Raw genomic sequence first — 144179 nt, forward strand, 5'->3', positions numbered from 1 at the left:
TCCCTGCTTCTCAAGGCAGGGCGTAAGCCCCACTACATACTTAGGGAGCTCGAGGCAGAGTGGGTAGGATACTAGGCTGAAGGAATAGTGAATTTATTTATTATTTTATTTATTTAGTGATTTTTTATATACCGCGGCACATTAAAAACATCACCTCGGTTTACAAATAACAATAAATTAGCAACAGGCTTTACAATCAAATGAAATTAAAAGAAAAACATTACATATAACAATTAAAAACCAGTGAACAAATGATAATTATATCATATAATAGAGACATGCCTAATAAGGGAAGGGAAAAATCAGAGAAAATTATATGTGACTTAGCAACAATTGTTTCACAGGTTTGGTATAGGTCCAAGGAACAGCAAACAGTCTTTACTAGGAGCGAGAGTGGAGCAAACGTTTAGAAACATGAGAAAGGATGGAATTATTGAATGATATCAATTTGAAGAATGATAATGTATTGTATGTGTAACAAATGTTCAGTATTTCTGTAGAGGAGATGATCATTGAGTGTAAGCTTGTTTGAACAGCCAGGTTTTAAGGTTCTGTTTAAATTTCCTATGACAGGGTTCCTGGCGCAGGTCTGTAGGCATTTTGTTCCAGATGTTGGTTCCAGCAATCGTGAATGAGCGTTCTCTCGTCGAAACATGTTTGATATGTTTAAGTGTTGGAGTAACGAGTTTAGCTTGGTGAATTTTTCTTATAGGTCTTTTTGATGTGTGGAATGTAAAATGATCAGAGAACCATTGCATATCTTGGTTGTAGATGGACTTGTGTATGAGGGTAAGGACCTTGAATAATATTCTAGATGCTACAGGAAGCCAGTGAAGGAATTGGAGAGCTGGAGTAATGTGTTCATGGCGGTGAGTATTGGTGAGGATGCGTGCAGCTGCATTTTGTAGCATCTGTAACGGTTGTAGTGAATTTTTAGGGAGACCTAGTAGGATGGAATTGCAGTAGTCCAGTTTTGACAATATAGTCGCTTGTAAAACTGTCCGGAAGTCGTGGGGGTGTAGGAGGGGTTTAATTCTTTTTAGAGTATGTAGCTTAAAGAATCCATTTTTTAATGGTGGACGTGATGAATTTCTTAAGGATGATTTTCTGGAGAGCTCTACCTTTGCCAAAGAGAGGCTGGCTGATGCAGAGATAGACAAAGGCCATTGGCGTAAAAATTGTTCAACTCCCAAGAAATGAGTGATAATGAAGTGACTCAAGAAACTCCTGAAGGTCAGGCATTAGAAAGAGGGTGACAGCCCCCAGTTCTCAAGGCAGGGTGTAAGCCTCACTACTTTCTTAGGGACCTCGAAGCAGAGTCTGAAGAATACCTAGCTGTAGGAATTGTGCTTGATTCTCTGGAGAGTATTTCCATTGCCAAAGAAGCATCAGCTGATGCAGAGATAAACAAGAATGCCATTGAAATGAGCGATAATGAAGCAGACCAAGAAATCCTCAAAAGACAGGTGATAGAAAGAAGGGAAGAGACCATTGTTCTCAAGGAGGGGTATATGCTCCATGATGTTCTTAGGGACCTCATCCTTAAAGTGGAGTTGGAAGGGCATCCGGCTGCAGTAATTTTGATGGAATTTCTAGAGAGGGATACCAGTGCCAAAGAAAAATGCTCAGAAGGGTATTTTTTCTATCATAATTTACTTCTTCTCCTCTCGCCCCCACCTTTTCTTTTCTCTTCCAGTGATTATATGTAGAATCTTTTCAGCTTCTCTTTGTAGGATTTGGGCCGCAAATGCTGTACCAGTAACCTTTCACCAATCTGTTTGCATCTTCTCAATGCCTTTAGAAAGGTATGGTCTCCAGAACTGAACACAGATTTCAAGGTGGGGCCTACTAGTGACCTATACAAAATCAATATCAATGCTTTATTCCTGCAGGTGATACCTCTACTTATGAACCCAAGTATACTTCTAGCTTTCTATTTTGCTTTATTACACTGACTTGTAACCTTCAGGTCATCTGAGATTTTTACAAGTTGCTATGATGATAACACATCACCATATATAAGAACATAAGAATAGCCATGCTGGGTAATATCAAGGTCCATTGAGCCTAGCATTCTGTCTCCAACAGTGGTCAGTCCAGGTCACAAGTACCCATCAGATCCCCAATATTTGATCTAATTCTTATATTTCACTGCCTCATGTCTACCTGGCTAATAACTAGCTATGGACATTTCCTTCAGGAATTTTTTGTACATCTGTGTTTATAAAACTGTCCCACAAAACCTATCCCTCCCCCGAAACTTCACCCGAGTTGAAAGTGTCCACTCTTGCATTGGTATAAATAGTAAACTTACATATTGGTCTCTCTCGCTTGCTTGCTCACTCATTCTCTCTCTCTTCCCTGCCCAAACCGACATTTGCAACAAAAAGCCTTTTCGGCCGGTAATGTACCTGTGGTGGATTAATCAGTTTGCAATGCGGAAATTACCAATGTGATATGGGAGCAGGGAAATTAGCCCAACCATGCCCCCTTTTTTTATTGTGGGTGCTATTTCCGCTATATTTATAGCTTTTTGATGAATCTACGTCTATGTTGGTTACCTTAACCATGTCCTCTGGCAACATATTCCATAGCTTGATTCTGTGCTGAGTTTAAAAATATTTCCTATGATTTGTTTTAAATTTGCTGGTTGTTACTTTCATAGCGTGTCCCCTAGTCCTAGTGTTGTTTGAAAGGGTAAATAACCCTATCTTTTATTATATCTTTTCTTTATTAACTTCAGTGTATATATAAAAACAATTTATTAACTGCTTTACTTTGAAACGTTTAGTAAATTTACAATATTACAGAGTTATTGTTTGTGAGAGCTACAACTAAATATTATATTTAAAAGATTACAAAATATGGCTAAATAAGGCAATAAGTGCTTTTTCTCCATTTTATGGAGCACCATAAGAACATGCCATACTGGGTCAGACCAAGGGTCCATCAAGCGATCAATCCAGGCCATAAGAACCTAGCAAGTACCCAAACCCTATTCCATGCTACTGTTGCTGGTAATAGCAGTGGCTATTTTCTAAGTCAACTTAATCAATAGCAGGTAATGGACTTCTCCAAGAACTTATCCAATCCTTTTTTAAACACAGCTACACCAACTGCACTAACCACATCCTATGGCAACAAATTCTGGAGTTTAATTGAGCGTTGAGTGAAAAAGAACTTTCTCCGATTAGTTTTAAATGTGCCACGTGCTAACTTCATGGAGTGCCCCCTAGTCTTTCTATTATCCGAAAGAGTAAATGTTTCACATTAATCCGTTCTAGACCTCTCATGATTTTAAACACCTCTATCATATCCCCCCTCAGCCGTCTCTTCTCCAAGCTGAAAAGTCCTAACCTCTTTAGTCTTTCCTCACAGGGGAGCTGTTCCATTCCCTTTATCATTTTGGTCGCCCTTCTCTGTACCTTCTCCATCGCAATTATATCTTTTTTGAGATGCGGCGACCAGAATTGTACACCGTATTCAAGGTGCGGTCTCACGATTTCACTCACTGTTATAAGAATAGTTCAATTCATTTTTAAGAAGAAAGTTAGAATCAATTTATTGTGTTATTTTAATAAAGCTACTTAGAATATACAGTTTTAACCCAATTGATTGGACTGATTGAAACAAAACAGTGAATTTCCTGGATATGCCCAAGTTCATAGATATTTTTGTTTAGGATGTTCATGTCTTCCGTATCTTTAATAATATTACCATAAAAAGTAAATATGTTTTAGTTTTTAATAACAGCAAACTCCACTGGTAAAAAAAAAATGGGGAGGCCTTTTGCAAAAATGTTTTCTTCCATTCTGTACCAATAAAAAAATTCTTTATTTACTAGGGCTCTTCTTATGAACAAATGCTGTCTTGATTAAAGGTCCATGGCATCACCTTGGGTCTTTAACACCTCTAAATAGGGAACTACCTTCCAAAACATGCCCTGTCCATCAAATATTATTGCTTAATCTAAATGCCACTTTTATTTATAGATGCAGAAAAGTAACAAGAAATCATTTGTTAATGATGGAGATTTCAAGCCATGAGAAAAAAGGCACACAACAAGATTTGACACTTTTAGCTCTTTGCATAGTAAGAAAGTAGTAAATACTATAGCTGATAAAACCTAAGCAATTGTGGGAAAAATCATCAGAAAGAAAGTGTGTGTCAACCAAAAGTCTAAATGATTCTCAGTTACTATAGGATGCAATTCTAAAAACAGTTGTACAAGAATCACCTTACCTAAAAAGTAGACAACTGCACACAAAATTGTTTTAATTTTAATTAATATGAAGATATACAAAATATATTGTACAAGCCTTCTAAACTTCATGGCTATAAACTGTTAATATCAAATTCATAAACAAATATTTTAAACTGCAATATGTATATTTATTACTGTTTTGGCATTGTCTTTAATATACAGTACTGCAATTGTATGTACATAGTACATATGCATTATTTCACCATTACTAATACAGTTTGTGCATTTCAAGTTAGTTATAAACAGCCACATTATTTTCTCTGTTCACTAGCCCTTCCACAGTTTTCTACCCCTATGGAATTTAGCCTTCATTCGGTTTGCCTTTGACACAGTAGGCAGGTGCACTAATGAACATATATTTACATAACTTCTACAGTATCAAAAATGTGCATCAGGTTCTCAAGAAAGCCCCCTCTTTTTACTGGCTGCTCTTGAGAGCTACTCAAGTAGGATGTTACAGTGAGGTGTTGTCAATATGACAGGAATTCAAATGCGCTGCACAGAGATGAGGAGCAAAGTAGACCAGCCTTATGTCAGGCAGAGCAGGAAACCAAAATATTTGTATTCAGATTATTACATCTGAAACATTTCTGATATAATAGATGGTGTTTCAGCTTTTAAGTTCTTGCACTAAATAGAATGTCGGTGCATTATGAAGCCTACTGATGTCTAGTGGACATCAAGACACCTTCATGTGTTTCTTTATGTCATGCCCTTTGTAGTAGCAATAAACGCCTAGCCTCCTGCTTCACAGAAAATTCAGAGCTTCAAAATCCATTTTCAGGGCAATATTATAGAAATCCATTTCATAAATAGTTTTCTTCTTACTTTGGAATTTCTGGATAGCATGGCACGTAATAAATAAGCTACATGGGAACACCCACAACAATATTAACATCCAGTGTATTTTTCATGAGAATGATAACAGACTTCTTGGTTACAGAGTCCCTATAAAGCGGTCAGATTGTGTGCATTCCCAGCTGTGGACTGACTTTCCTTTCCAGGTAGTGTTTCATCAGCAATAGAAACAGGATTCTCATAAGACTGCAGAGCCCTGGGCTTCTTCTCACCAGAGAATGCTTCATCTTGACTCTCTCTACAACATTTACAGCACTTGCACCACTTACAGCAGCAGCAGCAGAACCTCCCGCAGAACGTAGTCATGGATGATACAGCTTTGTCCCAGGGCTGCAGAGAATGCATCCATTTGGGGAGGAAGTTCCAGGTTTTCAGAAATCCTGGTAGCACTCTAGGATACTTGGACTGCAGCACATTGATAACAACGATGGCAATTATAAGGCATACAATGGGAACACCAACACCCACAAGAACTTGCCAGCCTGCCAGTGACAGAGCAAAGATGATTACGGGAAGCAGGAGGAAGCAGGTGATCAGATAAAAAACAGCAAACCACCTGTACTTGGCTGTTGTGTTTCCCAGGCCCTTTGCTAGGCGGATTGGGACACGAGTGAAAGGAACGGGGTACAAAAGAAGAATCCCAGATATGTTGAAAAAAAAATGGCAGAGTGCAATCTGAAATGAAAACAAACAAAAAAAGTTACAAAACATTTGCAAAAGGTCTAAAATGAAATGAATGCCAGAGGTGAAACGAATTAATGAAACAGAGAACATTTGTGTACTTCTACAGGAAAGCATCTGCTACAGGAAATGATCATATATATGCAATCCCAAAAGAATGCACAGGGCAGTATGAGAACATTCACATGGTTACAATATCCTTTGATTATTAGGGAAGTGCATCAGACCATTTGTTTCATTCGTTTCAGCCCGTGTGAGCGTTACCTCACAATTGGAATGTATGTGCACATGTGGACACCTACTTGAGTACGCACAAATCATCAGTTTTGTGCACATTCTTGGCAATCAAAAGATGCGTGCACATGACCAAAATGATTGAAACAAATGATCTGATGAATGCATATCCTTATTGCTTATAAAGTGGAAGTTTGAGCAGTAGGAGATTAAGGTGACACAGTGAGAGGTGCAGGATCACACTGTGGCCTCCAGCTCTATGCTAGAATCCATTACTCTACTATTTTCATGCACTTTGCAGTGCAAAAATGAACTTAATGTAGCTGCTTGGTGGCCAATATTCAGTAAGCCAGTGAGTGGACAAGCTATCTGGATATTTGTTACCAAATATTCAGTGGGACAAATGTCCAGCTGAATATACTTGCCTAAAGTTATCTGGGGCTTCAAAGAGCCAGGTAACCTTCAAACTTAGGCCTGGATTTATAAAAATGCAGTAAATGTTGCAATTTGAGATGAGAGAGAGAGCGAGAGAGAGAGAGACTAGTAGTAATGCTCGCACCCTATATAATTATTTATATCTCTATGGGGAGACCCACCTAGTAACTCAAGGTGAGGTTTAGGTATTAGTGTAGGAGATTAGGGGCTACTTTGACATTCAATGTGAGACGTACAAACAAACAGTGCTCTCTTGTGAATATCTGATGAAACTCAGAGTGAGGAAACTCACCCAAAGATGAGATTTGGGTGAGTTTCCTCACTCTGAGTTTCATCAGATATTCACAAGAGAGCACTGTTTGTTTGTACGTCTCACATTGAATGTCAAAGTAGCCCCTAATCTCCTACACTAATACCTAAACCTCACCTTGAGTTACTAGGTGGGTCTCCCCATAGAGATATAAATAATTATCTAGGGTGATAGCATTATGACTAGGTTCTCTCTCTCTCTCTCTCTCTCATCCCTGATAGCTAGGTTGTTGCTCTAGGAGCTTCACACTATCCAAACCAGCAACAGGTGATGCTGCCATAATGCAAGCTTTTGCACAGTTTAATGCTCCTGAAAAAGTTGTAGCTAAAATCAGCATTAAAGCTGTGCAATAGGGCTTCACAAAACAGTAAATCCAGCCCACTTCTCCTCTTTTTCAGATTTGCATCACACCATACGATATGGTGCTATTGCATGCGTTAATGGCGCTTTTCGCATGCGATAAGCCCTTAATGCATGTGAAAACACCTTAGCGCATTTTGATAAATGAGGGGGTTAACCAGCTATGTCTGAATATAGCCTGTTAGGTTTTAAAGTTATCTGGCCTTGTGCGGTTGCCACCTAACTGGATATCTACCTCTGTGGCATCCTCCTGCAGCCCCTACTCCATACCTCACAAACCCCAGCCGAGAGCAATGTATCCTCTTACCCACTCCCAGAACTGCTATGACAACAGCAACACTGGATGCATAAGAGGAAACCTTACTCCCAGCTGCAGTTCATGAGAGGGCTGGAGTAAGAGCAGAAGAGTATTAAAAAAGTGAAGGGTGAGGAGGGGAGGCAAGACTGTCACATTAAGATTTAGATAAATCGAGGAGGGGGGGGGGGGGGAGGCAACCTGTGGACTCTGTAACATTTTGTTTTTAACAATTTGAAAGGGTTGGGGTTGGAGGATGCTTGTCTGGCAGGACCATTTGTGAAATTTGGCTTAAGTGAGCCAGATAATTGAGGAACACCCAGAGGGCACTTCTTTTTTTATCCAAATGGATTGTAGCTGGATAATGACTTATCCGGCTAACATCTAGATAGATAAGAGGCTCAATATTCAAAAATGACTTTTAACTGAATGATTTGTGAGTTATCTGGCTAAATGCATTTGAATTTTTCTCTATTACATTTTAGTGATCCCATATGAAAGTCATAGTGCTACAATACCAGCTTCTACAAGTCGTTTTTAAGACTTTTTGCATGCTTAAAATGAATTCTGCTCTAAAATATTAATGGCAGTACAAGAAAAACAATTAGATACCGATATAAACTCAGTGACATCTAAATAGCTACAACCTTGTAGCCCTGATCTCTGTATAAAATGCAACTATTGAAACTATAGCTGAGGGTTTTTGTTGGTTTGGGGTTTTTTTTGTGAAAACCTTTACAGCAAAATTCTGCAATTTATATACCAACCTCATTTGCATGTGTAGAAAATTTGCATGTGACATTCCTAATAGTGCATACAAAAATGTGTGACTTAGTACATAAGCCTCAGGGTATGCATAAGGTGTCTTTTATAATGTTCCTGATAACAAGTCTGAATATTGTAACACAAATGACGTAAAACATAATTCATATTCTCACAGGGCATCTTTTAAGTAACATCCAATATTGAAAACTAGAGTGGTACTATATATTTATTTAGGGGATCATTTTTCAAAACACGATGGGCCTTTACAATGACCGCATTGCAGCAAGATAATTTAAATGAGAAAAGGGGAGGGGTTTGCATGGGATTAAAAAAATTGGGAGGCCAGTTGCACTGCGGGCCATAATGTTTTACACGTTATCACCACCAGTAGCACTGGAAATAGCTATACCTTTTGCAGGAGCGCTATGGGGTCGATAGTGTGTGCCGCAACAGCAGTGGGCGAAAATGCACCACCGCGATGCAGCGGGATGCACTCTATCACTCCCCTGCCCCTTTTCTAGCCACGGCTCTTCATTCTGTTATATTTATAGAAGAATGAAAAGTCCTGCGGTTAGTTAGTTATTTCTGTATAAAAAAGAGCTGAATGTTTTATCCAGGTCTATGGAGATGATTTCCTTCCTGTTTTACATCTAGGAGATTGGTCCATTCCTGTGTCTAGGCAAGTTCATAACTTAGGTGTGATATTTGATACCTCACTTTCATTTCAGCCATAGGTAAAGGCTGTTGTAAAAAGTCCGTTTCTTAAGTTAAATCTACTGCGCAAGCTAGAATCCTTCTTAGATTATGCTGATTTTTGCAGGCAGTGATTCTCACAAGTTTAGAATACTGCATTGCTATTTATTTTGGGTTGCTGGCTGCCACCTTGGCTGCTTTACAGACTGTTCAAAAAGCAACTGCATGAATTCTCACTGGTGCTCAGCACAATGACCATATAACATCTGTTTTGGCTTCACCACACCTGCTCCCTGTCGCTTTATGCATCAGATTCAAAAGTTCTTTCTTTAGTTCACAAAGCATTACATGACAATGGCCCTTCCAGTATTGCTTCTACTCTGAAATTTTATACTACAAAATGCCTGTTGCGCTCTGCTGGTCAGAATCTTTAGGAAGTTCCTTCACTCTAGTCAATACATCTGACTGGGACACGTGACCACACTTTTATGGTTGCAGGTCCTAACCTGTGGAATTCTTTATCATCTGAGCTGTAAAGTACTTTTGGAAAAACCTCAAGTTCTTCTTTTTTACTCAGGCTTTTGCAAGTGTACTCTTACCATCTAGCTAAGTTGCTTTTGCCCTATAATTAGATTTTGTTTATTGCAGGTATTGTTATTTGGCTTTATTTTTGTCTTCATGTGTATATGTTTTATGGTAATTTAGCTTTGTGCTTTGTTTAAGATAATTATGTATGTGCTTTTGAAACTCACTAGAATGGTAGATAGGCATGCAACAAATACTTTAAAATAAATAAATAGACAAATAATTTTGGCCAGGAAAGATTAAAATTGGATTCTCTCCTGCACAAAGTTCCCATTCTATGAGATGCATCAAATTATTTAACATCACACATCATAAATATTCTCAAATATAAAATATGAGTGTGGCAGATATTGAGGACTTTGGTTTATACAACCAGCACTAACAAAACATAATATTAGAACTATAAGGCATAATGAAGTATATGATATAGTATAATTTATTATCACCTGTAATGCAAAATTAGCAAAGTAAAATTGTATATATGTATATATCAAAAATAGTGTTTCAGGATATATATATTTTGGTACTATACAAAATATGAAATCAATATTGTGGATTGATAAAATCCAGACATAGCCCAATAGTACCCTAGATTGATGCCCTCTCTACCTGAGTGCTATCATGCTAGGATGAGAGTACATTGAGGAAATTTCATCTTTGTGTACTTTTCCTCATTCCAAATCACATCAAATCTTCACTGATGAGTACTGTGCTATTCGTACATCTGACTGCGCATGTAAAACTGCCCCACCCCCCAAACCCTAGACCACCACAAACCTCATCTCGAGTTACTAGATGACCCTCCAATAGTGGTATAAATAGTTGCATAATATGAGCGCATCTGAAAGAGTCTCTCAGCATTGAAACATGTATTATGCTATTGCACACAGTTAAATGGCCCTCATTTTCATAAATTCCTCCCAAACTCCTCCCCTTTGACAAAATTTGCATTCACATCATGTGATATAAAAAATAACGTGGGTGTTAGGGCCCTAACACATTTTGATGAATGACCCTGTAAGTGCTTTATAAAATGCTTTTAATGACAAAGATATGTTCTTTGTTCTGGTAATTTTGTTGAAAAAATAACTTCCTTTGCTATTTATAACAGTATCAAAGACCTGTGGATCAGGCATTTCGTATTCTTAAATGCCTTGTCAGCTGCACAACAGACCCTCAGCAATTCTCACAGGGCTTAAGGTACCAACAAACACCTTGTGCCATCTACTATGTAGTTACATAGTAACATAATAAATAACGACAGATAAAGACATAAATGGTCCATCCAGTCTGTCCAGCAAAATGTTTAGGGGTGTAACTACCATTCTGTTACCACAAGTCACTCCATTATTATTTATATTGTGCTGCAACATGCAAAGTGCTAGAGATACATCAAGTCTATAGGAGTCAGAGTTCTGTGATAATAATGAAAGTGTTAGGCCACACTCACCTGCAGTGAGTTCGCTAATGTCTCACTGTCACTTGCTAGAGCAGCAAGTAAAGCTGTAGTAGTTGTACCAATGTTAGAACCCAGTGTAAGAGGATAAGCTCGCTCAATGCTTATAACACCAATACCTAGGAGAAAGAGAACAAAAAATGAATGTATTATATATATATTTTTTTAGTAAATATAAAGATGAATTTTCAAAGCCATATGAATGCCAAAACCAGGAGATGGGCACGCGTGTTACATATGCGCATGGTCACCTGATTTTATAAACTGACCACATGAGTGCACAAGTACCAATGCACAAAAACCTTTCATTGGGGGAAAAAAAAGGGATGGAATGTGGGCGGGGCACGGGCATTCCAGGACGAGATCAAGAGACATGCGCGCATGTAGCTAAGCACCTGGTTGTGCATCCAGGTGCATTTCAGTGCAACTTTATTTCTGCTATAGATGAGGCATAAGTCAGAAGAAAACAAAGCCACCTATAAACTGCTTGAGGAGTCTAGATTAACTGGGGGAGTGCAGGCTTAAAAAAACAGGCGGCCCTGAGGGCCTAGCTATAGACTGGGCAAACTGGTGGATGAACTGGTGAAACTGGTCATGGCCTGGACGCGCGCCTGTTACAAAATTCCCTCACTTGCGTGTCTCAAAGCCAACATTTTCCTGCAGTGCGCATCCACTCTTAAATTTAGGTGCACTCATACATGTGCCTGATCAATTTATAACAGGTGCGTGTACTCACACACACAATATAAAATTTCAGTGCATCTGACCAAACACTCAGATGCATGTGTGTTTGGGGGCCCATGCACCCATTTTAAAATTACAGTCCATGTGGTTCTACAACTTGCCAGGCTGATAACATTAGAAACCATTTATCCATAAAACTAGTACAGCATGGGCAGTGGCAGAGCAAACTTCCCTGCCCTGCTCTGTAATTATGCTGAACCCTGCTCTGGAGGGATCACCTCTCAGAGGGGGGAGAGTAATTCATGCCTGTACAATCTGCTCTTTCTACTGAATCTATCAAAAAAAAATCCTTTTAAGTGCAAGGCGATTCATAAATGTTAATAAATGTAAATTGTAATGGTGGAATTTGTTTGTGATGTGGACACCCATTCACTGGGCATGGGGACAAATCCACCAACTAACTGCAGTAAAATGTAGTAACTTTTCTGTTCTACAAATGTGTAAAGATCATCAGGGATTTGTAAAAGAACCTACCGACAAGGGGCGTAATGGCAGACGTGAAAACAGAACTGCTTTGGACAATAAAGGTCATCCCAGCGCCAACCAAAATGGCCAGGTATCCTGTTACCCAAGTGAAAGGAAATGGGAAATCTAAAAGAAAAACAAACAAACAATTTCTTAGGCAGGCAAAATAAACTATGACAATGGAAAGAACTAGACAAAGCTATTCTAAATGAAAGTGAAGAAGGTAGCGCGAGATGAAACGGCAGCAGTTCATAGCTCATGGTAAGCCACCATTTATAAATGTCCTTACTTTATCCTATAATAATGCCAATCAAGAACATTACATTATAGATGTGTATATTGACTTCCCCCAAAACAGCACCCAGGATGGCCCACACACTACACCTCATTCCTGCTCTCTTCATGCTCTCGCCTAGCGGCGGGTTCTAAATCATAGGCCCTCACAAGGGGTAGAGCTCCCAAAAGGAACTGGAACCAATTCATACGCCTGTCTTTACAATTACCTTATAAACTTAATGTGCACAAAATAGTATATACTTTAACTACTGTACCAGTATTGAGGATCTTCTTAATAACAGAGGCAACTTGCCCCTTCAACATGGAGTTCAGGAGCTTGACAATCAGTATGAGACATGTGCAGAGAACAAGCAGAGACAGTGCCAGCAGGATGAGACCGACGGCCAGGTCCGGAAGATTAGTATTGGCAAATAGGTGTTGACCTGAAAAAAACAACAACATAATATTGATCAGAGCTATATCAAAAACAGAATATATGAAAATGTGGTTATAGAAACTATATAGACATGTCTGTTGAGGGTGAATGTAGGGCATATTGCTTCCGTTCAGGAAAATTCAAATCACTCTGCAAACTAGTTGGCCAGGTAACCACAAGGTAAAGCTGCAATTCATCCCCAAAATCCCAAATGCATTTTAGATGCAAGCAAATTGTAAGCCATTAGGCTAATATTCAGTGCCACTTATGTGGCTAAGTGGTAGCATCTGAATATTTCCCCAGGATCAGTGGCCAGATAATTACTTATCCGGATACATTTTTATTCAGCTAAGTGGCAGACGGGGGGAGGGCATTCTGGAGATAAGCCAAGTTAGCTGAATATGCTGTCTGGCTAGCTCCAATATTCAAAGTTAGCTGGATAACTTATCTGGATAACTATGGTCCTGCAAATCAAAAAGGCAAATTGTGTGCTACGATAACACTTGTAGTGAATTGTTAGTGAAAAAAATGAATCAAGCGAAATTTCTATCAAAGTAAATGTAATGCAACATGCAACATTTCAATCAAAAATACTTTTACTTGATATCGGTTATTATGAATATAAATAAATGTGCACCAGTCGCCTAGATAGATGTTAATGAGTTCAGTCCCCTGACCCGGGACCGTGTTTCACAGAGCTGCATCGGGAGGCACAAAGGCTGACTTTAAAGTGCAGTATACAAATAGTTGAAATTGCCTAATTCGTCCTAAACGATTGCACATCCCTACTATGTTGGCAGTCGTTCACAAACTCGCGTGCCACTCATGCCACTTTTAGTGTCACTATCAGGCAGAACACATTGTGGCAACCACATGTATTTGATGTAATCTTTACTTTCACAACAGTTTTTCAAGTACAGTCTACTGTTGCATTGTCAATATGAATCTGAGTAGGTATACGTGTTTCTGTTACACACTGACCCTCACAGAGAAACAATGAGAGAAAGAAAGATGATAGTGAGGTGAGCAGCAGCTAACACTCTACTGGCCTCCCTTCCCTGGAAGGGGATGGGGTAGGTGAAGCCTATCAGGCAAAGTAGCATTGCTTATGGTTTTACCAAAGCTGGCTGCCACTCAGTGTGGTGTCCTCGGCTCGGGTGGGGACACATGGGGGAGCCGGGGGGAGATCCGGAAGTATCTCCATTCATAGTCCATGGCATAGAGCGAGATTATGGAAGTCACAGCAGAGCAGCACTATATCTCCAACTTTGGATGGGGCATAAATTAATGCTCTACCCATCTAGTCCAAACAGCAAAATTGACTTTTGAGAACTCCGAAGGTGTGTTTGATGGCACAGCGGGTAGCACATAAGGCCTAATTGTACCTGGTTTCTATCAGCGTGTTGGGAATGGCAACGGGGGTGAAAAGCCAGGTCCTACAACTGTACCCAGAATGTCTTGCGGCAACGACAGTTTTAAGGCATCAATCATAGCATTGTTACTTGCAGATCTGGCTTGCAAACCACTGCATTCTATAAGACTGTATAAGGTAGCCTGTACCTTTGCCTGAGCCTTAAAGGCTGATGTCCCTACCCTAAGTGCCTGTCACATTGTTCTGGACGACTATATGTGTAGGATAGCAGTAGCCTGACTTCTAAATCGCATCTGGGGATTCCAACAATTGCATGCAAGGCCCTCGCAACTCAGCTAAGGCTATTGGTGTGTAGCAGTCAGCCAACCTTGAAGCTATACATAAGAGCTGCCACACCTGTGGTAGCTGAAAAACAGTAACTCATGGTGTGATTGCACAGGTTCCTGCCTGCTCTGCAGTATGTGCTCCAGAGAAAACAATTTGTGAGCCCTGATACAGGGAATGTGCCAGGCCCCCAGCATGCACAGGACACTGCTTCTGGTTCAGTTGTGTGAGGGTTAAGACAAACTGTGGCCACCATTCTGGCTGATTGATGCATCACTAACAGCCCACACGTGATCCTGCAGTACCAGCAGTGTGGACCCTTCGCGCTTGTGATTAACCAGTGAAATTTGAATTGCTCCCAATGGGACGATAGGAACAAGGCAATTTTGAAAGTGAACACATTGAAAATGTATAGTGTCTGCTCACACACCAAGCTTTAGGGTAAGTGCATTGTTTGCCCTCACAAGATTAGCAGGCCTCTGCAGCATGGGGAAAAAAGTCAGGCCCTGGGGCAATGGCCTGCAGATGAAAGTGTACAAGCCACTTTTTAAGGCAGCGATGCTGTTACATCCCCCACAGCCACACACCCCCCCCCCCCCACCCCCATGTTCATGCCATTTGCTACAAACACATAGCCAGAGATGGAATAGAGAAAGAAGCATCACTTCCCTATGAGCCAACTATCACTGTATAGGCCATCCTCAAAATTTTCACACAGGCCCAATTGCCTTAGTATAAAGGAATCATGGGTGGTTTCCGGGTACCTGGCCACCACGTTGACGATGCGCATTTGAGCATCACAGATCACTTGCACTTTGATGGAGTGGAAGCGCTTTCTCTTGAGGTACATCTTCTTCCTGTCACGGAGTGGAATGATGGTCATGTGAGTGCAGTTGATAGCTCCCAGAACATTGGGAAAGTTTGCAAAGGCATAAAAGCCTCTCTTCAAGTCCATCAAGTCCTGCCTGTTGCAAGGAAATGCTATGTAGCGATTAATGGGGACAGAGACAGCTGATATGACCTGGTCCAAACAGCAGGAAAAAGTGGTTTGGGAAATTCCCCCCATGACTCCTATTGTAGTTTGGAAGGAGCTGGTTGCCATGAAATGCAGGGTGGCCAACAGTTTGATGAGGCCTGGCACAATGTGAGACCTTTCTGTGACCGGATCCAAATCCCCTCAGATTTAACATAAAAACATAGAAACATAGAAATGACGGCAGAAGAAGACCAAACGGCCCATCCAGTCTGCCCAGCAAGCTTTCACAATTATTTTTTTCTCATACTTATCCATTACTCTTCGCCCTTATTAGTAACTTTTTGGTTCTAGTTACCTTCCACCCCTGCCATTGATGTAGAGAACAGTGCTGGAGTGCATCTAAGTGAAGCATCTAGCTTAATTGGTTAGGGGTAATAACCGCTGCAATAAGCAAGCTACTCTGACGCTTATTTGTTTACCCAGCCTGTGCAATTCAGCCTTATTGGTTGTTGTCTGAATATAAATTATCTTTTCTCCATTCCCCCCTGCCATTGAAGCAGCGAGCTGCGCTGCATATGTATTCCAAATGAAGTATCAGGCTTAATTGATTCAGGGTAGTAACCGCTGTAACAAGCAAGCTACACCCACGCTTATTTGTTTACCCAGACTATGCAATTCAGTCCTTGTTGGTTGTTGTCTGAATTTAAATCCTCTTATCTTCATTCCCCCCTGCCATTGAAGCAAAGAGCGATGCTGGATATGCATTGAAAGTGAAATATCAGGCTTATTTGGTTTGGGGTAGTAACCACCGCAACAAGCAAGCTACTCCCCCGCTTTTTTCCACATTTCCTCTTGCCGTTGAATCGTAGAGCAATGTTGGAGTCGCATTAACCATGTGTATGTTTATTGAATAAGGGTATTAATCACCAGATAGTAGCTGTCATTCCCGCAAGCCATCCCCAAGCCTCTTCTCTTCATTCACATCCTCTAGACTTTAGGGATCCACAATGTTTATCCCACGCCCCTTTGAAATCCTTCACAGTTTTGGTCTTCACCACTTCCTCTGGAAGGGCATTCCAGGCATCCACCACCCTCTACGTGAAGAAATACTTCCTGACATTGGTTTTGAGTCTTCCTCCCTGGAGTTTTAAATCGTGACCCCTGGTTCTGCTGATTTTTTTTCCAATGGAAAAGGTTTGTCGTTGACTTTGGATCATTAAAACCTTTCTTCATATAATTCCAGGATAGCCTGAGAGCTGAGGAGATACCTGCTAACCACATAATCCTCTGGCATGCCCAGCAAATATGTTCATGGAGAAAAGATGTGCTCCCTGTATCTCCTCTGCCATGGCCACCTGCATGCCAAGCACTGCCTGACTCTGCAGGGCTGGTGGCTCTGCCTCTGGTGCAGGGACTTCCCTAGGAGGGTTTGGAACATCCCTTGCCTGTTCTTCAGGTTGTAGTTGTTGTTCCTTTTGTGGTCTGTGGTCTGTGGTCTATGGTCTGTGGCGAGCCTCCTGAAGCATCCAGTTTTCCCCAACAATTAAACTTGCCACAAACATCATGGCTTTAGGAAGCTAGGCCAGGTAAAAACAGGTGTTTCTATTGGGCCAGAAAGGCCCGGTAGGAGTGTCCATTAGAATTCCTCTTTTTATCACGCACGATAATTGCTGCGATAATACCCACGATCTGCGATATTGGCCGTGGGAGCACGATAAATAGTTTTTTCACCGATTCACACAAAAAAAAAGGTGAAGTTATTTCCAGTGTTAAATCCCGCGTTAGTGTGCGCTACTGTATCGCATTTCATGCTAGCAGACCCTCATTTCCATTTACTCCACCCAAACTCTGCCCACTTGATTACTCAATTTTTAATTTGCTTATGCATTTTGTGTTTCATGGTATTTATCATGTGCATTATGGTGTTATTGCACGCGTTACAGCATTATCATGCCCTAATGCATTTTGATAAATGACCCAATCAGTTAGCCAGCTAGCTAGTTGTGCTGCACAGTGTCTGAATATCTACTTCCACATTTATATTGAAGAGGGCGCCTTCCTGCTACTTGTGTTCCAATAGGAGTACAGTGGCCAGTGATGTCACAAAGCCCAGCTTGTGAACAATAAGCAGTGCTTTCTGATATCACTGCTCTGCAACTACTCATACATACAGATACTTCCAAAGGGGTGTGGGGGTGGAGGGGGGGCTGGGTGGACAATCACTTGCCTTGAATTTTTAGCATTATGGTCTCTTGAATACTTTGCTATATAAATCACATATGACTAAATATACAAAATTAAACTTCAATGACCCTAATGTTTAATCACTTTATACAGAGTAAACACTGGCATACTTATGTTATTCTATAGAAAATATTGACAGTTTTCAGCAGTAAAACAGCAGCTGTACTAAAGTGACTTTTTTTTTTCTTTTTGTCCAAAGAGCCTCCTTCTACTCTTTGGGTTTGGAAGCTCATTCAGTACTTGAGTCAACCATACTCATGGTCATTTATGGAGGGATGAAGAGGGGGAGGGGATCTGAAGCAGAGGCATCCAAAATATTGGCTATTTATGTTTTTTAATCCCAACTTTAATCCCATTCCTCCTCCCTTCTAGCCTTTCCATCACAGTAAAATACCTTCTACTAACGGCCATGGACTGCAGCTCTCTAGAAATCCTGGCCCTCAGTTACCGGTCTAGTGGCCATCCTCCGGCAAGGACTAGGCTGGAACCCAAGCCCAAGCCTGATGCTATGACCTGAGCCAGAGGCTGGGTCCCAATGACGGAGCCTCGGCTCAGATCCAGGCCCGATGTCACAAACCAACCTGGAGGCCAAGTCCTGATGCCTGTGCTTTGGCCTAGGCCGCAGCCCGAGCCCAGATCTGATGATGTAACCCAATCTGGAGGCTGTGTCCTGACATTGGGGTCTCAGCCCAGACTCAGGCCCAACGCCATGCCCTGACCCAGAGGCTAGGTTTTGACATTTGGGCCTTGGCCTAGGCTGGAGCCCAAGCCCAGCTCCCGACACTTTGACCCTACCCGGAGGCAAGGTCCCTATTCAGGGGCTTCAGCCTGGACCCAGGCCTGATGCCACAACCCTTCCTGGAGGCTATGTCTTCATGCCAGGCCTCAGCCCAGAGCCAGGTCTGATGCCATGACCCAACATGGAGGTTGGGTCCCGATGCTTGGGCCTCAGCCTAGGCTGGTACTTGAGCCCAGGCCTGACACTGTGGCCCAACCTGGAGGCTGGGACCTGATGCCAGGGCCTAGGCCCAGACCCAAACCTGATGCAGTGTCCGGCCCTGGGGGCCAAGTCCCGACGCCAGGGCCTAGGTCTGGACCCAGGCCCAACACCAGGGACTTGGGCCTTGGCTCAGGGTCAGCCCTGGCCTTGGAATCCAGGCCTGGAAGTTCCTCTTTGGGTCCTATTTTTCTTCTGCTCTTTAATGCCAAATGATGGCATCCACTGGGGTCACACCAGAGTTAACTCCAGTGTCTTCACCCCAGTGGATGGCACCATGTTGATGTACAACATTGTATGGCATTGCTGTACATTAAAATGGTGCCTTGGCTAGGGTGAAGGCGCCAGAGTTAATTAACTCTGGCTGACCATAGTGGATGCCGTCATTTGGAATTGAAGAACCAAAGATAGAAGAAAACCCAAAGAGGTGCTCCCAGGCTTGGGCTTCAAGGCCTGTCTGACCCTGAACCGAGGCCCAAACATCAGGACCCAGCCTCCTTGCTGAGGCCTTGGCATCAGGCCTGGATCTGGGCCTAAGCTATGGTATTGGGATGTAGCCTCCTGGTTGGGATGCAGCATCAGGCCTGCGTCCAGGCTGAGGCCCCAGTGTGGGACCATGCCTCCGAGTCAGGTCACGGCTTCAGGCCTGGGCTTGGGCTAGTCCTAGACCAAGGCTTAGGCTTCGATTCCCGGTCTCTGGGTTGGATTGCAGTGTCGGCCTGGGTCTGGGCTGAGGCCTCGGTGCAGGGACTTGGCCTCCAGGTCAGGTCATGGCATCGGGGCTGGACTCGAGCTCCAGTCTAGGCTGAGGCACAGGCATTGGGACCCGGCCTCCGGATTGGGTTGCGGCATCTGGCTGGGCTCAGGCTCCATCCTAGGGTGAGATCCCGGAATCAGGTCCCAGCATTTGGGTCATGTCACAGCATTAGGCCTAGGTCCAGACCAAGGTCCTGGCATTGGGACCTATCCTTCGTCAGATACCCGACAGATCAGGTAAGGGTTTGTTTTTTTTCAGGAGTCTCAGCCGAGGCCCCAGCTTCGGCCCATGCCTCTGCTGAGACTCTGGTGTTGGGCTTGGGCATAGGCCACGACCCCTGGCTTAGGGTCTAGGCCAAGGTGCTGGTGTCACGCTCAGGCATAGGGCAAGGCTCCTTCTTTGGCCAGTCTATGCCCTGGGCGAGGTCCTGGCTTCCGCCTTAGGTCTAGGCCCAATGCATTAGTTTAAAGCCAAATGAACGAATAGGGTTTCTTTCATTTGGGGGGCCCCCATTCAGTTTGGGGGATGGCCGAATGAAATGAATTAGCCTTATTTGTCATTTTTGCAGTTTTGTTTTAAATGAATGCACATCCCTTTACAGTATCTCCAGTCCTTGTTAGCCCAAAGGTCAAGAGTGGGGCGTGGGACTCAAACCTGGCTGACCCTCATGACAGTGCAGTGCTCCTGAATACATGTTACAGAAATAGTTCAGATTGGAGTGTCAGAGGTAAAACAGCTGATTTTATTGGCTGGGCCACTTACATCTCACTTTATCTGTCACATTTACTTCGGTCCAGCATATATCAGGAGGAGCACAGCTTGCATTGGTAACATTTGTCAGTGTCTGTAAGACAGGAACAAATCATAGAGTTCATTGGACAACGTTCTCAATCCAACTAAAAGGTCCAAAAGATTTTTCTAGAGATGGGCAAGCATGTCGCCTGCCCCTTATCATAGAATTTTCTTAAACTGGTTTCCTGTGGGTTATAACCCAATAAACCCTGCCAGGCAGTAAATCCATGGATGAAAGGTGGGGTTTGTGATCATGATCTAATATCTCATTCTTTTTGCTAATCTCTAGTTTTTACCAAATCATTTAGCAGGAACCCACACATCTTTAAATTATGATGTTATGTGGTGTATGAAAAAACTATTTCTCTAGATACAATTCTAAGATCTGGGGAATTTCTCTTTTTATTTTACTTTTTGAGTAAATTAAGTCCTTACTTTTTTGGCAACTATTCTGCCAAATTTGTCAGTGTATGGAAAGTTATTGTGTAAGAGTAGATCTTCACAGCATAGAGCCAAATATTCCTCTGAGTCTGTTTTTAAGGGTACATTCCACAGATTTCACACACAGACAGCAGACTCCTTTGATTCCAGGCACAGCGCTATATTCTCCTTGCTTGCTCAATTACAGATAAAATGTGTAACCATCAGCTATCTCCTGCCTGCCCTCTAAACTTCTTGTCCTCCCTGAAACATGGGATGGATCATTCTGGCTGTCCTTACTAAAAAAAAGACTTATTGAAGACCTGACTAGGATCCTGGGCAGGATTTTATCTAAATACTACAATCTGAATATTTTATTTACAAACAGGCCGATACAGTACAGTGCGCTCCGGCAGAGTGCACTGTTAACCCGCGATTGGACACGTGTTTTTGACGCGCTAGCGTTACCCCTTATTCAGTAAGGGGTCGAAAAGGCGCGTCCAACCCCCCCAAATCTAATAGCGCCCGCAACATGCAAATGCATGTTGATGCCCTATTAGGTATTCCCGTGCGATTCAGAAAGGAAAATGTGCAGCCAAGCCGCACATTTTACTTTCAGAAATTAGGTAGGCGCTAATTTCTCCGGGCACCGGGAAAGTGCACAGAAAAGCAGTAAAGACTGCTTTTCTGTGCACCCTCCTACTTAGTATCATGGCGATATTAAGTCAGAGGTCCCGAAAGTTACAAAAAGTTTAAAAAAAAAAACTTGAAGTTGGTCTGTGGCTCGTGGGTTGAAAACCAGACGCTCAATTTTGCCAGCGTCCGGTTTCTGAACCTGCGGGTTTGAGAACTGACGCCGGCAAAATTGAGCATCGGCTGTCAAACCCGCTGACAGCTGCCGCTCCTGTCCAAAAAGAGGCGCTAGGGACCCGCTAGTGTCCCTAGCGCCTCTTTTTACCACTGGCCCTAATTTGAATACTGAATCGTGCACACAGGAGAGTGGCCTGTGCGAGCGCCGGGAGAGCGGGCGTTTGCCCGCTCCCCTGCAGACTTTACTGTATCGGCCCGAAAATGAGAATGAATGTGATGGGCCTCTAGATAATTTCTCCAAGCATTCCTCCATTTAGGCAGGTCAGCTATTTTACGGCATTAGGATTTAACAGCTCCTTGTTTTCATAATCATAAAACTATTTACTTTATGTAACTCAAAACATTTTTCTGTATGGTCATCTGTCCTTTGTTTAATCTTGTTTCAAAATGGAAATACTTTGAATGACAGGCAGGGCTGATGGAAGAGAATTTGGCCCTCCCTACTCCCATCTTACCTATTGGTGGCAGTTCCAGCACAGCACTCCCTTCTTTGACAGTATTGGCTTTCCCCCTCTGAGCCTTGTGCTGGTAGGATATTGTTGCCCCCAAAATTTTTGGTGGTCTAGGTGACCACCAGTTTGTCTAATGGAAGCACTGGCCCTGATGGCAGGATTTTAATTTTTGAACTTATGTAGTGCTTTTACATTTCAAGACTGCCTATGGATGAAACATTCATTAGTTTCTGATAATTCCTCTTACACAGAGTTCCCTGAGTGCTTGCTCATTAATTATGCTTTTGGAGCCTAGATAAAACTATCCTGAAGTGAGTATACTGTTGCAAAGGAGGTGGACCCTTGAGCTGAGGTGGGGTTGACACTACCCGCAGGGCAAGCCCTACGGTCCCCACCCTCGGCAGGGGGAGCTGGCTGATTGACAGAGGCCGGCTGGAGTTTCGCCAATACCAGCCCTCGTTCCCCACAGGTTGAAGACAGGGCAGGTGGTAGGCAAGGAAGAGTGGCAAGACAAGCACAGATCAAACCAGGAGTCAGATAGTGAATGGTCAGGCAAGGAAAAGATCAAATCAGGAGATGGGCAGGAGCGTAGTCAGACGTAGCGGAGATCAAGCCAGATATCAATCAATAGCGTGGTCAGAAGATGCAAAGGTCAAGCCAGGTATCAATCAGTAGTGTGGTCAGACGAAGAAGAGGTCAAGCCAAGTATCAGTCAGAGGTAGATAAACAGGGTAGACATGGAACACAGGAGCAGGAACGGATGCCAGGATCAGGAACAGGAACACAGATGAAGCAGGAACAAACCAGGAACCAGGAACACGGAGGAAACGCAGGAACAAGCAACTAAGCATACAACAAGCATAGAGAACTGTTGCCAAGGCAAGGAAGCATTGGCTGGACCCAGCCTTAAGTACCGGGACCTAGTGACATCATCATCCAGGGCCGTGGGGTGGTTTCCCGCCGCGGCCCCTTTAAAAGCAGAGCCGATGCACACGCGCGCGTGTCTAGGGAGGGGCGTGGTGTGAGACAGTGGCACCTCCCTGAGGACCACGTGGGGAGACCCGCCACTGAGCTGAAACATCTGCGGAGAAGCTGGGAGCATGGGGAGTGGCCCGGACACAGAGGTGGCTGCCCAGAGCCGCAAGAGAGGCAGAACCAGGCGCTGAAGCAGGCAAATGGGGGTAAGTGGGCCTGGCCATGGGCCTGCTGTGACCGGCACACACAACAGTACCCCTCCCAGCTTATGCCCCCCTCTTGGAGGTCTGGGTTTGCCTGGATGGGCACGATGAAATTGCAGGAGGAGGCTTTTGTCCAGGATTTTAAGCGCTGGTTCCCAAGAATTTTCTTCTGGGCCAGAGTCCTTCCACGAGAGGAGGTACTCCCACCAATGGCCCCTAAGGTGGATATCAAGGACTTCTCGAACCTTGTAGGTAGTATCAGACTCAGCAACCAGATGAGATGCTTCAGATGCCTTGCGGGAAGGCCAAGAGAGGATCGTTGATTTTAGCAAGGACACATGGAAAGTGTTATGGATGCCAAGGGGAGGTGGTAATCGGAGCTGATAAGTGACTGGTCCAATACGACCGAAAAAGGTCCAATGTATCTAGTTGCAAATCTTTGGGAAGGTACTTTGAGACAAATGTATCGCGTACTCAGCCAGACCTTCTGTCCAGGTTGAAATTCAGGAGCAGGACGTTGATGGACGTCCATGGACTTCTTAGCACGAGCCGCTGCCTGACGCAAATGGAGGTTTGTCTGGTTCCAGAAAGATTTATGGGCATCGGCAATGGTCTGAGCAGCTGGTGAGGGCACAGTCAAGGGGATAGGTAATGGAGGCCGTGACTGCCTGCCATAGACAATGGTGAATGGCGATACCCCAGAAATATCGGCAATGTGGGAGTTGTAGGAAAACTCTGCCCATGGGAGAAGTTCTGCCCATTTGTCCTGCTGATCATTGATGTAGGCACGTAAGAAGGCTTTTAGGGAGTGGTTCATTCATTCAGCTTGACTGTTGGCCTGTGGGTGGTAAGCAGTAGTGAGGCTGATGTTGATGCCGAACTTACTGCACAGGGCGCACCAATAGCGAGCGACGAACTGGGGACCTCTGTCTGAAGCTATATCCTTGGGTAGGCCATAGGCACTCCCCTTTGTGCACCCCTTCGTGCAACCCTTTGTGTTATTTGTTTAATATGCTCCTTGTTATACCTTTTGCTCAATTGTTAAGAACTTTGATTTTGATGGTTTTATTTTTGTAATCTCTTAGCCTCAGGTACAAAACTTTTAGATTGTAAGCCCTTTTAGGGGATAGTGAATTACCTATTGTACCTTATTGTAAACCGATGTGATATCTCTTTTTGAAATGAAAGTCGGTATATAAAAATTGTAAATAAATAAATAAATAAACATGTGAAGAAAAAACAGACGTGCTAGTTCTGGAGCGGAAGGTAGACCAGGCAGTGGAACAAAATGGGCCATTTTGGAGAACCTATCGATAATGACCCAAATGACTGTGTTTCCTTTCAACAGAGGTAAATCCACAATGAAATCCGTGGAGAGGTGCATCCAAGGCTCCTCCAGAGCAGAAACTGGTTGGAGAAGGCCCCAAGGTCAACCCACTGGGGGCTTCTGCTGGGCACATGTGTTGCAGGAGTCAATGTAGGCTTCAGTGTCGGTGACCATGGTAGGCCACCAGAAGAATTATTGGAGGAGGGAGAGATTTCGCGCCCATCCTGGGTGACTGGCGAACTTCGAATCATGTGCCCAACGGAGAACTCTCTCACGAAGCCGGCGAGGAACAGTTTCCTGGCCAGTACTGGGAAGGTAGCTGATAAGCAGATACATGCAGATCAATGATATGACTGGGTTCTTCAGCAATATCTTCGGGTTCAAAGGAGCGAGACAGGGCATCTGCCCGGAGATTTTTCTCCGCAGGGCGATAACAGAGTTCGAAGTTGAACTTGGAAAAGAATAACGCCCAGCAGGCCTGGCAAGTATTAAGGTGCTGGGCATAACTCAAGAGTTCAAGGTTTTTGTGGTCCGTAAAAATCGTGAACTTGTGTTGGGCACCCTCTAGCCAAGGGCGCCACTCCTCCAGAGCAAGCTTGACTGCAAGTAACTCCCGATCGCCGATACTATAATTCTGTTCCATGGGGGAGAACTTGTGGGAGAAAAAGGAACATGGAGTTCGGGTTCCCTATGTTGAGTGCTAGCTCAGGACCGCCCCAGCACCTATTGCAGAGGCATCCACTTCGACTATGAAGGGGCGATTTTGGGTCTGGGTGTTGCAAACAAGGTCCAGCGAGGAAGGCATCTTTAAGGCATGGAAAAGCAGCGAGGGCCTCAGGGGACCAGTTCCAGGTGTCACTGCCTTTGTGGGTCATAGCCGTGAGAGAAGCTGCCAGTGTCGAGTAATTAGCAATGAAATGGCGATAATAATGTTATGGAGTCTCAATTTAGTGGACCCTTGGGCCGACCTGCAAGAGATTGGGAAAGGTATTCAATGTCTCTGGCACACCACAGGCCGGGAGGCAGATGTTCAGGCAGGACGTAGAGGTGCTCTTCACCCTGGAAGCTGGTGCTCCCCTGGGAGGAGCCCGTAGGAGCCCAGTTGCTGGGACTTAGGCGGGTTGATGATCTTGAGACTGGAGCGGGCAGGCTGATGAGCAGGACTGGAAACTGGAACCAGACTAGAACAGTAGACAGGGACTGTAGCAAGACTCGGATACTGGAACCAGGCAAGAACTGTAGCAAGACTCGGATACTGGAACCAGGCAGGGATTGTAGCAGGACTCGGGTACTGGAACCAGGCTGGAACTGTAGCAAGACTCGGGTACTGGAACCAGGCAATAACTGTAGCAAGACTCGGATACTGGAACCAGGCTAGAACTGTAGCAGGACTCGGGTACTGGAACCAGGCGGGGACTGTAGCAGGACTCAGGTACTGGAACCAGGCTGGAACTGTAGCAAGACTCGAGTACTGGAACCAGGCAATAACTGTAGCTGGCAGGCAGGAACCAAGCAGGTACTGTGGCAGGCAAGCAGGAACCAAGCAGGCACTGTAGCTGGCAGGCAGGAACCAAGCAGGTACTGTGGCAGGCAAGCAGGAATGGAGCGAGTTCCAAAGGCAGCTCACTCCGGGGCATGGAGCAACAGGGAACTGGTTGGTAAGCCAGTTGCAAGGCAAGACTGAGTGTCCGCGGCCGGCTTAACAAGGCCGCGGCGTCTGACGTCAGGAACTGGGCGGAGACACCACTGACGGGAAACGGCCTAGAAAAGCACCCAAGTGGCGCCCGCCTAGAGGCAGGGCATCCATAGGAGGCCTCCCAGTGGCGTGGCCCCCGCGGGGACGCCACCAAACAGGCCGCAAACCAGGCCAACAGAAGCGGGAACAGGTCCAGGAACACGGAGGTAAGGGTCTGGTCGCGGTGCTCGTGGCCAGAACCATAACAGTACCCCCTCCTCAAGGCCCCCCTCCTCAAAGTCCAGTCAACAATTCCGAGGAGAGGGGTAACAGTGCTTAGCGAATGGAGGTATTCGAGGGTCCAAGAAGTGGAAGCTGGTAAAACTGGGGACAGCATGAAGAGAGAAAACCAACAGGAAACCACAAACACATGAAGACACGACGAGAAACCAAGAGCACGAGACCGCGCGAGCAGCAACCAAGCGAACGGCGACCGCGCGACTGACAACACAAAAAACACAAAAGAGGGAGCAAGGGAACGGAGAGCGAGGGAGCAAGGGAGCGGGGAGCAAGGGAGCGGGGAGCAAGGGAGCAGCGAGCAAGGGAGCAGCGAGCAGGGGAGCAGAGAGCAAGGGAACTCAAGGAGTGAAAGAGCAAAGAACGAGAGAGCAGAAAGCGAAAGAGCGAAGAGCAAAAAAGCGACAGAACGAGAGCTGGGAAACGAGGGAACAGAACACAGGAACGAGGAGCACACAAGCAGGAAACAAAGACAGGCAAAGAACAGGTAAGAAACAAAACAAGAACAGGACCAACGAGCAACAAGCGCGAAGCAGCAATGAACATCAAGAAGCCCAGGGGGCAAAGAAAAACCAGCAAACCAGTAGGGGTGCAGGCGCCTCCTGCAGATCGTAAAACCCCAACCTGGTAACAGGATAGCAAAAAAGGGTCTGGATACAGACGCCTCCAGTAGGTCGTTTCAAAAAGGAAATCCAGACAGCTGGCGCCTCCAGCAGGTCATAATCAGGCAAGAACAGTTCAGAAAAAAAATTTTCGGTCCCATCACCGTCCAGGAACACAGACAAGAGTCAGAACAAGGCATCCAATCGGGATGATAATTCCCCTACAGAACCAGTATGGACCTCGAGGTACTGTTGTTGATACTGCAGCTGCTGGGCCAACCCTGGCAAGTCCAAGGGGACAGGCGCATCCGCCGAGTCCATGGCCTTGCAATCTGTTATGGAGTCTCAATTTAGTGGACCCTTTGGCCAACCTGCAAGAGACTGGGAAAGGTATTCAATGTCTCCGGCACACCGCAGGCCAGGAGGCAGATATTCAGGCAGGACGTAGAGGTGCTCTTCACCCTGGAAGCTGGTGCTCCCCCGGGAGGAGCCCGTAGGAGCCCAGCCGCTGGGACTTAGGCGGGTTGATGATCTTGAGACTGGAGCGGGCAGGCTGATGAGCAGGACTGGGAACTGGAACCAGACTAGAACAGTAGACAGGGACTGTAGCAAGACTCAGATACTGAAACCAGGCAAGAACTGTAGCAAGACTCAGATACTGGAATCAGGCAGGGACTGTAGCAGGACTCGGGTACTGGAACCAGGCTGGAACTGTAGCAAGACTCGGGTACTGGAACCAGGTAATAACTGTAGCAAGACTCAGATACTGGAACCAGGCAAGAACTGTAGCAGGACTCGGGTACTGGAACCAGGCTGGAACTGTAGCAAGACTTGAGTACTGAAACCAGGCAATAACTGTAGCTGGCAAGCAGGAACCAAGCAGGTACTGTGGCAGGCAAGCAGGAACCAAGTAGGTACTGTAGCTGGCAGGCAGGAACCAAGCAGGTACTGTGGCAGGCAAGCAGGAACCAAGCAGGTACTGTAGCTGGCAGGTAGGAACCAAGCAGGTACTGTGGCAGGCAAGCAGGAACCAAGCAGGTACTGTAGCTGGCAGGTAGGAACCAAGCAGGCACTGTAGCTGGCAAGCAGGAACCAAGCAAGTACTGTAGCAGGCGAGCCGGAACCAAGCAAGTACTGTAGCTGGCAAGCAGGAACCAAGCAGGTACTGTAGCAGGCAAGTAGGAACGGAGCGAGTTCCAAAGGCAGCTCACTGCAGGGCATGGAGCAACAGGGAACCGGTTGGTAAGCCCGTTGCAAGGCCAAGACTGAGTGTCCGCGGCCAGCTTAACAAGGCCGCGGCGTCTGACTTCAGGAACTGGGCGGAGACACCACTGGCGGGAAACGGCCTAGAAAAGCGCCTAAGTGACATGCGTACATGCCTAGAGGCAGGACATACATAGGAGGCCTCCCAGCGGTGCGGCCCCCACGGGGATGCCACCGAACAGGCCGCGAACCAGGCCAACAGAAGCGGGAACAGGTCCAGGAACACAGAGGTAAGGGTTTGGTCGCGGCGCTCGCGGCCAAAATCGTAACAAATAATTTTTGATTCCTAGGAATCGCTATAGTGCTCGAAGGCTCACTGCTGGGGCCATTCTTGTATTCCTTTAAGTTTATCTGGGTCCATGGAAAACCCTCGCTGGGAAATGATATATCCTAAGAAGGGAAGACTGGATTGCTCAAAGAGACATTTGTCCAACTTGGCAAAGAGATGATTCTCACAAAGACTTTGGAGGACTGTGCAAACATCAGCATGGCGGGTAGATAAGTCCTTGGAAAAGACAAGGATGTCATCAAGGTACGCGATGATTTTTACATACAGGAAGTCTCAGAATATTTTGTTGATCATTCGCTGAAATACAGCAGAGGCATTACAAAAGCCAAAAAGCATTACCAGGTATTCGTAATGCCCATCTCTGGTATTAAAAGCCATTTTCCAGATGTCCTTGGAGAGTATGAGCACCAGGTTATAGGCTCCTCGTAAGTCCAGCTTAGTAAAGATGGAAGCCCCTTGAAGGCGATTGAACAACTTGAAGATCAAAGGTACAGGATACTTGTCTTTGCGAGTTATGGCATTCAGGCCGCGATAATCAATACACGGCCTCAAGGACCCATCCTTCTTCGTGACAAAGAAAAATCCCACACCTGTGGAAGAACTCGAAGGTCGAATGAACCCTTTTTCCAGGTTCTCTCAGGCTGTGACAATGGGTAGATCCAGCCTCAAGGGGGTGTTGTACCTGGTAGGAGTTCGATAGGGCAATCGAACTTACAGAGAGGCAGAAGGATATCGGCCTTCTGCTTTGAGAAGACATCCTCAAAGTCTGCATATGGAGCCGGGATGCCAGAGGTAGTGTTCGCAAGAGAAACTCCACATTTTTCAGACAGGTCTGATGACAATCTGGGCTCCACTCAGTGAGCTGAAGAGTTCCCCAATCATACTGGGGGGAGTGACGCTGAAGCCAAAGTAATCCTGGAACCACCGGATGAATAGATTTTTCTAAGATGAGGAGTTCCACCTCTTCTTCATGGAGAGCACTGGTGAGAAGATGGACTGGCTCAGTCACCAAGGAGATTCGGCCGGGCAACGGCTCACTGTAAATAGAGGCAATACATAAGGAAGTTTCCAGGGAATGGGTAGAAATACCCAGAAGTTGCACTAGGTCCTTGAGAATAAAGTTCCCCCTGCTCCAGAGCAAGGACAGGGTAGGAACGAGAGTCCCATGTTAAGGTAACTGGTAGAGACAATTGGGGGGCTGTTTAAGTAGTGCCCAAGTTCAGGACCCCTACTGAACTTAGGCCTGGAAGTTTCCTGGATGGACTGGACAAGTCTGGAGACGGTGACCGGGAGCCCCACAATAAAAGCATAGGCCCGACTGCCTCCGCTGGAGGCGTTCCTCTGGGGACAAACCCCCATGGCCCAACTGCATAGGCTCTTCCACTTTAGAGATAGGTGGAGTTCCACCGGAGGCGGGACCCATTGTGGGTGGTGAGCAGGATCGCTCCATGGTGGGTCATCTGTGTATCTGAACCTCACGGTGGTGCTCTTAGAGGCGATAGTCAATGAGGCCTGTCAAGTCAATAATGTCCTCAATGGAGGACGGGAGCTCGTGGGCCACTAGTTCGTCTTTGAGCTGGGAAGATAGCCCTTCCAGGTAGATAGCTCGGAGGCAATCTTCTTGACAGGATAACTCTGTAGCAAGAGTTCGGAATTCAATAATGTAATTATACAGGGCACGTTGACATTGCCGCAGATGAAGAAGGTTGGTGCTTGCAACAGCCTGCCGTCCTGGATCATCACAGGTCCGATGGAAGACAGCCGCAAAGTGAGATAGCTCTTGTAGGAGCGAGTCCGAATGCTCCCACAGAGGAGAAGCCCATGCCAACGCCTTACCCTCCAGTCGAGACAGGATGAAGGTAACCTTTGTGTGTTCATCTTGGAAGATGGACAGCTGCAGAGCAAATTGCATGTAGCAATATATATATTCTCCTATATTATATTGTAATTAAATTGTACTCTCCTTGCTCCGTTGAAGTTATTTATTGCTCTCATTAAGTTATTTTATTTATTTCCAAGTTAAATCTTCCCTGTTCTCTGTAAGACATTATTCTATATTCTGTCAATTTTATTGTTACAATGTAAACTGAATTGATTAGTAACTTTGTTACTAGAACTTCGGTATATAAAACTGTTAAATAAATAAATAAATAAATAAATAAATAAATAAATAGCATTGGTTGATAAACCCTCTGCAGAGTTTGGAGTCCCCATTGAAATGGGGCAGAGCTGGTAGGGCCAGCAAAGCCCTAGAAGATGAGGAAGATGGCTGTTGGCTGGCTGGAGCTGGAACCGGAACTGGGTGACTCGATTGGGCATCAAGCCGGGCGTGGAGATGCTCGATGGAGGAAGCCAGTGCCTCGAGGAGCCGCTGTTGCTCTTGCATCTTGGAAGCCAGTCCTGGGATGGCCTGGAGGGTGGATGGCTCCGCCGAGTCCATGGCCTTGGCAACCTATTGCGCAGGAGGTAGACCCTTGGGCCAAGGTGGGCTTGACGCTACTGGCAGGGCAAACCCTATGGGTCCCCACCATCAGCAGGTGGAGCTGGCTGATTGACGGAGGCTGGCTGGAGCTTCGCCAATACCAGCCCTCAATCCCCACAGGTTGAAATCGGCAGGCAGCAGGTAAGGAAGAGTGGCAAGACAAGTATGGATCAAACCAGGAGTCAGATAGTGAATGGTCAGGCAAGGCAAAGGTCAAACCAGAGACGGGCAAGAGCGTAGTCAGATGTAGCAGAGTTCAAGCCACATATCAATCAATAGCATTGTCAGCCAGGTATCAATCAGTAGCGTGGTCAGACGAAGCAGAGCTCATGCCAGGTTTCAATCAGTAGCATGGTCAGATGAAGCAGAAGTCAAGCCAGGCATCAGTCAGAGGTAGTTAAGCAGGGTAGAAATGGAACACAGGAGCAGGAACGGATACCAGAATCAGGAACAGGAACACAGATGAAGCAGGAACAAACCAGGATCCAAGAACACGGAGGAAACACAGGAACAAGCAACTAAGCACACGACAAGCATGGAGACCTGTTGCCAAGGCAAGGAAGCATTGGCTGGGCCCAGCCTTAAGTACCAGGACCTAGTGAAGTCATCATCCGGGGCCGTGGGGTGGTTTCCCGCCGGGGGCCCTTTAAAAGCAGAGCCGATGCACACGTGCGTGCCTGGGGAGGGGCGCGGCGCGAGACGGCAGCATCTCCCTGCGGGGAGGCCCGCCACGGAGCTGAGACATCCGCGGAGGAGCTGGGAGCATGGGGAGCGGCCCGGACATGGAGGCGGCTGCCCACGGCCACAATAGAGGCAGAACCAGGCTCTGGAGCAGGCAAACGGGGGTAAGTAGGCCCGGCCATGGGCCTGCCATTGCCAGCACATGCAACATATACCTTGTTTATTAGCAGGCCCAAAAGTAAATTTAAAAAAATTGTGACATAGTAACCTAGCAAATGAAAACAAATAAAGACCAAAATGGCTATTCCAATCTGTCCAGTTGAGATTTGTTCATGTAGATATAAATTCCCAGTACAACCTGACACCAACTCCCCATTTCCCCATTTTTTTTTTACCTGGCTTCTTAACCCTTTTCCAGTCACTGTTCTCTACATCTGACCCAAACATGCCCAAAATCTGTTACAGGGATGCCCTCCAATACCTCCGCTACTAGGCCATTTCTTATCTTCCTGCTAGACCAGTCATTACATAAAGGATTTCAATCTTCCACAGCTGATGGAGACAGAGGACACACCTCTTTAATGACCTCACTCTAGGGTTTAAAGGGGGTGTGGTCATCTCCAGCAACTATGGACACATGAAGAGGACTTAGCTCCCAGATCCATAGTGCGGCCCCGGCCTAGATGTTGCTCCTGGGTCAACAACCACTAGGGATTGATTTTTCCCAGTGGGAGCATTCTCCCATTCCCTGCCCTGGTCAAGCCCAGGATGGCTCCCAGGATGGCTCCCAGTACCCTTAGAGGTCAGAGGAGCCTCCAAAGCACGATGGCTATTCCAGTACCTTTGGGGTTCTAGTATCCTTATGGGTCTGTGGAGCTGGATCCTCAGGAATCTGGCAGCTCATTAAAAATAAATAAAATAGGGTCTGCAAGACTGCCCTCTCTTCTGCCCCTGCTCCTCTCCCTCCCCTCTTCTGTCCCTCTCTCTAGTGAAGGAACAGCAAAAGTAAGCAGAAGCCGGGTCTGCTTAGCAGCAGCGAGAGGCTCTGTGGAGGTGGTAGGTTAGCAATTTCCAGTTTTATTTGAGGGGTGAGGAAATTTCAAAATCGGGAATGCCTGGTATCTACCATTTGGGTGTACACACAGCTCTGTATCTGGCGATTCTTCAGAACTTAGAGAAATGAATCCCTCTGAATATACAAAATTACACTGTATAGTGAGATTTGCAAATATGCATATTACTCAGAATAAGTTTGAGGTGATTGCTTTTCTAGGATTAATTACATTTTAGACAAGTAATAACAGGTGGAATGTGTAGATGATATACACCGTGCTTACCACTGTACTGCCGGAGCACCAAGACTTTATAAGGCTTTTGTTTTCCGCTGATGGTTTTCCCAAAGCAATGTCAGAAATTACATTTTTATCCAGCTAAGAAAAACAAATAAGCAAAATGTTAAGGAAGGTATTATACAAGCTGTAATTTATGGCTAGTTTCCAGGATAAATTTGTTGCTGTCATTTATTGTAGACATGCACTCTATTTGCACAAAATCACTGTGAATCATTTTAGTAAAAATACTGGGGAGGTACAGATTCTGGAATGCACTCTGCTGGTTGTTTTCAAAAGTATGTTTAAGACATTGATTGTGCTTAGAGGAAGGGAAATGACACTGAATCACAGAGCTCCTGCCTCCTTACTACAAGAATCACAGCGCACTCTCCTAGCAGGACTCCCGGGTTATATCACAGCAATAAGGATTACAATCCATTTGTTCCAAAGCTGATTAAGTTCCAATTATCTATTTATAACTTTTATATTTATTAGGGATGTGCACATCAAAACAATTCATTTAATTTTTATGTCATTTTATTTGTTGGGGTTTTTTCATTTTTTTAAAAAGATTGTTTTTATTTTTTGGTTTTGGGGAAAAGTGCATGCTATTTGCAAATAATGCACAGTTTAAAAATAGCATGCATTATTTCCTGAAGCCAAAAAAGGAAACCTGAGGGTTCCCGGAGACCACCTGTCCTACCCCATCCCCCATTCCCACTGCCCCTGGATGTGGCCAATTCCCCCAAAAAAATAAAATTAAAATAAATACCTGGTCACAAGCTCAGCACCAGATTCTAGCCCCTCCTCTTTGTTAAAAAATACCCCCCCGGAACCTCCCTCCCCATGGCCCACATTAGCTCACTTCTCAACTCCCCTGGACTCACTAAATTATCTCTGCTGGTCCAGCACTGTTGGTCCAGTGCTGCTCCAATCCTAGACCCAGTAGCTGCCATTTTGAAAATGGTGCATGCGCTCTTTGCTCTTATCATGTGACAGGGGCTATTGATCTTTAGGATATAAGAATCTCCAAACATTTATTTATATTCTGCTTTTCGCCACTTCAGAGTGGGTTATATTCAGATACTATAGGTATTTCCCTACTGGTGCAGTTGGATAGCTTCTGTCACATGATATGGGCAAAGGGTTGCCATTTTGGCACCCGTTGCCCTTTGTCCATTTCATGTGTCAGGGGCTGCCTAATCACACTGGTAGCCTTTATCACATGATAGTAACAAATGGCAGCTGCTGGGTCCAAGAATGGAGAGGTCTCTTCCAGGCTCCCACTAGACCACCAGGCATGGGGGTGCTGGCTTTGGGGTAGGGGGCTTTATTTTTTTAACAAAGTGGAGGACCTGGGGGGGGGGGGGGGCAGGGGCTGAACCTGTGACTTGTTTTGTTTTTAAATATATCATGTTTTTTGGGGAATCAGTTGCCTCCAGGTGTGGCCAGCAGGTAGGACAGAGGGTCTCCAGGGACTCCCGGCTTGTGGCATTTGTCAAGTAGAACCTGTGCACACTATTTGCAAACAGTGCACACTGTTTGCAAATAGTGCATACAAAAAAGCAACAGACATAACCATAAAATGTTGAGGTTTTTTCTGTTTCAATCAAAAAATATAATCAAACGACATATACAGTGTCCTTGACATTGTATATGTCATTTCAAATGAATGCACATTCCTAATATGTACATTTATATTTCGCCTTCCTTCAAAACTATTGCCTATGACATAACGCTGTTGTAATTGGGAAGTTCTTGGTACCCATCTAGTCCTTTACAATGCTGTCAAGTTAGGTAGATTATGAATCTTCAGCCCATAACTGCATTTTATAATAACATTCATGGTAATAATTAGAATTATTGTTTGCATTCCTTTGGCTGCATTCACAGACACAGAGCTATATTGGGGACCCCTATTTGATTTGTAAGAACAATATTAAGGAAACAAAGATGGCTAAACTGATTGGGATTAATGTTGAACTTGGGCTGGGGGATGGAGGGATGTTTGTATAATGGGAGTCAAACTAGGGCAAGTCATAAATCAGATCAGATAAAATCAAACTATCTGAAATGTGAATCTCCATATTTCACTGATCTGGATTATTTTGAGACAAATTGGTATTGATATTCACAGATTTGCTTTTATTTAGTAAATATTCAAAGTTTTGCACTTGTATTCAAAGATTTTGAAGACTCAAGCTATTTATTCAAAGATAGTGTGAATCTCGAGCAATTCATGTAAATTTAGATTTTTTTTTTTATAAAAGCAGTTTCAAACTTATTTGAAGTGACTCCAGTTACTCAAGTAAATTCAGTTTCCAATTTTGCTCCAAGCATCCCCATTACTAGAATACTTCATGCCTCTACTACACTTCCTGTGAAGAAATACTTTCTTATCTTACTCCTGGTTTTTTCTCCTTCCAGTTTCATACCATAACTTCTTACGATAAGCCACTGCTGCTCCCTGTGACCTTCAGCAATTCACTTACCCCCAGATTCATCATTCTGCTATATTTATAGCAAAATGATGTGTCGCAAAAAAATGGGGCAGAGGGGCAACAGTGCACAGTCAGCCGCAACGCGGCAGTGTGATTTCGCCTGCCGTGATGCGGCCGCACTGCACATTATTGCCCCCATAGCGCCACGGGGAAAGGTGTAGTTATTTCCCACGGTGCTGCCGGTGATAATGTGAAAAACATCATCTCCCACAGAGCTGCCGGGAGATAACTCCGCCCAAACCCCACCCACACTCCTCCCCTTCACCTAATTTTAATAATACCGCCATGATACCACACCTCGCACAGTAAAGAATGACCCTGTATGCCCTCTGTTGCCTCTGATATAGGGGGTCATTTATCAAGCCACGTTAGGCATTTATTGTGCAGCAAACAGCATTCACCTTGCAACAATGACAATGCGCAGTATTTTAAATACCATATTTCTCCCCCCCCCCCAATAAATCAGGTATGGTAATGAACCGCTTTGCATGCAAATGCTTTGCAATTGCATGCACAGCAGTTCATTACTAGGCAGTTTCATGTAAATAAAATAATGCCGCTTGCCTGAATAATCACAAGCCACATTATTTTAATGAAAGTTAGCTACAATTCAGGAGCGACAGGACACTAACATGCATCTTAGTGCTCCCTAGGCTGTCAGTTAAAGAGGCAGTGCCAAATGAACCTCTCCCCCAAAGTATGGAAATCCCCCCCCCCCCCCCCCTAGGAGTTTTGTGAGCCCCGCGTCCTACCCAATCTCGCTGCCCCTAGAGGTGTTCCTAGTGCCCAATATAAAAAAAAAAATAAAAAAAATACTTTTAGTGCGGCCTCTCTCATCCCAATTCCACCCTTTTGAAACAATGGACGTCCTCTCCAGCCTCAGGAAACCTCGCTATTCTCCTAGCTCACCCCAACCCTTCCCCCAGTCATTCCTCAAAAACCTTGGTAAGAAAGTTGGGCCCAGAGTAGCCCCTAGTCTCTGGGATCCTGTGCATTCAGACTTAAAATCGTGCCAGCTAGCCACATTTCAACGTATACCTCATTACTCATGTCGGAGTAGGTGGCATTACGTGTTTAGAGTAATGATAGATATTCTGGGCATTTTAGTATTATTTGGTCATGTATGTGGTTATAATGATATGTGTTTTGATTTAATCCACTTAGCACTTCTGGTCTGCTAAAGGAGGAATATAAATATTAAACATAAATAAATCACGTGACGAGGCATACGTTAAAATGTAACTGTTGCTGAGGCTAGGAGGGGTTCAATTGTTTCATGGGGACAGGGCTGGGAAGGGAGGAGAGGGGGAGGGGGAGGGTCACCTCTAGGGTTAGCAGGGGGATGGGGGTCTCATAAGGGCCTTCCATGAATTGGGGGGGCGGGGCTTCATTTGGGATGCTCTGGCCCTTTAACGCAATGGCAGCCCTGGGCTTAGGGGATGTGATCTGGCAGAGCTTGTGAGGGCAGTAACCCATAGTATTTTTTACCTCCATTTTTATAATCCAGGCATTCCTCTGCTGACTCTCCACTCTACTTTATCTCCCTTTTTGGCAACTATGAGTTCATCTGGATCATTTTCCTGTTTGGTGGTTGTATTCATTTCACCACCGGGGCGGATTGGACTATTGGGGCTTCTGGCATGCTCTAGTGGGCTGGTCAGTCCATTCACGTGGTTGCAGGGCTATCTTGTGCCAGGCCACGTGAAGGAAAAGAATATGTTGCTGTCGGCCAGCCGCGCAGAAGAAAAGAAGGAGGCCCTTGTCAGCCAGGCCTTGCAGTGGAAAAGAAAAGGCCCTTGTCAGCCGGGTCACGCAGTAGAAAAGAAGAGGCCCCTGTCAGCTGGGCTGTGTAGAGGAAAAGAAGACATCACTGTTGGCCGGGCCACGTGATTGATAAGAAAAGGCCACTGTCAGTTGGACTGCACGGCCTTCTCTTTTTTGCCTCATGGCCCAGCTGACAGGGGCCTCTTCTTTTCAGCCACGTGGCCCAGCTGACAGAAGCCTCTTTCCTTCAGCCATGCAGCTGATGCGAAGAGACCCCCTGTCAGCTGAACTGTGAGGCAAAAAATAGAAGGCTGTGGTCTGGGGCCACACAGCCAAAGAGGAGAGGCCCTGTCAGCTTGGCCATGCTGGGGAAAAGAGGCTGTTGCTGGGAGCTGTGCCATTTAAGAGACTGCTGCACCTAAAGGGCTGCATGGCCACTCACAAGCTATGTGGCAAGGAAGCTGCGTGTCAGTGGAGCCATATGACTGAAGAAAGAAGGCTTATGTTATTTGGAGAGAGAAAGAATGAGTATGTGTGTGAGTAAATAGAATGTGTGTGTGTGAGAGAGAGCATATGTATGTGAGATGGATCATAAATGTATGTGTGAGAGAGCGTATGTGTGAGCAAATAGCATGTAAGACTGCATGTGTGTGTGAGAAAAAGCTGTGCAGGCCAGAGGAAGCCTCTATTTGAATATTCTGGGGAGAGAGGGAGTGTGCATGAGAGAGAATGTATGTGCATGCCATGTATGTGTGTGAGAAAGAATGTAAGAGAGCATTTAAGAGAGATAGAAAGAGAACATGTATGTGAGGATGTGTGAGTAAGAAAGTGTGTATGTTGGAGAATATGGATATGTGAGAGAGGGAGGAAAAGGTTGTACCATTTCCTCCTCAAACTAATCCATTACAATCTCAGGGTGACTTGAAATCAAAAGTTCCCAGGTATGGAGGGCAGGGGACTTTTTTTTTTATCCTTATTAGTTTTAATAATTGGGTATTATTTGATGTTTTAAAATATTTTATTTATTTGGTTTATATTCTGCTTTTAAGGGTATTTGGGAATAATTTAAAAAAATTATTGGGTATTCTTTTCATCAGCTGTTTTGAATATTTATTCTGTTTATGATTATGGTTTTACTATTATGATTGATGGCTTATATATCTTGATTTTATTGTTTGATGTTTAATGAGGAATAGTGATGCTTCTGTTTTTACATTGTTGAACTGCATACGGAGTCTGTCTTGTTATGGTTTCCAATTCAGTTTTTGTCTGCATGTTTCTAGTTATACTTTGACTTTTTATTCTGTATTTGGTGAGGTTCCATCTATGTTCTGCATGTGGGACTGAGGTGAGTATTTTGCTAGCATGTAGTTTCAGCTTGGCTTATTCTGTTCTCCTAATATCAGGTATATTTGTGTTGTAGGGCCTAGTATAATATTTAAAATGTTGCCTTTTCATAGGTAAGGTTGTTACTGTTTGAGTGCTGGCAGTTACTAGTGCTCTTTCCATATGAGAGGTTTAGTATATTGTAAATAAGTTTACTTAAAGCTTTCTGAGGGCCGACATGCTTTACAATAGTCCCAATACCATATGACTGCAGGTGTCTTTTTTTCAGAGTTTTCCGATTGGTACCACAATAGTGCATGTCAATAATATACATTTTTAAGTGATATTTTTAACTTAGAACACTGAATATTCTTTTTCAAATAAAATCTGTTACTATAAATGCATACTTTTTAAAATTATTTGTGGGAAGGATGGAACCAGGCGTGTGTGCAAGGCTGTAAGGTTTGCCTTTGACACCTTTAACCCTCGCACCAGCTCTGACTGCACTGGCTCCACAAGAGAATGCAGGATTCCATCTGGAGCTGTGCTACTTTGGGTTAGTTGCTCTACCCAGTCTCGGCCAGGGCTTAATTTTCTGTTTTTATATGTCCCCTCTCCCCAGGAGTCGGTAGGCAGAGCAGAGCCTGGGGAACCATAAAAGCAGCAGACATTGTGGCTTGCAGTCATTGGGAATGCACTAGAGTGGTGGGAGGGTTGTGGAGAATTGGAGGCAAGCTACAGGCACAGGTCGGAAGGGGCTAAGCCAGGAGGAAGTGCCTTTGCAGTGTTGGGAAGGCTTCTGTCTGAAGTGACTGCATTGAGCGCTGAGAGAAGGAGCTGGCTCTGGAACCAGTGAGTCTCTTAAAGAATGAGATTGGGAAAGGGGGGGGGGGGCTGCTGCAGAATGGGGAAAGGCTGACAGTAAGCAAAAACTTTACACCATGACGCAGCAGAGCTGGACTGGGGGCACTCACTGTGGGAGCACATAAGCAGAGAGAGTATATCTGTGTCAGAGAGAGTGAGACACACACACACACACACACACACACACACACTCATACACATTTTGTCCGTGAGAAAGTGTGTGTGTGTGTGTGGGTATCTTTGTATCTGACACAGACACACTCACACTCTCAGTGTATATGTGGCAATAAAGTTTCTGCAATCTAAAAAATCTGTTTGTGACTGAGCGCGTGTGTCTGACACTGGCAGTGTCATTACTTGCAACTGGTTCAAGAGCCAGACCAGGAATCCAGAATATATCTCTATAAGAGATATAAGCAGATATGTAGGGGGTCCGACCAATTTGCATGGATGGAATGGGGGCTGCAACTCTGCTCACCCATGGTCTCTAGAATGTGTTCAACTTCTTAGTTATTTAGGAAAGATTAAGTTTATTTTAGAGATATTTTGGTTCAATTCTGCTGGGTTCCAAAGGTTGACTTAATGTACTTTTGGGAGCTTTTGGTGCATATGCTGCAGGGAAAGTGCAAGAAGGTGTCTGATACCCAATGGGCCAGTTTTGAAAAAATCCCCAGGGCCAATATTTTCCTACAATCCACCCCTGCTCGCCACTCATTATATATACTGCTTCCCTCTAAATTGAGATGGAGGAAGTTTGTCCATTCCTTCTTCTTCAGAAACATGCATTAAGTCAGCTGGAGGGCTTAAATCCACACATTGGCTTACATAACACAAGAGTATATACTAAGAGTATTTACAAAGAGTATTGATTTTATTATATCTCAAGATAGTAAGTGGATAAACTGAGTCCCAGGGAGGTTACCTGATAACTAAAACTTGCAAAAACTGCACATGGATTTTAACAATTGCGGAATTGTTTTATCTTTTTGCAACTTTTTTAGTTTCCTTCTGCATTACTTATCTGAAACAAAGTAGGGGATAATGTAAAAAAGAATGATCTGGGAATATTTAAAAACCATACCTGAACAATTAGTTTGGTTAAGGGATCTGTGATGACTTTCAATAGGTCAGGGGTATCTTCACCGCCCTCGATGTTAAATGTTTTAATTATAGCATCTGTGAGGTAGAAGAGATAACCAGTAGCTGCCTCAATGGGCAAAAGTATCACCACTGAGATCCAGTTAAAGAAATCATGGACTGTGGCTCCAGCAAAAGCCCTGCAAAACAGATAGACAATGAACACAATCTCTCTCTTCTTGTCCTCATTTTGAGGGTGATATCCTCAATTACAGGCATATACCATCTTCCCCTCATCATAGCTTACCATAGGCGGAACTGTAATCACCTTCATTTAGATCAGAATTACTTCACTGTAGTTACTGACATCCACAATGGGCCAGATAAATTAAAGAGTTTACCCCATTTTGTGGTTATGGAAAAACTACTTAGTACATCTGGCCCAAATTTATTTATTGGTTCATTAATCTCTAATGATGTCATTAGTGAATCAGGAAGTTGGCGTTCTCATAATCCTTTAAAAATAAGGAATCAAAATAATTTAATGTTGAAGAGGAGAAGCATTCTTGATTGTCCGAGATTTACAGTCATGTACATTGGACATTGAATGTATTTTTAATAGAAATATATAACAAAGTGTAACCCTTTTTCAGATTTTATGGTAGTGCAAGGGCACACAAAAGAATTTCCCTTGGGGCGATCTCCTTTTGCCACTTCCCCACTTTTAACAAGTCCCAAGGAGTGGATTCTTTCTATGGGAAAAGGCTTAACCTTTTAGGCCTAAGTGATGAACTGGAGGAGTCCTCCCTGAAGAGTGTTACTCTCCCATTTGGTGATGTTAGAACTGTAGAAACAGGCAGGACATGATGTAGGTGTTCAAAAGAAACTTTACTTTGATTTGCAGAAATTAAATAAATCTCCAATCAACGTGTTACTTGTCTTACTTCACATCTGTGTTCAATCTGGGTCATACATAGGGAACTCTCTCTCTCTCTTCACTCTGTGAAGGTGTCCTCAGTACTACTCTCTGGGAGCAGCTCATCCCCTTTTCTTGTCTGTGGGGAAAGGTTCCCAGCTGGGAAGGGAAACCTATTGAGGGGAGTCCCCTAAATCCTGAAAAAAGTCTCATACCTGCAGTCTGACAGAGTCCCAGATGTTCCTAGCTTGTGTCCTGCATTACCCAGGATGGAGATCCAGTTGGGGTCTCCAATTTGATCTTGAAACTCTTCTCTTCTGGAATCTTTCTGTAGATTGACCTCTTAGGGGAAAAGGTCCTTGATTGGGTACCAGCCGGGTTTTTACAACCCAGCCACACAGTGAGGAGGGGTGGTACAAAAACCTCCTCACTAAAACACAACGCTCAAAAATCCAAAACTTAACCCCTGAATGAAGAGTTACTGTAATCCTCTCACTGGCTGGAAAGGAATAACCAGGTCTTCTCCCTCCTGCCCTGTGGTTATGGGGTTTGCCTCACCAGCAGAAACAGGATTCACTCAGGTACAAACAAAATCCTGAAAAATCTTCTTACTAAAGTCCTTTCTACTCTCAGGAAGGGATAGCCCCCTACCAGGCAAAGGGGTGCACTAGAAACAAACATAGCACAGGAGCAAAAACCAGCTCTTATCTCAACAAAACCCAAGCCCAACTGTTCACACTCACTAAGGTTCTGACCCCCTCTTCTGGACAAGGACTGGACCATTGCAGGCATCCTCAGGGGACGGTGCTGCAAGGAATGATCTATCCCTCCTAGTTGTTGCCTATCAGGAGGGGTCTGGGGCCAGCTAGTGGGAGACCAAGGGTCGTCCCCCCCCACAAAAGTATAGTCATTTTCATGTTAAAAGTCTAGAAATAAGGGCCAACAAACAATCTGTAGTGATATCTTTTGAAAGCTAGTCACAGATCTATGACTTAGGCCTGGATTCACTAATGCCGCAAGGCATAGTGAATCCTGGCGGTAACGGGGGGCAGGGGAGCGAAGCAGGGGGCAGTCCTGCGCTAGCTGGCATAAAAGGTGTAGTTATTTGGCGCGAAACAGGCAGCGATACGGAAGCTTACCGTTTCGCTGTCCGTGCTCTGTTCGCAAAGTCGGCCCCGGTGCCGCCCCGACTCCTCCTCTTCCGGGGCTGACTCCGCCCCGATGTTGTTTTCGCACGCATGCGCTAAGCTTTCTAGCTATCGCACGCTTGCGCTGGTAGCGCAAGCGTGCAATAGCTTTATAAAATAACCCCCTATGTCTAATAAAAGGGCATCACCTACAACTTGTTTATTGACTCATTTCTATAAGAAGAACTATCAATTGTAATATTTATACTACAGAATAAGAACCAGAAGCATTTCCTCCACTTATCCACATTACTTAATATCTAACACTTGCACTTATAGCCAAGTACTGGGAGGACTCTACCCCCCCATCCATAAGTTGCCAAGAAAGATCTAAAGGCTCATGCTCTTCCTTACAACTACCCCTTCATTTCTCTTATTTTAATCATTTTTAAGCATGAGGAGCCTGAAAAATGGACAAATAAGTCAAAGGAACCAAAGACTCTGTTCCATCTCTATGCTAGAGACATCTACCACTTAATAACTGCATTTTGTCACTGAAACTTTAAAAGCCTGACTGTCTTGCATGGATGAGGACAACAATTAGATGTCATACTTATGTAACAGTAGTACTTAATCCAAATAGCTCAGATCAGACATCAGCCAGTCAGGCCACTTGGTTCTAACAATTTATTTTCTGATTGGATTAAAACTAAAACTGGTATCAGTAGTACCTTCTAAACTCGTTCCGGTCTGCAGATTGCATCAGGGCTACAATTGTGTTGGTGACCGAAGTTCCAATATTTGCCCCCATTATAATGGGAATAGCGGTTCTGACAGTCAGCACTGTAAACGGGAAGCAGAAAGAAGACAAGAATGTGGAAAACTGAGGAGCCATGAAATGCTGTAAATGTTTAAACAATAAAGGCCTATCACAGACAGAAATTAAACAAATAAGGACCAGAGAAAGCTTGAAGATTCTAAGCAGATGCTGAGAACATTTGTAATTACTGACATATTTCTGGTTGATAATGGTCCTGCTCCATACAGTTTTATTTTCTGTTAGGAATCCAAGCTCAGTTCTGGGTTTAGTGTTAAGATAATGCTGACAAATCCTTCAGATTTCTGCCAGAATTTTATATTTAATCCAGTTTCATTGTCAATGAGACAGAGACCTACTCAGAACTGGCCTTTTCACTATGTCTCCCAATCCCCAGTATTACAAACATTGATCTAAGAACATAAGGACATAAGAAGATTTTCTTTTTTAACTTACAAATACAATTTACTTTTTTCATACATAATCTACATGTGAATTTAAAGAAGGGTCAATTAAGATCTCATGGACTGTATGTAGATCTTACATTTTTTTTTATTCTTTATTTATGGAGATTTTACAAATAAACAAAGCATAAACACTATGTATGGAAACACAAGCAAAATAAGTTAAAAAAAATATATATATATAAAAGGATAAACTAATCCGGGGGAGAGAGAGAATAAGTAAGTAGGAGATTAAAAGGAAAAGTAGATCTTACATTTTAAAATGGAATAATTTTCCTCTATCATGAGTTCATCTCAACATTTTCCCTCCTTGAGTCCTACATCTCTCTTTCAATGTCCTGTAATCCTCTGCCCTTCACTTAGTGGCGTACCAAGGGGAGAGGGCCAAAGGCCCTAAGTGCCCAGCCGAGGAGACACCAGGCACCCAACCCATGCCAGAAGAAAAGGAGCTCTGCCGGGTCCCTTCCCCTCCCCAACACCACCTTCATCTAGGCCGCAAGCAGCAGCCAAAGACTACCACAAAGGGGCAGGAAGCGGAGCAGCAGCAGCGATAGCAGCCCAGGTGCAGAAAGCAGCTTGCAGTGAGCAAAGGAGGCTCATGATGGAGCTGGAAAGGGAGGGTCCCCTTGAGAGACTGCTGGAAAGTCATTGAGCGTCTCCGTGACCGCTGCAGCAGGGAACAGGAAGGAGGAGGAGGAGGAGGCAAGCCAAGCTGCTGGAGTCTGGACATGAGCAAATGCTAAAAACAAAAAAAAGGAGAGGAGGTAGGACAGTACATAGGGCCTGAGCTGGAAAGGAGAGCATTACACAGCACAGGTTTTTTTTCCTTTGGGCCTGGGGGGAGGTGAGGAAGCTGCAGTTTCTCCCCTCCCTCCCTCAGGAGAGGAGGAGAGGAGAGAGGGGTTTGGAGGCAGAGGAACTGGTCCTGGTTGGGGGAAGAAGAGAGAGAGGGGATCGGGGCAGGGGAACTGCATGCCTTCCCTTCATCTCAGTCCTTATTTGTCTTTATACCCTTTCTTATGATCTATTGTGAGCCCTTGCCTCTCTTCTCTCAGTCTACTTTGTCTCTTCAGCTCACTGCCTCACCCTTGCCTCTTTCAGCCTCGTTGTCTGCTGTCCCCAATCATCGGAATTGCCTCCCTCACTTCCTCCATGACTTCTGCAGTATGTCAAGGCAATCTTTCCACTTCTGGTGATGAGGATGCTCTTTTAAGTGAGGCATTCTCTAATCTTCACAAACTCAACCAACTCCTTAGTGATCAAACAATAATCAATTCCTGCTGTTGTCTCCCCTCACTTATTGTATTTTCATAACTTGTCTTCTTTGTACATACTGATATACCTATGTTTACCTTGTTTAACTCTGTAAACATTCAGCATTATATAAAAATAAAATGTGTTCTTACATCTAGCAGATACCATACTGACAACAATGGATGTTGACGTGCTGGAGCTTTGCACCAAGACTGTCACCAGTACTCCAATCACCAAACCGGCAACAGGGTTAGACAACACAGCATTATTTTTGAAAATCTCACCCGCCGCTTTACCTAAGGAAACACATCCATTCGGTTAAAGTAGCAGATATTCAATTACAGTGTAACAGTTTTGCATTTTAACAGTTATTCACAACACAATTGGACATTTTACATGTATGTGTATGGGCGCATGTGCGCTCATTTTAAAATCGACCTCATAGAGTCCACTTCACTATTCTCCACTATCGTTCAATGTGTTTGCATGCAATTGTGATCACTCTATTCAAAATATAGTTAGTACAGCAGAAAAACAGTGCTAAATTGAATGATCACAGGTAAGTTCAAAATCAACACAATATATCTGAATTATGCAAATAATTACTTATTTCCCCCTATTCACAAAGGTGCAGTAAAAATTGCAAAATTTTGGGTAGCTAAGTTGCTGCACAAACATTTTCTTCTTTTGGTCAAGGGGGTGCAAAGAAGCTAGCATAATATCTGCCATACTACCTCCTCAGTCATCATCACCAGGCACCACAATCCATAGACAAATCCTTGTTCCTTTTCTCTTATTCCCAATCACGCGCCCCCCCCCCCCCCCCCCCCCCCCCCAAAGTTCTTACATTCCCTTCCTTCCCCTACCCAAATCACCAAAATAGGATTGCAACTGGCTCCAGCTTTTCAGGATAGGCTGATTCAGTCCTGGTTTTACCCCACTGCATGCAGGAACTTGTAGTCTTGCTTTTCTTAGAAACTGTAATAGGGAAATCAGAACTACAAGTCCCTGCATGCAGTGGGACTACATTGGCTTCCAGCCAAGGAGAATTCAATTTAAAGTTGCTTTATTGATCCATAAACTAGTGAAAATTGACTCAATACCTTAGATCAAGCAAATGTTCTATTTCTATAATGCACAAATACTTTAAAAAATCTGTTAAAGACATACTTATTCCATCAGGTATTGAGTAAACGGGAAATATGTCTATAATTGCCTCTCAGGTCTTATGGCTGAGCTTTTGCAGTTGTTTTTGGTTTTTTTTAATGTAGTGTAATAGACACCTAGTTCTGTTACCATTAAGGCCTGGGAAAACTCTTAGTCTAGTGGTAAGAGTGCAGTTAGTGAACGGTGGAGGTTACCATTCAAATGCAGCCCCTCCCATTTGCTGGAATGGCAGTATCCTGCAAAGGCTTTTTTAAGCAGCCCTCTCCAGAGGGTCTGGAAGCAGTCCCCATATGATTTGCTAGCATTTAGGAGATAGAGAAGACATTTGTATGTGTTGATTTTTCAGGCCCAGTCAGAGGAGCCAGGCAAACCCTGCCAGGGAGCCTGACCAGGGTCTGGAGGGACTTTCCTTTTCCAATTCACTAATTGGCTGGTCAGGATTTTTCCTTTGGGTTGTTTTGCAGGTTTTTACAATTTAGCTGGTATGAGACTTGGGAGAGCCTGTGTACCACCTGGACTCAGGGCATGGGGAAACCTTGTGCCTGAGGCTGCTCAAGTTAGAGAAGACCTGCCCTCTATACCCTTGACTAGGATGGAGGTAGTAATGACCTGGCTGCAAGGAGGATCTCCAATGTTAACTTATTTTGAAAGAGAAAGGACTTGAGTTGGAGATCCAGGAGGAAGTTTAGGCTGCCCCCTCCTTCCTGCAGTTGCCTGTTTCCAAGGGATCCCTCCCATCAGGGATCCAGCCAGAGTTTGAGAACTCAGAGAAATATCAGAGGGAAAACAAACCATGAATAGGAACACAGTAAAGAACTCTGAGGTTACTTATCCGGCATCTTCACCCCCAAGGAGATAGAGATTTTGACTCTCTGTACAAAGGACAGTATTGATGGTTTTTTCTGGGTTTTGGAAGGGGTTTAACACCCAGGTAATGTAGACCCTGCCCACCTGAGAGCTCCACTTAACCAATCCCTGGAGGTTGGAAGTTTTCCTGGCCTTGGTTCAGAGATTCCTGAACAGATAGATGGGAAAGACTGTAAGGAAAAGAGAAACTTTGTGGTGCAGAGGATTTTGTTATATGCTGGCATTCTATAGATTTGTTGCCCAGTCACCTCCAGCACTCAGGACCCTGAACGAATCCTTCCCCCCCCCCCCCCCCCCCCCCCCCATGGAAAAAGAATGCACACTCTGGGGAAGGAGCTGGCTAGAGTTCCAGACCCCTAGAGGCAACAAATACGTTTATGGCCCTGGATGGGGTTAAATAAAACTTAGATTGCAGGGTGTGAAGATGGGCCAAATCAACTTGGTAATCGCCGTGTATCAACTTTTGCAATAGCTCTAAGTCCCTTTAACGTATATTAGAGTGATTTAAATGAGAATAATAGCTGCGAGATATATTATAAAGGAACTTAGAGCTATTGGCTATTTAGTTTACCTTTATATGGTATTGGTTAGAGATGTGAATCGTGTGATCGATCGTCTTAACGATCGATTTCGGCTGGGGGGGGAGGGAATCGGATCGTCGCGGTTTTGTTTTTTTAAATATCGTGTAAATCGTAAATCAGGGGAGGGCGGGAAAACCGGCACACTAAAACATCCCTAAAACCCACCCCGACACTTTAAAATAAATCCCCCACCCTCCCAAACCCCACCAAAATGCCTTAAATTACCTGGGGTCCAGAGGGGGGGTCCCGGTGTGATCTTTTACTCTCGGGCCTCCAGTGTGTTGTAGAAATGGCGCCGGCGCTACCTTTGCCCTGTCATATGACAGGGCAAAGGTAGCGCCGGTGCCATTTTGTTTTTTGTCCACCGACGTCAGGAGCATAGGAGATCGCTCCCGGACCCCCGCTGGACCCCCAGGGACTTTTAGCCAGCTTGGGGGGGCCTCCTGACGCCATTTTGTACGGCAAAACGATTCGAGTGCAGGAGGTTGCTCCCGGACCCCTGCTGGACTTTTGCCAAGTCTTGTGGGGGTCAGGAGGCCCCCCCAAGCTGGCCAAAAGTCCCTGGGGGTCCAGCGGGGGTCCGGGAGCGATCTCCTACGCTCCTGACATCGGGGGACAAAAAACAAAATGGCGCCGGCGCTACCTTTGCCCTGTCATATGACAGGGCAAAGGTAGCGCTGGCGCCATTTCTACAACGCACCGGAGGCCCGAGAGTAAAAGATCACACCGGGACCCCCCCCCACTGGACCCCAGGTAATTTAAGGCATTTTGGGGGGGGTTCAGGAGGGTGGGGGATTTATTTTAAAGGGTCGGGTGGGTTTTAGGGTTGTTTTAGTGTGCCGGTTTTCCTGCCCTCCCCCTTCCCCTCCCCCTTCCCCCGATTTACGATTTTTGACGATAAATCGGGGGAATTCCTGTTAAATATCGCCTCTAACGATTTTTGACGATTTAAAATATATCGGACGATATTTTAAATCGTCAAAAAATGATTCAAATCCCTAGTATTGGTTATGTATGACATTCTTATTGTGTATGTTTTTATTGTATATCGCCTAGGCCTGCCTGTGTTAGGCGATGAATAAATTTTAATAAATGAAATGAAAAATGAAAATGGTCTGACGTTTAAGTGAAAACCGTGAAATCTGAAGAGACATGGCTGCCTTTCCCGCTGAAACAGCAAGCAGCAAGAAAAAAACGCACCAAGGGAAGGGAGTACATCAACAAACATATGGCTCATTAGCCAAAACAATGCCAGGACATCAGCATTACTTCATCATACTGATGGCATCTCAGCATGAGGCATGGCCTCTGCGGAGCACATCTGGTGTGGGTGTTGCAATGAACAGTTCATGTGATACAGCATTCCAAAACTGAACAGCAATGGCAGCTCAGCACATTCTGGCAAGAGCAGCTGCCACCAGTCTAACTGTGGCTCAGATCAGCGCAGAGCCAGAAGCAGTGCCTGATCGCCGAACTGGAATGCCCCTTTCGTGGCAGCAGCATCAGGAGATACCTCGTGGAGTGCTGAAATGGCGAAGTGCTTCACCCCTCATGGAAGGATTAAAATTAGCCTGAAGGGTGCCCAAGCAATGGGGGCATGGGAATGCCAAGAATGCTACACTCTATAGCCAACACAGCACATCCAGCTCCAGTACTGCAGTTGCCTTGGACTAATGTATAAAGAGGCTAAGTTGGCTAGCCCCTCGCCTGCCCCTGGAGTTACCGAAGCTCAACTAGTGATGGCCCTGGAAAAGGTTGCCATGAAGGAAGATTTGTATTGCTGTCTGAGGCCTCGAATGACAGTGGCGACTGAGCATCCAGGAACCAATCAATGGTGGGAGTAATTGCTAGTTCAATAGTACCAGCAGGTAGAGAAAAAGAATTGCCATCCAAGGAGGTGGCTGAGGCCTGTGAGACCAGCGGCTTCGGTGCCTCTCATGCATCCAAAATTGAGCAACTGCCATTGAAACTGAGCTGATCCATTTGGGGGGACCTACTGGAGGAGAGCCTCCATGCTGCTAAGTCAGAGGTGGAACAAACATCAGAGAGAGATAGGCCTCTCTTACAGAGACCACTTATATGAGCAAGACCCCAGGGAGTGGGGCACAGCTTACCAGCAATGCGGCCCAGAGAAGTCTACTGTGGCAGAGGCCCGCTTTTCGGATGCAGAATCAATCATCTTCCAATCATCAGGAGGAACCCCACTGGGGAATGCTGGAGGGTCAAGGACCCAGCCCAGTGGAATATGGCCATCAATGCCCAAAGGGCTAAGGAGCATTTCAGCATTGTTCCTCCTGATGTTAATTTATATGTTCCTGAACCACGCATATATAGAGAATATTGCATCCTTGCCATGAAAAGGTGCCAGGTGTTATCCAGTCAGGGGTCTCCTCTGCAGGACCTCTCAAGAGGGTAGCAGTTCACAAGCATCTACACTGCCGGGATCTTCCTTTACTGGATCACCGGCCACCAGCGAGTTAACATATTGTTTGATCAGGCCCTCCAGCTTGATGTCAAAGACTAATCCTAGGTGGTTCCAAGTACCTTCTCAAATCCATGACATCTACTGTGAGCCTCCCAGGCAGAGAGGCTAGTATACCGAAGGGTACAAACAGATTTCAGCCTCTACTATCCATATGTGTCCATGCACATATGGATAGTAGAACATTTAATAGTAGAACATTTAATCTTCCAGATTTTCCACCTTCAGTCAACCAGATGACCAAGAAGGTATGAAGATTACTACCTCCATTCCTGGTTGGGAATAGAGATTTTTCCTTATTTGCCTATATTTATTTGCTGCCTTGTAATGGGTGGCATTATAATTGATGGTGATTATCATTTCTATGAGTTGTGTGACAGAATTTTCAACCTGTTTTCTAATTCTGATTTCAGACTATTTATGTCTTAATACATAAATTATGTTCAATATCAAATGTTTTCTTGTAAAAAGAAAAAAAAAAAACCTCTTTCTATAAAATTCTCAAAATTTGAAACAAGTGTCCTTGGATTTATTTTAAGTGTATTAACTTAAAGTGAAGTTTCCTTTGTAGATTGGGTACCAACTGACCATCCAGTGCATTTTAAATAGTTCTGTATTTCAGAACGTTGCCACCGGAAGATGACAATCTGTTGAAGCTTTATTAACCATTGATTCTCTCCTCAGGTTATGGAAGAGAATCAATGAGGTTGGAAAAGTTATCTATTCTCCTTCCAGGAGAACCAAATAGGGGTTCACTTTCCAGTTGAAGGTGGAACTAAGTGTACTATGTGTTGTGCTTGTGTATTTCAGGATCGTGAGAGCATCCACTGCTTTCCAGGGTTGAGAGGGGACCCTCTGTTTGCCAGCAGTGGCAATGCTGGAAAACTATTTCATCATTTACCATTTTCCATCCATTACTGGTGGATATGCCTCCACGTATTTTCTATTAACTTTTCCTTTGTAGGATGGAGCTTCATGCCTTAAGTGTTAGTGCCTACACCATGTATGGAGCCTGCCTGGGTTTGATTCCAGCCTGGGCAGTTATGAATGAATTGCTCTCCGGTGATATGTAATGCTTTTCTGTCTATTTGTGCATATTGCAATGCAATATGGTAATTGTATATACGTAAGTCTACTTTAAAATCTGTGCTAGAATTTCACCCCACCAGATTTTGAATAAGTGCCAGGGAGTTGTAACAGCCACCTAATTCTGTTACCATTAAAGCCTGGGAAAACTCTTAGCCTTGTGATAAGAGTGCAGTCAGTGAATGGGGAGGTTACCATTCAAATGCAACCCCTCCCATTGAGGGTGATGGAATGGCCATCGTCCTGCAAAGGTTTTTTTAAGCAGCCCTCTCCAGAGGGCCTAGAGGCAGTCTCTTGTGGTTTGCTAGCAGTTAGGAGATAGAGAGGAGATTTTCCTGTGTCAATTTTTCAGGCTCAGTCAGAGGAAGCAAGCAAACCCTGCCCGGGGAGCCTGACCAAGGTCGGAAGAGTCTTTCCTTTTCTAATCCACTCACTGGCTGGTCAGGATTTTCCCTCTGGGTTCCTTTAAGGTTTTTACAGTTTAATTGGTAGGAGCCTGGTGAGAGCCTATGCACCACCTGGGATCAGGTTACTAGGAACCCTGTGCCTGGGGCTGCTCAGGTTAGGGAAGACCTGCCCTCTATACCCTCCATGAGGATAAAGGTGGTAGTGCCCTCCTGCAAGGAGAGACTCCAGTGTTAACCTCTTTTGAAAGGGAAAGGAGTTTGAGTTCCAGGAGGAAGTTTTGGGTGCCCCTTCGTTTCTGCAGTTGGAGGAAGTTGAATTGCCTGGCTCCCTGGTTTGAGAAACCAGAGAAATATTGGAAGGACAACTAACCGTGAGTAAGAACACAGTAAAGATCTCAGAAGACACCTACCTGGCGTCTCCCCTCCCCCCCCTCCCCCCACAGGGAGAGAGAGATTTTGACTCTCTATGCAAAGGACAGTGTTGACCATTTTTACCGGGTTTTGGAAAGGGTTTTCCGCCCAGCTAAAGGAGGCCCTGCCCACCTGGGAGCTCCATTTCACCAAGCCCTGAAGAGTGGAAGTTTTCCTGGCCTTGATTCAGAGATTCCTGCACAGATAGAGAGGAAAGACTGTAAGGAAAAGGAGACTTTGTGGTGCAGAGGATTTTATTATTGCTGCCATTCTACAAATTTGTTGCCCATCAGTAAAGGCTTTTTTTTGGACACTAGCATACAGGCCGATACTGTAAGGAACACAGGAAAACGGGCGCTCAGTGTTGAGCTCCCGCTCTCCCAACGCACCCTCAGCAACCTCTGCTGGGTGGGCAATCCTGTATTTAAATGAGAGGATATCGCTAAAAGGAGGCGGTAGGGACAATAGCACATCCCTAGTGCCTCCTAAGCAGCGGAAACCCAGGAGAGGTGACTGTCAGCAAGTTCAGAAAACCGACGCTCAATTTTACAGTAAAATTGAGCGTCCGTTTTCCTAACCTGACTGGCCAGCACATTTTTTTTTTAATTGTTTATTTTTTTTTTAAAAAATGTTTAACTTTTTTGGTTCCTCCGACTTAATATCACTTGGATATTGTCAGAGGATGTACACAAAAGCAGTATTTTCTGCTTTTTTGTACACTTTTCTGGGCTGCACATTATTTTTCAGTATCATGGGTGAATTACTAATAGCACTCATCACATGCATTTGCATGTGATGAGTGCTATTAGTGTCAAGGGGAGGGGGTGGACACGCGTTTTCGATGCACTAAACCCCTTACTATATGAGGGGTAGTGGACGCGCTTCGAAAATGCACATCCAACTGCAGGTAAAACAGTGCCCTCAGCCGAGCACACTTTACAGTATTGGCTTCATAGTAACTCCAAAGTGGTTATTGGGCTTAATCATCACACACAGACATGTATCAGTCCCCAGGAGCAACTAATGAGAAATGTATTCCAGTCACACCCAGCACTCAGCGCCCTGAAAGAACTCTTTTCTTCCATAGAAAAAGAATCCATACTCTGAATAAGGAGACTGAAGGATTGGCTAGCCAGGGTTCCAGCCCCAAAGAGATAACAAATAAGTGTATGGCCCCATCAGAGTGCGGCCTACCTCCCAGGATAGGGTTACAGTAGTTTGTGTTGTTTTACTTTATGAATATTGCTGTTTTATAAGCCGCTTAGAACTATGTATAGGCAGCATATATCAGTAAATACGTGAAAAAAAAACAACTAAATAAATAGAATAAAACCAGGCTGGATTAACCTGTCCTGAAAATCTGGAGTAATTTGGCAACCCTAATGAAAGAAACTTCTCTTACCCTGATATCCTTACATACTCTCCTTCTCCTTCAATCACTTCCTTCCCCCTGAAGGTGACAGAAATCCTCCGTCTTGTCTGATTGCCTCCTTCAATCCCTTCACAGAAACTGGTCTCCACTCTGGAAACCTCAGCCATTTCTAACATCTTCCCTGACCCCTCTGATTACATACTTACCCCCTAGTTCCTAGAAGGCATTAGAGCACCCCTCAGGCTGCCTAGAACCCCCAACTGCCAGCAAGAGAATAGAAGCTCACCTCCTGCTGGCTCCAATAACAACTTCCAAATGGTGTAAGTTGGCAGTATTAGACACCCTGACTCACACATGGGTCAGCGTGTGACACACTGCATGCCAAGCGATGCCATTTTGAAGTCTTTATTCGAGTTGACAGAAGGTAACTTCTGTCATTTCTATCATCTTGCCAGCAGGCAAAATTGTGTCAGGTAGGCTTGGGAATGCTCTACTGCTCCAGGGATAGGAGATGGAATCAGGGGGCTCAAATGGGATGTTGGAAATGGCAGGAGAGGAATCTGGAGGGGATTTAGTTTCCTGTGAAGAGATTGTGGTGGGGAAGCATTTGAGATGAAATAAGGGTTCCTTTCAGCATAGGTAGGGCAATCAGGGGAGAGGGGAGGGGACAAACTGTCACTTTCCGGCCTAGTAACAGTTAGCACAGGGGATCAAAGATTTCCATGGTAACAGATGTCAAAGCAGAATACATAACACAGTGCTCATTTCTGTACTGCAGTATTAGCGAACGCTGTGGTATGCAGTGATATACTATGCACATTAAGGACCTTGTTTTCTAAACATTTTTCCCTTAACATAAAATGGGACAAAAACCTTTACTAAATAAACTGCTAAGGGCCTCATTTACTAAGCATTTTGCCCATAGACAGAGAATGAGAAAAAAGCCTTAGCATATCAGGCCCTAACGCACTTTAGTGAATCAGTCCTACTGAAAATGTTTTCATTCTGTTTGCTGTTTGATTTGTTTCATTTCATTTATTTGAAATGAAATAAAAATAAGAAATGAAAAAGAAAAAGAAATTAATAAATTATGCTGGGTCAAAGCCTCACCCCCTTTGCTCCCCCTCCTAGCACAGAAGTTTTAAAATGAAGCCCCCCTAGTCATGCCCATGCCCCCATACCCCACCCTTCTTTCCCTCTTCCCAGGTCCCCATCCAGCATTGTACCCTATCCATGAGTCAAAATAGAACAGGAGCAATCCCCAGTCACTTCTGCCCAGCCAGTGCCATCCTAAAGATTGGTGCTGGCCTTGGGTCAGCCAGCACCATTTTGGATTAGCGCAATGGTGGAGAAGGAGCAATTGGATATTACGTCTGTACCATTTTGACCCCACAGATTGAGTTAGGTGATAGGGAGGGTCTGGGGAAGATGTGAGCAAGCCCAGGGGAGTTTTATTTTTTAAAACTTTGTCAGCAGGAGTAGTGAGGTTGGAATGAAAAGAAAAATCAACAAAATTTAATTCATTTTCCTTTTTTTTTTTTTTTTTTTAAATTAAAAGAAACAAAATAGGACATTTTGCTGAGATTTCCTATTATATTTCAAACAAAAGCATATCCCTAGCCCATAGTAGTGAATCAGATGTCAGTAGAAAGCATGAAAAAGTTGAAGAGGATTTAGAAGGCCAAACATATTTTAAATATTCTCTTGGTTCACAGTTAAAAATTACTTGACAAATGAAGTATCAGAAAAATTATTATGCTGCCTGAGAGAACTTAAACAGAGGGAAAAATACTTATTTTTACGCCATGTAGATTGTGAGAAATTTCCTTTGAATAAATGCAGGTACTTCTGAGGAGAAAAAAGTATTGTAAGGTAATCTCATGTCTGCTTATTCATGACATGTCTCTGGTATTCTACTGAGAGTTAAGAAAATGGTAAATTGATCTGCACCTGTGCAATTACAGAGTATATCAAGGTTACAGCCTTGTGCTTGTTTGCTTCATTTTGACTGAACAAGATTAAAGAAGTCATCTATAGTTTACATTAGCACTCAAAAGTCTTAACATACCTCCTACTAACTGGAAGGCGGCACTTAGTACATCCAAGGAGCATATGAAAAAATACAGAAGTCCAAGCAAGGCAATAAACTTTGCTATCCCTTTCAACACAACAAGTATCCTTGATTTGGTGTCCATTTCTGCAAATAGAAAAAAAAATATCCTCCTGTTTGAACCCTTTAGTAAGACAGCGTTTACAAACATTCTGCTTGCAACATTTTTTCTTGGGATACATGGAGTGTTTAAGAGGAATTTAATATAATGAGCCCAATTTTATAACATAGCGCTTAGGACTAAAGTTCACACGTATTTTGTTGTAGTAGGAGCAGCTGGAGACTTAAAGACAGGAGCCTGTATGTTGCCTTCTAAACAGTATGGGAAGGGGAAAGCAAATAGAAGCATTCGGTTCCCACAGTATTTCCTGGTGTCCTAAGCCTGAGGACAAGTAGGTGAAGGAGAGTTTCCGGAAAAGCAAAAGAAAGCTCTTGCTCTAATAGTGCTCTGGGAGAGGGAGAATCCTGTTCTGGGAAACAGTAAAATTTCAGTTGATTGCCCTCAAGGGCTCTGGGATCCACACATTGGTGAATCTACAGAAAAAAGGAGAAGTATACTGACTTGTCCAGTCAGTGTAACAAGGTGCCGGCATGGTCTTTCACAAAAGGAAGGCGAGAAGCTGCACCAGCATTGGGGCCAATGCAATACCATGTACAGAGGCTAGCGCACGGTTTATCACAGAATTGGACGTGTGTTATGGATGCATGTGCATAACCCCCGATGCAATACGGGGATTAGTGTGTCCAAAACGAGCATCCAAATCACCACGTCGCTAATAGCACTCATCGCATGTAAAATTCCATTTAGATGAGGCTATTAACTAATCCCTGCAATGTTAAAAAAAATTTCCCTAGTGCTGGCGTAAAGGTATGCCATATTCAAGGGCGCATTGAAAAAAATGAAAAATCCTGCTTTCTGTGATTCCTTCTAATAGTATAGTAGCGATACTAAATGGGAGGAACCAAATAATGCAGATTTAGTTAAAAAAAAGTTTTTGAAAAAAATTCCGGATGCCCAATAGACACACACATGAAACATGGTCCAGGCCATGTATCTTGTGCGTGTCTATATTGGTAGTGGGAGAAAACGGACGATCATAGATTGAGCATCTGTTTTCCCAACCTGCTTGACAGCCACTTCTCCTGTGCACCTGATGCCAAGGAGGCACTAGGGATACACAAATTTTCCCTAGCTCCTCCTTTTTTGTGCGACCCCTAATTTAAATATTGTTTTGCATGCCCAGGAGAGGTGGCTGGGCACGAGTCAGGAAAAAGGGCACTCAACACTGAGTTCCCATTTTCTGTGCACATTTATTGCATCAGCCCCAATTTGTATTAAAGGATATGAGTCTGCTCTGCAGAGGTGCAGCTATGCAAGATTTTCAGGTAAAAGGGGTATCCTTAAAGGTGTAGAAGTCCTTTCCACAGTGAGTAGAAGAACCTGCCATAGTGGAGTAAGGATATTGGGACTGTGAATTACTTGATGAGAGAATGAAGACTATAGACCCTTCGTCAAGTAAATGCAGTTTGTCCAATCATATTCTACTGAAGAAATTTTGATACAGTTAAGACTTTGTTTTAGAACAGCACTCTGAATGTGGAGAGTATTTTTCTGGGTCCAAGCCACTGCACCTGAAGGCCTTGAAATGAAGCTTCACCCCTACTTGGGAACGAACCACACCATATAACCTTCCTTCCCTCCCTCCCCTGCCCCCACCTTCAAGGGAAAGGGGTTACACCCAAATTGTCACCTTTCGAAAGGAGCAGTGAAGGGATAATATGGCAGTGTCCAGCTGCCTGTGTCACCCTGCTCACCAGGCCCCTGAGAAATGGGCCTCTCAGGAAGTAGAAAAGGATATACAACTTGATATTGGTAATTTGGGCCTATAAGACGCATTATGGATATGACTAAGGTTCCCAACTCTATGAAATATACTTTTAGCAGCTAAACCTTAATGAGATATATAATTTAAATGCTATACAACAATTGGACCTATGAAGGTTGGTGCCTTAGAATACCAAAAGGCTTATGCATTAAAAAATGTAGCTTAAAAAATAAAGAGCATAACGTTTGGCGCTCTACATGTAACATACGATGAAGCCATCACTGCCACATAGTAAAGCAGTAATTCCTTATGTGCTAATACACTTAAGTGTAAAGGACTGGATGGACTTTGTTCAGGACACTGAGATTAATGCCCCCTACTTCTATGTAAAGTGCAGTACATGTGATCTTTAAAGCGATACTACCTGTTTAAGTCAATATAATGGTTGGAAGATCTTTTATGAGTCATTTGTATGCAGTCAGGTATTGTACAGTAATAACTTAAAATGTTGTCAGGGAATTTTTTTTTTAAATAAGATTGGTGAATGCAAGCTGAAAATACTGAGGTCCAATTGTTTGTCAATCACAGCCAGACGTAGTATGATATGTAGGGCATCAGTAATCAACTCATGCAGATAGGCCAGCACCAGAGGAAAACAGAAAACTGATGCATGGCATTTCAAATCAGGATCTGCATGGCTACGACAGATAAACAGCTAACACTCAAGATAGTCTTCTTAAAAATTACTTCATTAAATTATAGTGTATTACATTTTAGATGTATATGCTGCCCTCCTTCTGGAAAGACCCAGGGCAGCTTACAACATAACAGAAAGTATGATAGCAAATGATTTTCAACTGCTGAAAGGGACTTTCAGCAAGAAGTAACCTCCTTTTAAATATACAAACAATATAAACAGGAATCAATTTGGATTCTCAATCAAAAAATGGCATCCCAAATAACGGAATACCTGTACTTCAATCCACTGCATTATGAACATGAACTCAAGTGCCACTGTAGCAATTAAACAAAGAAATGGATAAGTAAGAAAATATTATGAATAATGGATAATAGGATATAATATAAGAACATAAGAAATTGCCATGCTGGGTCAGACCAAGGGTCCATCAAGCCCAGCATCCTGTTTACAACAGAGGCCAAACCAGGCCACAAGAACCTGGCAATTACCCAAACACCAAGAAGATCCCATGCTATTGATGCAATTAACAGCAGTGGCTATTCCTTAAGTAAACTTGATTAATAGCCGTTAATGTACTTCCCCTCCAAGAACTTATCCAAACCTTTTTTGAACCCAGCTACACTAACTGCACTAACCACATCCTCTGGCAACAGATTCCAGAGCTTAATTGTGCATTGAGTGAAAATAGATTGATATTAATCATGTAAATGGCTACCTGACCACTTGGGCCCAATGTTTTTTAATTCAGGCATATCCCATGGGTCTTCTGGCTCTTCCCCTTTCATCATTTCTGGAGTATTATCACACAACTGAAGGGTAGAGTAAGCAGGTGGTAAATGTCCTCCATTTTCAGTAATAGACTTGTTATCTACAGAAAGAAACAAAAAAAAAAAAAGGAAGCAACAAGACATTATCATCATGAATGAGCTTCTATCAATCCTCATCCAATCTGTTTTTATAGAGAAATTACTTGCCATTGGATATTCCATTGCTGTTTGGATTCCAGTTTGGAGGTTCAGAAGGGCCACCAATTTCTTCCCTATTGGGGTTATTACTATCCACCTCAGGCCAAGGCGCCATTTTCTGTTCATAACAAAATAATAATAAGGAAGGGTTAATACGTTCTGTCCTGCATTATTCATTTGATGCACCCATCAGGGTCCTGGAAAAAGATGCCACAAGGAATGGCCTTTCTTTCCTATTATTTTTAGAAATTATCTGTTGGCTTCTTAATCCCATGTTATTCATTGGCACAGTTTGTCAAAAGGTTCTCAGTTTGAATATTTTTGCATTATGCTCATTTTGTTCAATTGGAGTAATGTGTTATATCCTTAATTAAGGTTTAAGTTCCCTAGCTAGAAATGGGTGAACCTCTTCTGACTTGATGTGAGTTCAGGTTTTGATTTTTTACCTTGAACACACCCAAATATAATCAGTCAATTTCAACTGGTTTTGTACCTGACTCTGAATTTTTTTGTTTCAACTCACATTCTGCTTTGATTTATTTAAATTTATGTATATATGCATGCAAATTTAGAGTAGTCAAATATTCTCAGATAGTGTGCATCTTCAAATATATCAAATCTAAGAATGAATTTGTCAAATTCTGTATCAAAGCCAAGCCAAAAAATATGTAAACCAGGCAAATGTGGAGATTCCAGTCAAGCAACAAATTCAGATTTATGTGAAGCATAATCTGTCCTGATTCATCACTAACCACTGGAAACCGAGTTGTAACTAGATATATTTGCACCCAGTGCAGAATTCGAAATCTTTAATATATGGCAAATAAATTAAATATTTAATAGATGTAGGTGCTTGCATCACTCGCATCACCCTAGTTCTGACTTTAATATGAAACTTATCCCTGCATCCATCCCAATTTGAAAATATTTTGAATTTAATTTAACCAGTTCACACATTCATACTCGTGAAAAAAGATATATTGTGATCAAATGGGTTCAACAGCCTGAGAGGTGAATCTGTGTATAACTAACTTTTTTGGAAGTACAGTTAGCTCATTCCATAATCTGCACAGAACACCTAAATGGTGTCTTTAAAATATCTTAAAAACCTCACACACCCACGCACTCATTTTATTAAACTAAAGCAGCATTGCAAAGAAATGCCAAACTGAATCAGAACAGACCATTAAGCCCAGTATCCTGTCTCCAACAGTAGCCAATCCAGGTCCCAAGTACTCAGTAGGATCTCAAACAATAGATCCAATCCGTCTTGGTCATAACCAGGGATAAGCAATAGCTTAACCAAGTGTATATGGCTAATAATGGTTTATGAACTTGTCTAAACCCTTTTTAAACGAAACTAACCTAATTGCTTTCACCATATCCTCTGGCAACAAATTCTACAGTTTAATTGTGTGCTGAGTGAAGATACTTTCTCAAATTAGTTTTATGGAGTGACGCCCCTAGTCCTAGTACCACTGGAAAGAGTAAATGACCGTTCCCTCGTTACCTATTCCACCCCACTCATGATTGTGTGGGGTGGAATAGGTAACGAGGGAATAGGTAAAAATATGTCAGAACTTAAAATGTCAGATTTACTAAGGACTTCCCCCTCATAAACAGAAAACGGGAGAAACAGCTTAGTAACTGGCATCCATGCCTTAAATTAGTGGATATCATATTTATGACCAGTTCAGCAACTTTTTGACTTTCAGTTATTACATTCACAGGGGAAAAAAGGTGTCATTCAAACTACTCTTTTCCTCTAGATTCAAATATTAACAGAATAGCAGTGAGTATTATATTTTTTATGTGTTTCAGTTTTGTTTTTATGCTATTTTATTTAATTGTAATTGTAGTGGTTGTGTTTTATGTTTTTTGTTATGTATATTGAGTTGTAATCCATGTTGAACAAATGGATTAGTAGAATAAAAAAATGTATGCATAAATAAATAAATATTAAGATTAGCTAGTGAAGATTAAAGTGGCATAGCTAGCTAAAGTCTTTTTAAAACATACAATTCTCTATTTCTTCCACTTTTGGTTTTATCAGCCCTTCTTTGCTTTGTGTAGATATATTTTATATCTTCTTTAACCATTATTTTATATGAGAAACTGTGCCCTCTATTGTAGTTCTACCTCCCTCCCTCCCTTACCTATTTTTAATAATCTGTTTCCCTGTGACCACTTTTAAGATGATCATGCTGTATCTGGGTTTACCATTTATTAGAGCTGCTTGGGAGAGCACAGTAGAGCCTACTTTTCATACAGATTCCTAATGGTCAGATTAGCTAAAAGTGAAAACTTTTCAGAAGCAGTAAACACTAATGTCTCCTTAAGAATTAAATGTAAATGAGCCAAAACGAGACGTCTTAATCCCTTTGCTTGTATTAACTGCCAGCTAAATCACCCAGAACGGTCTGTTTACACTGTAGCTGCGAATAATACAATGTGACTTTGTGTTAATCCAACTAGTAAATCTCCCTAACAATATAGCTAATTTCCAAACTGATGAAATCCCAAGTGATATGATAGGAATGACATTTACAGATTCTTAAGAAAAAACACTCAAATAATAACAGCTATTTTATTTATGCATACATACGGATATTTCATTACAAGTGAACTGTAAATACTAATCAAACTGATACTGTGAATCCTAAAAGAAAAAAAATGATTGTTTAAAAGCTATGGCCAAATCTTTTGGAAATCCCCTGGAAGGAACCAGATAGAATAAATAATGTTATCTTTCAGGGTCAATCATGGCATGTTGATTCTTGGCTTCCAGAAAGTGATTGATAACAGTGGTTTTAAGCATTAACCCAGGCCAACATTTTTCCATCTGCTGCTGTCCCTTTGGTCTGTCCCTCTGAATAAGAGGCTGGTACAGATTGGATGAAGTGGGGAAGTGGCAACACATATGACTAACAAGCTAGAGAGTTTTTGGCAGATCTATATACACAAATCGAGTGTCCATAGACATTTTCAGATCGCACATAGAAGCCCTCAGCTTTGAATAGTTTGTACTACAGATACCTTAAACATTATGGTACTCTAAGCTTCCTTTTTCCTCATGTGGTTTATAGAGCTATACAGAGATTAGTCCAGGGAGGTTTATTGTTCCTTACTTTCTAACCATAAAACAGGAAGATTGGTTTTTGACACCCATTCATCTTAATCTGCTTGGCATTCACTTTTCACATCAGCTAAGAAACTATTCTTTGACTAATAGTTTTCCTTGTCTATCTGCCCTGCTGTCACACTCAAAGATTCTCAGTTGCAAACTGGATAACCAGGTTCCATTGCCAATATGTTATTTTATTGCTACTGCCTTGTGAAGCCAGTGGACATAGGTCCTCTCTGTGGGCATCCTTCCACTCTGGGCTTACATAGGACACTATTTGCTCCTGTGAACAACTTAGATAAACATTTCCTAGCTTGTTTCCCTGTGCTGAGAACAGTTCTGAAAGCACAAACTGTCTTGGCTCCAGCAGAACCACCCTAGCTAGTTAGACAAGTTCTATCAAGTGCATTGCAAATTCAGCATTCAAAAAAGGAAATTTCATAATCGTTAACAAGGAGTATAAAAGCATTTCTAAATCAGTTTGATCATGAAATATATAAACCGCTTTCAGCTAAGGTGCAGCACAGATGGCAATTCACACATGGCATATACATACAATACACATCTAAGGCTTTACTGTGTTTTTTTGTATATGTTTTATATAAATTGTTCGAATCTATATTATAAATCACTTAGGAAGATATATTCTGTTAGGCAATACATAAATGATTTTCAAATAAATAAATGAATAAAAGCAGACACCTTGCATTTTCCCTTAAGCTCAGCAACCAAGCAGAATACAAAGCTTTTTCACCACTTATTGCAGAAGTAGGACCAGCCCTATACACCATGTTTCTTGCCATGGGAATCTGGAAAAGCATTAAGCCTGCTAGCCTTAAAGTTAACCATGCACTGCATATGTGAAAACGAATGGACAATATATACAACAGGCTGCCTTTACTGAAGGAAGCACTGGAGGTAAGCGACTAAGCACCGCATGCACTTCCACTTGTGTTTTTAATACCTTTCCATCCATGACAGTTCAATGAAAGGGCAAGTCGTGCTGGATGTAATGGCAAGCAATAAGTTTTGGAGAAATCAGCATTTCGTGGACATCATTAACAGGTAAGAGTAATAAAGAAAATAAAGAATAAATCAGATTATTGGAACAATATTAAATATTAAATAATATTAAACCCTCAACCCCATCCCACAAAGAAAGAAGCATCTAAATCATTAAACTACCTGTCCACAAGAAAATGAACTAATACAAATTCACGATTTCTGTAAAATAAATGGAACAATGACCCAAAGAAATCTGCAGTATAAAATACAAATTGCATAAAACAAATAGACCTTAAGGGAAGAGGACTGCAAAGTACTGAGAAAGAAATGGCAATAATTCTTAGACAAGTGTCCCAGCTCATTCATGCACTTTAAAACAATTGTTAGAACATCACACCATGTGTTGTTACAGCTACTGAAGCATAAAATCTGATTACACCACGGGAGCAAATAACTGCAAAAATCTTTATCTAGGACACTTGAATCAACTATGCTTGGTAAACAATGAATTAGCAACACTTTATAAAAATATTCAAAAGCTATTCCCCCCAGATCCCCTTTACCATAAACATGATTTGCTTCCCTTGAAAAGAGAGAGCAATGCCTGTAACTAAATAGGGTAAACCAGCTTGCAAAGCAGGAATCCTGCAGGTACGCCTGCAATTTTATGGATGTCACATCTTAGCATAGTGTCTTTCAAACAGTAGCTCCTACATTTTGATAACATAATTGGAGTCTCTCAGCACCCATCTTGTAAGGATACTTTTGTTTGCCAATTTGACTGGGTCTGTATTCTAGCACAGTTTGAAGTGCAATTAGAAAAACCATGAGTGCTGAAAGAATTCTGAGTCTGAGATCAGATTGTAGAATTCCATTCCCCCTTCTCTCTATTTCTTTGGCTGCTACAGGTGAAGATGATAAAACTGAGCTAAAGAAGAATACTCCTACAGGTTCTGTGCTGCTTGCTCTTACCTGTTGCTCTTGCCAGAGAGTGACTGAGTGAAGTAATGAGGTGTCCACTGGCTCTGGCACATCTATGTATGTATATATACTACAGGGAGGTATTGAGTAAAGTTTGCTGCCATCGCACACCCAGGTCACACTCTTACATTCCTCCCCTGCAGTCAGGAGGCCCTGCCTACCTGAAAACTCAATGATCCCAATCAGCTCCCTGGGCCAGGAGGAGGGTACTTATCTCCCCTAATAAAACCTCAAATTGCTTCACACTTATCAGTCACCAGGAAACTTTCCCATCAGCAGGAACGAGGATTACTAATATGTCCTTGTGAATACTTGGAAGATATCTGCATTGTTATTCTATAATTAATGTTATCATGCCTTGGTTTTTCTGATAATTGTTGCCCTGAAATACCATCTGAACTGAAAAGACAACTATGAAAGTCGAAGGAAATGCTTTGTTTTGCTTGTTTCTGGAATTTCTAAGGAAGTAGTATTGGCTAATTTGCAAACAGCATCATATGTAGGTGGAGAAAATTGTGCTGAAGAATTTCTCAAAAAGTATATGGTGCTGCCAGATGTCTTTATTGGTTTAAATATGAATTATTCAATAAAATAATCTGTTTGATCTTGATTCACCAAAATTATTTTTGGCTTCTAGGAGATGAATATTGGAGAAAAAAATCATGAGTAAGAACTTTCATAAAAGGACATGCTTGAAAAATATTTATCCAAAAAAAAAAAAAGCCAGTATTCATCATGACCTTAAATAGTAACAGGTAGATAAAATCCGGCCTTTACGCGCATGACCGGGCCTTGCGCTCGCCGAGCCTATTTTCCAAAAGGCCCAGTCACACACATAAAGGCCAGTACATGCATAAGTGCCGGCCTTCCTTAAAGGGGCGGGCCAAGGGTGTGTGTTCTGGGAGGGCAGGCCAGGACAGCACCATTGATCGCTGTCCCTGAGCCTCCTGCCGACGCACGCAACTTACTTTAGGTTGGGCCCTGAAGTAAGTTGGAAAACAAAAAGGAAAAAGGTAGGATTTAGGGGTTGGGGAGGAGAGGGGGAAGGGGAAGGGAGGTTAGGGTAGGGGGTAGGGAAGTTCCCTCCCAGTCTGCTCCTTAATTGGAGCAGACTGGGAGGGAACTAGGGAAGGCTGGGATGCGTTGCCGCACGAATTTTGCATTAATGCTCTCACCCTTGCGTGCGCCGCCCGCACAGTCGTACGTGGATTATAAAATCCGGCACGTATGTGCAAGGGCATGTTATAAAATCGCCACGTCCTTGTGCACACGCGTCAGGAAGCGCGTGCACATGGACGTGCGCGCACTTCTTTAAAAATCTACCCCTATATTTGGAATATGACATCATAAGGATAGTGGGCAAAGCATCCATTTCTCCCTTAATTAAGGAAAATAGTTATAAGCTGGTATATTAGTCAAATATTCTCTGAGATGAAGAGAGGGTTGGAGAAGATGCAGGGGAATAAGTACATTATTACACATTTTATAGAGCTGTTCTGATATACATAAAACCAGTCAAAGTAAACACATTCTACTAAAGAATCAAAACAAAACATAAATATTCATATATAGTCTGCAACAAAATTAAGCAATCTTTGAGAGGGGCTCAGCAAAAAAAGCTGTCAAGATAAAGGGAAGGAGCTAGGTAACTGCTGGAAAAGCTTCTTTGAAAAGATAAGTTTATAGAGCTTTTTTAAATTCCTTAGGGTCTTACAGAGAGCCTATGGAAAACAGGAGGGAATCCTGTAATACTGGTCCAGCTATTGAGAAAGTCTTCTCACAGATTGCCAACAGATGAGCAGACCAGAGGGAAGGAACATCCAATATAAATTGAGCGAAAGATCTAAGGTACACTGCGGGGTATGTACCTTGAAGGTGGAACTGATCCAGGGAGAGGTTATTGAGGAGGTTGTGCATCAATACAGCCAACTTAGGCCAGGATTCATCATTCAACACAGAATGATGAGTCCTGCGAAAATGGGGGGCAGGGGGGGCGAAGGGGGGAGCGGGCCTGCAAAAGCCCGCAGCCTTCGCACCACTGCGGTGCGCTGGCTGCTGGCTTTCGCACCGAATAGCGCCACCGTGAAAGGCGGTGCTATTCGGCACGCTACTGATGATGATAATGTTAGAAACATTATCGCCGGCAGCGAAAACACCGCCGACTCCTTCCTCCCCGCCCTGACTCCTCCCCTCCCCCTAATTTGCATCATATCACATACAAAAAGGCCCTTTTCACATGCGATATGGCCTTATCGTGTGCATTAGGGCCCTAACGCACGCGATAAGGATTTAGAAAATAACCCCCTTATATTGTATCCATTGATGAATGGGTAACCAATGAAGTTTTGTAAGAAGGGAGAAATGTGCTCATGATATCTTGTGCCAGTGAGCAGACATGCAGCTGCATTTTGTACCAGTTGTAGGGGTCTAGTTATGTAATGAAGAAGACCAATATAGAAGGAATTACCGTAATCAAGATCAGGATAAATTAATGCTTGTAGAATTGTTCTAAAATAAGGTGAGTCAAGGAGAGGCTTTCAATGACGTACAAATCTTAACTTGGTGAAGGATGTTCAAACTACCACTTTAATCTGGTGATACTTATGAGATATGTGATCGTAGGTGCTACGTAATTTAATGTTCTCAAATGGAAATGTGCTCCATGCAGTTTGCTCAGGTTGTATGTAACTTCCACTCTTTAATAAAGAAAAGAAAATATTTGAGACTCGCAGGAGGAGAAGATGCATCATTTATGCCTTCCATTCTGCCAACAGTTATGATCACACTTATTCACCCAAATGCATATGCACCTTTTATTCATATCCAGAAGCAGTCAGATATGAATTTATTTTTTCCTGCTATTGGCTGGCATACGTCTAGGCTGGAGTGCTGCTGCAGTTCTGCAATTCTCATTACTTTCTATGAGAATGATTTTGGCACTTTAAGAAATCTTTCTACTTGGGAGAAAATAGGAAAGCTTAGTTCAACAAACCCTTTACTTTTAGAGTATCAGGTAACACCGCAAGCAAACTTATAACAAATTTCCGCTTAAACACTGACTGGTTTTCCATGCAAAAGCTATTTTTTAAAGGGTGAATATTACTTTTCTGGTTAGGGATCATGGTACTGGACTTTAAAAAGAATGGTTTTGGCCTACCTTAATGGCTAGAACCTCATCTACTGCATATATATCATATCTTTTGGGGATAATCTGCATGGAGCAGCAGTAACAATTCAAAAAAAAGCAGTGGTACAACTTCATCAGGCTCAAAGATGGGGAGGCCAACATTATGATGACTGTGATGGTCTTGGCCATGCTTAGGACAGATATGAGAGGATGATTGAGTGATTGGATGGAAGACCCGGGGGAAACTGGTGTTCGGTTGTTTTAAGGAATTTTATTTGCATATCTACCAAAAAAGGATGAATCTTAACTGGGCAGACTGGATGTGCCATTTTGGTCTTTATCTGCTATCATTTACTACGTTACTATGTTTTATCCTAATCTCAAACTACCTTTCTTTATGCACCACTTAAATTCTCAACTAAATTAATTTGTCCCTTTTGACAGAACATGTATTTCATGAAACAAGGAATTTAGTATGGTCTGTTTGTAAGAACACCCCTTTTGGAGGTTGTCATAATGGATAGTCCCTGCAGTGGTATGTAGAGATGCCTAGAGCTTTCTAGAAGGAGCCTTGGGATGTAAGGTGAGGGGAGAGATCAGTTTTTCTTTCCCACCTACATTGAGTTGCAGGGCAGCGCACATGCAACAGAGGCTGATGTATGCAGGATAGTAGCTGCAGACCTAGTACAAGGGTCTATAGGCTCTTTTCATATTTTTTTGAGAGTTAAGGAACAAAACATGTCAGAAGCGTTTCATTCCTATATTATAGATTCATCTCATGTATTAATAAATATTGGAGAATATGAAGGACCATTGTTTGCTCAATACTTTAGCTAATGAAATCATCACTATCTACACTTACAAGGAGGAAGAGAAGGACAAGTCACATGCAGCTATTTCCTGACCACTCCTTCAGACATGGAGGCACCCTCCCATCAATAAGTTGATCTTCCCTGTAATAAGGAGGGAGGGTGCCCAGCCTTATTCAGTGCCATCTCTTTGTTCTGTATCTTTCCCTTTCGCCAATACATTTTCATACATATTTTACTCACCTCCTGTACTACACTTCATGCATCTGACAAAGTGGACTATGTCCTCGTAAGCTCATGCCTGCAATAAAACTAGGTAGTCTATAATATGCCCAGCTGCCTCTTGTCATTTTTAGAGAGGGAGGGAACTTTCACTGATGCTTTGCAACAACACAAGGGTGTTGCCTTCACCTGTGTCTGAAACACATGGAAAGAAGAAAGAAAGAAATGTAATATATCATTTATGACATGACTTTATAATAAATTAATGAGCAACCCATTAGCTAAACATTTATAACTCCCTTTAAAAGATAGGGCACATTGCCTACATGTGAGTGAGCATTATTTGCCTGCTCTCCAAAAGGTGGGAGGTTAATGTGAGCATCCTTTTTGTGTGTTTGTGTCTTTCCCATTTGGTGTCCTTTCGATACCAAATTTTCAGGGCATGTCAGGGAAGCGAAGAGGGGTCACACACTGCAGCTTAATTTCTGTATCCACATTCCACACACAATTGTTGTGCCCTGATAACATTTTTGTTTTGTATCCCCTCTGTTTCCAATCCATACCATGTTTTTACAACATGTAAGCGGGTCCATAATAATCATGACACGGTATTTTTGGTGGGGAATCTAGGAGAAAATTCTTTTTCACTCAACACACAATAAAGCTCTGGAATTTGTTGCCAGAGGATGTGGTTAGTGCAGTTAGTATAGCTGGGTTCAAAAAAGGTTTGGATAAGTTCTTGGAGGAGAAGTCCATTAACTGCTATTAAGTTTCCTTAGGCAATAGCCACGGCGGCTATTAATTGCATCAGGAGCATGGAATCTTCTTAGTGTTTGGGTACTTGCCAGGTTCTTATGGCCTGGTTTCGCCTCTGTTGGAAACAGGATGCTGGGCTTGATGGACCCTTGGTCTGACCCAGCATGGCAATTCCTTATGTTCTTAGTACATGCATGTAATTACTATCTTCTGTGCAATTTTGCTACTTAATAATTTTGTTTTCCATATGATCCATGCCAAATTTTCAGGACATCTCAGGGAGATTTTCAGGACTTTCTTACAGGGGCAGTGATGATTTTCTGCCAAGTCACCAACACAGAACCTTTTGTGAACTTGCTTTCCTTTCCCAATTGGGAAAAAGTGGAAGGTAGAGATTACTTCTGAATGCGTCTTGGTAACTATTTTATTTAGAAAATGACTTCCGAACAGTGGTACTGTTTTATTACCCACGTGTTCCACGAATATGCAAGCACAATTAGACCACCCAATAACTTTCCATTTTGTGTTTGATCCACTTCAGATTTTCAGGATATTATGGGGTCTACGGGGATCATAAGAGGAGCATTGTTTCTGAGAATCCACATGTCCCATGAGCACAGACACGCAATTATGCCACCTGATAACTTTCGGGTTTTTCATCTGATCCATACCAAATTTTCTGGATATTTCGGAAGGGGGGGAGGGGAGAAGTCAGGCCTGGGTATTATTTTCTGGATTTAAGTAGGTGTGCACATGCATTCTGGAAAGTAGGCTCTATTAGTTATCTGTGTAACTTCTAGTTTGGCTTCTCAACTTCATGGTATATGCCCAGATGTTGGTGACAAAAACTGAGTAGCTCTGCATACTCGAAATGGGATAATGATTACTATGTATATTGAAATGAAGCTGCTAATATACTATACAATTATGGGAAGGGGCCAGCCTAAAAACCCATGGAAAGGGGGTGCATTTGGTTTTTGTAGATATGCAGGGCCTCCACATCCAGTCTTTTTAAAACACGGGATACTATTATTTGTTAAACTCAGAGAAAATCTTTCTGCCATAATTTTTTCTAAGTCTACTATGTGGGTGTACCGAGTCCTTTGTAGGTATATTTGCAGATTGCATCTGATGAAGTAATGAGGTCGAGAGTACCTTTGCTGTTACCACTCAACTTCTGTGAGACAGAGAAGTAGATAGTGTCATTGAAAGGTCACTTCTACACTGGGAGACTTTTAATTTAATAAGTAATGGTTCTATATGTGCTGTGTTTCATAATTTGTTTGTAGGAGACGAGAATGTTTATACCTAGTTGCTGTTCTGAGGATTGTGATCAAGCTTTACAGCGGCAGCTGGGGGTTACTGTCACCAAAATAGCATTTAAATGTTTACCTCAAAATATACAATATTCTAACTCTTGGAAAATTTTTTTTTTTTTTTTTTGCTAAATTTAGAGGTCACAAAATTATGGATTATTTTAAATGAAAAACTACAGTTTTGGATTAGAATATCAGAACAGAGCAGATGAGAGATGACATGCTGTTTCCATTGATCAATTCAGTTTGCAAAGAGGACAATTTTTATAGCAATTTACCAAAATCCAGAGCAGTTTACTCTGGTAAATTGGCTATTGGAAAATTTGCCGTCACTCAGTCTGGCAAAAAGTAAGAGCCAGATTCCACAGCATGCATTGAGAGGAGGTGTTCTTGGGGGGGGGGGGGGCATATTTAGGGTGGGGTTGCGAACCGTGGCACACTAGAAACGCTATCATTAAGGTTGGCTTATCTCTTGGAAACTTGGAACCGAGTGCCGCTGGTCCCCTCCTATGGAATTCTCTTCTGGAGGAGATCAGGCTCTTAGCCTTGAAGACTTTATTCTTTAAGGATGCTTTTAATTTAAGTGTTTGAGTTATTGCTTGGGGCTTTTCCAGCCTTTCAGCTATGCTGAGTGGCCTGCTGAGATTCATGCATTTGTTATTGTCTGTGTTTTTAATATTATCCTTATTTTACTATAACCCGTTTCAAACTTTGTAGGGTGTGAGCTATAAATCTTTTAAAATAAATACATGTACATTGTTTGGATTTTCAAATCTATGAAAAAATCTCCCCACAGAGAAAGCAGGTACAAAGTCCATAGGTCCCTTGTACCAGTGAGCAATTTTCAAAGGGGAGGTACGTATGTCTGGTTCGCCTTTGAAAATGATTTATGTCTAGGAGGGATGCTTGAAAACTGACTCAAAATTATAATCTCTTAATTAATTATGCGCAATTAGATCCAAGTGCAAAAAAACCCCCTTCTTTAATCCAGTGCAGAGCATTGGTAACCTTATGCCCCTCACCGTGGTGACTGGCATTATAGCATATTAACTATTTATAATAGAACAGATACTGTCAAACCTTTCTTATTTTGTCCTGTTTTATTCTCCTTTCCCCTGCTTCTGATGCTATCTTTCCTTTATATTCTTTCCTTATCCTGCTCTCTATCTCTTTTTTCTTTATTCTCTTCCTTTTTCTACAGAATTCAGCTTTACATTTTTTGTGTTTCTTTGTATCTCTGTACTTGTTTTCTCTTTCCTCAGTCTTTTTCTCTTCCTTCTTATGCTTGAATTGTCCCCTCTTTCTTCACCATTTTATCTTTGACTTTTCTGTTTTTATTTCTTGTTCTCTCTTTTGCCTTTCTCCTTCTCACTCTCTTATTACCCTGGGCATTCCATTGCCGCACCTCTTTTCTATAAATAATTTTTGTGTCTCTATTTTGCTCTCTCTTTTTGTCACCTAAACTTTGCCAGGTTCTCTCACTTTCCATCCTTTTCTTTATTTCCTTTCACTTCTCTAACTCATTCTTCTTCTCTTCTCTCTCCTTTCCCAACTCTCATTCTTCCCTTCCCATTTCTGCTTCTCTGCTCTCTCCCTTCCCCATCTTCTCCCAGTCTTCCTCCCTCCCTTTGCTCTTGACGTTTATTCCCTTCTCCTACCTTTAATAATTGACCCAATGACTATTTACTAGATCTATGGGATAGGTTCCACTACTCGCCAGATGAAAACTCTTCTCAGTAAGTTGTAATTTGGCACTGGGATGGCCCTATGCATGCACCACAACCCAGGCTCAGCTTGTCATATACTGCTTACTGTTGTCTTAACTCACACTGTACCTACCACCCTGAGAGAACAAAGCATTGCCATGGACCAAAAGTCAACTTAGGAAAGCCAGAAATTCTTGGTCAAATCTAGCAAGCCTCCAGATCTGGTTATATAAATACCAAAGAAACTATAGAGCACAGTTTGAACAAATCCCTTTGAGTATCTCTATTTTATTATTCATTGGCTTCTCTATCTAACTAGCTATGTCTCAGCCAGTCTTTGCCCATCTTGGACATCAAAAGCCTATCCTGTACCTTACCATACACTGCTGGGTTTGTGCCAAAAGTTGAAGCACTAAGGGCTGATATTTACAGCTTTGTGATGCTTCATTCACGTTAATGAATTCATCCTTGTCCTTGATGATCAGTTTTGGTCCCATAGGGAAAATGTCCTGTCTGCATGATGACCCACCACTCTTTCTGGGATCTGATCTCCACATTTCTGGGATAAAGGTATTCATTAGGCATTAGTATTCATTGGAAATACCGACTAAGTTCTGGTTTTGCTTGATATATCTGCTGCTTTTGATACTCTCGATCATCAAATTCTCTTCTCTAGAATTCAATCTATCAGGCTTTCAGATACTGTACTTAAATGGTTTAAATCTTATCTTTTCACCCGTCCTCAGCAAATAAACATAGGCACCCAGTCCTCCGATTGGTATTTCCTCTCTTCTGGTGTTCCCCAGAATTCTTCTCTGTCAGCTATTTTATTCAATATTTACTTGCTCACTCTCTGCAACTTGCTTGCTGGCCTTGGCATACAATTCAAAATTTATGCAGATGATATCCAATTTTTTTGTTCCATATAGCTCTTCCTGGTCCAATACTCTATCCATTATATGTCTTTATATTACTACAATCAACACATGGTTATCTCAAACTCAATACTTCAAAAACAGATATCTTACACCTATCCACATTCCCTCAGTCAGCATGCAGCCTCCCTTCACATTTAATCTTCAATGGTTTCTCTATCCCAATATTAACAAAAGCCTGAAACCTTGGAGTATTCCTTGATTCTGGTCTATCCATGACTATACAACACAGAGAGAACTATAGTTCCCTAATTCCAAATACTGTTTATATATATATATATATATATATATATATATATATATATAGGGAACAACACAATAGTTATTTTCAGGAGTTTATTTATTTATTTATTTATTTATTTATAGATTCTTTTATACTGAGGTACGTATAGTTATACATCACTTCGGTTTACAGGGAAACAATAAATTAGCAACAGGCTTTACATATGACGGTTTAAACAGTAGAACAAATATCAGAAACAGGCTTTACATTTACCAGTAACATGCTTTACAAATAATAAAATAACGGAATTCAAGGGAAATATGCTAACTTCATTAACTATAATAACCATAATATATTAATCTTCAAGAGTTACAAAGGAACAATAAACTGTCGAAGGCAGAGTTCTATGTCACATTAGCGTCCATATACAGAATTTGAATGACTGGGGAGGGGTAAAATCAATGAATTAAGCGAAAAACAATTAGTGAGAGTAAGAACCTGGAGCAGGTAAGGGATAAAATGGAATAAGAAAAAATGGGATTGCTGAATTTTAGGATAGATAGAAATCATTGATAGAAGGCTTGTTCAAACAACCATGTTTTAAGATTTTGTTTGAAAGTTTTGTGACAGGATTCAAGACGCAGGTCCAACGGCATGTTGTTCCAGATTTTGATACCAGCTATGGAGAATGAGTGGTCTCTGGTGGATACATGTTTAATGTGTTTTAGTGGATGAGCAGTTAGTTTCGCTTGGTGAATAGTTCTAATTGGTCTGTTGGAAGTGTGAAAAATAAACTGATCAGAATACCATTGCATCTCTTGGTTGTGAATGGATTTGTGGATGAGAGAGAGAACTTTAAATGTAATCCTGTAGGATACGGGCAGCCAATGTAGGAACATGAGTGCTGGTGTAATGTGTTCATGTCGTCGAGTGTTCGTAAGTAACCGAGCTGCAACATCTATAAGGGTTGAATTGTGTTATTCGGGAGACCCAGAAGTAGTGCATTACAATAGTCAATTTTTGGTAGAATTGTGTCTTGTAACACAGTCCGGAAATCCTGAGAATGTAATAGCGGTTTAATCCTTTTCAGAGTATGTAACTTGAAGAAGCCACTCTTAATCGTGCTCGATATGAAATTCTTCAAGGAGAAGTGATTATCAATCATGACCCCAAGGCTGCGGACATGCTTCAGCTTGAAAGCTTGAAAGGAGTTATATACTCAATATTTCAAGCTTGAAAGTTATATACTCAATATTTCAAGCTTGAAAGCTTGAAAGGTTATTGAGTTATATACTCAATATTTCAAGCTTGAAAGCTTGAAAGGAGTTATATACTCAATACTAATAATGTCTCCAATATGCATTAATTTAACACCATGTTACATCATATTATTAAATATTTCTCAATTTTATTTATTCAATATAGCATACATACAAATACATAAATTACAAAAGTAGTACATATATGTTTTTACATCAACTACTATAAGCTTTTATATCATGGATATGACAGTGATGCTCAAAGGCATTTTCTTAAAACATACCCCACAAGTATTCTTCCCACATTCATATAACACACACTCCCCACCCAACATAAAATATCTCTAGTGCACCCTTTTACAATCCCAGGAGATTCAATCTACAAAATTATCCCTTCTCCCCCTTATCTCCACTTTTTTATATATTTGTTTAATATTCACAAATCCTCTTCAATGAACCTTTTCCAATGTTTTCTCGCTGGAACCCTTTTTCCAATGGAAGGAGGCAGGAACATTGTGTGGGCAGCCGAGGAGGGTTAAATAATGGGCTGGATTTTTAATGCCCTGCTTGCCGGCGCGCCTGTTTTGCATAGGCCGCCGGCGCGCGCACAGCCCCGGGACGCGCATAAGTCCCGGGGCTTCGTAAAAGGGACAGGGAGGGGGCGTGTCCTGGGTCAGGGAGCGGTTTGGGGCGGGACCGGGGGCGTGGTGCCAGCCCGGGGGCGTGGTCAAGGCCTCCAGACAAGCCCCCGGGTCGGGTGATGGTGTGCCAGCAGCCCACTGGTGCGTGCAGATTTACGTCTAATTTCAGCAGGTGTAAATCTGCCAACAAAAGGTAGGGGGGTTTAGATAGGGCCGGGGGGGGGGGGGGGGTGGGTTAGGTAGGGGAAGGGAGGGGAAGGTGTGGGGGTGGAAAGAAAGTTCCCTCCGAGGCCACTCCGATTTCAGAGCGGCCTTGGAGTGAACAGGCAGCGCGCGCCGGGCTCGGCGCGCACAGGTTGCACAAATGTGCACCCCCTTGCACGTGCCGACCCCGGATTTTATAAGATATGCACGGCTACGCACGTATCTTATAAAATCCAGCGTACTTTTGTTCACGCCTGGTGCGCGAACAAAAGTATGCGCTCGCGCAAATTTATAAAATCTGCCTCTATATGTGCTGATTTACTATCCCAACCTAAAAAAAACCTGGTGGAAGCATCTTTTTCCTACAGCTGAAAGAACATATTTCTGTTTTCCTCCCTTTCCACAAGAATGTAATTATTGCTGATCTGAGGTTTTGATAAATATATCTCATTATCCATCTTTGGCAGTAGATGCAGTGCATATAAAAGCTTACAAAGTAATATATAATAATTTTAAAATGGCACATCCACCATGTAAGTTTAAAGGCAACAGACATCAAGGCTCCATTAGTGTCCAGTTGATTTAGTTTTTTATGAATTATACTTTATATTTAGTTTTGAATTCTATTTACATTTTTTCTTATGAATTGTTTTACTGCTTTGTTATATGACATGTTTGAGATTGTATTTTGTTGTTCTTTATTAATATTTGTAAATCACTTTGGGTGTTCCCATCAGGTTCAATAAGGCAGCATTGAAGTCCAAATAAAAATAGAAATGTAAATAGAAATATGCTAGCAATAAGATAAAGGAACAAAAGGGACATTGTGATTCATTCTGATCTCCTTATGTAGCTGGGAACAATTAAAAGCAGCATGCTTAAAAGAGGAGTTGGAGAGCACAGAAACCTATGCCTAGAAGCTGGAAGCTTAAGCTTAAAGAGACTCTGTGCAAGAAGAACTGGAAATAAGAAACAGGGGCCACCTGTTTCCCTAAAGTCCTAAGAGTAAACAGTTTCCCCCTCCTCCCCTCCCCTCCCCCCCCCCCCTTTCTGTACCCCCAATTTCTGGCTGCAGTTCATGGGTAATTCTGTGGCAAGAGTTTGAACACTGAGTTGCAAAAGTTTTGAGATTCTATGGAAATTCTGCAGCACATTTGCAAAGGTTTGCTTATAACTGTAAGTGCAACAAAGGGCATTTTTTTTCTTATTGAAAATCCATTGTTTTAAAATGTTCTCTTAAACTAAAATATTTCCTTTCTCAATTCTGTGTTCTCACTCGTTTTTTTACTTTCAATTAATTTTCTTTCATCTACCTACTTCCTTCACTCTCAATACAGCCAGTTTCTCCCTATCTCTCCCAATCTCTTGATTTCTCCTTCTCTTCTAATTTTTAACCAATTGCTTCTCTCACACTCCTCCAAATCCTCATCCCACCCCTCCTCAAATCTTTTCTCTTCTCCTTCCTCTCCTGTCCTTTATGTCTTTCACCCATCCCTCCATATTCTATCATCTCAACCACTCTTACTTCTCTATATCTTCTATCCTATTCAATCATCTAAACCACTCTTACTTCCATTTTTCATTCTCACCATTCCTCTCCCTCTTCTCATCCCTCTTTACCTTTCCCCCTCTCACTCCTAGTTCCCTTACACCTTGTCCCTCATATCTCCAACCCTCTTTCCTTCCCTTCCCTCTTTTCCTTCCTCTCCTCTCTCTCATCCAACTCCCTTCCCTATTCTTATTAAAGTATAATAGCTCCTGTCCTCAAAGCAGCATCCCTTCTACTGTCGCCTCTACAGTCGCTGCATCCTGTAAGAACTGTGTTGCAATTTTGATTTATTTGTTAACAATATACCTCCAGACCTGGCGCCAAGGAACTATTTCTTGTGTGTATTGCTAGTTTGCCAGAAAACTATTATGCTTTAACTCTAACCAGGTAAGACATTTTTAAAGGGCCAGAAACCAGAGTTGTTATGTGGTATGCCTTCTTAAAAAAAACAAAACCCCGAAAGCGTGGATGATTTTTTTATGAGCTAGCCTCATTACTACCACTTTCATCTGATCATACATCGTTCACCAAACCAAGGTGCCATCCTCTTCTCCCTCTGGGATATAATAAAATCCAGTGCATTTGGGGAAACCTCTTCTCGGGACCAACATTACCATACAGGAAGCAAAGAGGACCTCGGGGGGGGGGGGGGGGCAGCAAATCACCTAGGGTGGGAAAATCTAGCATCCTATTCCCACCTGAACTTCTATTTCCCTCCCCTACTGCTTCCCTTGTGCTTCATCTCTGTTCTGAAGTGGCAGAGCTGAGCTGAGCAACTCTTCTATTATGGAGCAGCAGCAACTGCAACATGGCAATAAACACAAGGACTTAGTCAGCCTAAGCTCACAGTCTACAGTAGCTTCTCCCTGGCACCTTTCCAAACACAAAGCCTGCACAGAAGGAGGTGAGGTCACAGCAGGGTCTGTGAGCACATATTGGATCCCAATCCCTAAACTCGGTGGCAAATTGCAGCTGCTATTGTTCCTTGAAGGCAGAAGGGACCAGGGTAGCCTAGCATTGCTCTGCTGCTACAGGACACAGATGATGTGCGTGAGTACGGAGCATGGAGGTACACAGAGAGGAAGGAAAAGTGGAATGAAGGAGAAGCAAATAGAGATGTGAATCGTTTTCCATATCGTCTTAACGATAGAAATCGTGTGGCAGGAGAAGAAAATCGTGTTTGGCACGATTATTTCTTTGAAAAATCGTTAAAAATCGTTTTTTCCGATTAGTGCGCACTAACTCGAGTTAGTGGGCACTAACTCAAAATGATACAAATAGACACTTTCCAGGTCACTGAAGGTCAGTTAGGAATGAATATGTGTTCCTATTGGCTGGCAGCCCTCTTATCTATTGATGTTACCAAGGTTACCACTGAGGTGATGGTTGGGGGGATGGGAAATGGAACTGGAAACTCATGAACACCAACAGAAAATGAAACAAAGTGTTCACACTTCCCAGGTCAGTAAAGGTCACTTAGGAATGAATATGTATTCCTATTGGCTGGCTGTGCTCTTATCTATTGATGTTACCAAGGTTACCACTGAGGTAATGGTTGGGGGGATGTGAAATGGAAACAGTTGGAAGCTTGACATGTGATGATCAGCACTCACAAGACTAGAACTTCTTTGTTTATTATTTTTGTTAGCAGACACGTGCATGTTGAATTTGCCAATCACTGTGCATTTTAGAAAGGTGGTCCTGGCTGGAACTGTACACAGTTCAAATATATGTAATTGATTGTTGGTAAGTGTATTTTTTAAGTAGCCACACTGGCACCAGTATGTTTACTTTTCCTCCTACTTAACTCACTAGCTCAGCTTTGTAAGAAGGGCTTCTCTGCTTGAGTGAGGGTCAGGCAGCTCCCCCCTGTCTGTGAAGCCAGCCTCTCACTAGTAATGCAGGGAGGGAGCTGTCTCAGACTTCACCATCCTCCCCCCCCCCCTCACCCACACACCATTCACTAGCTGGGACATGGGGGAAGTCAGGAGTGAGGGTCAGGCAGCTCCCCCCTGTCTGTGAAGCCAGCCTCTCACTAGTAATGCAGGGAGGGAGCTGTCTCAGACTTCACCATCCTCCCCCCCCCCCTCACCCACACACCATTCACTAGCTGGGACATGGGGGAAGTCAGGAGTGAGGGTCAGGCAGCTCCCCCCTGTCTGTGAAGCCAGCCTCTCACTAGTAATGCAGGGAGGGAGCTGTCTCAGACTTCACCATCCTCCCCCCCCCCCCCATACCCACACACCATTCACTAGCTGGGACATGGGGGAAGTCAGGAGTGAGGGTCAGGCAGCTCCCCCCTGTCTGTGAAGCCAGCCTCTCACTAGTAATGCAGGGAGGGATCTGTCTCAGACTTCACCATCCTCCTCCCCCCCTCACCCACACACCATTCACTAGCTGGGACATGGGGAAGTCAGGAGTGAGGGTCAGGCAGCTCCCCCCTGTCTGTGAAGCCAGCCTCTCACTAGTAATGCAGGGAGGGAGCTGTCTCAGACTTCACCATCCTCCCCCCCCCTCACCCACACACCATTCACTAGCTGGGACATGGGGGAAGTCAGGAGTGAGGGTCAGGCAGCTCCCCCCTGTCTGTGAAGCCAGCCTCTCACTAGTAATGCAGGGAGGGAGCTGTCTCAGACTTCACCATCCTCCTCCCCCCCCCACCTCACCCACACACCATTCACTAGCTGGGACATGGGGAAGTCAGGAGTGAGGGTCAGGCAGCTCCCCCCTGTCTGTGAAGCCAGCCTCTCACTAGTAATGCAGGGAGGGAGCTGTCTCAGACTTCACCATCCTCCCCCCCCCCCCCCTCACCCACACACCATTCACTAGCTGGGACATGGGGGAAGTCAGGAGTGAGGGTCAGGCAGCTCCCCCCTGTCTGTGAAGCCAGCCTCTCACTAGTAATGCAGGGAGGGAGCTGTCTCAGACTTCACCATCCTCCCCCCCCCCCTCACCCACACACCATTCACTAGCTGGGACATGGGGGAAGTCAGGAGTGAGGGTCAGGCAGCTCCCCCCTGTCTGTGAAGCCAGCCTCTCACTAGTAATGCAGGGAGGGAGCTGTCTCAGACTGGTATCAGGGTTAGGGCACTGTGTGCAGGAAGATCACAACACTCCTGGTATTAATAGGGATAGGGCACTGTAAGAGATGTCTGTAGTAGATTGAATAAAGATCTGATGTTTCTGCTCTCCTCACACCAAACAAAAACAACACACAAGCAGAGAAGCCCTTCTTACAAAGCTGAGCTAGTGAGTTAAGTAGGAGGAAAAGTAAACATACTTGTGCCAGTGTGGCTACTTAAAAAATACACTTACCAACAATCAATTACATATATTTGAACTGTGTACAGTTCCAGCCAGGACCACCTTTCTAAAATGCACAGTGATTGGCAAATTCAACATGCACTAGCATTTCAGGTGCCTGCTAACAAAAATAATAAACAAACAAGTTCTAGTCACGTGAGTGCTGATCATTACATTACTTTTTTTGTCAAGCTTCCAACTGTTTCCATTTCACATCCCCCCAACCATTACCTCAGTGTTAGCCTTGGTAACATCAATAGATAAGAGCACAGCCAGCCAATAGGAATACATACATACATATTCATTCCTAAGTGACCTTTACTGACCTGGGAAGTGTGAACACTTTGTTTCATTTTCTGTTGGTGTTCGTTAGTTTCCAGTTCCATTTCCCATCCCCCCAACCATCACCTCAGTGGTAACCTTGGTAACATCAATAGATAAGAGGGCAGCCAGCCAATAGGAACACATATTCATTCCTAACTGACCTTCAGTGACCTGGAAAGTGTTTATTTGTATCATTTTCAGTTAGTGCGCACTAAATCGAGTTAGTGCGCACTAACGGGGAGTTAGTGCGCACTAACTCGATTTAGTGCGCACTAACACGATTTAACGATTTTTAACGATAAATCGTTAGAATTTCTATTGTATCGTGTTCTATAACGATTTAAGACGATATTAACATTATCGGACGATAATTTTAATCGTTGAAAAACGATTCACATCCCTAGAAGCAAATATGTGTCTGCCTAGGACAGGAAAAATACACTGGCGCTACTTCTTCTCTAGGCAATCCAGAAGGATCCTTATCATCTTTTGCCAGGCCTGCATGCAGTAGAACTGATATTCTCTTTTCACCAGCCTCCAAAGTTAAAGAGCAGGATGTTAGAGCTTTATTTGGTTATGGGAAACTGATTCTTGATTTTAAGTTACATCTCAGTGCTGGAATCCAGAATCAATACTGGGCCCACTTGCAGTCTTTTTAGAACTGGACATCTGAAGTAAGAAAATCGGCTTCTGGCTGCACACTGCCATGAGAAGGACCTGACTTACAAACCTAGATCGGCTCTTCAATTCTCAACACCAGCCAAGGCTAAGGATGCTACAGAATACTATCATAGACTAAGTCAGCCTGGCTGCTTTCAGACTGGCAGTGCTTCTGGGAGATTCAGGTGGGGTCACACCAGCATAGACGTAGGTCATCCTGGAGAAGGGATGAGGAAAGGAGCTGGAGTGCAAGCAGATTCTCAAGTCATGTTCCAGATATCTGTAGGATCAGAGCTACGAGTATAAACTTGTATTAAAAAAGAGAGATATTTTATGTGCAACAAAAACTGAATTCACATCAATATATTACATTGTCCCTTCATCCACAAAAAAGCATTTTAAGACAGAAAAGAAAGGAAGAAGTCAATTATTTGCAAACAAAATACACAGCTTTCATATTCCAGACAAGAAGTGTATCCATATCTACAGCTTCAATGATTGGTGAAATTAATTGTTAAATGAATTGAGAGGACAATTTTCAACCCCATTTACTCAGGTAAATACTGACCCCCATCCCAATCCCACCTTCTTTCATCCCTCTCCTCCTTCCCCTACTCCCACCCTCTCCTCTTGCTCTCTCTTCCTCCATGCTCTCACCCCTCCCAGCTTGCACTCCAGCTCCTTTCCTCATCCCTTCTCCAGGATGACCTATGTCTATGCTGGTGTGACCCCCACCTGAATCTCCCAGAAGCACTGCCGGTCTGAAAGCAGACCTGCTGGCAAGACACCTCATGCAACAGTAAGAGAAAGAGGGAGGCTAGTCTCACGAAATCCAGAGAGAGAGAGAGAGAGAGAGACCAGGTCGGGCAGCAGCAAGAGAAAGGTTAGGTTGGGCAGCAGTGATGGCAGGAGCAGCAAAAAAGAGGCGCCAGGTCCAGGTCCAGAGCTGAAGTCAAGGGCCACAGTAAAGAGGGCCTGCAGGTGCTGCTGTTCCTCCTTTTCATGTGCAGCTTGCTCACAGTGGAAGTTACTTCTTATAACTTCTTCTGCGAGAAAGCTGTACAAAAGGGGGAGGATGAGACCTTTCAGCATCATGTAGCTAGAGGGGATGCAGGAGCAGAAAGGAATTGCCATGTATGGAAGAATAAGTCTTTTAGTTTGCTCTGCCTATTCACTCAAAGTTGGTAGGGCCATGGTCCCTATAACCCACCCCATTCCGATGCCTGTGCTTCAGTTCTTCTGAATCATCACCTTTCAAGAATGGTTCTGGTCTAGGTATCTCCCCAACATCTTCTTCAGTAATAACCAATCCCCAAAGAATTCATTTAGTTTTTCTACAATGGTTTCATGTTCTCTTGGAACCCCTTTTTTAACCTTTGGTCATCTACTAGTTCAACTGACTCCCTCACTAGTTTCTTGCTTTTGATGAAAACGTTTTTATTATTAGTGACAAACTCTCAATTTTATTTTTTGCCCTGACTTATTAACATTTTCCATTTACCTTGCTAGTGCCTATTTTCTTTCCTATTTTCCTCTTTTGGACTCAATTTCCATTTTCTTTTTGTTTATTTAAGTGATGTAGCTGCAGTACAATAACATAAGCTAAATAAGACATTAATACCGAGCAAAGACCTGTAGTGCATCCTTTTCTTTTTTCCTTATCCACTGCCTAATTGTTGCGCTGGAGGTGGACCCTTGGCCTGGTGCAGGATTGGTATTGCCCTCCGGGGGTTCCCAGAGGGCGCCTGTCACCAGGAGGTGGAGCACACAAGGAGATAGAGGCTAGCTGAAGCTTCACCAATAACAGTCCAGGGCTTCGTGGGTTGAGCCCTTGGATTCTCGGACCGCCTGGGCTTAGGTGGGCCTCTGAGGGTCTCCCGGAGAGCTGGTGGCAAGGGTGCGCTGCAATTGGAAAACAGATGAGCTAGACTATAACAGAGAGAGTACCGGAGTCCACTGGAACGAGACAGGAACTGAAGGGATCTCCAGTCAGGGTAGGCAGTGCTTAGTGGTCTAGCTTGTAGAAGGCCGTGGGCAACATCAGAGCAGGCAAGCCTGGTGGTCGCAGAAGGAGCAAATAGAGTGTCCATGTGGAGCGCAAGGGTCAAAGCCAGGATATCCATCCGAGGGTGGTCAGCCAAAGCAAGGGTAAGTTGCAGGTATCAGTTTGAGCGTGGTCAGTAGCAAGCAGAGCTCAGTTCCAGGTAGTGGTCCAAACGTGGTCAGTGGCAAGCAGAGGTCAGTTCCAGGCAGCAGTCCAAATGTGGTCAGTGGCAAGCAGAGGTCAGTTCCAGGCAGCGGTTCAGATGTGGTCAGTAGCAAGCAGGGTTCAGTACCGTGAATCTGTCCAAGCGTGGTCAGAGGCTAGCCGAGGTCAGTACTGTGAAGTCCATCCGAGCGTGGTACAACCTGGGTAGCGGAACAGGAATAGGAACAGATGCTGGAGCACAAGGAGGGCCACGGGAACACAGGAATGTAGGAGCACTGAAAGACACAGGAACACAGGAACGCAGGATTACTGGAAGAAACAGGAATACAGGAAAAAGTACTTCAGTATAGAAAAGTTAATAAATAAAAATAAAAATAAAATACTAGGTGCAAGCCTGCCCAAAGAGGTGTACAACATACTATTACAACTACTTAACATTTCTATAGCATTACTTGATGTACATACACAGCACTGTATAAACACACATAAGCAACAGATCCTTCACAATAGAGCTTATAATCTAATCAAGACAAACATACAGGTCAAGAGACTTGGGGAGTTTCATATAGTAAGACATTGGCCAAAATTAATTAGTTAATGAGACTGAAGGCGGACAATTGTTTTTGCCACAAAATACAAATTTGAATTTGATCAATAACTTTTGCATAATGCACCATCCAGCTCTGGAAACTCCCCAGCAGAAAGAGAAGCATTAGTATGAGCAATTAGTTCCTTGCCCCAAGTAAGTTGCCAAAGATCACAAGGAATTTCAGCAGGTGGAACAGGGACGCCGATAAGGCTGATCACCTCAAACATGCTGGTCCAGCCAGGAAAACACTGGCAGCTGCCTCTTTTTTCCCCGGCGCGCGCAGGCCTTTTAAAATCCGCCCCATAGAGATTCCAGAGTGCAGTTTGTTTCCTGTTGAACTTTTGACTCTATGCCTTTCTTACCATAGAGTACCACACCACCTCCAATTCCATTTGCTCTGTCATTTCAATATTTTTTGTTCCCTAGTTTCAGAATGTCCCATTTGTTATTCTCCTTCCATGAGGTCTCTAATATACCTATTATGTTTATATCTTCATTTAGCACAATACATTCTAATTTTCCAATCTTATTTTTTAGATTTATGGCATTTGTATACTGACAGTTAAAGCAGAGCCTGCTTTTTCTCAGTTGGTTCAGTTAATTATGAAGCATTCATATTTGTCTGCTCTTCATGTAAATCTACCTCAGCTTTTACTAAGAAACCTAAAAAGTCATGGAAAGGAAAGGCTGAAGAGGTTAGGGCTGTTCAGCTTGGAGAAGAGACGGCTGAAGGGGGATATGATAGAGGTGTTTAAAATCATGAGAGGTCTAGAATGGGTAAATGTGAATCGGTTATTTATACTTTTGGATAATAGAAGGACTAGGGGGCACTCCGTGAAGTTAGCATGTGGCACATTTAAAACTAATCGGAGAAAGTTCTTTTTCACTCAATGCACAATTAAACTCTGGAATTTGTTGCCAGGGGATGTGGTTAGTGCAGTTAGTGTAGCTGGGTTTAAAAAAGGATTGAATAAGTTCTTGGAGGATAAGTCCATTAACAATTGCTATTAATCAAGTTGAATTAGGGAATGGCCTCTGCTATTACTGGTATCAGTAGCATGGGATCTTCTTAGTGTTTGGGGACTTGCCAGGTTCTTGTGGCCTGGCTTGACCTCTGTTGGAAACAGGATGCTGGACTTGATGGACCCTTGGTCTGACCCAGCATGGCAATTTTTTATGGTCTTATGTTCTCATAACCTAATGTAAGAACATTAGAATTACTTGAGACTTAATTCAGTTCCTGAAATAGTTATACACTAGCTGTAATCTGTGAAGCACATCTATACAGTTGCTATCAGGTCAATTTTCAAAAACCTGTTGGGAAGGAAAGAAAACTGGTCTAAGTTTAACTGGTCATCTTTATTTATTTATTTAAACATTTTCTATAATGCTCAGCCACATTTTACATAGAAACATAGAGCATGACAGCAGATAGAGAACATACGGCACAGCCAGTCTGCCCATCCACATCTCTTGTTCAGCTTTATAGTCCCTTCCTCTCATTGAAAGATCAATGGTGCTTGAATTCTGATACAGTCCTTGTCTCCGCCACCTCTTCAGGGAGGCTGTTCCATGGATCCATCACCCTTTCTGTAAAGAAAAATGTCTTTAGAATAATGCTGAATTTACCACTTTCCCCTCATCCCATGACTTCCTCATTCCACAGCCCCTTTTCCTTTAAAAGACGCTGGCCACCTGGGCATTTATTTCTTGGAGGTATTTAAATGTCATTGTCATATCTTACCTTTCCCTCCTTTCCTCCAGGGTATACAATACTATACATGTTTAGATCTTTAAGTCTGTGCCCTTATGCTATATGACAAAGAACATTAACCATTTTAGAAGCTGCCCTCTGGATTGACTCTATTCGGTTTATATCCTTTTGAAGGTGAAGTTTTCCAAATGAGGTCTCACCAGAGGCAACATCACCTCTTTTTTCCTGCAGGCTATTCCTCACCCTATGCATCCAAGCATTCATCTAGGTTTTCAGCAGAAAATTCACCTAAATCTAAGTGGACATAATTTGCCAAAATGAGGATAGCTATTTGTGCAACTGAGTTGCCAGACTAAATCTAGCCAGTTTGTGCCAAAAATGAGCATTCGCCTGCTAAATTATAAACTTGCCCGAGGAAATGCCCCAGAGCCACTTTTTTTTTTTTTTTTTTTACAAGACTACATTTGACCAACTTGTGATTTGAGGTGGTTAAATTTAACCTGTCCGGGGGGAGGGGGGGAGATTTTTAACTAGTTAGGTTTAGCCATCTAACTTGCAAAGTTATCAAGATAAACCTTTTGAAAACTGACCCCCACATGATCACACTAGAATTGCCAACTGGCTCCAGATTCTCAGGACATGATAATCCAGTCCTGGTTTTTTAACCTCACTGCCTGCATGGACTTGTCATTCTGGTATTCCTATTGATGTCCCTAAGTAAAATAGGACTAAAAGTCCATGCAGGTAGTGAAGTAAAACCAGGACTGCATCATCTTGTCCTGAAAAATCTTGAGCCAGTTGGTAACCCTAGACCAGACCCAAGACATCTGAATCAGGCTCTCAGACTTTCATAGCAACACATACATTTTGAAACCCATTGGGTTTGGGCTGAACAAAACTGATGAATCCAGCAATCTTGAGATCCTCTGTGAGCCCTGGCATACCAAAAACCCTGCCTTTACTACTGCAATTACAGAGGGAAAGTGGACTAAACCAGTATAATAGCAGGATCCTGGTCTCACCAGGTGAGAAAAACAAAGAACAAAGTCCTCTACAGCAGAGGCTTTTGAAGGATGTTTGTTTTTGAATGCTGCAATAAAGCTAAGATGTATTCACTTTGGGACTGCTATTTTGCTTTTCACTCATTTTCTTCCCTCAGCCTTCTCTGAAGTTTTTCCTTCCCCTGCCCCATGGCCAAGGGCTGGAGGGGAGCATTCTGCAATGTGCCAGTCCTGTGCCAGTCATTTGCTGGCTGGAGTCACCATTGCAGTGGTAGCCATTCTCCCTCCCTGGATCTGAACATCCAGATCCAACTAGCGCTGATGGACAGTGTCACTTTTTAATTTTTACTTTTTGTTTAGGGTGCATATCTGAAAAGAAGTCCTGATAACATTCTTCTCGTTTCTATTTTTTGGACTTTAAATTCTGTGATTGAAAAAATATTAAATAATAGTTTTGTATTATACACAGAGCTCTTATATGCAGCCCACATTAAATAAAGTACTGATAATAAGGTTCCTTGATCGAGCTATATAGTAAATTAATTACTAAGGATAACAGGTCACCACCCAAGTGATATTTGGGTAATCTAATTATGGTAATGTTTTATTATCTGTTCAATATTGTATTATTATTGCCTCCCTATATACACAGAGCTCGTTTATGCAGCCCACATTAAATAAAGTACTGATAATAAGGTTCCTTGATCGAGCTATATGGTAAATTAATTACTAAGGATAATAGGTCACCACCCAAGTGATATTTGGGTAATCTAATTATGGTAATGTTTTATTATCTGTTCAATATTGTATTATTATTGCCTCCCTAAACTTAACATCCCAAAATGTTGACAAGTTTGACAAACTTGTATTTTAATCTTGCAGGATTTTTATAAACCATTGTATTTTCTAATATCCCTAAACTGATTTCCACCTAATTGAAGCCATTGCAGATTGGTTTTAAAGCAGCAGTAATAGTGAGTACATTCCTCTAGTGCAGAGCTTTCCAAACTGTGTGTCGCGACACGTTAGCGTGTCGCCTGCAGTGTGCAGGTTTGTCGCACGAATGTAGCACATTAAAGCCCGGTCCACATAGCCACTCCCCTCCAGCGTCATGTGCATGCAAAGGCACGTGACGCCGTGCTGTCAACTTCGACACGAGTTTGGGATTTGTTTTCTAGCGATTCGCTTTTTTTTTTTTTCAGTTCGTGGGTTGCTTATTATTGGGTGATTTTTGCTGTCAATTGTGGTTTTTTTGGGCTTGGTGGGTGGGACTTGAACCCAGCTGTCCCTGAATTGGCTGCTGCTGCCGATGAGGCCTGGCCACGAGAAGTACGTGGGCAAGCAGGTACTGACTGCAAGTAACAGTGTCTGGTGATCATGGAAGGTGTTATGCACCACGGCAGGCTTGAACCCTGAAGGGAGTGAAGCACTTAACTGGCAACAATCGAAAAGAAGAGGTACATGAATGTGGGGGCCAGACATGTGCTGGGAGGGGGGGGGAGATGAGTGTGTGGGGGCGAGACATATGCTTGGGGGGGAGAGCGATGAGTGTGTGGGGACAGACATTGTTACTCATAAATTATAACAACATTAATCTTGGAATATTATATATTTTTAATATAAATGAAAGGTTTTCATGAGATAGGTTGTGTCGTGAAACATTTTATTTATGTATATATTTAAGGAAACGTACATAAATTATCGAAATGAGTTTCGTTCGTTTAACCTTTAACCTCTGGTTTGCTAGTAGACTGAATTACTGTGTCGTGAAATTCTGTTTGTCTAAAAAGTGTGTCACCAACATGAAAAGTTTGGAAAGCTCTGCTCTAGTGAGTACGTTCCTCTAGATTGCTTACATGTTAAGTCTTACATCTGGATCTTCTTTCTTTCAGTTACATTTTTTTTTAATTCAGTGAAAAATACAAGTATTACAGTGATTCAAATGCAAATTGAAACAAGGAACAGAGAATAACAGGGGAGCCAGGATTGGGCTATTAACCAACAGAAACAAAGGTATCAGGAAGGAAAAAAAGAAAATGAATAAAAGGCTGTAAAAATGAAAATATGCAAATGTAAAAGCCCGATCACACATCAAGATAAGACTCCAGCGGCCTCCACATAGCTATCCACAATGCAATTCTATTATATTTGTCTGACATCGCACCGTTCTCATATTTATAATACACACAAATATTATTCCACCAGAAGCGAACATTAAGCAAAGCATTGTTCTTCCAACTAAGTAAAATAAGTTTAACCGCTAAATCGATCAAATAAATAAATACTGTTAATGAGAAATCTAACTGTTTCTTATGTGTATCAAAGGAAGCTGAGTTAAAAACAACAATGTGATATGTCAGTGGAATTGTGAAACAAAACATTTCCGAGATGCGCTCCCACGCTGTGGACCAAACCCTAGGGCAAAAAAAAAAAAAAATAGCATTTGTGATAATGTTGCTTTATCCTCTGCATAGGACCAGCATTGATGTGAAGAGGATAGCCAGGCGTTAAACAAATTCCAAGGAGACCACAAAGCACAGTGGGCCACAAAAAACATGGCTTGACTAATAGTGGAAGAAAAGGAAACACATTGGACATCCAGAAATGAATCAATCTTCTTCCTTTCTTTTTGTTAAATATTTTATGCCTTACTTTTTGCATGTTGGAATGAAAGATGTGCACGTTTTTATTTGTTATACCCACTGCGGTCTTGCCCGATAAAGCATTGCCCTGATTTATTTAGATTTGTAATGGTTGGGGGAGGAAGGGAGGAGGAGGAAGAGGAGGAGAAGTTATCAAAAACTTTAAACAGGAATGTCTCCTCAGGAATTCAATAACAGGCAAAATGAATAGGGAAAATCCTATGGATTTTGCCTAGCTGCCGACTGACTGGCTGCTGCTGAAGGGTTTGAGAAAGATGAGGCCCTTCCTCAGGTCTGCTTTAACCAAAAACAACAACCAAAATACCCACATGCAGCAGGTCTCTTGACTTGGAATAAGCCAGAGCCTAAATTATAAACATGAAAGGATCCTGAGAGGTTTTGCAAGTGTAGTGCAGAAACATGAAACTGGCAGTTCGTTGTTTTAAATGCTGGGTGTTGGTGCCTGTGCCGGATGTTATAATTATATGCTGCCATGCCATCAATTCTTGTGAAACAAGAAGCTGCGACTGAGTGAATTTTGCCGTGTATTAATACAGTATAAATATGTAAGTAAACCTGACATTTTGTGCTGTTCAAAGATGCAAAACACACTTTTGGAGCTGATTCTAAACTATAGGAGCAATATTCCTATCATGAAACTATTTGTAACAGCAGCACCCCAAGACAAGCTTTCAGCTTTCTAACTCTCTGTTCCCTTTCCATTCTCCTCTTGGGCTGCTGACACACATTATTTTCTGCACATGACTTGACTGGGTTCTTCCTCACATTACAGCAATTACAAAATAAAATTGCTTGCTTGTGGTTCTCCCTCTGCCGCTGTCCCCTCCCAGGCTTCTGTGCTTTCAACGCCCCGGGCTCACACCCTGGCAGTCTCAGCGCTTCCTGTTTTCAGTTTCACCTTCTTCGTTGTACCCCACTCTTCACCTGCCTTCCCGAAGCTCATTCTCACTGCTCAGGCTGCATGCGCCTTCTCTCTTCCAAGCCCTCCTCTTCCTTTCTTCATTCTCTTTCTCATATGGTCAAGAACTTCCTATCCTCTTTGAAGTATGCTCATGTCACCACCCCCCCCCCCCCCCCCCCCGGGTTTCTAAATAAAGAAATAACCCCTAAAGTACTGTGACCCACCTGCCACCATACATCTCTCTCACCCTTCTTTTAAAAAGAAAGAGCCTATCCAACTTTTTTTTCATCTCCTTCCGGCCTGATTTTTGGCAGCCCCTCCGCTGTTGGGAGCGCTTTTCTTCCTATGTATACCCCTCTTGAATAGCAGTATTTCTCAACCTTTTGCATGCGAAGGTACCGTCCCTAAATTACGTAGAATGGTGGCAGAGCTGAGGGGTTGGGCAGATAGGGACCCAAGACAATTAAAGATTGTAAAGAGCAGGGGCACTGGAGGATATACTCCCGCCTCCACCAGGCCTTTAATCTCCTGGCTCAGCCCTGGGGTTGGGTCTGTGTCACTTTAAGGAAATAACTACCCAGCTTGAGAATTTTTTTTTTTTTTTTTAAAGTTGCTGTTATTTATAAAATAAAAAAAAAACCAAAAAAAACCTTCTGTCTCTCTCCCCTCTTTCCTTTCCCAGCCAGCCAATAGTATATTCCCCTCGGAAAAGAAAAAATATACCTCCTTCTCTCTCTAAGCCAGCCATTAGTTGATCGCTGAAAAAAAAAAATCATCCCTCTCTTTTTCCTTCTCCCATCCAGTCAGCCACCAGTTGGTCAGTTTAGAAACAGAAAAAACATCCCTCTCCGTTCCTCCCTCCCTTCAACCAACCAGCAGCTTATCATTTAAAAAAAAAAAATATATATATATATATATATATATATATATATATATATATATATATATATATATGCTAAGAAATCCCTCCTATTCTCTCTCCGTAACTGCCAGCCAACAACCTTACTAAAAATAATGCCCCTGCCACATGGACTTTTTTTTTTTCAGTTGGGGCCTGTCATGAGATATCTGGGACGAAAGCGGCTCAGCTGAATTGTTAAGGAGAGGGCATGAGACTGAGTCAGCGTCTCTCTCTGCCCTCGCCCCATGGCGGTCTCATCTCCTCCTGGCTCCTATACAGAAGGCTGTACCTGAGAGCGGAGCAGACACCAACTCAGTCTCGCGTGCTCTCTCATGAACATTCAGCTGCAGCTACTTCCCTCCCAGAGAGCAGGCCTTGGAACCAGCACCAACTGGAAATAAAACAAGAAAACATGTCTGCAGAGCAGGGCAGGGCCAGGGCGGAGGGTTCGGAAAACGTCTCTCCTGGCTGTGGTGTAGGGTGCAGAGCAGCCTACACAACTGCAGGGCAGGCCTTGCTTCTGCCTTATCTTCTTGCAGTCATCACTTTGCGGATCGGCAGAAATGTTGCCAGGGATCGATGCCAGTCCACGGACCACTGGTTGAGAAACACTGTTCTAAATGACTGCCAATTACTCCCTTATGATTACGTTTCCATTCTGCATCATGTTTTTTTCGCCTATGATACAAGTGATCACAACTCTCAACTCTCCTTCTTATAGACACTGGGCATTCCTGATTCTGACCGTGATGTAAAAAGACACGAGTAAAAAATGTGTGTGGAACTTCACAGCACATTTTGCTTCCTCTTGGACACAAAAAAAGTTAACTCCTGATTCAGCAACTAATGGTATGCTAATGTAGCAGGCGTTTTAAAAAGCATGTGCTCACAGCATGTTTAGCGCACATAAACCATTTTTTTCAGCACAGAAAACGTGTTCTATAAGCAAGTCGCATTTTCTCTGCATACTACATGCTTTATACTTGGAAACCATGTTTTATGCACATTGTTTTGTGCAAAATATGATATGTGCATATTAAAGTTGTGCGCTTAAGAGTTGCTGAAGAAAACATGAGGAGCACAACCAGAGTTAAGATCACAGAAGTTGTGCCCCTAAAAGTTTCTACTAACTCATGTGTTGTGTTCCAAACCAAAAAGCACAAATACTGTGAACCTAAGGGGTACATTTTAAAAGATGTGCGCGCGGTTCCCGGCACGCACACATGCGCACACCTAATAAAATACAATACCCACGCACACATGCGTGCCCAGTTTTAATATCGGTGCGCGCATGTGCTGGCGGGTCGCAACTCGTGTGCACGGGGGTGGGATTTTTTAAAGTACGTGCAGCGACATGATTGGGCCTTTGCCCAGTTCCCTCCCAATCCGCACCAATTAACTTCCCTAACCCTCTAACCACCCTTCCTCCCTTTTCCCCTCTGCATTCTGACCCCTAAACCCCACCTAACTACTTTTTTTTAATTATTTTAAATCTTACCTGCTCCTTTGAGTAGGGTCTAATGACCACTGAAACAGTCACAAATTCAAGTCTGAATTCAGACCGCTGAGGAAGAATCATAAGAAGCCACTGATGATGCCTTAAAGGGAAGATTGATTTTGGAAGACGTGGAGTTGATGATTCCCCTGAAGCAGGACCGTTAGGTTCGAAACGCGATCGCGTCTATCTACAGTATTGGAATAGGTCTATTAGAGTAGACTATTCACATTGACGTTCCCGTGGCAGTATGGCATAATTTTATAAAAAGGAGAAAAAAATATACTAAAAATATTTGAGAATTATAAAGTAATGCGACCTTACCATGGTGGGTCTGATTGATATACCGACTCTTTGCGTATTGGTCCTACAAAACTAATTACATTAATGTTTATAAATTGTCAGAATATGTGGTTAATTGCAATCAGCAAAAGAGATTGACCACCGCTTTGATATATTGTACTTATACTTTGAGGTTTCTGGATTGCACTGCGTGTTTTTGGGCCAATTTGTTGTGATTGATATTTTTCTATTTCAAACATCTGTCTGAACAAGTGCACCTTCAGCTGTTTCTGGAAGGTTTGAGTACAAGTGATGGAACATAAGCTTTCCAGTAAAGTGTTCCACAAAATGGGACCTGCGACTGAAAACACCTTCTTGTGATTTTCTGATAAATGGCAAAATGTGGAGAGGAAGACTTCAAGGAGACTACGATATGCTGATTGCAATGTACAAAAGGGGTTATAAATACACAAGATCTTGAGGAGTATTAAGCCAAGTACTTGCTTGACTATATTTTTTTCTTTCTTTGGTTCACTCTACTCTCCTTTTATGATCTTGTGGTTTTTTGTTGCATTTATTGTTTGTTGCATTTTGTTGCATTTATTGTTTGCTTCTACTGCAATGCTGTGTGCGAGGGGAAGCTGGGAAAGGGACAGAAGGTTTTGCTGTTGATGGGGATTTTTTTATACTTTTGCATTGTATTTCCATTCTTATTGTATTTTTGTGGGACATGAGGTGTACAGAGCCCATCACTTCTTGACATTTGTTCCTGTGCTATTTGTGAAAAACAATAAACTTATCTGAATATAAATGCGCAAGATAGCACAGATCCAGGACAAACTATTTTTATGTAATAGCGTATGTATTAGTGCTGCCATTTTCTATTTAATATGCAGTTGGACATGTTCTGCACACAAACTGTGATCTGTGTGCATAAACATGATTAATGCACAAATTTATTTTTTTTTATGCATAAATGCCAAGCACAGGACTCCCACACTGTGAGCTCTGGGTGTAGCCCGATAGACTAACACTAGCCCAAGAAACTTTGCTTCTGACCAGGAGTTAAATTTCCAGCAGTAAGAAATCATGAAGGAAGCCTATGTGCCTCTCTGCACTGAGGAGTAATAGCCAATGCCTTGATTAATAGGGTATATGCATGGGGAAGTAAACATATGTATATGCGGGCATGTTATAAAATCCGGGGTTGGCATGCGCAAGAGGATGCACACTTGTGCACCTTGTGCGCGCCAAGCCCTAGGGGAGCCCCGATGGCTTTCCCCGTGGCCTCGGAGGGAACTTTCCTTCCGCCCCCCCCCCCCTCTCCTTCCCCTCCCTTCCCCTATCTAACCCACCCCCCAGCCCTACCTAAATCCCTCCTACCTTTATTTTTTATTTATGCCTGCCTTTGGGCAAGTGTGGGTTGCGCGTGATGGTCAAGTGCCGGCGTGTGATCCTCGGGCCCAGCAGCAGTGGAGAGGCCACTGGCCATGCCCACACCATGCCCCCGGCCCACCCTGGCCCACCCATTCCCCGCCCATTTCTTCAAGCCCCGGGACTTACACGCATCCCGGGGCCTATGCAAAATAGGCTCTGCGCATGCAGGAGCGGGTTTTCACGGTTACGCACATAATATACGCGCGTAACCCTTTGAAAATTCAACCCTATAAGGTAGATTTTAAAAACATACGCTGGAATTTATAAGATACGCACGTATCTTATAAAATCCGGGGCCGGCGCGCGCAAGGGGGTGCACATTTGTGCAACTTGCGCGCGCCGAGCCCTGCACGCGCCGCCCGTTCCCTCCGAGGCCGCTCCGAAATCGAAGCGGCCTCGGAGGGAACTTTTTTTCTACCCCCCGCACCTTCCCTTCCCCTACCTAACCCACCCCCCCTCCGGCCCTATCTAGCCCCCCCCCCCCCCCACACCTTTATCAGAGAAGTTGCTACTGCCTCTGGGCAGTAGCAACTTACGTGCGCCGGCGCTGCAGGCCCCGACACAGGCCGCTGTGTCGGGGCACTCGGCCACACCCCCGGACCGCCCACATGCCCCCAGACATGTCCCCGATCCCTAACCGTGCCCCTGGCCACGCCCCGACCACCCCTTTTTGCAAGCCCCAGGACTTACGCGCGTCCCGGGGCTTGTGCGCGCTGCCAAGCCTATGCAAAATAGGCTCAGCACGCGCAGGGGGGGTTTGGGGTAGGTTTATGGGGGGTAGGCGCATAATTATGCACGTACCCCTTTGAAAATCTACCCCTATGTGCGCACAGCTAAGTGCACCTTATTATAGCAGGGTAGGGACAGTCATTTTCAGTTTATATTTCATTTTGCCTGGGAATTTCAATGTTATAACAAAAAAGAAATCAGTGGGAAATGACTTTTCCACTGATTGTTCTCCCTTGTGTTATATCAAAGTCATTTTTCCACTGACATGTTTTGTTATAACATCAACATTTCCAGGCAAACTGAAATTTAAACTGAAAAAGAAGATCCCTGCATCAGGGCTATGTTCTTCTGGATTTTTTCTTATTATTTCTCTCATTTATCTCCCTTCTTTTTTCGTCCCTCTTACTTTCTGCACCATCACTTCCTTTCCTACTGCCAAAAGCCTTGTTGTTTCCTTTGCTCCCACACTCTTCTTCTCCTAATATTTCTGCTTCAGTGAAGCCATATCTCTATCATGCACTGATCATCACTTGCACTGGTCCTTCCCTCGCTGATCTTCAGTGTTCAAAGAACATATTCATTGTTCTGATCATTTCAACACCCAATTTCATTAATTATTGGGGCTTTTTAAAATCTACTTACAATCGCACATATAACCCCTGCATCCACCAACTTCTCTGACTGCCCTTAAAGCTATGCATCCTGTTTAAAACACTGGCCCTGTCATTCCTCTGGTCAAGCTCCCCATATCACCAGCCTGGGAAAGGTAAGTCCAGGACACAACCTGGATAATTTGAACATTTAGATTGCTCTGAAACCATATTTGTTTGCTGCTCTCTAATAAAGAATAGCCTGCCTCTGCTCAGTCCTGTTCTTGACTTCTGTACCCCACTCTCCAAGCATACACAAACTCTCATTACTCCCAGAAACTCTCAGGATAATCACCCACCAGATTGCATTTCCACTTGTTGCATTAATTTTCCTCTATTTATTCATTTATTTTCAATTTTATAGATTGCTTCTCTCCAGAGGCTATGGAGAGGTGAACAACAATATAGAAACAATCATCATAATAATAAAATAGTACATTTCACCAACAAAAATAGTGGTCGTAAAAAGTATAAAACTCAAACAAAAATGAAGACGAAATCATCATTTATTAAAAAACTATGTCAATACCAAAACTATGTCAGTTAAAAATAAAAATAGGTTGAAAGAAATAATTGAGAAGCTAGCCTGCTGACTAAAAAAAATTAAGAATCCAGAAACAACAGGATGACAATATTTTTAAAAGTGGAGCTCCTAAAGTTAGGCACCTAATAGGGTCATTTATGAAATCACATTGAGGCCCTAACGCGCATTAAATGGTGTCTAACACGCGTTAAATGCACAACAACTATTGCATTGCAAGCAAGCATGTAAATTTTATTATGACTATGCAAATGAGAGAAGTTAATGAAAATTAGGGTGTCCTACCGTATTTTGCAGTGATTTAATGCCCAATAACGTGGGTTTTAATGTGGGAAATGTCACCTTTTTTTGTGACAGAGGGGGGAAAAGGTTTTATCTTCAGCAGCAGGCGTTATTGCAGATTGCGGCTCTTATCATGACAATTATCACGCACGGTAAAATGAGACCATCTATTGGGCACACCTACAAATCCCTCCTGGGCCAATAAAAATACTTTTTCTTACCTGTCCTCTCTTCGTCAGGCTGCAGGGTTTGGGGGAATTTTCCTTATAGTGGGATTCTGGTGGTTTTAGGATGCTCGGCGGCGAGAACAACAAGAACAAGAACCACAACAGCAGGCAAGGGAAGTTCAAACCCATCCTAGGGAAGTCCCTGCACCTGAATCAGAGCTGCTGGCGCTGCCAGTAGAGTATCATGGTCCATGGCAGAGATTGCCACTCAGGAGGGCATGGTGGAGACAGAGGGAGCGAATCTTTCATCCATAAACCAAATTGCTGGGAATGCCTGAGGGGCATGTGGTTAGCAGGGATTACCTCAGCTCTCAGGCTATCATAGAATTATATGAAGAACTCAGAGGAGATCTGGATCCGGTCACGGAAAAGTCCCGTGCTATACCGGACCTCATCAAACTATTGTGCACCCTCCATTTCATGGCATCTGGTTCCTTCCAAATGACAACCGGGAGGTCATTGGTGGAATGTCCCAAACCCCTTTTCCTGTTGTTTGGGCCAGGTCATAACAGCTATTGTGAACACATTAATCGCGTCATAACATTCCCTTGTGAAAGGAAGAATTTGATGGCATTGAAGAGAGACTTTTATGCCATTGCCAACTTTCCAAATCCTCTGGGCCCTTTTGACGGCACTCACATAGCCATCAACCCACCCCTCAACAGAGAGGAGATCTACCACAACAGAAAGCTGTCCCACTCCATCAACGTGCTAGTGGTCTGTGACACTGGAATGCGCATCCTCGACATGATCGCCAGGTACCCAGGAGCAGCACTCGATTCCATTATACTTAGGCAATCGGCCCTGTTTGGCAATTTTGAGATTGGCCTCTACGGTGACGGTTGGCTCGTAGATAAGTGCAATGCTTCTTTCTATAGTCCATCTCTGGCTATTTGTTTACAGCAAATGCCACTGACATGGGGGGCTGTCGTGGATGTGACACTTTTGGTTACATGAAAATTGGCTGGTACAGTTAGGTCTGCCAACCTTCGAGCCAGGCCCTGTCTTTCACTCTCCATGCTGGAGAGACTGGCTAATGTTGAGTGCCCAAACAATGCACTTGCCACAAAGCTCTGTGTAGAAAAGAAAAATGGTGAACCACATATAAGTGTGAATGCCACTTTTATAATACAAGTGTTAACCCTCATAAATGAGCAAAAGGCACAGACGCGGGAGCGTTTTTATAGATTGTTCACTTATGATAATGCAATTTTTTTGTTGCAAAGTGTAACAAAAATGCCTGCTCCACATGTTTAATCATGGGGTTTTAACACTTGGTGATAATATATGCCACTTTTTTGAAATATTTTGTTATTCCAACCCCATAATAGACTTTAAAAGACACTGAAGTAGCGCAAGAGCATTAGATTCATCAGCTCTGCGACTCAAAATATACTCTGACCTATACATTGCAGAGGTGACTTTCTACTACAGGCAGCAATGATAGTTAATGAGCATCCACATTGGGCATGTGTAGGTGAACAAAGTGTTGGAGGTAGTTTGTACAAAACTATGGCCGAACAGATATGTGTGTCTGTGTGCGTCTGGGTGAGTGTTGTGCTGTGTTAGCCTCTGTCTATATCTGTGTCTGGGGGTGATGTCGGCTTCGTTGTTCCCTCCCTTACCACAACTATGCTTTACCAGAGCATTCACTGTGTGTGCATGCATTTAGCACACACTGACTTTTGACACAAGCAATCCTGTGCTTCCACTCTTTACAATGGGTACCTCACATATGTTATTGTCTAGGATGGGGAAAAACAACTTCATGCTCAGTAATCTAACATTCCACCTTGGACTGACACTGTTTATTCCTGCACTCAACAGGATCGGGCAAACTTTCCCCCAGTCCCCGCTCACCTGCCCTGGCCGCGTCCATGGGTGCCGGTCTCCGGAGCAGCCCCAGTCCTCTCTCCCCTCCTCCCGGGGGCAGCCGACGGCGAGAGCGAGAGCGGCTTCAGCAGCCCTGGGTGGATCGGGCGCTCCCCATGCAAGGCGGCTTCCAGAAGCCCTCGCCGGTGATGGTGAATGAGTGCACGCCGTGACCTCGGACATCCAGCCGGGCGCTCAGGTCACGGCGTGCGAGGAGAAGAAACAAGATCTTGGAGTTTCCCAATCAGATCTCCATCACATGGGACCAGGACAGGCTGGGCAATCGTGAATAAACTGGACTCAGGTAGGACTTTTCGTGTTTAAGGGGGACACCTTCAATAGAATTCCTATTTACCCACTGAGAAAACTTTCTGCACTTTAAATTCACCATGGGAAGCTTTACCCAGAAACCTGAGATAAAGGATACCTACCCAGAGGAGAAAAAGACCTTTGTACATCAGTCAACTGTAATTTCACATTTATGGAAAGATGGTCTTTAATTTAATTGTTAAAGAATCAGTAAACATTTAGCACCCAGTGCATTGCTCTGTCTGGTTTGTCCCAGCATCTCACCTCTTGAGGTGCAGCATCTAACTCCACAGAGAGTGACACACACACACACAAACACACACACACACACACACACACACACTCTCACTACTGCCTGGGCCATAAGCAAGAGCTTCCAAGCACAAAAAGGATTCCACCCTTGGGACAGAGAGTAAAGTTATGGGAGAAGAGCTAGCTAGAGCAGCCCTGAAGAATAAATAAGTTTGTGTGTCCTTGGGACATAATCTCCCCACAAGTGAGGGTTACATAAAAATATAGTTAGACACATATCTTCCTTCTAGTCCTCAAGGTAACGCCCCTCCCCCAGTGCAGTTACACAGTGAAAAACCCAATGTGTGCACTCCTTTGCAACCTAAAATTATTATTAAGAGGTTATTCATTGAGGCACTCAAAAGTTCTAGAGTCAATAGCATCAGCATAAACATATACTTTGTGTTTATTTTTAAAACAAAGTAAAACAGAGCCTTATGATCATGGAGAAAGACATGCATGCCTGATGCTAATAAAAAAGCCTGTTTGTGCCAGAAACACTGCTGTTATTATTAAAATGAATAGTTCAGTGTGACAATATAACCACTGTAAGGCTACCAAGAACAGTGACACATAGGGCCAGACATAGAGTAACCTGTGCGTTCGGCACTTTAGAGTACCTCAGTGTAAATTCCACTTTCCAAAATGACAGCAATTCACAGGAAAGAATCGGTTTAATGTGGATACTTGGACTTAGTTCCTGTTTTTGTTTTGTTTTTTTCAAAATGTATTTTAGTTATTTATTTATTTATTGCATACTATACACCTCCTTCTCTCTTGTTCCAAGGCTGCAGAGATAGATGTGGTAGGGGAATCATGGAGATCACGGCCTGGTTTCTATGGCTCTTGAGATATAATCCAGCATGGCTTACATTTCTAACGGTGGTACGAAAGGAAAGGAGTGGCAGCATTTCAAAGCTGGAGGAGCAGAAGAGAGAGAGCAATGTATTCAGAAGCGGGGGAAAACTTTCACCCTGATAAACAAGTCTCTGAAGTATAACAATGTTTCATGTTCTTGTATGGGAGACATGGTAGAAAATGCTTTATGATGGACAGGGTCACTCGTCACAACTGAAAGGGCAAGGACTGATGAACGATTCATAACCAAACATCTTATTGCTTAGGCACACAACCATAATGATAGGAATAGAAAAGCATGTACTCTTTGTATCCTAAAATGAAGTAGTTAGCCAGGTTGTGCAGCTATCTTACAGGCTCATTTATCATTTCACCTTAGGGCTGAATGAAGATTGCTGAAGATTTTCTGTCATATGGAACGATGAAAGGTAAGAATTGATTTCTACAATAGGGCTGTGCAGCAGGGACGGATTCGTCCCAATCGGGATTCAGATTCGTAGGGGCCCAAATCCGTTGCATCCGTTCTCGGGGGCCCCCGATCCATTCATATGTCAAAAATGCATTCGTTCCCCCCAAAAAACCCCATCCCAAACCTTTAAAGTTATTTTTATATAACCCCCCACTCTCCTGATCCCCCCAAGACTTGCCAAAAGTACCTGGTGGTCCAGCGGAGTTCCAGGAGTGATTTCCTGCACTCAGGCTGTGGGGCTGCCGGTATTCAAAATGGCGCCAATAGCCCCTGTGACATAGTAAGGGCAAAGGCTATCGGCGCCATTTTGAATACTGGCAGCCGACGACCCGAGTGCAGGAGATCGCTCCCGGGACCCCCGCTGGACCATCAGGGACTTTTGGCAAGTCTTGGGGGGTCAGTCGGCTGCCAGTATTCAAAAATGGTGTATCTTCTGGGCCAATTTTGGGGAAAATCCCCGGGCTGATCTTTACCCAGAATTTGCCCCTGGTGGTATAAATAGTAAACTTACATGTTGGCTTCTACAAAGGTGCTCACTCTCTCTCTCTCTCTCCTGCCATTTGCGATAAAAACCTTTTCGGTCGGTAACATGCCTGCAGTGGATTAATCAGCATGCAATGCGAAAAATAGCACAGGTGTGATAAATGTATCGTGTGTTACCTATGCAATGCGGAAGCAGGGAAATTAGCCTAACCACACCCCCTTTTTTAATCACGGGCGCTATTTCCGCTATATTTATAGCATTTTGATGAATACAGGAGTTAGTCATTTGTACTTTTTTTTTTGCTAAGGATTATTTATATTAGCATAAATGCCTGGTTGGATTTAGAAACCACACTATTTTTAAAAGTATACAAATGAGTGAGACACATATTGTATATAGTTTTTCTCAGTCACCTCTTCAAGCGTTTATTTTACTCACTGCTGGAAATAGAGATTACAAAATTATGTCCTGAGCACGCATGTAGCAGGCAGCACCCCACGGAGGGTGGTAGATCAAGAAGGAACTGAATCATCCATTCCACATGGACTGCATGTCCTACGCCCAAAGATTCAGAAATTATATTTGATGAAGGCACTGTGGAAGTATTGAGTAGAACAAAGGGAGTGGTTGTTACAGTGTCTGCCAGTCTGTTAAACTAAATTTACAAATACAACTAGACTGCAGAAATCCAGCCAAAATTAGAAAGCAGTACTAAAAAGAAAGGTTAACAAAGGTTGCCAAGGAAAGATCAGTATATTAAAGTACACTGGAAGAGGAGAAAACAGAATACAGAGAGATAGAAGATACCAATCTGTTATTAGAAATTTCATACACCCAGGGAGTGATAATATAATTCATCCATTTCCTCCCACTTACTCCCTAGGGCTGGCCCAGATGTAAAAGAAATAATTAAGAGACAAGGCAACCAGGCAGGTGAGGCAGGATAAGTGATGTTGTGGGTAAATGTAAATTAGTCAAAAATCTGCTGGCACATCCTAGAAATGGAGCAATCACTGGGTTTAAAAAAGGTTTATATAAGTTCCTAGAGGAAAAAATCCATAAACTGCTATTAATTAATAAGCAACAGTAGCTTGAGATGTATTTAATGTTTGAGAACTTGCCAGGTACTTGTGACTTGGATTGGCCACTGTTGGAAACAGGATGCTGGGCTTGATGAACCCTTGGTCTGACCCAGTATGGCATATCTTATGTTCTTATGTTCTTATTTACAAGAACAAAGGTCCACAAAACTGCAATGTTATTTGCACACTAAATGAAAACTGATATTTGCCTTCCTACCAGTCATTTCTTCACAAAAAAGGTGGAGACAAAAGCCGTAATAAGATTCAAGTAAGCACAGGATAAGCACAGAGGAGTCTTAGTGCCAAAGATGCAAGTGGTATCTGTGAAGCCTTGGGCCGAAGCAGGATTGAGACTACCTGTAGGGAGGAGCCCTGCAGGTTCCCACCATCAGTAGGCAGACACAGGCAACTTTCACCTATACCAGCTCTTGTTCCCTTCTGGTTGAGCCTTTGGGAGCCAGGGCCAGAAGGACTTAAATGTGATCTCTGGTAATGGCAGAAAGGTAGGTCTGGGGTTAGCTAGGGTCATGGGCAGGTGGCAGTTAGGCATAATCAAGATCAAGGCAATTATCAGAAGTAGGCAGTGGTCAAATGTAGCTGAGGTCCAGGTAATGGTCAGAGGCCGGCAGTGGTCAGTCATATCTGAGATTCAGGCTAAGGTCAAACCAGGTATCCATCCGAGGGCGAAGAAGAGGGACGGATAGACAGAGCAGGCAGGCAAGGACAAGAACAAGTGGACAGGGTGGATGGACTGGAAAGAAGATAGAAGACAACCTGAGGATGACTGGACAAAGACCAAGATAGCTGGATAGGGACTGAAGACAGGGCTGGACCGAAGACAGAAAATAAGACTGGAACAAAGACTCAAGACAAGGCTGTCATGAAGAAGACTGGTTGCTGGGAAGCAACACGCACTACAGAAAGTGGTTGGACCTGATGCTGGGGTGAGTTTCTTCCGGGGAGCTGCCCTTATATAGGACTGACTCAGTGATGTCATCTCTAGGGGCCACAGGGACTTTCCTATCCTGGTCCCTTTAGATTCCAGGAGGTGGTGCACATGCTTAGGGGGTTCGCGGCATGCGATGTCAGCGGCGTCCTGCTGTGATGAAGAGCGGCATCCTACCGTGCTGCTGACCGGCTGTGTTCACTGTGTTCAGGAGGAACCCCATTTGCTGGCCGGGGAAAGGTAAGAGCGATGGTTCACAGGGGTAGCTGGTGGACCATCGAATGCAATAATGCAAAAGGAAAGCAGGAGATCAACTGGAGTCTATGGATTTACAACACTGTTCTACACAGATCTTGACCAAAAACGATTTGAACTTCATGATATTTTACATAATCCTACACAGCAGCATTTCCATTTGGAGGGTTATCAAAGAGATCTTGTTGGCCAATTAGAGATAGCTGACTAGATGCCATGGGGTGAAAGTTGCCCAAGCAGAGTGACTAAACATGGCCTCCTGGTTTCAGTAGAAATTTCCAGGGGTGTAGCTTGGCCGGGGCAGAAAATTGCATCTGCAAATTGAATAATCCTACATATGTGTGTAGTTTCCTTCTGCTTAACTCCTCTGTAGATGTAGCAGGGACAAGGTACATGGACAATTTTGTAATTGCATAAGTGCAAGGTGAATTTTCAAAAAGAAACTATGCAGGTAGCTTCTCTTTGAAAAATTCATAACACTTGTTGCTGGGCAGCTTAGTAGAAATTTTGTCCCCATAAAATCTAGGGGTTGGATTCACCACTGAAGATTTCAGCCTCCACTTGGCAAACAGAGCCAGATATCCATGATTTGCAGAATATCAACTGAAAGGATTTATTCAAGAGAAATTCAGCGATATTTGGGACTGACCATAAAAAAATTAATTGGGGCATGCAGGAGGTGGAGTCAAAATAGAAGTGCCACTAATGCCCTCTCTTGTGTTCTGACTTTCCAAGGTTTAGTGACCCAGAGTGGCCACTGCATGTATGCTTCCAACCTCTATGGTCTCCACAAGGATGGTGTTTTCAGCTACTAGCTTCTCCAGGAGCATGAGCTGCAGTTAGAGAAGTGACTCTCTGCTAGTGACTCTAGCGAGCCTCCTGTTCTCATGAATCCTGTGCTCTCACATTTTTCCATTTGTGTTTGAATTCCTTCATCTCTGCGGATGTTACTCCAAAGCTTTTCAACAGTAGTGTGAATTTGATTCTATATTTGCTGTTTGGTTGCATTATCAGTGGTCCTAAAGTGTTCCACATAGAATTTTGGGACATTTGTGACCATTTTTGTCCACAAGACATCTCACCCTAATGGGCTGAAAGTTAAACTTGCAATGTTTCTTTTCCTTTCTGAGCCTGGTCGGCAGATTGCCAGCAGTCTTTGTAGGTTCAGCATCTCTCCAAACCTAAAGGTACAGGGTTGACTGCTGTCCTGGGTACTGCCAGCAATAGGATGAGCTTGAAAAATCAAGATTCTCACAAACTGTTCTGTCTCCCCTGAAAATAGGATTTTGGTTAGCAATATCCATGCCAGCAGGTGTTTGTGCAGCAGGAAAAGCAGCAGGGTGATGCTGTGCACATACTATGAGATTCCGAGCAATACTAATTTTTGTGAATGTCAGAACACGAGTGGCATGTTAGCTGTTAGGCCTTCCCATTAACCCTTAAAGGCTTATGTGCTAGAGTCCAAATTAATTTCCATCTATGTGGTGACAATATGTACAAGTTGACTTTTGTACATATTTGTGTGAACTAATTTTTCCCTTCTCTTATGGAGCTAACATTTCTTCTGATATAATGTTGAAGTATTTGCTACAATACATTGGAAAAGCTGTCCTGCTAAAGTTTCATGATACAGAAGTTCCCCCATTATATGCATTGGAGCTAGGCCAAATAAGTCGCTCCCTGTGACAAGGTCGCTCCCTGTGACAAGGTAAGGGCAAAGGCGATCGGCGCCATTTTGAAACCTCCAGCACCGGCACTGGCACGATTGAAGGGATGGCTCCTGGACCCCCAGCTAGACCACCAGGTACAAGTAAAAGGTTTTTTGGGGGGGTCGGGAGGGTGGGAGAAGCAAAGGGGTAATTTGAAAAGGGTCGGGGTGGGGTTTTTTTTTCGGGCCATCAGTGCCTTTTTATCAGTGGTAGCCAAAATGGCGCCGATGGCCCGAGAGCGGGAGATCGTGCCGGGGACCCCCCCCCCCCCCCCCAACACTGGACCACCAGGTAATTTAACATTTTGGGGGGGTTCGGGAGGGTGGGGGAGTATAAGGAATTTGTTTTAAAAGGTCGGGGTGGGTTTAGAGGTTGTGTTGGTGTGCCGGTTTTCCCACCCTCCCCCAAATAATTCCCGTGCCCTATTTAACGATACAATATAAATGCTCCTGACGATAAATCGTGGGCATTTGTATTGTATCGTGTACTCTAACGATTTAGAACGATTTTAAAATTATCGGACGATAATTTTAATCGTTCAAAAACGATTCACATCCCTAGTAGATGATACATTGCCCCATATCAGCTATGAGGGCTGGGATTGTCATATGCAACAATGATGACTGACCATAATCTTGCATTATGAGATATGCCAAGGGAAGATGCTTGCCAAAGAAAGAGCAGAGGAATGATTGACACTCAGTGTATTTACTGCCTTGTGGCATGCTGAACCACAATCTGAAGAGATGACTGGTGCCAGAGTACTTTCTCCCTCTAAGACCTCCATCCCATCAGGGAATGGCAGCACCCATAGTAAATCAGAGAGTGAGCATATCAAACTTAAAGAATTTGTTAACACATCAGTTGCTGGACTTTTACCTAGACCTGTACTAGGTGAATCAGAGACTGAGGTTTCCCTTTTTGGGAGCTATGACGCTTACTTTACATCTGGCATTTCAACTAGTATAAGAAGGGAGAGTGTATCTACAGACGCTGGGGCCTCTACGTTTGGGCCTATGATCGAGCTTCATGGAGATGTGAGGTCTGTATAAGCTCCACCATCAAGTCCGATACCATCAGAGCATCAAAGTGCAATAGGAGTTTGGTGTTCCCCATCCTCTAGTCCCTTACAGTAGCCACAATCCACGGGACAGGGACATATCCTGATGTGCCATGTACAGTATATGAAAGAGAAATGGAAAAGCTTGGTACCACTACCCCTGTGATTTTCCCTAGTGCTGCACAGCAATGGACAGAAGCCCTGCAGAATCGGGATCCATATCCAGATCTCTGGAGTCCTTAGTTAAGAAAGAGAGCCCCATGCCTCGGAAGCCACCTGCTTTGATAGCTCCTGTGCCAGAAAACTTTTAAGATTACTTGCACTTCACTAGGGATCCTATCTACTCACCAATCCATCACCATCAGGGTGAGTGAAGGGAGTAGCAATATGTCACAGAGCTTGTAAAGTGCTTCTCCAGCTGGAAAAAGAGTTTTTTGGGGAAAACAAGTACAACTGGAGATGGAAACAAAGTATCAGTCCATTACTTGTAGTACACTCAAAATTATCAAAGACCTGGGCTCTTATACTGCAAAAGCTGGTTTAGAAAGCCACATTTTAGTGCTTTTTTAAATGCATTTACATTTACCAATGAACGCAATAGCTCAGGCATATTATTCCATAATATGAGTCCAGCTACTGATATAACTCTCTCATGAACCTCCCCCAAGTGTGCTTGGTGTATGGCAGGAATGGCCAGAAAGCCTTGGTTAGCTGATTGTGGACAACTTTAGGGTGTATAGGGGTGAAGGCTTGCACCTAACCATACAGTTTCAGTAATATAAATGATTTTTTGAATTAACATTAAAGCTTTGTACTGAATTCTAAATTGTACTGGCAGCTACTGTAACGTACATAGAGCAGGTGTGATATGATCATATTTTGACAAACCAATTAAAACCCTAGCAATTGCAGGGATCTAATGATGAGAACTCCTAGCAGAAGGGAGTTGCAGTATTCTTGCTCTGAGAAAAGGAGTGTTTGTAAGGTCAGTTGGAAATCTTCGGGTTCCAAATCTTCTTCATACATGCAGTTTGTAATAGCCTAATTTAATCAGATTCTGAACATGGGATTTCATTGTTAACCTAAATATCTCATATCTCTCAAATCTGAATTTGGGTAACTCATTTTTCTAAATTATGCCCAAAGTTCTTATCTTTTGGGGGGGTTTGTTGTTGCATTTAATGAGGATAATTTTCATACCCCTCACAGTGCTTGCAAGCCCACAGATGCCTGTAAGTCAATTTTCAAAGGGGAGCTCTCTGCTGAGTGCAAACTCCATGGGGAAAAGAAATTTAATGAAATCCTCACTCATACTTTACCGGTTCTACCCCCACCACAACCCTGGTACCATCCCTTTTCCCTGCCTGGGAGGAGGATTTTCAAAGGTTTGTTTTCTGTAGTTAAACATCCTTTTATCCATGACAGTCCCTTTGAAAATTGCCTCCTATAACATCTGAAGGTGCCTTACAAAAGACAATTTTAATTAGAAAGAAACATTTAGACTATGAGGCCTACCATTAAGAATTCAGTACCAACACCCTCCAATTCCTTTCCCTAATAGTCAATCAATGCATGTAATTGCCTCTGGTAGAAAGTCTGATTGGTAATTTTGTTGTCTGACATCCAAAGCATCTTCTAAATGGGTATTTTGCATAGGCTCGGCGGCGAGCACAAGCCCCAGGACGCGCGTATGTCCTGGGGCTTTGAAAAAGGGGCGGGAAGGGGGCAGGGTCGGGGGCGGGGTGCTGGTCTGGGGGCGGTCCGGGGGCAGTCTGGGGGTGGGACCGAGGCCTCCGGCACAGCGGCTGTGCCAGAACATGGTGTGCCGGCAGCTGGCCGGCGCGCGTAACTCCTTGAAATAAGGTAGGGGGGATTTAGGTAGGGCTGGGGGGTGGGTTAGATAGGGGAAGGGAGGGAAAGGTGGGGGGAGCGGAAGAAAAGTTCCCTCCGAGGCCGCTCCGATTTCGGAGCAGCCTTGAAGGGAACGGGGAAAGCCATCGGGGCTCCCCTAGGGCTCGGCACGTGCAAGGTGCACAAGTGTGCACCCCCTTGGGCGCACTGACCCCGGATGCTATAAAATCGGGTGTACATTTGTACATGTCGGGTAGTGCACACAAATGTACCCCGCACGCGCTCATTTAAAAATCTGCCCCATAGTGTCATTGTTAATAAGGTAACATAGCAAGGGAGTGATTTTTCTTAAGACCTCTCACAGTCAGTGGAAGAATAAGATATGAGCGCACAAATCCCAAGAATTCTTCTGACTCATAGGGGCCATTTACTAAAGTGAATAAAAAATGAGCGTTAGTGTGCGGTTTTTTTAACAGATATTATTGTAGTACATTTAGGGGTAGATTTTAAGAGAAGCGCGTGCAGCCTACATGTGCACACGCTACCCGACACGCGCACATGTATGCCCGATTTTATAAATTGGGGGTCGGCGTGCGCAAGGGGGTGCACAATTATGCACCTTGCACACGCCGAGCCACCCTGCCTTCCCCCGTTCTCTCCCAGGCCGCCCCAAAATCAGAGCAGCCTGAAAGGGATCTTCCTTTCCCCCTAACCTGACTTTCCCATCCCTTCCCCTAACCATTCCCCCCAGCCCTACTCTAACCCCCCCAAAATTATCTTACCTTTTGTGCCTGCCTCCGAACAGGTGCAAGTTGCGCGCACTGGCAGCTTGCCAGCACATGATCCTCCGACACAGCGGCAATGGCCGCTCTGTAGGAGGCCTCTGGCCCCACCCCCGCCCCGCCCCCAGACCGCCCCTTTAGTAAAGCCCCGGGACTTACACGTGTCGCTGGGCCTTTTTAAAATAACCTTTTAAAATCCGGCCATTAATGCGCTATTCACTAAGAGGTGAATGTTAAAAGCCAGACGCACGCATTAATTAGGGGATACACAAAGAAGTTGGGCTCACATGCATTGAGCGGATTTTAAAAGCCGCCAAGATACACACATATCTCCCGCAGTGCGCACATCCTGAAAGTTTTCAAAAAGGGGCATCGTGTGGGTGTGGTGAGGGCTAACTGGTGGGAAGGAAGGCTATGAAACCAGAGGGGGTTATAGGACCTATCTCTTAATTGGGTGAACTGGGGACAAACTGGTAAAAATTGGAATGACGTCGGCATGCGCCCCTTTTAAAATTCCCCAATTTACAGAGTAGAAGCAGGATTTGTGCACACATGCATGCGCCCGCTTAAAATTTCACGCACATGCGCATGCAGCCATGCTATTTTATAACATACGCGCATATGCACGTGCATGTTATAAAATGACCATGTAGCTGAGTGCGAGCCGACATATGCGCAAAAATGTCCGTACGTGCGCCAATTTAAAAGTTACCATCCTTAGGTATAAAGCCTTTAAAGGACAATTTTTAGTAGAATCTAGCTGCATTAATAATGATTAACACAGCTACACTGCCCAATTAAAAATTGCATCCTGCCTTAAATTCGCTCAGAATTATACTTCCCCAGGATGGGAAGGAAATGTATCCACAGGGATAGGAGCGGATTGGCCTATTGGGGGATCGGGCATCCCCCGGTGGGCCGATCGCTCCAGTCACGTGGTCTGCCGTGCGCGGCCATGACAGAGCCGCGCTCGGCAGACCACATGATGTGTCCTGGGCTGGCCTGGGTGGCGAATACACGGCCGGTCCGACATTGTAAATCTGCCGCTGCACAGGGAGCTCATTTTGAGCACGCATCGCCCCCCCCCCCCCCCCCCACACACACACACACACACACAGACAAACACACACACACACACACATACCTGACATTCAGGACAAGGTGCAGATAGGTTTTTCTCTTACTGCCACTCGAGCTTCAGGAAAAAGACAACCATAAGTTTTTTCAGGAAAAGGCCACCTATTTCAAATAGCTTTTTCTTTATGATTTTATCAGTGCTTTCCTTTTAATGTACATTTCTGAGATTTTTAAATGTTTTATATATTTTATTGAATTATGTCTTGTTTGCATTGCATTGCTTGAACTCATCCTCATCTCGCAACAAAACACCCCCAAGTACTTGACAGGCAAGAACCAAAACACTACCGCTTTCCCCTTCCAACCACACGCACGTAGCCTGGGAGTCACCATCGATAGCCATCTTAACTTTAAAAAAATTCTTTAATTTATTTATTTATTTATTTTTAATTTTTATATACCGAAGTTCTTGTAGGGACTACAAATCACTCCGGTTTACATAAAACGAAGAACTGTTCAACAGAGAGCGGAGCTTTACATGGAACCGTAGAACATATGGAACAGTATAACTGGTTGACAATTTAACATAGTGCTAAATAAAAATAATAATAGTTTAACTGGTAATAAATAAAGAAATATAATATTTTATATAGGAAGTTTAACTATTTAACGTCATTTAATGCCACGTCATTTAACTATTTAACGTCATTTAATGCCACGATAAAAGAATCGTTCTTCAAGCTACACATCCTTAAGGAAATTAAACCCCTCCTACACTTCAACGACTTACAAGCTACCATCCTTACAAAAATTCACTATTGCAATTCAATCCTCCTAGGCCTGCCTGTTTCCCACTTCAAACCCCTACAAATACTACAAAACGCTACAGCCCGAATGCTAACCAACACACGTAGAAATGAACACATCACACCAATCCTTAAAGAGTTACACTGGCTCCCAGTTTCATCCCGCATCCTCTACAAAAACTTATCCATTATACATAAATCCATCCACAACAGCAACATTAAGTGGACCGACAACAAAATTCGACTACATGCCTCTAAGCGCCCCAGCAGATCAGTATACAAAGGCACCCTTCACATCCCCCCACACAAGACCTATCGATTAACATCCACAAAAGTGCGTGCATTCTCTATAGCAGGTCCCTCTCACTGGAACGCTATGCCAACAGACTTTCGACTTGAAACAAGCACTCAACAATTAAAAAAAAAAGCTAAATACTTGGCTTTTCAAACAAGCCTTCCCGGAATAACAAGATTAGCCCACTGCCCCCAGCCCATGCCCTCCTTCATCTATCGCCCTTCCCCCCCTCCATCTCTGCCAGTAACCTTAGATGCCCTCAATACTTGTATAGTTTACCCGCAAAGTTATATCTACTTATGTATTAACTGTAATTTTTTGAACCCTCCTAAATATTATAACTCCACATACTACTCCTCCAAGATCTGCCCTCACCCTGCTTACCCCACGTGTAAACTATAACCACAACTCCTTCTTTTGCTTATATTTTTTATCTGCAATTCTTGAATTTTCCAAAGCTTGTTATATAACCTCTGTGTACTCTCCAAGTTCCGCCGTTCCCCCTGTTTAACATATTTTCCCTGCTGTTACAAGTTACATGTAAACCGATATGATGTCTCGATGAATACCGGTATATAAAAAACTTTAAATAAATAAATACATAAATAAATAAATATTTTTATTGTTTAGGTTTTATATGCAAACTGCTTAGGATGGTTCTTCTATTATAATAAATAAACAAATAAACCTGAGTCATTCCCCCAAATCTTCCCCCCCCCCCAACACACACACCTGAAATGTAGGAGGAAGTGTGGCTCCTTGTACCCCTTTCTGCTGCCTTCCCCTGTTGCAAGATCCAGAAAAAAATGTGGACCCCCTCCAAAAAAAAGTAAACCTGAGCCCCCCCCCCCTCCAAGTTACCCTTCCCCGCTCCCCCCAGGGCACCCTGCCTCTGCCTGCCTCTTCAGAGATCTTACAAACTGAAATTTGGATCATGAGGGAGCAGTCCTACCTCCTGCCCCATTGGCACTACGATGTACAATGGCATCTAATAACCACATATGCTCCGCCTTTTCGTCCTGGAATAAGGCATCACAGTGTATTAAATAACCCAAGTATTAACACATGTTCTAGTGCTATAATGAACATTAACATGGTTTAATATTTGGTCTAGGCCCCAAAGTTTGCTGCTCTTATCACTGGACCCCCATCTCTTCTCTACTTATTTGGGGTTGTTTACTCATTTTACTAACCATCCTTGGGGACATGGAGATTGTAATCTTTATGCAAAAGTACTCTTCAGTCTGTGATGGACCTGTATGAGTCATGTATCTTTCACTGCTGTTTAACTAAAACAGGTTATTCCCTTAATGTGAAATCCAAATTAATGCCAAGGAGGAATCAAGATTTTTACAGCCAGGACTGCCACGCGTCATAAATGTGAAATTCAGGACCAGATGTACCATGACCTTTTCACATAGACACAAAATGCGAAAACCATTTTTAGTACATTTGGCACTCAGTTTGGTATGACTAAAGCCAAGCTTTAAACGTAATCACATTATTGAAATACTTACAACAGTGAGATCACAATTCCCATAAAAGCAAGAAAAAAAATACCTGAGACTGTTTCTAAAAAGAGAAACACATATTTGGCTTCTTTTACTTTCTGGAAGCTGAAAACAAGTGTTTAGTTGTTAACTTGTTTTTACCCGAGGGGAAACATGATTTCGCATATAAAAATATGTGCCTACGTTTGCTAGTGAAGTTTTCTAATGCCTGGTATTATGAAGGTTAATGAAAAGTTTCCAGTGTTAAAAACAGAAGTCATGTTAATGGTAAAACTTGGTTTGAAAAAAAGCACAATAGTGCTTGATTACACAGTTCTGATGAATATGGTTTGCTATTTGCCCTCTCTATGTACAGCAGCTTAAAATTCTAGCCCTAACCCCAGCAAAGGGAACTGAATTTGCATTACATTCTCTGTTAATCATTTCCCCCTTTTCACACTTTGTGGTAAGCAGTAAATTTATTGTGTGAATTTTAAAGCTAATGGGCATAACTGTAGTTGAACTTTGGTATGGACTGTACTCTTGGCCAAGTTATTTTTGGCATAATCAGTAGCATTTATGTTATACTGGCCAACAAGCCAGACCTTTTGGGAGGGGGTGGGGGTGTTAAGCTCCCCATTTATAAAAAATAAAAACACATTTATTTATTTAAAATTGCTTTTGACCTACACCCTCCACTGTTCAGGGCAGGGTACATAAAATCATACATAATAAAATAAAGCATGATGCTCAGATCAAACAATAACAAACAATTGCTGCATAACCTTATAGAAATGACTGCGATTGGCATATTAGTAAGCCAGATGTTAGGTGAAGGAGCTAACAACTGGAAATGCTGCTGTAAAAAAGAATGTTTGTAGTGCTTTCTAAAACTCTTTGGGATCATTCAGGCTGCAAAGTTGATAGGGAACAGAATTTCAATAAAACCAAATCGGCTATGGGAAAAGCTTGGAGAAGAGACGACTGAGGGGGAATATGATAGAGGTGTTTAAAATCATGAGAGGTCTAGAACGGGTAGATGTGAATCGGTTATTTACTCTTTCGGATAGTAGAAAGACTAGGGGGCACTCCATGAAGTTAGCATGGGGCACATTTAAAACTAATCGGAGAAAGTTCTTTTTTACTCAACGCACAATTAAACTCTGGAATTTGTTGCCAGAGAATGTGGTTAGTGCAGTTAGTATAGCTGGGTTTAAAAAAGGATTGGATAAGTTCTTGGAGGAGAAGTCCATTACCTGTTATTAATTAAGTTGACTTAGAAAATAGCCACTGCCTTTAGTAATGGTTACATGAAATAGACTTAGTTTTTGGGTACTTGCCAGGTTCTTATGGCCTGGATTGGCCACTGTTGGAAACAGGATGCTGGGCTTGATGGACCCTTGGTCTGACCCAGTATGGAAAAAAAAACTCTGGAATTTGTTGCCAGAGGATGTGGTTAGTGCAGTTAGTATAGCTGTGTTTAAAAAAGGATTGGATACGTTCTTGGAGGAGAAATCCATTACCTGCTATTAAGTTCACTTAGAGAATAGCCACTGCCATTAGCAATGGTAACATGGAATAGACTTAGTTTTTGGGTACTTGCCAGGTTCTTATGGCCTGGATTGGCCACTGTTGGAAACAGGATGCTGGGCTTGATGGACCCTTGTTCTGACCCAGTATGGCATTTTCTTATGTTCTTATGTTCTTAAGTGTCATGGATAGACGTGTTGTATGTGGAGACAGAATGTCGATGAGGTATTACCTGGGCGATCAAAGGATTCTGGTAGGGATGTAAACAATAACATTTTGGGGAAAAAAACAAGTTCTGGGTTATTACAAGGTCCCTGTTCATTTATCATTCTGTCAGCAGTTTCATGATCGATGAAATAACCCGTTCAGAATCTTTTCTGTAGTTGCAATACCAACCACATCTTCAGGTCACAAAGGGGCCGATGTAATAAGACCCGCGGCAAAACAGGCGCTAGTTAGGAGCACGGATTTTGATCACCGCGTATGGCTGAAGCTGCCGCTTCCACGGGATCTAAAGAAATAAATTATGCAAATTATTTGCGTGCAGAAATCCGCGCACGTACAGAAAACTGCGCATACCTAAGCGCGGTAAGGGCCTATGTAATAAGCGGCCTCATCTGCACTCAAAATTTGCGCCGATAATCTGTACATAAAAGCAAGCGAGCGAAAGGGTCTCCCTATTAAGTGAAAGTATGACCGTGGAAAGTATTTTTAATATTTCTAATAACTGTGCTGCAGAAAACATGACAAATATTTTCATGGATGCTAATTCACACTGGCATGCAGTGAGACAGGTGCTCAGTTGGGCATCAATCTGGATGCTCGGGTGCTGACATAGACTCACAGCCAGGAGCGAATATGGATGCTCTGGCACCCAGAAAGGCACCTAGCTAATCTTGTCGCTCAGGTGCTGAGCTAGGTGCTTACTTGGTTGCGAATCTATACGATCGGGTGCCCAGAAATGGCCTAGCTAAGCTTAGCTGGCCACTCGTATACAGAAATACGCACTCAGCTAGGTGGTTTTCAGGATGCTCGAATGCCAACAAAGTCCCCCCGAGTAGGTGCTGACATTTAACTCATGCCCTGACCATGGCGGGAGATAACCCGCTTTAAAAAACCCACATTAGTATTAGCGTGACTCCCTGCATTGCCTATGATTAGCTAATCGCCTCCTTTGCATGCACAGGAAAACCCGCAGATCCGTAAGCGTGTTCATCTGCGCTTTTTTCCCCCATGCACAAACCCCTTATTATATCCCGTATAGGGCTTTGCACGGGAAAATGCGCGTAGAAATGCACATATAGGCACACACAAACCCGCGGCAGCTTCAGCGCACCTTATTAAATCAGCCGCAAAGTGTGCAAAACTGATTCTGTACTTAAGCTTATTTTTTTTCTTTCTTTTCAAATACAGAGCTGCCAAGTGACCAAGTTCAAGGAGGAAGACTTTTGGCCTCTCCTACCTTTGAACTTATATCGCAATGCGTTGTAGTACTCGTAGTCTCTGCTGTTATCATTGAATGTCTCTACAGTTACTATAATACTTTATATAGGTTTGTCGGAAATTCAGGATTTGCTATAAATCTCCCTCTTTGTACCAAGTCGTGTAGCATCTCTGCAGTATCATAGAGTTGATTCACCCTTGGCAGAATGGCCTCTGAAAGGCAAAGTGTGGCTGAATATCAGATTTTCCCACTATCTGTTGTGCTCCTTGGCCATAACAGGCCCGTGACTGGGCTCACTCACCCCCGACGCCGGACCCCTGGACCTGGCCTGACCTCCTTGGCAGCATTAGTCAGCTGCCTAGGTGCCCGTGTTCCCTCCATGTTCCCAGGACCCTCCTATGCCACTGTGGCCTCCTCCAGGGCTAACCGGGCCTCCCCACATGTGCCGCAAGGACGCGCCTCCACTTCCTCTTCCCTGGCCCATCAGCCTTAGGCGCGCGCGCGTGCACGTGCACTTCTCTGGACTTTAAAGGGGCAGCGGCGGGAAAACCTCTAGCGGCCCTGGATGAAGACATCAATTAGCTTCTCTATATAAGGCAGGCTCAGACATTCAGAGCCTGCCTTGGCAACAAGTCTCCACGCTTTCCAGCCATACGCATCATTGCTACTCCTGGTCAGAGGCAGGCAGGCAGCAAGCACACAGTCCATGGGCAGTCCAGGTCAGGGGCAGGCAGCAGGCAAACAATCCAAAGAACAGTCCGGGTCTTAAGAAAAAAGCAGAATCCACATGAAAAGCACCAGCACAAGCAAGCCTGTAGCCAAGGCATTGCTGGTGCAGGGTCCTTCAGGAGATGTCAGTGTGAGGGGAGGGGCCTTGTTGAGCTGAATCGTGAACCTCGCTGCGGCGCACGACCATGATGCCAACAGAAAGTGAGCAAGTCATGTCAGGAGGAATCTCCCGATTGCGAGGTTCGGGTATGCCCCGCAATAGTCTGCCAATTGGATTGTGAGTGATATGCTGATTACAAATGAAATTGGACGTCCAGGAGTTTAGTTATCACTCACCAGAAGCAGGCAACAAACTGGGAACTTTGGTTGGAGATGATATGAGATTGGTAGTGCTGCCCAGCTGATTCTCAGAGTATTTGCTCTTTCGACAAGTTATGCTAAGTTAATGCACCACCACATCCTGTATAAGTCACTATTCCAGCAATCAACAGTGTATAAGGATGGGCACTCCTTGGAGACTTTTGTAATCCCTGAAGCAAAAAAAGAAACTGCTCTTGAAACACTGCAATATTGAATTTCTTGTAGTCACCAAATGATATTATCAAGACCTGATAGTCTTCATTGCAGGACTCCATCCATGATTAGTCTTATTTTTAGAAGTTGAACTGTTCATCATCAAGTGCTGTTTCAGATAAATGTCTCAAGCTTTGAATTTTGAGTATTTTTTATGTGTGAACTAAAACAGTAAAAAAATGTCTTCCTGTGTTATCACCTCTGTCTAATTATAGGAATTCCGTTTAAAGACATTAGCACCACACAATGTCCGATGACATATCTTACACACTATTTGATACATTAGTCCCCCCCTCAACCTAACCTTCCAACTTCAGCCGCACACTTCCAATAGACCCATCAGAAGAGCGTACAAGGACATGCTATACACCCAGCCGGCCAAAACCTCACTAAGGAAACGCGCCCTCTCCACAGCCGGTCCTCCACTTTGGAACTCGCTCCCACCGGACCTCCACCAAGAACCCTGCCCTTTGGTATTCAAAAGAAGCTAAAAACATGGCTATTCAGCCAAGCGTTCCCTGAGAGCTAAGTTCCGATGATTGGCGTTTCATTGACGTTGCTCCACTTATGCCACTGTATATATGTTTTGAACTGTACTAATTATGTTAGTTAATCATGTTTTTTAATTGCATTTCCACTTGTTCACTGTAAGTTCACTTCATCCTTGTTCCAATGTATCCGCCCCTGAGGCGACAGTTCAGTTCTCTGTAAACCGGTGCGATATGTATTCTATACAGGAACATCGGTATATAAAAATTAAAAATAAATAAATAAATGGTCACTGAGTCCATTAATGCAGTCCATAAGCATGTTTATGATGGTCATTTATAAATGTAAGATATCATTTTTCAAAGATTTTTGCATGTGTTGTTTGAGTAAAATTCTTGTTCTTTTTGATATATTCTATTTTACTTGTGGGTTTGTTGCTCCAGTAATTTTTTTCCTCAAATTTTCCTTTAAGTATTCCCAGAGGGCCTTCAGTTTTGGCTCTGTAAAAGAATAGATTCTGCCAAAATTGATTTCTGCCCCTAGCAGTAAATCTGTGGGGCAGTCATATGATCTATGCAGGGGGGAGAGTGTCAGCATCTCAATATGCCGCATACTTTTCTGTCAGTTGACCAATTCTCTTCAGACCCTACTTCCTGGGTTCCTTCATTAGGCATGCAATCCTGCTGGCCTAATGAAGAATGTCACCTGCCGGATCTTCCAAATGATGAGCAGCCATTGCCATTCTCTGCATGTGAGACTGAGAATGACTGAAAAATGTGATGCCTTGATGAAGTCAAAAAATAAAAGTATCGTAATGATTATGCATCATAGTTTAAACAAGAGGTTCAGACTCAGTGGTTACAGGTCCTGGCGATAAGGGTGAGCCATCGATGGTCTCTACCATAAATGCTTAATTACTTCTGTCATATGGGGAGCTGTTGTTGCAGAGTGAACGTGAGGTCCAAAATACATCAGATGCTCCAGACTCAATCATGGTTAGAGCAGGAGTTCTATTATTCTCCCAGGAAGGTTTGACTGGAATAGTAATAAGAGAGAGATGTGTCCCCAGGGCATTATTAATACTCGGAGGGATTGCTACCCCCAGACCCATTCCCTCTACTAGGGATGGAAGTCTGTGCTTTCCTTCTGGGGATGATCCTGATTCTGAGGTCTACTGTGGCAGGAATTTCAAAAATGCCCTGAAAGGCTGCAATAGAGATTCAAACCCTCTTGACAGCACCGCTCCTTTTCTTCCTCAAAGAGGCAGCATTTCATGCCAACAACCAACATGGGCTCCTTAGAGGTTAGCAGTCTGTTGATGGGGGCTACCTGCCCTCTCATGGCTTGTAACACTCTTTTTTTCCCTTGGGTTTGCTCTCCCAAGCATCGCTCAATTCTTATGCATAAAGTAAACAAGACGTTTAGGATGGTTGGGGTTGTAACTGGGTTAATTCATACTTAATGTGGGCCACTAAACCTCACTGGAATTGAGCATGCAGAGAAGGTTGAGGTTCATTCCAGTCCAGATAATTCATTAACTCCAGGCATACTCAGTTGCATTATGATGGCCCTGACGGAGCCCTAAAGTCTTGCTTTCCAACAATTGAACACAATCTGGATGACTGAAGGTCTGGAAGAGAGCAGCCAAAAATGAGTCTTTTAGGTTCAGGATTGGATCAACTCGCTCCAGAAATGGTGTTACCCCACACCAGAGCCTTTTTTGTGAGCAGTCTTATCATAAACCTCACCTTCAGTGATTCTGATAGGTATGACTGCAGGTGTATTTTTTAAATTGTTTTTTATAAAATTCTTATAGCCTGCATATTCCATGAATCAGTTCACAGTGGCTTACAATATACGTACATAATAAGATACAATAAAATAAACTAAAAACGTTTACAAATTCAAACAAACCCCAGTAAATTGCCCCTATTATCACCAAACTTTTCTGGACGTGGCAATCGGGGTTCCAGAGGTGATGGGTCTGGTTGGATTGCTCACCTTAACCTGTGGGAGAGCTCTCTAGAGACTCCACCGTCATCTGAAGGGCATGAAGCTGTATCTACAACCTGTGCACTACCATCATAATGTCCTTCAAGCATGCAGGAGGCTGCTCTTTTTAGCCCAATCTCTATTTTGGCCTGCTGTATTGGGGATAGAGAAGAAGGATGGTGTGTAGGCATGGGCGTACCTTGGAGGGGTCAGGTGGTCTGGAGCCACTGTCTTCTGCCTGAGGCAGCCACTGTTCCCCGTGGGTTTTAGTCATTGGGTGCAAGCAGCTGCCAGGATTTCCCAGATGGAAGCAGGAACCAGGGAGGATGAAAAGACCAGAATTGGAATAGGGACGAGGATTATAGCCAAGGACCAGGACTGGAGCAGGAACCAGAAGTTAGCCAAAGACCAGGACCAAAAGAGGAATCAGGAAGCACAGGGAAAAACAGCCAGGCAACAGGATATAACAGAGCAAATTCTGTGTAGACTGTTGGATCAGCAAAGGTGTGTCAAGCTAGAGCTCCCTATATACATCCCTCCTAATGCTGCTTCAATAGGGAGCCTGAGCCTCCGGAGATGGGCTCCCTAATTTTGCTTTGTTTAGTATTTTCTGCAGGGTTCTTGGTGATTCAGAATCCCTGTGGTTCTACTGCAGGATCCTCTGACCTTAAGCACCCATGGCTTCAGGTTTGATCCCACCTATCCCTAACAGTAAACTTCTGCTGGGGAAATCTCTTATCAAAGTAATTGACTAGGAAGCAGCATTGTCACAGTTCTGTTTGCTAACACCTGTACCGGAAGGCACTTACCCACTCATTGAAGTATTTCTTCCTTCCCTTCAGAATCATTTTGTGATCCCCTTGTCCTCAAGTTATTTTTGTAAGTTAAGTTCTACCTTTTTGTACTTTATTGAAATCAACTGGATATTTGAATGTTTCTACCGTACCTCCTATCCCTTCTTTCCTTCAAAGAATACATTTTTATGTCCTTGAGTCTCTCTGTCTAGGGTTTCTTTATAGGCCCTGTAACATTTTGGTAGCTATTCTTTAAACAATCTCCATCTTTTCAATGCCTTTGCAAAGCCATGGTCTCCAGAACAGAAAGCAGAACTCCAGGTAGGGTCCTACGAATGACCTATACAAAGGCAATAGTATCTCCATTTTCTTACTGGTAATACCCAGGATGTCTAATCTTCCATGATTCTGCAGCTGTGGAAAAGGTTACAAAATCTGTCCTTTGCTGCGGAATTGCCAGCTGCCACATAGAATTTTGGGAACCAGGGGTCAAGTCGTGGATGTGTGGGTGTCCTTATCTCCCCCTCTCCTCTACAAGATCTGCAGTTCTCCACCCTCTCCCGCTTCCCCACCTCTCTCACTGCTGCATGGGCTGACTGAAGGAGAAGGAGATTGGCATTGCCTTGTGCTGTGTCCTCCTCTGCTGCTCAGAACCCAAACTGGTGTTTGAAACATCTGGCAGGAGAAGGAGGAAGCGGCCTAAGACATCAACGCTTTCCTCCTCCTGCTGAGCAATCAGCACAGACAGAGGGGAAATTGGTAGGGTGGGGAGGAGGCTGAGAATCAACAAGGGAGAGGAGAGTGAAAATCAGCAGGGGGGGAGAAAAAAGGGAGAGGAGGAAGGTGGGTGAGAATCAGCAGAAGCAGGGAAAATGGTGAGAGATGGCAGAGTGGGAATAGTGAGAACCAGCAGGGTGAGGAGGAATAGGAGAAGGGCAGCAGGGGCATAGTGTCCACAAGCACCACCAGCTTTAAAAAGAGGTGTGCCATGCATGCACCATCGACTTTAATTACTGTCACCAGTCCCTGCATCCTTTTTTCCTCTGTGCTCCTTCAAATCCTATTCGTCCCCTGCTCTTTCCCTGACTCAGCTGCCACTTCTAAGTCACTATGTTGCAGCTTAGACATGGGTGCCTCCTCCCTCCCACCACCTCACAGTGAAAACATCCCCCGTTCGAACCACGGGGTTCTGTGTGTACAGAGGACCATATGGTTCAAACATCTGCAGTTAGAACTGTGCAGAACTGGCCTTCTCAGGATTTCCGTGGGGTCCAGCTCTCCAGGACAAGTCGAGAGAGTGTTATAGAGAGTTCCTGTTCTCTTAAGAGTTCACGTAGAGGACAGAGAGTTCTGCTACTGCAGAGCTCATGCAAACTGCAGGGCGGTGTTTAGGGGAGGAAGAGTATAATGGGATGTGAAAGTTTGGTGCTATAAAGGATGAGGTAATGTAAGAGATGCATTCCCTTCATGGGGAATGGGTTGAGGTTAGTGAGAGTCAATATAAAATGCCCCCAGGTATCTGTGGTTGTTCTCTTCTGAGTCCTGAGAAGAGACAGGGCTTGTGAAGCATCCAGAGGTTTCTGAAGCCAGGAAAATGGGTTATGGTAGCCTACTAGAGGGAGGACTCCCTATCCAATAAAGGGGGTAAAATCCTTCTCTGGGAAAGCTCCGGTATTTTGAACTATTTTTTTGGAATGATATTGTCCCGTGGGATTTTGGGTTGAAGCTTTGGCAGAATGGGATTCCTCCTGCTCAAAAATAAGTGTGGCCTTTATTTGATTTTGCTGAACTGTCATCTACTGTTATCATTTGAAGAAACATCGTGTCTGAAATTTGCCTGGTTTTCTGTGGAATTACAAGATAAATTCATCTATTTTGGAACCAATTCAAAGTATGGCCATTGGACTTTGTGCTTTGGGTACGTCTTCCCTTGGGCCTCCCAGAGACAGTCTGGTCCCCAATTGGCAATCCTTGGTGGGCTTTACCTGATCTCAGGGCTGCAGCAGTGGCCCTCACATCCCTCTGTGGCTCTGAAGGTGACCCCGGAGAAAAGATGGGTTGCATGTTTATCCAGTAGAAGGTGTATTGGTGCTCTACAGCCTATAGTAATATATGCAGCGCTGCCTTTTCCCAGGTACAGTTACTGCCTTTTTTAATCCTGAGAGTTTGTTATGGATTGGCAGGTTTTTTTATATAGGTTCTGGGTGTCTTTTTTGAAGGGTTTTGTGTTACTTCACAAAGTTTCTGGCAGTAGAAGATGTTTGTGTGGCTGTTACTGAGGAGACACCAGAATCTGAATTTTTTTTAATGGAGAGCTGGGAGAGCCTGTCTCTTGGAGATTGTATCCCTTTCAGGGTGGGGCCATCTCATCTCATCCCTCACCTCAGGCACCAGATTGTCTTAAACCATTTCTGACTGCCGGTACCAGTTACCGATAAGATAAAACTCTGCTCCTGCTCTGGCCTTGCAACACTCTGAACTATCTCCCACGCCCTGACATCGTCATCAAAGGTTGGCTCAATGTTGCACATTTTACCATATCAAATTGATGATGTCAGGCTCAGAGGGTCGATCACATGGCAGCAGCAAATCTTCTGATGCACCACCAACTTCAGCAGCACCCTACACCCCTGATAGGCAGTAGGTGAGTGGTAGATGTAAAAGAGACAATCAGTGTCAGTACTTGTATGTGTGTGAAAGGGGATCAGAATCAGACAGGGAGGGGAGTGTAAGAGAGGGGATCCTCCCCCCTCCATATTCCAAGTCATTCTTCCTCGCATCCTTCCCTGATTCTTTTTCCCTCTCCTTCTCCTTGCCTCTCCCCCCCCCCCCCCCCCCCACACCATTTCTGGATCTCCCTTTCCTTCTCTCAATGATTCAGGATCTCTCTCTCCTCCTTCCATTTCTGATTATCTATCCCTCTCTCTTTCCCATCTCCTCTCCTCATGCCATCTCTATTTTCTTTTCTTTTTCCCCTATTTCTATTCTTCCTTTATTCCTCTCCTCCTATCTCCAATTCAATCTTTCCACCCTTCTCCCCATCTCCAATCTGAGGCTTTCCCCTTCTCCTGAATCTTCTTTCCTTTCCTCTCTTACTCCCTCTCTTCAACATCTTTCATCCTCTTCTTCTTCCTTTTTCTCCCCATTCCTTCTCCTCCCCATCCCCAAAATGATTCCTTCTTCCCTTCCTTGTACTGATCACAAAGATCCATTTTCTACACTTAAAAAAACTCAGAAAAGAACAAAATAAATTAGCCAGACACATGAAAATATTGGAAATGTATTCTATTTTTATAAAGTAAAATAAATAGTTCATTGTTTAATATGCAAATCTATGCACATTTATGCAGATTTGCCACCAAAGTATTACAGAATTTCAAAAACTTTGTCAAGAAATTGTCTAACTTTTGCCCCAGTGTCTACCCCTCAGCAATGATACCTCTAAGCTGCGAAGGAGTCTGCCAATGACTGGGCATGCTGCAGATCTCCTATGGTTAAACTGGGCAATGCGTTCCACAAGCTCCTGTTCCTATTCTGTAGTTGCTAGTTTTAGCCTTCCATTAACAAATAGATAAGGGACTAATGAGTTTTTGAATCCCAAATGAATTATTATTTTATTTTATTTTTTGCATCAGGTCACATCTTTACCATTCACTATGCTTCTTCAAGTCATTTTTCATATCCACACCCCCCCCCCCCCCCCTTTGTATCTACACTGTTACAAATATTTGTGCCACCTACAAACAGGCACATGTTTCCTGAAGCTCCTTCTACTGCACTGGTTATGCAAAAGTCATTTAGTTCTGAATCTTACCAAAACAGAGGCAATGTGTTTTTCTAGCAAAGCTGAATATTTAACTAAGCAAAATATCTTTTGTCTCTCAGTATTAGAGACCACAATACCGTTCAAGGAAATAGTACAGAATTTGGCCATCTGATTTGATTCTAATCTATCTTTTAAGCCCCAACTTCAGCAGAAGCTGCAATCAGGCTTTTATAAGCTACAACTGCTTAGGCACCTGAAATATATATTAGATCAAAGAAATTTTAGAACACTTGTTCAGGCCTAAGTAATTACTACTGTAAATTATTGTAACTCCTTGTATATTAGATGGCCCTGTAGTTATCTTAAGGCATTGCAGGTGTTACAAAATTCTACAGCCCGCCTGATTGCAGGAAAATTAAGATGGGACAACATTTCTCCAGCATTGAAGGAGCTTCACCGGCTCCCTATAAACCAATGCATCTTAATTTTGCTTCTAAAATTTTAAAAACACAAGGTAGCCCCCCACTGTCTTAGGATGTTGTTGGACTATTATATGCCATCACGTGAGTGGAGGTCCTCTGGAAAGTTGTTGCTGGTAACGCCTTCTATGAATATAGCCTGCCTTTCAAGAACCAGCAACACACCTTCTTTGCGATTGGCCCAACACTCTGGAATGCCTTTTCTAATTCACTGAGAGATTTTGATGACATAGTCCATTTTCAAAAACAGCTTAAGGCAATTTCATTCTGTGAGTTTTATGGTTGACCTTGGTACAGTATCGAAGCCCAACTTACTAGGATGTGTTTGATTTTATTGAATATTATTTTATTTTAATGTTTATTGTAATCTGCTTAGCGCAACTATGTTATCATAAGTGAAAAAAATAAATGTTTTAATTAATAAATAAATGCTAATAAATGTGTTAAAACTACTGGCCCATGCAAAGACTGCTGAGGCATCCCTCTGATCATTTTACCTTCACCAAAGTAGATTACACTGACCACCTGTCTCTGAGTTCTGATTCCTAACCAATTCCTCACCTGGTTTAAGTCTTTCTTTCCTATTCTCACACTGGTTAGTTTGTTTTAGTCTTCTATGTAGTGTCAAAGGGAAATCCAAATAGGCAACATTCACTGTATTTACTGTATCTATTTCACTATTCTGGTAACCTTATCAAAGTTTCCAATCTATTCTGTTTGCCAAAATCTTCCTTTTAGAAAACCATATTGTCTTGGGAACCTCAAGGTACTTCACTATACTTTTCTTCAATATTATTTTCACAACTTTGACCACTGCTGAAATTAAACGGAAGTTGTTTCCTGCCTCCTCATTGCTCCCATTTTTGTAGTGTGGAAATACATTGCTCTTCTTCAGACTTCTAGAACATTCTTGGATTCAAATGACAAACTAGGCAGAGCTGTGAGGAGGTGCATTCGGCATCTCTGTGAGCACTTTTGCTACCATTTCACAATCATTTTTGCCTTTGTATCCTGCTTTCCTCTTTTTTAGTGTACTCTGAGCAAAATAATTTGTTTAAGATTTCTGACATTTACTGGTTCCCCGCCTCACTTGCCCCACTTTATCCTATACAGCTAATTTGCTATGGGGTTTTATTTTTCTTGCTATAGTCACAGAATGGGAAAAAAGTGTTAGTAAATCAGACCCTTAAATCTTTACTGTTCCTCCTTTGCTTTTTCACCTCTCCCTTATATCTAAAGAAAGTTTTATTACCTCCTTTTGCTAAGTAATTTTCTCTTCTTTTTGTTTGCATCTTTTTAACTGCTTTTCCTGCCATCCCTTTGTTTTCTCGGATAGCTTTGCTAGTTTTCCTTATCATGTGTTGCTTTGTATTTTCTGAAATTTTAAGTCTCTTTGCTCTTACTATTTCTGCTGCTTCCTTATGTGAATTAGATTGCTCTTTTTTCCCCTTGTTAATCTACCTTACACAGAGATTTGCAGCTTTTTTCTTTTATTACTATTTACATTTCCAATATACTCTTTAGATCCTTTGATCCTATTAGACCTTCATTAGTACAATCATTCACCAACTTAAAGTCCATCCTCCTAAAATTCAGGACCTTTGTCCTTGTATGGTTCAACTCTGGTCCAAGATTAATACTGAAGTGAATCTGGTATCTAGCTCTTTCCAGAAGATAACTAGAGACGTGTAATCAGTCAGTCCTCTGTCTCCAGATGTGTCATCTACCTCTTGAAAGTCATAGCATAATAACATACTAATGATGGCAGAAAATGATCAAATGATCCATCCAGTCTGTCCAGCAAATTTCTTATGGTAGTAACTGCCACTTCGTGCAGGTTAACCCCATGCGTTATGTTAAAGGTAGTAACTGCTGCTCCATACAGGTTTCACTGGGCCTTATATTAAGGGTAGTAATTGCCACTCTGTGCCAGTTACCCCCAAGCCTTATGTTAAGGGTAGTAATATTTACAATCAAAACCAAGCAAATGCCAAACCCATACCAAAATTATTGCTAGCAACATTTTATGGGGTGAGCAGCCTTCTTGATAATTCAATATTGCTTGAACATGCTTTGCTTTTGGACTTGAACATAGCAGCAGTTCTGTGTTTTATTTGTAATGTTTGCGTATCAGTACCCCAAACTGTAAAAGTCAGGGTCCAGCATTGGCTATCATGTGAATCCAATTCCCTTTGGAGAGTGATATTACAGCTGCATCACAAGCATCAAGGCTAATTAATTAAGGGTAATAATCCCCATGTCTTCTATTAAGTGTAGTAAATGCCACTCAATGCAGGTTACCTCCTAGTCTTTAGGGATCCACAGCATTTATCCCATGCCCTTTTGAATTTGTTTACTGTTTTCATTCTCACCACCTCTTCCAGAGGAGTATTCCAGGCATTCACCACTCTCTTCATGAAGAAATATTTCCTGATGTTTGTTCTGAGTCGTCCCCCACTGAAGTTTCGTATTGTGACCCCTTTCCAACAGAAAAGGTTTGAAATTTGTGCATTATTAAAACTTTTCAAGTATCTGTTCTTTATCATACCTCCCCAGTATCTCCTCTATTCCAGGGAATACATATTTAGATCCTTCAATCTCTCCGCATAAATCTTCCGATACAGAACTCACACCATTCTGGTCGCCCTTCTCTGGACTGTCTCAATTCTGTTCTTATCCTTTTTGAGATATGGGCTCCAGAACTGAACACAATACTCAAGGGGCATTATCACCTTCTTTTTCCTGCTGGTTATTCCTCTCTCTATACAGCCCAACATTCTTCTGGCTTTAGCTAACGCCTTGTCACATTGCTTCGCCTGTTTTAGATCGCCAAAAATTATTACCCCAAGGTCTCTCTCCCAGTTCATGCACATTAGTTTTTCACCCCCCATCATATACAGCTTTTTTGGATTACTGCATCCCAGATGTGTGACTGCACTTCTTAGCATTGAATCTCAACTGCCAAATTGACTACACTTCAAGCTTTCGTAAGTCACTTTTCATTCTCTCTATTCCTTTAGGCTTGTCACTGTGTCACAGATCTTAATATCATTCACAAATAGACAAACTTTACCTTCTATCATTTACACAATGTTGCTCACACAGAAATTGAACAGAACCATACCCAAAACCGATCCGTGTGGCACTCCACTTAACACCGTTCTCTCTTCAGAATAGGTTCCATTTAGCATTACATGCTGTATCCTGTCGGTCAATCAGTTTGTAAGGCACTCCATCACCTTGGCGCCTACTCACAAGCTTCTCATTTTATTCATGAGCCTCCTATGCGGGACTGTATAAAAAGATTTTCTGAATCAAGAAAATCACATTGAGCACTCTTCTTTGATCCAATTTTTTGCAGTCAGGCTTGGGGCCTGATCGACAGGAAAGCGTGAGCCCATGGGCCATGGCACAACCCCAGGACAAGGCTCCAAGGTATGTGCTGTGGGTAGGCGAGTACATCCAGGCATGAGCTGGGCTGAAGCTTAGAAACACTTGGAGACTTGGAGCACTTGGAGTCTTGGAACACTGGAAGATTCTGCTGAACCTGCATGCATAGGAGTGAGACCCAGCAACACAATGCTGGTCTCTGGGGTAGCCCTTCAGCCATGTGACAGCCCTTCCAGACTTGCCACTTGGGAATGGCTTGTGCATCAGGACAGACGGAGATCCAGGACAATTGAAGACTCTGGAGACATGGACATGACAAAGGCACTGAAAACTTGGAACTTAGATGAAGGCTCAGGTTCAGGTTCAGGTTCAAATGAGCCCTGCACCACAGCACACTCTACATAGCCTGTGGGCTGGTCATAGACCATGCTGAAGCAGAGCAGAGTCTGGATTTGAATCTTGGACATGGACAGAAGCTGGAACATCACTTGGAATGAGGAACAAGGCTTGGCATGAAGAAGAAGATGAGGAACAAGGAGCTAGATGATCCAATGGCTGAACAAGCTCCATGAGATCGGAACTAGGAACAAGATTAAGAACTTGGAACTTGGAACTTGACTTGGAACTTGAAATTTTAAAAATAAGGATGGACTTTGAGGACTTGTCCCAGTGAAGATGGACTTGGAGACAGGCCTAGTGCCATGAGGCACGTTATACAACCTGCCATGGGCTGGTCATGGAAAACATCGCTGGCATGCCTGGAAGAAGATGAAGGAGACTTGAGATGAAGACTGGAACATGAGGAACTTTGCTGAATATTTGGAAGACTTGACATCAGGAACAAGTGAGGACTTACTATCAGGAAAAGAAGATGCAGAGACCATCAAGAGACCAGGAACATGGAACAAGGAATCTAGAGGAGCTCCCACAAAGAGCACAAAAACATGAAGACCTTAAAAGAGAGAAGAATAGGAACTCCAAAGATCCTTGGAGCAAAGAGCTGGTACAGGAAGTCCAGGGATGAAGCAAATCCGTGCGAAGGCAATGAGATATTGGCAAAGAAGCCCTTTTTTAGGGCTGCAGGCATGATGAGTCAAAGTCATCATGAGGAAGGACCACAGAGCTTTTCCCACTGCGGGCCCTTTAAAACATAAACAGAGGTGCATGTGCCTAGAAGATGCCAGGGCAGGATCAATGGTGAGGTGGAAGTAGGTGGTCCTCAGGGCACGAAGAAGGTAGAGGTCTCCTGCCGCCAAGCATAGGTCTGCAGTGACAGCGGCAGCATGGAGGAAGGTTTGCGCAGGAACAGTGCTGGCAGAGATAACTCAGCACTGCTTGGAAGCAGCAGCATGGCTCAGTGATATCGGTGGCTTCTCCCGGCCATGCTGGGAGGTAAATGGAGACACTCATGAGCCTATCCCATGAGCAAGCACAACAGCACCCCCTCCTCAAAGCCCCCTCCTCAAGCCTCCTTTCTTTGGTTTGAGAGGAAAATAAAGTTTATTCCCTTATACCAGCAGTGTCCAAACACAGGATCTGAAGATGTTTGGTTTCAGGAAATGAAGCGAGCAACCATTCAGGGAAAACTGGAGACAACAAAAATGTAGTCTCAGAGGGAAACGTGGTTTTAGACTGGACAAAGACAAATTCAACTTGGACAAAGACACAACCAAGGAAAAAACTGCAGGTACAGGTTTAATTTATGTGATCCAAGTATACTGGTCCAATTTCTTAGGTTCTCACTTGATTAATACCGGAATGAGGGTCAAATTAAAATTATTATTCTTATGCCACTCTGGCAATGGCAGTGTTTGATTAGTTGCTAGAGAATCATTTCTTGAGCTTTCTGTGGCTAATCTTGTTGTTGAACGATGATAGATGTCTAAATGAACTACAACAAACAGGTTGGCTCTTAAGTACCAGATGAAACTAGAGAAGAAAGCTTAATCTGGAGATCTAGATTATATGGTTATAGGTCTTGGTAGTTCTTATAGAAAAGGACTTCCCAGGACTGTAACTCCAGTTTCAAAGCATTTACTACAAGCAAATAAATCAGATGGTGTAGCTCAAGATCAGAGATAGAAACAGGTGACAATACAGTTATTCTTTGCTGATAGGAAATGAAGCCAGCTAAAAAGCAAAAATCAGGATCAAGAGGCAACATGATCTGCTAGCTATAATACAACTTATAATCAAGAATGGATCTTGATTTATAGTTGAAGCTTGACAGGAGAGAGATGAAGGCTGGAAGTGGCTTCTCTTTCGTTTCCATAGAGTACATAGAAATGTACTGGAACAGGGCTAGTTATTTTCAGACTGGGGAAGGTGGTACAACAACCTGTAACAGACTTAGAAGCAAGAACTGATGAGTTATTTAAGCTAACTCCCATTCATGGTGACCATCTTATGTTTCTCCACAAGATGAATTTCGAGTTTTGCAGATGGTAATGTCCAGACATATCTATTCCTTTTCACTAGTCACAGGAAGAGTATAGGTACTTGCTTCTCTACCAAAGTTAACTCTTGAACTGAGCTTAGAAACACTCAATGGGGTTAAACAATACTTGCAGGAACAAGGCACTCCCACTGAATGTGGAATATAAACTTTGAAACCAGTCCTTTTCACGATAATAATGCTTCCAAGCTGTTTCCTGACAAAAGTGAGATTTCCGAACTTGAATTACAAAGTATGGCTTCATAGTTGGAGGTAGAAGGTGAAGTCTCAGCAGGTAGTTGTCTAGAGCAGTGGTTCTCAACCAGTGTGTTGGAACACACTGGTGTGTCACCAGGTGGGAGCTGTGTCACCAAAAATTTTATATAGCAAGCTTATGCTTCCAAAAACAGCCACATGTGCTTGCTGCTTGAAGAGAGTGCAGAGCAGGGAGTACCTATGTTTTTTAGTCTAAAAAGGTACCCAAAGAAAATAGTAGGTGCGAGTCTGTGCACATTCTTTTTCCAACTCATTTTTCAAAAGGAACTATAGTATTTTCCCTCTGGAAATTGGTGTAAACTCTATGGGTAAAATCTCTTTGTGAACTTTACACTTCTGCACAGAGTTTGAAAGTTGCCCCCGAGAGTCTGGCTTTTCAGGGGTTTAGTATCTGCATATTTCTGTTTTTAATTTATGGTCCTTTATTCAGTCTGTGTGTGACAGAGGTGAGGGATTCTGCAGACTAGCATGTAGGTTCTGTGTAGGGATCTTTAGCAGTTCAGTTTGTTTTGTTTTGTTTTTCCAACAGGAAGCGTATTGTGCTCTATATTTGCAGTAATGTATTTTTATAGGTACGGTTGTTCCTGGATGTTAGTGTTATATAGATTCTAAGAGTCTTTTTTTTGCAGGTTTTCATGTTATTTCACAAAGTATCTGGCAGGGAAGGGATTTTGAAGTGCTGATACTGAGGGGATACCAGAATTTGAATAATGTTTTTTGTATGGCAAGTTGAAAAGGGAAATAATTTTATGGTCTAGGATACTGATATTTATTATTTATTTATTAATTTTTATATTTATTTATTTTTATATACCGACATTTGATCTGACATATCACATCAGTTTACAGAAAAAATAGTGCTAGAAACATCAAAGGGTTTCTTATTGTTTCCTACTGTTGCGCGTCCCGGCTGTCCTGGTGCCACGGCCGGCACCACTCACGTCAGGGGTTCCCCTGCAGGGCCTGGTCCATCCTCCCTGGTAGCCGCCACCAGCTCCTGGCGCCCGCTGCGGGCCATGGCCTCTCCCGGGCCCTCTAACTCGCACGGCTCCTCACGGCAGGGTTCAGCATCCTCACTGGCATTGGCCCTTTCCCCTAGTGCACACGTGTGCGCGCGGGGAACTCACGGCCTCTTAAAGGCCCAAGCGGGAAGCCTCTCCGCAGCGCACCTCGATGATATCACATGAGCCCTGTATTTAAGGCAGGGTTCAGTCCCCTGTTCCCTGCCTTGGCAATCGGGTCCTCACTGTTATGTACTAGTTTGCCTTTGTCTCATGGCCTGTTCCAGTCTTGTTCCAGTCTTGTTCCAGCGTCCTCCTGCTCCAGCATCCTCCTGTTCCAGCGTCTGTCTCCCACATCTCTCCAGGTAGTACCTATTGGACTGACTCTCTGGTACTGACCTCTACCTGTGTTGCAGTCCCGGTCGCTACCTGCCTCGCTGCTTTCTCCGACGCACTGGGACCCGCGGACACCAAGGCCCGTTCGACCGCATGGCAGCGGCATCTCCCTCGTGGAGACGCCACCGAGGCCCGATCCTGGCTCCTCCCCCGCTGGGCTACGCGCGCGCGCGCGAGGATCAAGCTTTTAAAGGTCCAGCACCCGGAAGTGCTGGACCGCCTCCAGACTGACGTCAGACGCCGGCAGGATATTTAAGCCGGCATCTGCCCCCTGCACATCGCCTTGTAACGAGGTCTCTTCCTTGCGGAAGTACTAGTTGCTGTTCCTGCTTCAGTGACTCCTGTTCCTGACCAGTTCCTGCTGTCTTTGTGGTTCCTGTCCTGTTCCAGTTCCTGCTGTCTTCGTGGTTCCAGTCCTGGTCTTGTTCCTACTGTCTTCGTGGTTCCTGTCTTGTCCAGTTCCAGTTGTTCCTGGTCCCGCTCCCTCGGCTGTCTTCCTGGCTCTTGATCTTGGCTCGCTCCGACTCCTCTAGCTTGCTGCCAGCCCCGACCACTGGACCGTCCAGAAGTCTCGTCTCTGCCACACACCTCAGTCCCGGTGGTTCGGATCCCTACGGGCTCCTCCTGGGGGGATTCCGTTTCCTCGGGTGAAGCTCGCTTCGTTCCTTCTGCTGTGTGCTGTCTCCCGGCCTTCAGCCCACTTCGGAGCGGCTGCGCCGCCCGGCCGGCCCAAGGGTCCACCTTCTAGCCCTGAACCGCAACAGCCTACTTCTGACTTTGTTGTTTGCCGCCTGGATCCTGACCTCTGCCTGACCTCGACTACCCTCGGACTGACCTTCTGGAACCTGACCTTTGCTTTGGCTGACTATCCGCGGACTGACCTTTGGAACTTGACCCCAGCTATCCTTGACTATGCCTCCTATATTCTGGCCTTGCTTCTAGCCTTGTCATCACAGACTCTATTCTGGCCCTCTGTGGCTCCTTCGGCCTCCTGTCCTGACACCAACCGCGCTCCCTTGCTCTTGGTGGGCACACCCTTGAACTTCCTCTCTGGGAGAACCTATGAGGCCCACCTAAGTCCAAGCGGTCCGGGACCCTTTGGGCTCCACCTGGGGGGACCTCAGACTTCCAGTGGTGAAGCTCCAGCTAGCCTCTGTCTCCTTCTGTGCTCCGCCTCCTGGTGCCAGGTGCTTCCTGGGCCCGACCAGGGAGCTGTCCTACCCTGCACCAAGCCAAGGGTCCACCCCAGGCACTACACTTACAGTAAAACTTAGAATCAAACTTTAAATGAACTCAAACTTGATCTGCTGACGGGGATAAAGCTTCCAAGGCCAAATCCAAAAGCAAGAACATTCATGCAATATTGTCTGAATTATCAGGAAGGCTGCTCACCATGCAAAAATGTTGCAGTAATTTTGTTATGGGTTTGACAGTTGCTTGGTTTTGCTTGTAAGTATTATTTTCCTTAATATAAGGCTTGGGGGTAACATTCATGCAGCGGTAGTGACTGCTATGGGAAGCTTGCTAAGCAGACTGGATGGACTATTTAATCTTTTTCTGCTGACAATACTTTGTTACTGTGTTTTATGTTAACATCCTTGCTCTGCTCTATATAAAATCCAGAAGAATTCAGAACTTCTTGAGGTTGACAGTGAGATGCACAAGAATTTGTTTACTGTTCCATCTTGAATCAAAACATCACTCCCAGATTTCTTACTAATAAAGTAAGTGAAGATTCAAACTTTTGTGAAAATAATCAAATTTAATAAATACTTTTTTATAAGCAGTTATTGAAATTAAAGAATATTTTCTCTCTTGCATCATTTTTAACAATAAAATAATATTTAGAATTTTTTAACTTCAGCTGCAGGATTTAATGTGCAGTGTGTCACACATGTGAGCATCATCTGTCACGTGTGTCACGGCAGAAGAAAGGTTGAGAACCACTAGTCTAGAGTATCAATGAATAACCATGCTGGGAGGCTCAAGTAAGAAGTAGGGGAGACATTTCTTTTGGTTTAGCCTATTGGTAGGGTACTGTGACTCAGAAAACTATTCTGGGGGAGAATCAGCTGGTAGGGACAAAGTTCCAAGGTCGTAACTAGCAGACGAAGGAGAAGACCTGGAAGGCAGGACTTGGAGATGGAGACTGGAACATCAGGACCTTGACTAAATATTTGGAAGACTTGATATCAGGAACAAGCAAGGACTTACTATCAGGAACAGAAGATGCAGGGACCATCAACATACCAGGAGCATGGAACAAGGAACCTAGAGGAGCTCCCACGAAGATCACAAAACATGACGACCTTAAATGAGCGAAGAATAGGAACTCTGAAGAACCTTGGAGCAAAGAGCTGGTACAGGAACTCCAGGGATGAAGCAACTCCTTGCGAAGGCAACGAGGGACTGGCAGAGAAGCCCTTTTATAGGGCTGCACGTATGACGAGGTGAAGACGTCATCAGGAAGTGCTGCGGAGCTTTTCTTACCTCAAGCCCTTTAAATCGTGAATAGAGGCGCATATACCTAGGAGATGCCGGGACAGCAGTGATGGTGAGGTGGAAGTCAACGGCCTTCAGGCCATGAAGAAGGCAGAGGCGGTATCTCTTGTACTGCGAAGTGGCAGCACAGGTCTACGGTGACAGCAGCAGCATGGAAGAAGGGCCACTCAGGAACAGCACCAGCAGAGATAACTCAGTGCCACTTGTAAGCGACAGCATAGTTCAGTGGTGTCAGCAGCTTCTCCTGGCCATGCCGGGGCGGTGAGTGGAGCTGCTCGCAAGCCTGTCCCACTAGCGAGCACAACACAATTCTCTAGTCACCCAATAAAAAAAAATCAATTATATTTGTCTGAAAGTCCTTCCCCTGATGAATCTATGCTGCCTCACATCCAGTAATCCACCGGATTGTAGATGGTTTACTATCCTTTCCTTCCGTAGTATCTCCATTGATTTTCCACCACCAAGCTGAGGCTAACCAGTTTGTAGTTTCCAATCTTCTCTCTAATACTATTTTTATGAAGTGGGATCACAACCTCTATTTTTCAATTTCATGGCACCAATCCCATTTCTAGGGTTCTATTGAACAGGTCTTTCAGTGGAGCCACCAGCAGATCTTTGATCTCACTTAGTATCCTGTGATGTACCTCATCAGGCACTATGGCCTTGTCCACTTTCATTTTTCGTAGCTCTTCCCATACATTCTTTTTTGTAAATGGGGTTGCATCTGCCTCACTTCCATCCATGGTGTTGTCAACCAGCAATGGCCCATTTGCAGGGTCTTCTTTATGGAACACCGAACTGAAGTATTTGTTTAATATTTTGCTCTTTGTCAGCTTCCTCCTTTCTCTGATATTTCTGAACAATGTTTTGTTACCTCACTTTACCTCTTTGTCAATCCTTTCTTCCACTTGACCTTTTGCTTTCCTGATTTCTTTCTTTGTCTCCTTCACTTTCACCAAGTATTCTTCCCTGTCTTCCTCTTTTCGGGATCCTTTGTACTTCTTGAACACTGTTCTTTTTGCCTTTATTTTTTCAGCCACCTCCTTTGAAAATCAGATCAGTTTCTTTTTCCTCTTACATTTGTTTACTTTTCTGACCTAGAGATTTGTTTCTTTTGTAATAACTTGTGAAAAAATAGCCCTATTTCCCCTCCTTAACCTGTGCAGGATCAGGCATCTAGCCTGTTCCACCTTAATTCCCACAGTGGGAGAGAGCCTTGCTGGGAGGGGAATAAGTATGTGAGCCCAGCTGGGATCAGGAGGCCTCCATGTCTCCAGGAGTAGGAGCTCCTGTCCCTCTCTGGTGAAGGTATTGTGAGTACACTAAGCAGAGTTAAGGCAGTCTACTATTGTGTGTAAGCCGGAAGTGTTAAATAAAGCTGAAAGGATATGAAGAAAATTTGAGTCAGTGAGTGTCTCTGTCTCCAGCCTGGGAAGATTTACTCAGTATCCTACATATCTCCTGTGAGGGAGTCTATAGAAAACGTCCTCAGACCACCTTAAGGGACTGGGCACAGCTATGCAGCCTGGTCCTCTTTAAGATCTAGACCCACAAGGAATCCTGCATGAAGGGAGGAGCCCCTCACCAGAGTATAAGAAAGATTAGATTTGTGCAGTGTTCTCTCAACCTAGCTTGATGGACTCTCTACCTGGGTAGCATCAAGCTAGGTTGAGAGAACATTGCACAAATCTCATCATCTCATCAAATCTTCACAAGAGAGCACTGATCTATTCGTACATCTCACTTTGAAGGTCAAATTGGCCCCTAACCCCTACACTAATACCTAAACCTCACCTTGAGATACTAGGTGGGCCTCCCATAGAAATATAAATACCTATCTAGTGTGAGGGTATTATGGCTAGTCTCTCTCTCCCTCTCTCCCCAGTGGTTGTAGGAGGGCCCCAATAGCTAGGTTGGCTCTCCAGGACCTTAAAACCACTAAAAATAGCATTTGTAAAAACATCACACCATGCAATAAAGCCTATCACACAGCTTTACATAAATGAAAAAGGTGTAGTTAAAATTTACATTAAAGCCATGCAAAACTGTGAGCCCAGCCCACTTGGCCAAAATTCCCTCCCCTTTTTCTCATTTGCATCGCACCAAGCGTTATGGTGCTTTTGCACACATTAATGGCATTTCCGCATGCATTAAAGGTGTTTTTGCATGCAAAAAACATGATAACATTGATAAATGACCCCCTCAGCCTCCCCCGCACCATGGACCACTACCAGATCTATTAGCTATTCCATATAAGCATGGGTTCTCGGCCTACCCTGCTTCGCGGACCACTACTGGATCCATCTCCCTCTTGAGATCTGATGAGACTGTTGAACTGCCTTTTCCACCCTGCAACCTACAGCTGGAACACTGCCATCTGGTTCCTCATCTCCTGGCTGGAATCATCACCCGTTTCTCGGGTCACCATCTACGTTGTAGTATAATAAAGCTAATTCTCTGTGTCCATCTCTGCCTTGAGCTAGCCTATTGCTGCAAGTCCCCACAGGGTCCCGCCCTGTGGGAGGTGCCATCTCTTACAGCGACTAAGGGCCCCCTCTTCAATGTCCAAAATACATCAGTTTGAGCCATGTAGTGTTTCCTTTCATTTTCCATGAACAAGCAATACTTCAGAAAAGGCAACAGTCTTTGCCATTTGTTAATCTTCTCTAGATTTTGGAAATTCTTCTGTACTGCATGAATAGGGGTGCTATGGAGAAAGCAGTTTAAGGTTGAAACTGCAGTACAGATTTGGGCGTTTTGGGAAGGGCACATGAAGTTGTAATGCCTATACGATTCAACATCACGATAAGTGTTTTTTTGCTTTTCTTCATCTGTGGATATATTTTGCAGTGAACAGATTGTGTGGACTTTCAAAAAAAAGAATTAATTGAAAAAAAAGAAAAAACCGCCAAGGTTCACAGTCGTTTTCGAATAACAAGCTATTGCAACAAACCCGATGATTATATAATATCTATGGTGAGCTATTCACTTTGTAATGGGTTACAAATTTATTTATTTATTTTATTTAACTTCTTTTACTATACCGACACTCAAGACCAGGTCTTATCGTACCGGTTTACATTAGAACAAGGGGAAAAATCAATTAACGTATAAGTGGAAAAGAGAAGTTACATTAAAACAGGGAGAGTAAAAAAATCCCATATATATTTAAGTGAATGAAAAAATACACACATTTTAAGTGTAAAGATTGGGCTCCCATATGAGGGTTGTTGTTGCAAGAAATATACATTTATTGGCATCTCAGACAAAGGTGGTTTACTATAAATATGAATATCATTTCTAGCAAGGTCATTGGTCCCCAGATGGATGATAACATTGATATCAGAGTCCCTACCTTCTTCTATCATTGCTTGAACTACCTGATTTGCATTTCTACTAGCTAGGGAACATGGAAGGCATTTAATGTTTGTGTTCCCATCAAAATGAGTTCCCATATTTGTTCCTCTGATGACCGAGTCTCCCAGCAGAACACTATGACATTTGATAATGTTTAAGGGCTTCTGGGTACATTGGGTGACTACAGCCCTCTCAGACATCACTTCATATTCTATGGCTGGAGCTTCTTTCTTTTCCAATGCAGAAAATGCATTATGCAAGGGTAACAGCAGGGAGAGTAAATGTCTTTTCATCACAGAACTTATTCTGCCAGAGCCCACTGTAATCCATAAATTCCTGGGTTCCTGAATCCTAGATATCTTACTCTTCTGTGGGAGTAGGGGCTGATATACAGGTTGCTGCACAGTTAGAGAAATTGGTTGTCTTTTCATCACAGGACTTGTTCTATCAGAGCCCACTGTAAATCATTTATTCCTGGGTTTCTGAATCCTCTGTGGGAGTTGGGGGAGATATTCTGGATACTGCAAAGAAGGGAAGGATTTTTGAAACATGGACAATTCCTCTTTCAGATGAGTCAGCTCCTTTTTTATTGCAGAGAACTGAAGGCAAATTAGACAGCCTTAATATTCCTAATAGTATACCTTGGGACAAAAGGACTACAATTGTTACACTAAATAAAAGGCATTGTGCTAATACTGACTAATATACCAGTTGTGAGTTTCCTCACTCCGAAGGTCATCAAATCTTCACAAGAGAGCACTGTTCTGTGTACATCTCACTTTGAATGTCAAAGTGGCCCCTAACCCCTACACTAATACCTAAACCTCACCTCGAGTTACTAGGTGGGCCTCCCATAGAGATATTAATACCTATCTATTGTGAGGGTACTATGGCTAGGTTCTCTCTCTCACTCTCTCACACTCGCTCTCTCACTCTCATATAGAGCTAGGTTACCTCTCCAGGAGCTAAAAATGGCATTTGCAAAAACATCACAACACACAATAAAGCCCTATTGCACAGCTTTACGCAAATGAAAAAGGTGTAGTTAAATTTTGCATTAAAGCCATGCGATATAGCTTCGCAAAACTGTGAGCCCATCCCAATATCCTCTCATTTGCATCGCATCATGAATTATGGTGCTTTCGCACGCATTAATGGCATTTTTGCATGCATTAAAGGTGTTTTTTGCATGCGAAAACACCATATAGCACTTTGATAAATGACCCCCATAGATAGACAACCTTTCTGTTAGATCTCAGATATTTAAGGCAGAAATGTACACTTAGCTGTAGAAGCCCTTCTAGATAGGATAAACCTGCAAGGATAATGTCTTACATCCCTCAGTATATCCAGTTTACATCCAGCTTACATCCCCCAATATATCCAGTTTCCCTATACTGTGCAGGAAAGGCAACAGGTACAAAAGGGCTTCTATGAGGTATTAGTTTCCCTATATGACAGGTGCAATCCACTATTCTCATGTGGATTTAGTTCTTTCCAAATCCCAGGAAGTCATCTACCATGGCCATAAGGTCTGAATATTCAGTAGTGTTGTGACTCTTGGACATTGGTAACTAATGTAGTGGTCAGGTTTTATGGGTTCTACCAAAACAAAGTGGGCTCTAAGAATATGAGGGCAATTTTCAAAAGCCATTTACCATGTAAATGGCTATTTAAAGGGTTTTTAAAAAATTGCTCATGCTATGTGTGGGTAAAAGTTTGCGTGTTTTGCCACAGTACACATACTTTTCCCAGCATTGACGAGAGGTGTTCCAGGGAGTGAGTTTAGGGCAGAAAATGAAACAACACACCTAATTTAGCATTTTCAAAACTAGATGCATTATTTTTGAGGGACAATGCAGGCAGATCTCTGCAGGTATCTTTTTCCTAGGCAATTTTAAATGACAAAGTGCATGCATGCTTTCCCTTTGAGTAAGCGAACCCACAGACTTTTCCACCAAAATGCAGAATTTTGAGAATCTCCTTCTATTTGTACAGACAAGATGCCCAAGATGGTGGGTTCATAGATACGAATTATAGTAATACACTTCGTCTCTACTGTTTTTGGCAAAAGTGATTTCAGTTTTTTGTCTGTTACTCCTGCTTGTTGAGTCTTAACCCATCAATAAGTGGTTTAAATCCCTCTGCCATAATGTGTTAAAAATCATAAAGAAATGTCTCACTTGGAAATTTTTAGTGAAAACAAAACATTATTGTATCATAGCTCATTCCTATGCATACCACAAGAAAGCTTAAAGCTAAGGGTTCCCAAACAAATGAAAGAGAGCTTGTTAAATATGTACCTTTGAAGGTGCTCTACAATATTTTCAAAAGCATTCTTTGAAGCTACAATGACAGCAAAGAATTTCTGGAATGTTTACATGAAATTTAGAAAAGTACATCTACCAATAAAGGGCTTGATTTACTAAGGCTTTTATCCCATTATGTGTCTATGGGAAAAATGCTTTGTAAATGAGGCCCAAAGTTACTTATTGCGCCAGTGGGCTAAGAGAAAATTAAAACTTTTCCTGAGGGTGGGAGTCAACTAACTGGAATTCAGTTGTTGTGTTTGGTGTTACTAAAAATTAGTACTTTTAAAGAGTTTGAATTAATCCAACATAATGTACCAGAAATAACATTTTCTGACCCATAAGAACATAAGAACATGCTATACTGGGTCAGACCAAGGGTCCATCAAGCCCAGCATCCTGTTTCCAACAGTGGCCAATCCAGGCCATAAGAACCTGGCAAGTACCCAAAAACTAAGTCTATTCCATGTTACCATTGCTAGTTATAGCAGTGACCCAAATCAACACTAGGCGTAGCTGCTTATTAGTCAGGCATCAAGTCAATATTCAGGATGCCATCCTTCTCCATCTCCTTTAGGACATAAGAATGTAAGAATAAGAAATGCCATGCTGGGACAGACCGAGGGCCAATGCAAGTTAATAGGAATTACCCAGCAGATCTCAAAGAGTAGATCCATTTCTTGTTGCTCATGCCCAGGGATTAGTAATAGCTTTCCACATTTCCAGCAGTCAAAAAAGCAAATAGAATGTTAGGAATTATTAGGAAGGGAATGGTTAATAGAACGGAAAATGTCATAATGCCTCTATATCGCTCCATGGTGAGACCACACCTTGAATACTGTGTACAATTCTGGTCGCCGCATCTCAAAAAAGATATAGTTGCGATGAAGAAGGGCAACCAAAATGATAAAGGGGATGGAACAGCTTCCCTATGAGAAAAGGCTGTAGAGGTTAGGGCTGTTCAGCTTGGAGAAGAGACGGCTGAGGGGGGATATGATAGAGGTCTTTAAGATCATGAGAGGTCTTGAACGAGTAGATGTGACTCCGTTATTTTCACTTTCGAATAATAGAAGGACTAGGGGGCATTCCATGAAGTTAGCAAGTAGCACATTTAAGACTATTCGGAGAAAATTCTTTTTCACTCAACGCACAATAAAGCTCTGGAATTTGTTGCCAGAGGATGTGGTTAGTGCAGTTAGTGTAGCTGGGTTCAAAAAAGGTTTGGATAAGTTCTTGGAGGAGAAGTCCATTAATGGCTATTAATCAAAGTTACTTAGGGAATAGCCACTGCTATTTATTGCATCAGTAGCATGGGATCTTCTTAGTGTTTGGGTAATTGCCAGGTTCTTGTGGCCTGATTTTGGCCTCTGTTGGAAACAGGATGCTGGGCTTGATGGACCCTTGGTCTGACCCAGCATGGCAATTTCTTATGTTCTTATGTTATGTTCTTACCTGGCTAATAATTATTTATGGATTTTTCTTCCAGAAACTTGTCCATACCTCTTTTAAACCTAGGTATGCTAGTTGCCTTGACCACGTCCTCCAGCAGCAAATTCCACAACTTAATTGTGTGTTGAGTGAAAACATAATTTCTCCATCTACCAGCTTATTTCATGGAATGTCCCATAGTCTTTGTACTAAATGAAAGAGTAAATAACCATTACCTATTTACCTGCCTCCATAGCATGCAAATTTTATCTCATGCATATTCGTTGTAGATGTCCTGAAAACCTGACTGGATGGGGGTCCTCCTGGACAGGTATGGGAACCAATGGTATAGGTTATTGTTAAGAACAAAATTACTAAACATATGGCTATAAGGGGGTGTCAAAATGTGTCCCTTACTAGCAGCATTGCTTTTTATTTTTATTGCAGCAGTGACCTTAACTGGCCTTCTATGCCAGCAGTGCAAGTCAGAGATTTCATCAGATCCTTCTCTGGAGCATTTTTTACATTATATTAACTACCCTCCAGTCCTCAGGTATAGAGACAGATTGGAATGGTAAGTTACATATTACAAGAAGCAGGTCTGTAATTTTATATTTGATTTCCTTTAGAATCCTGAGGTGAATACCATCAGATCCAAGTGATTTGCTACTGTTGAGTTTGACAGTTTGATCAAGCACCTTTTATACTGATTTTATTTCAGTTCCTCCAAATAATCACCTACAAAGAATGGTTCCAGTCTTCAACATCCTTTTCAGTAAAGATCAAAGCAAAGAATTAATTGAGTTTTTCAGCTTTTGTCTTATCTGCCTTCAGTGAGATTTTTACCCCATGGTCATCTGATGGAACAACTTATTCCCTCATATATATACTGTTTTGAATATACTCATAGGTGGCTCAAGACAATCTGCTGTCTGAGATGAGGAATAGTTGGCGCCCCCCCCCCCCCCCCCTCCCAGGCACAGCATAGGTCAAATTAATGAGAGGGCCAAAGGGAGGGTCCCCCCCTGTAGTATGCCCTTTTAGTGATTTGAAATGCTGGGGAAGAAGGGGAAAGCAGGGCTCAGTGTTCCCAGAGGAGTGCCAGATAAAAGTGTCGGTGATAGGTTTACCAGGTCCCTAGAAATATTATCACACTCCCAGGAACACGAGTACCAACTGCCGCTCTCTCAGGGCAGATGCAAGGTATTAGGAGTCCTAGGAAAACCTTACAACCATGTGCCACCACCCCCACTCTCCCACCCCCAACACACACACACACACACACAATTTAAAATTACGCATTTATTTCAAAATGTCATATTAACCACTTCTTCAACCCAAAAAGGGAGATTTTACATGACAAAGGGCATTCAAAGTACATTCTTCTGAGATAAAAATATAACTTATAACATGGATATTATATTTCTGTGCACTGCAGAAAACTCTGCAAAAAATACATTTGGAACCCATATGGTATTAGGCCTACTTGAAAAGCGTATTGGATGTAGACTAGACCTCACAGAGCCATGAGAAAACTTATTTACGATTACAATATTATGAACCTCCCATACCAAAACAGCACTAAATGCCAGCATTCAAACAGTAACAGCCCTACCTATGTAAGGCAATACTGCAAATATTATAACAGGTCCTTCAACTCCAATTCACCGCCTATTAGGAAAACAAAATAAGCCAGGCTGCTAAAGATCTACACAAACTACACGCTAGCAGAATACCTCACCTTGGTAACATAATAGAATGCAAATAGACTCTCACCAAATAAAATAAACTAACTATAAAAGTATAAATAGAAACAGATAGACAAAAATTGAATTGGACACCACAAGCTAGAATCTGTATGCATTGTAGCAATGGGGGGAAAAAAAACTTCAGTATTCCTTATTAAACATCAAGAAATATAAAACATCAACCATACCAATAAAAAGAATAAATATGTCAAATCAGCTGATGAATAGTAAAATATACAAGAATAAAAAATGCATGCAAAAATTACAAAAAATTTACCCAAGACCAATAAAATATTTCAAAACAGCAGACTCATCAAATAATATCCAATTATGTAAAACTAATAGGGATGAAAAAAACTCCTCTGCTCTCCATACCTGGGAACCTTTGATTACCAGCCACCCGAAGATTGTCTTGGATTAGTGGGTGAGGGGGAGAGAGATGAGGAGGGTGCACAAACTTTATCCTCTCTCTGTCTCTCATATACACACTCTAACAAATGTTAATTCTCTCTCACACACACACTGTATCACACATGTTCATTCTCATGCACATGAATATTTACTGATTCATTCCCCATCATACACATCCACAAGCCCTCACACACTCTCTCCCACACACATACACAAGCATCTCTCTCATACATCATTCAGCTGTACTCATTGCAGAATGATAAATCCCCCTAAGTGTGCGGCGTGGGTGAAATCACACCGTCACGATGCAGCCGGCTGCACAATATCGCCCCCGCCCCTTTTTTTTCCCAGGCTATCATTCTGCTGTGCTCATCACAGAATGATAAATCCCCCTATCAGTTTGTACTTGAGGCAACAGAGGGTAGACTGAGTTGCCCAAGGTCACAAGGAGTGGCAGTAG

General features: G+C 43.2%; 1 protein-coding gene across 2 annotated transcripts; it reads right to left on the bottom strand.

Annotated features, from left to right (window-relative positions):
* Positions 1–4261: 4261 nt before the first annotated feature.
* Positions 4262–64581, bottom strand: SLC34A2 (solute carrier family 34 member 2). 2 transcript variants are annotated; one of them, XM_029589870.1, is made up of 14 exons: positions 64372–64479; positions 63359–63397; positions 59280–59388; positions 59021–59173; positions 55738–55866; positions 45449–45592; positions 43493–43604; positions 40723–40918; positions 33193–33285; positions 20290–20371; positions 12697–12864; positions 12155–12271; positions 10931–11055; positions 4262–5797 (listed from the first exon to the last, which is right to left on the bottom strand). In XM_029589870.1, the coding sequence occupies exons 2-14, from the start codon at positions 63368–63370 to the stop codon at positions 5213–5215; spliced, it is 2025 nt and encodes a 674-aa protein (XP_029445730.1). In that variant the 5' UTR covers positions 63371–63397; positions 64372–64479; the 3' UTR covers positions 4262–5212. The 2 variants fall into 2 exon arrangements, with proteins under 2 accessions (XP_029445730.1, XP_029445741.1); XM_029589881.1 differs by lacking the exon at positions 63359–63397 and having other exon boundaries at positions 64372–64581.
* Between the last annotated feature and the right edge of the window lie 79598 nt (positions 64582–144179).

The sequence above is a fragment of the Rhinatrema bivittatum genome, chromosome 1 (assembly GCF_901001135.1).
Source record: "Rhinatrema bivittatum chromosome 1, aRhiBiv1.1, whole genome shotgun sequence".
In the NCBI taxonomy this organism is placed as follows: Eukaryota; Metazoa; Chordata; class Amphibia; order Gymnophiona; family Rhinatrematidae; genus Rhinatrema; species Rhinatrema bivittatum.

Bases quoted from the DNA above. Each gene is read 5' to 3' on its own strand.
- SLC34A2 (XM_029589870.1), bottom strand. The intron at 40,919-43,492 runs GTACTACTGATA...TCTGTTTTGCAG, and splicing joins GACCGGAACGAGTTTAGAAG to GGCTTTTGCTGGAGCCACAG. The intron at 12,272-12,696 runs GTACAGTAGTTA...TTTTTCTTTTAG, and splicing joins TAAGAAGATCCTCAATACTG to ATTTCCCATTTCCTTTCACT.